The sequence below is a fragment of the Notolepis coatsorum genome, assembly GCF_963971535.1.
Source record: "Notolepis coatsorum genome assembly, chromosome: 13".
Lineage (NCBI taxonomy): Eukaryota > Metazoa > Chordata > Actinopteri > Aulopiformes > Paralepididae > Notolepis > Notolepis coatsorum.
In genome coordinates this window covers 20884866-21025345 of record NC_140177.1, presented here as the reverse complement: position 1 = coordinate 21025345, position 140480 = coordinate 20884866, and the positions used below count along the sequence as shown (strand labels likewise).

Below are 140480 nucleotides of genomic sequence, written 5' to 3'. Positions count from 1 at the left end.
ACTTGTTACTCGTGGTTTTATGTCTTGTGTATTCATACTGTTGCTTATTCCCTGTGGTTCTATGTTTCTCTGTTCATTTGTTTTGCTTATTGTTAGCGTCTTTGGGTTCTTGAAAAGCGCTATACAGATAAAATGTATTATTATTATTATTATTATTATTATTATTATTATTATTATTATTATTATTATTATTATTATTATTATTATTATTATTATTATTATTATTATTATTTATTATTTATTATTATTATTATTATTATTATTATTATTATTATTATTATTATTATTATTATTATTATTATTATTATTATTATTATTATTATTATTATTATTATTATTATTATTATTATTATTATTATTATTATTATTATTATTATTATTATTATTATTATTATTATTATTATTATTATTATTATTATTATTATTATTATTATTATTATTATTATTTTATATTATTATTATTATTATTATTATTATTATTATTATTATTATTATTATTATTATTATTATTATTATTATTATTATTATTATTATTATTATTATTATTATTATTATTATTATTATTATTATTATTATTATTATTATTATTATTATTATTATTATTATTATTATTATTATTATTATTATTATTATTATTATTATTATTATTATTATTATTATTATTATTATTATTATTATTATTATTGTTATTATTATTATTAGAGAGACTCAAAAGGAGCTTCTATCCCCAGGCCATCAGGATGCTCAATGACTATAATGCAACACTAACCCATCCATCTACATTCATTGCACACACATCCACATGCACACACTCACTTTAAACACTCACCTTTAACACCTAAGACAAAGTGCATTTTGTACTTTAGTTTGTATATTGTATATTTTTTATAGTGTTTGGTCTTTATTCTTTTTACGTTTTTTTTTTACTGTATGAAGCACAATCACAGGGGGGTCATACAGAACCAAGCATTTCACTGTAATGTGTATGTACCTGTCGACCAAAAACGCACTTCTTCAATCAATATCTGAAATGAAGAACTGAAAAACCCCCACTATCCTTCTTACTGTCTTCTACTATCATGGACTCTTCCTAATATACTAACATGTCTCTACTACTATGCACTCAAGTTTCAACACTTTGATGAACATTGTTACTCAGCTGAAAGAGTTGTACCCTTCCTGCTGACTTGTTGTACAGAACTTGTAACATGTAAATGTAAATGTACCTTATATGTGACAATTATTTTTTTTACGTGAACTTGAACAAGATAATACTCACTGTGGGTGGGGCAGTAGCCCCAAAGTTGACTTTCATACTTTGTTTCCACTGCACACCAGGGACGCATGCTTGAGGTATCATAGGTGGTGCAGTCAGAGAACCATCTGTCTTTGTACTGGAAGGGAAACATGCAAGGCTTGCCGAATGCATTTCCACCAACGGTGTACCATTCTGAAAGGAGAAAGAAAGGAAGCCGAGTGAGAACCTGAGCTGATGCAGCGTGTCACACCTCTAACCCTTTCACCGCCACACTACGAAAGGGTTAACCCTGGCACTGTGACATTACAGAAGGTTAACCCTTTCAGTGCCACACGACAAAGGGTTAACCCTGGCACTGTGACATTACAGAAGGTTAACCCTTTCAGTGCCCACACGACAAAGGGTTAACCCTGTCACTGTGACATTACAGAAGGTTAACCCTTTCAGTGCCCACACGACAAAGGGTTAACCCTTTCACAACCACACTAGATAAGGTTAACCCTTTCACTACCAGCGTTTGTTCCCCACTTTTCTTTGTTTGATATATAATTTAGCCTGATCATATTCCTCTCTAAGTTTGAGCCTTAATATTAGATGGTTGGTAAATAATTGAATAAGTGGAAAGTAATGAAGTCATTGAAGGAGGAGTTTACTAAATCCAGACAAATTCAACCTTCTACAAAGACGGCAAGTAGTAGCTCTTTGGAGTCACATATTTTGGTCAGCAGTAATATCATCATGACATATATTAGGTATTTCCTATCATTAAGATAGACATACATGGCCTGTGGTATACCAGTTTCTCATAATATTATCATATTATATAAATGAAGAAAAAAAAGAAAAAAAACATCTCTTCCACTCTATAATCTTCCTTGTTACTACCTACTATATTACTATGCACTCAACACTGCAGCGCCCAAGTTGCAATACTGTTTGATGAACATTGTTACTCAGCTGAAATAGTTGTACCCTTCCTGCTGACCTGTTGTACAGAACTTTGGATAAAAGTGTCAGCTAAATGAGATAAGATATTCCTTTATTGATCCCCTTGGGGAAATCCAGGCATCATATCAGCATGGGGGGGGGGGGGGGGGGGGGTACAGGTATGGGCATGGTAATAGTAGAAATACATAAATATAGGTAATACAATTATAATACAGTAGAAAGGTAAAATAAATATAAAAAATAGGCAGTGTAAACAATAATAAGCATAATGAGCAAGTAGGCGGTGTAATCATACAGATGAGGGTCTGTATGCCCCATCAGTTATATTATGCACTACAATAAATATGGTTACAATAAACACTATAATCTAAATATACATATACTATGAGTAAGTAAGTATACAGTATACACAGGTGCAGTATACATAAGGCATGTATGGTGTGATATACTTCATACATTATACAGTGTAGTCTGTGTCGTAAATGACTAAATGGATACTGTATATACTGTACCTCTGTGTGTTCTTGAGCAAGCACCATTGTTTGTCCTAAGAATCTTGAATCGACTAATGCTTCCCGTGTCTCTGGAGAGAACTGATGGTCCCACGTTGTTGGCGTCGTTTATGAACAGCTGTTCACCTTTGAGGGCGAGCAGCGTTTGATTCCTGCATTCCCACTTTTGGAGGGCATTCTTTTCGTCACAATCGTAGAAGCCAATCTCACTGCCCACGCTGTTACCCTGTGCCCCCAGGCACCTGCCGGAGGATGGCTGGAGAAAGCGATCATTGGATGTCCAGCGTATTGGATGGCAATCTCGTGCCAAACACGTCGTACGTGTGTCCGAGAGTACGAACGGTGAGGAATCTGTGGTGAAAGAGATTGTCGTTCAAAACCATCAGTGTACTGTAGAGTCTAGAAAGACGCTCCACTCTCTGATAACAACCCCCTAGGCGCTGTTACCCAGACTGTACGACTCTGAACTCTGTTGCCTACTCAATTCATACTTATACCTACTACTTTCTCTCTCTGTATGATAGCATGTACAACAGTGCTGTATATACCACACATTTACATATATTTAATTATTTATATTTACCGCATACATAAATATATATCCACATTTGTCTGAATAATATACCTGCATATAACCCCTCTATATACTTACTTGTACACCTGCATATATAACCCATAGCTATGATAGCATGTACAATAATGCTGTATATACCATTTATATATACTCATTCTCACCGCATATATATCTAGCCACACTGCACTGTCTGTACTTACCTGCACATAGTCCTTTACTATACCTGGCTATATCTGTACATATCCTACAATTCTGTGTCTTAAATTTGTATCAGAAAATGTTATCGATATAAAACTCATATACAACTAGGATATCAATTCACAGACTGAGCGGACATTTAAAACAACACAATCCTAAGCAGCAGAATCCCCAAGCAATGTCAACAGGTTGATGGCATACTGTACCTTTTGATGCCAAACACTGGGATGCTTGGCTCAAGAGCACAATGGCTGCAACTGTAATCCTGATGGTTAGCATATTTCTGGTGTGTCTGAAAGCAGTGGATGGTGTCCTTGCATTGCCAGCAGAGGACTCGCTGGTTGTGGGTTTGATCATGAAAAGGAGGCGACTTTAAACTTTGACAGTTCCTTGTCCTCCTCATGTTACCCTATTTCCAGTGAATAGGTGTCATATACTTCATACTGTCTAATATTTCATCATGTTTGTTCTGGTAAAAGGGATGTGGATGAATGACACGCCCTCACTTCTCCATAATTGGAATGCTGATGCCTGCATGTATGACAAAACATGCAGAGAGATATTGATAGATTGATTGATTGATAGATAGATAGATAGATAGATAGATAGATAGATAGATAGATAGATAGATAGACAGACAGACAGACAGACAGACAGACAGACAGACAGACAGACAGACAGACAGACAGACAGACAGACAGACAGACAGACAGACAGACAGACAGACAGACAGACAGACAGACAGACAGACAGACAGACAGACAGACAGACAGACAGACAGACAGACAGACAGACAGACAGACAGACAGACAGACAGACAGACAGACAGACAGACAGACAGACAGACAGACAGACAGACAGACAGACAGACAGACAGACAGACAGACAGACAGACAGACAGACAGACAGACAGACAGACAGACAGACAGACAGACAGACAGACAGACAGACAGACAGACAGACAGACAGACAGACAGACAGACAGACAGACAGACAGACAGACAGACAGACAGACAGACAGACAGACAGACAGACAGACAGACAGACAGACAGACAGACAGACAGACAGACAGACAGACAGACAGACAGACAGACAGACAGACAGACAGACAGACAGACAGACAGACAGACAGACAGACAGACAGACAGACAGACAGACAGACAGACAGACAGACAGACAGACAGACAGACAGACAGACAGACAGACAGACAGACAGACAGACAGACAGACAGACAGACAGACAGACAGACAGACAGACAGACAGACAGACAGACAGACAGACAGACAGACAGACAGACAGACAGACAGACAGACAGACAGACAGACAGACAGACAGACAGACAGACAGACAGACAGACAGACAGACAGACAGACAGACAGACAGACAGACATACAGACAGACAGACAGACAGACAGACAGACAGACAGACAGACAGACAGACAGACAGACAGACAGACAGACAGACAGACAGACAGACAGACAGACAGACAGACAGACAGACAAGATTCAAGATTCAAGATTCAAGAGTTTTAATTGTCACGGCATACAGGTATACAATGAAATGCGGCTGGTCTTGCCCGCGACGATGTGCAATACAGTGGTACAACATATAATAGAATCCAATAAAATACAGTGGTACAACATATTAATAGAATCCAATAAACAGTGCAATAACAGGTACATGGTGTGCCATCTCGGTATCTGTACATTAGTATTTACAGAGCATATAGGACATGCTAGTTAGCTTTAGTAGTGCAATACACTGTTCCTGATGTTATACTACTTTAAGTGGCCTTTCCTCTGGCCATAAGTGTGCGTGTGTGCGGCATGAGTGTTAAAGTGGCTGCAGTGTGTGAGCGTGCTCAGCGTGCGTGTCGTGTATGTACTTGTGTGTGGATAGTTCAGTTTCTGTGTCTCTCAATGTTCATTGTTCAAGGCTCTGATGGCCTGGGGGAAGAAGCTTAGCCTAAGCCTCTCCGTCTTAGTCTCTAGAATTCGCAGGCGTCTGCCTGACCTCAGCAGCTGGAACAGGCTGTTATTGGGGTGGTGGGGGTCTTTCATTATCCTGCCGGCTCTGGATTTGCACCTCTTGTTGTATAGAGCCTGCAGGGGAGGTAGCGCAATACCCGTGGTACGCTCGGCTGAGCGCACCACACTCTGTAGGGCCTTCTTGTCCTGTGCCGTGCTGTTCCCATACCAGGCAGTGATGTTTCCGGTCAAGATGCTCTCTACAGCTCCTGAGTAGAAGGACTGGAGTATCTTCCCCGATACTCTGAACTTCCTTAACTGTCTCAGGTGGTAGAGGCGCTGCTTCGCTTTCTTTACTACTGTGCCTATGTGTGTTGACCATGTCAGGTCCTCTGAGATGTGGACCCCCAGGTACTTGAAGCTGCTCACCCTGTCCACGGTAGCCCCGTTAATCCTCAGTGGTGTGTGTGTCTCCCGCTGTCCTCTCCTATAATCCACGATCAGCTCCTTGGTTTTACCAATGTTCAGGAGCAGGCTGTTGTCCTGGCACCAACGTTCCAGTACCTCAACCTCCTCCCGGTAGGCCTTCTCGTCGTTGTCCGAGATCAGCCCCACCACCACCGTGTCGTCGGCGAACTTCACAATGGAGTTGGAGCTGAACTTGGCCACACAGTCGTGTGTGTAGAGTGAGTACAGCAGGGGGCTTAGAACACAGCCCTGGGGGGACCCGATGCTCAGGGTGATGGTGTTGGAGGTCTGACCCCCCACCCTGACCGCCTGGGGTCTTTCACTCAGAAAGTCCAGTACCCAGGCGCTCAGGGCGGAGCTCAGGCCTAGCTCGATCAGCTTGTCCACCAGTCTGGTGGGGACTATGGTGTTGAACGCTGAGCTGTAGTCAATGAACAACAGTCTCACATAGCCCCCCTTCTGACGGTCAAGGTGGGAGAGAGTGCTGTGCAGTACCTGGGAGACCGCGTCATCAGTGGACCTGTTTGTCCTGTATGCAAATTGCATAGGGTCCATATCACTGGGGAGAGAGGCACAAATGTGGTCCTTGACCAGCCTCTCGAAACATTTCATGACCACAGAGGTGAGTGCCACCGGTCTGTAATCATTTGGACATGTTGGGGAGGGTTTCTTCGGTACAGGGATGATGGTAGACATCTTGAAGCAGGCAGGGACTACTGACTCCGCCAGGGATTGATTAAATATGGCGGTGAACACCGGGGCAAGCTGGTTTGCACAGGACTTAAGTATGCGTCCTGTTATACCATCTGGGCCTGCAGCCTTCCTGGTGTTCACCTGCATAAATGCTCTTCTCACACTGTGTTCCGACAACGAGAGAGCGCCCCCGCCCCCCCGCGGTTGCCCCCCCCCCTCCACAACAGCCGGTGCGCCAGTGACGTCACTAGCCAGAGGGCTAGCGGCGACACTGTCTACACCGAACCGAGCGTAGAAGGAGTTGAGTTTGTCCGCTAGAGAGGCGTCGTCGCTCCCCATTGCGGGGGCGCTGACTTTGTAGTCAGTTATTGTCTTCAGTCCCCTCCACAAGCCTCTTGTGTCGTTTTGTGCCATTTGTGTCTCCAGTTTCTCAGCATATGTCCTCTTAGCAAGTTTAACAGCCTTGCGCAGAGTGTAGACTGAAGCCTTGTATTCTTCCATATTTCCTGACTCTCTGCCCAGGTTATAAGCCGTGGTGCGTGAGTTTAGGGCTGTTCTTATAGTGCTGTCCACCCAAGGTTTCTGGTTTGGGAAAACCCGCGCCGTCTTTGTGAGGACAATGCCGTCTGCCACTGTAGTTATGTAGTTTACAACGGTATCAGCATACTCGCTGACGTCACTGGCGCTTCCTTCAAACATGTCCCAGTCTGTATCCTTGAACGCGTCACGGAGCTCGGCCTCTGATTCGTCAGACCACTTTTTTGTCTCACGTGACACGACGACTTCGCGTGATCTCTGTTTGTATGCTGGGATTAAAAAGATGGAGTCGTGATCGCTCGCGCTTACAGAGCCCATCAGTGGCGGAGCCGCTACAGCCTTGTAGGCAGCTCTGAACGGGGTGTAGCAGTGGTCGAGTGTGTTCCCCCCTCTTGTGGAGCAGACGATGTGCTGAAAAAAAGTCGGCATCACTTTTTTCAGGTTTGCCTGGTTGAAATCACCAGTCACTATCGTCGCGGCTTCCGGGTGCTTGATCTGCTGTTTGTTGATGTGGTCGTGTAATTCCCCCAGCGCTTTGCCGGTATTTGCCTGTGGATGAATATACACGACGGATAAAATGACCGCGGTAAACTCACGGGGTAGGTGATACGGGCGACACAGGATCTGGAGATGTTCCATATCTGGGGAGCATGAACTTGAGAGGACATGTACTTCCTTGGGATTAACCCAGAGATTGTTCGTGAGGATGCAGACCCCACCTCCGACGCTCTTCCCAGAGGCTGCCGTGCGATCTGCTCTCAGGACGGTGAAATTGTCCGATGGAGAGACGCTGTTGTCCGGCGTTGCTGGCTTGAGCCATGTCTCAGTGAAACACATGATATTAACGTCTCTCATCTCCCGTTGGAATCGGACCCTCGCTCTCAAGTCGTCCATCCTTCCCTCCAACGAACGTGCATTCGCCAGAAAGATGGATGGAATTGCTGGACGGTAAGCAGATCTTTTTAATCTAAGTCTGATACCGCCTCGTCTACCTCTATGTTTCTTTCTGCCGTTTCCTTTGTTGCCGTTCTCCCGCTTGATTTCTGTTAGCCCTTCTGGGCATAAAGTGTCTCCCAACTCCAATTTGAGTCCGGAGTTTAGGTCCATAAGTGTCTGGCGGTCGTATGACATACCCGCCAGTGATGATTTAATAAAAAAAAGTCGAAAAAACAAACATAATAGCTAAAAATGTGCACAATCGTCGCGGAGCTAAACCAAAGGCGACTGACCGGGGTCGCGCCAGACAGACAGACAGACAGACAGACAGACAGACAGACAGATAGATAGATAGATAGATAGATATGGTTGTTATTGTTTAAAAGGATCCCCATTAGCTGCCACCTAAGTGGCAAGCTAGTCTTCCTGGGGTCCACACAGAAAGACGACACAAAACACAAAACATAACAATACATGAGATACATATGACAATCACAATTCATATGATAAACAACCGTCCTCTTTAAAGCATTTGATTTTGGACGTGGTAACATAATCTGTCCATCATCGGCTGACCTAGTAAAATAAGAATGAACCTGACTGCATCTGACAATTTGTTTGTATAAGAAAACAGGCTGAGACGAAAAGACAGTGTTCCTGAAAAATGTAACGTGTTGAAAACCAGCCTATATTCTCTACCGTTTTGAGGCGAGCTTTGAAGGTGGAGAGTGTAGGGGAGTCTCTGATGGACTGGGGGAGGGAGTTCCAGAGTCGGGGTGCAGTACGAGAGAAGGCCCGATCTCCGAAGTTTTTAAGCTTGGATGTCGGGACAGTGAGGGAGGCAGTGGAGGAGGACCGGAGGGAACGGGTGGGGCGGTAGGGAAGAAGGAGATCAGTCAGGTAGGGGGGGGCCAGGCTGTGGAGGGCTTTGAAGGTGATGAGTAGTGTTTTAAAGTTTATGCAGTGTTTGATCGGGAGCCAGTGGAGGGAGTGAAGGACAGGAGTGATGTGTTCGCGGGACCGGGTGTTAGTGAGGAGGCGGGCGGCTGAATTTTGGACCATTTGCAGTTTATGGAGGGAGCGGGAGGTGATACCAGTGAGGAGGGAGTTGCAGTAGTCCAGGCGGGAGGAGATGAAGGCGTGAATGAGGGATTCAGCAGCGGGGGGGGGAGAGGCAGTGACGGATTTTTGCGATGTTGCGGAGGTGAAAGTAGGATATTTTTACGATGGAGCGGACGTGGGGGTCAAATGAGAGGGTGGGGTCAAGGAGGACACCAAGGTTTCGGACTAGGGGGGAGGGGGTGATGGTGGAGTCGTTGATGGTGAGTGTGATGGGTCCGGATCTGGTGAGGGTGGTTTTGGTGCCAATGATGAGAAGTTCAGTCTTGTCACTGTTCAGTTTGAGGAAGTTGTGAGTCATCCAAGTTTGGAGTTCTGTGATGCAGGATTCGATGTGACTGAGGGGTGGGCTGTGGGGGGGGATTGTGTACTGATGTAAATTTGGGTGTCGTCAGCATAGCAGTGGAAGTTGAGGTGGTATTTACGGATGATGTGACCAAGGGGGAGAATGTAGCAGATAAAGAGCAGGGGGCCAAGGACTGAGCCTTGGGGGACCCCCTGTGTGACTGGGGAGGGGGAGGAGGTGTGGCCGGAGAGGGAGATGAATTGGTGTCTGTCTGTGAGGTAGGAGGAGAACCAGCCAAGTGCGACGTTAGCAGGTAGCACTGAAATCACTGCGCCCAGAGGAGTGGTTAGGCAAAAAATAGGCACAGAAGAGAAGCACTGGGAACATGGTCCGCTCCGGGGGGGGGGGGGGGGGGGGGGGGGATTTTTTTTGTCAAATCAGTTGTGCAATAGTAACTTTTGGTGAGTTGTTTCTATACAATTCACTTATACGACATTTAGGTATGACACAGGACTACACAATCATTTTTAGTATACAAATGTGTCAACAGACTAAAGCAGGGAACCACAATATTTTCCATACAAATTATGCAGAATGTAATATCATAAATGTCTATGATCTTTCTTGCAATTGAGCCCATTTTCATTCGATACGGTTCTGAGGTGTGTTCAACAGAATGCAGTAACAAAAACACGTTCACAAAATGTATGGGATACTGAATGCTGAACTGCACTGTTATAATCACTAAGCCATTGTAATACCTTACCTGTGTCCCTGTATCACTTGTCTCTGCTGCCCTTTGATTAAAAAACGTCTGTATGTCCATTTCCTTTTTTTGTGTGCATATTTCAGTAAAAGTGAGATAATTGACTATATAAAAACATGCTAGGGCTGTACCGAATAGTTCGAAGCTTCGTTCATAATGTTGACATTCAAATTCTAAATCAACATAAAAAAATTTAACACTATGATCGCCGGGGACGAGTTAAGACGTCATTCCTAGCCATGCTCATTCTGCCGAAGACGCCGTAACTCGTCTTTGATGTCAATATTTCAAAAATCTGTCATCGAAATCATATTTCCTTTCCGGAGCCCTGATATGTACTGGTGAGCTCCACTCAACTGTCTAACGGTTCGAGAGCGCCATCTGGTGGCCGATCGGCAGATCGGCCAAGAGGGAGGGGCGCGCCAAACAGGAAGTGCTCATCCATATGTGCTCCGGGCACTCGCGATCGGTAGCCGGACTCCATCTCAACACACTGGATGATCAATCGCTCGCCCTAACTCAATAAACAACGTTATTTGGACGTATATAGTATTATACAACCTGGAAATGGTTCATCAGGATCAACATCCCATAATCGAAAACGGTCTACTCCACGCTGATCGTCCAACGGCGCGAGGAACATACGGTAAGATTCAGCGTTATTTTCTAACGTATTCCATATAAACTGCTATGATGAACATATGACCCACTCTGGATGAATCATCTAACGCTGCCCACGGAATTATAAACGATCCCCCGCCCATCCGGTCATCATCAGATCATACGTAGATCATTCTAGAAGTACGTCCAGTTGACATTTTTCATCTCGCACAGATTCCTACCAAACTGTATTTGATCATCAATATAATGCATTTAGGGCTATAAATCACGTTCTGAAGAAAGCTGCAGAAAACGATAAAAACATACTTATACTTTAGACCATATTTTAGTATGAATATGTGAATGAAAAAGTTTAACGTTGCTACACCCTGAACAATACATATAACATTGAATGGGCCATAATAATGGCAATGTAGCAATAGAATTTAAAAAGTTATAGCCCTGCAAAGAAGGGGAACTTCTCCATAGACAAATAGAGCTGACGAGGGATGGTAAATTATGAATTTAACCCATGGCGATGAAAGTGTTAATTATATAAAAAAAAATAAAAAATTATTTTACAATTTCTATTTGCCAAGGTATGGCGAGTGCCATACCTTGCCATACCAAAACGACGTCCCTGCATGCAGGACTGTCATTATTTGTTTACCTTCGGTCTTCATGTTCTGTTTGTCGTTAATGCTTCTTACAGTGGCTTGACTGTCAAAGCCCTGACACCATGACTTGTAGCTGAGCCATTCTGACAGATCATGCAGCGTGTGGGTGGTTCCGGCCCGGGCAGCTTGAACTGATGCCGTCGGAAGTCAGCTCGCTGTTCTGTAGGGAGCTTACTCAGCACTCGAGCTACATGTGAACCACAGTTCAGTTCGACTTCCCCTTCTGGACGCCTGTAGCTGTTCCGCAACCGTTCCTACTTCCGGGGTAGGCCTGATTGGCCCCGACAGGCACGTGACCCGCCGCGGCCACGGCCCGCGGCAGCCCCAGGAGCAAGCGCGCTACTGCTGGAGTTCGCTTCGCCTTTCACATCGCTGCCGTTGGCGAAAGCAGACAAATGAATGACTAATTCGGTCAGAAATAACGTAACTAATAACGTTAGTAAGCACTGCTTATATGCTTATTATGTCTGCAGGGTACAGTAAACGTTTCTCCCGGTACATTCTGAAGAGCACACCGCTGTATGTTGGAGAACCAGCGGTACATTCTGAAGAGCACACCGCTGTATGTTGGAGAACCAGCGGTCTTCCTCACTCGAGTGAGACTAAAGCCGTGCACAGCTCAGCCCTGTGAGACGCTTATGTCTGCGGGGTACAGTAAGCGTTTCTCCCGGTACATTCTGAAGAGCACACCGCTGTATGTTGGAGAACCAGCGGTCTTCCTCACTCGAGTGAGACTAAAGCCGTGCACTGCACAGTCTCTAACAGTGTAACAGTAAGAAGCATTTTGGATAAAAGTATTCTGTACTTCTGTATGACAACAATGTATGCCTTTCAAATGTTAAATGATTAAATGATACACAGCGAAATCTAATCTCTCGCCTCTCATCCTGCTCTCATCCTGCTTTCGCCAACGGCAGCGATGTGAAAGGCGAAGCGAACTCCAGCAGTAGCGCGCTTGCTCCTGGGGCTGCCGCGGTTCGTGGCCGCGGCGGGTCACGTGCCTGTCGGGGCCAATCAGGCCTACCCCGGAAGTAGGAACGGTTGCGGAACAGCTACAGGCCTTCTGGACCCAAGGTCCGCAGCAGGCCTACTAGTGATTGTATCTGGAGGGAGAACTTCTGGAATGCCACAGTATCTCCACGCTTGACTCCAAAGTCAGCCTGGAAGAAAGTGTGACCTGTTTTTGTAGAACTAAACCAAAATATGTATTAAATGTATGTTATATAAATATATATAAAATGGAATAGATGGCAGTGAAAGTGTCCTCAGTGAAAAGTAAACTCAGTGAAAGTGTCCTCAGTGAAAGTGTCCTCAGTGAAAACACAGTGAAAGTGTCCTCAGTGAAAGTGTCCTCAATGAAAACTCAGTGAAAGTGTCCTCAGTGAAAGTGTCCTCAGTGAAAGTGTCCTCAGTGAAAACTCAGTGAAAGTGTCCTCAGTGAAAGTGTCCTCAGTGAAAGTGTCCTCAGTGAAAACTCAGTGAAAGTGTCCTCAGTGAAAGTGTCCTCAGTGAAAACTCAGTGAAAGTGTCCTCAGTGAAAGTGTCCTCAGTGAAAACTCAGTGAAAGTGTCCTCAGTGAAAGTGTCCTCAGTGAAAACTCAGTGAAAGTGTCCTCAGTCAAATGTCCTCAGTGAAAACTCAACACAGCGTAATTGCAATGTTTAAATATCAATATAAATAAATGTGGTAAATGAAATATTGTCTCAATCTGATCTAAATTGTCAAGAATCATCACCATGCACCCAAAACTCCTACCCTCCAAACTCATAGCCAAGCTCAGGGACCTGGGCTTGAACTATGACCTCTGTCAGTGGGTCTTGGACTTCCTGACGGGCAGACCCCAGGTGGTAAGAGCAGGCAACTGCACCTCCTCATCCATCACGCTCAACATAGGGGCCCCCCAGGGCTGTGTTCTGAGCCCCCTCCTCTACTCCCTGTACACACATGACTGCGTGGCACAGCGGAACAACAACACAATCATCAAATTAGCTGATGACACAGTAGTGGTGGGCCTGATCTCTGCCAACGACGAGAGGGCCTACCTGGTAGAGGTAGAGAATCTGTCACAGTGGTGTCAGGAGAACTGCCTCTCCCTGAACGTCAGCAAAACAAAAGAGATGATTGTGGACTTCAGGAGGTTGGGGGTCAAGGACTACAGCCCCCTCAGCATCGACGGGGCACCGGTTGAGAGAGTGAACAGTTTCAAGTACCTCGGAGCCCACATATCCGAGGACTTGACATGGACCACACACATTGACAGTGTTGTGAAGAAGGCACGACAACGCCTCTACTTCCTCAGGCGCCTAAGGAAGTTCCAAGTCAGTCAGAAGATCCTTAGGAACTTCTACTCATGTACAATAGAGAGCATCCTGACTGGCAACACCACCTCCTGGTTTGGGAATAGCACTGCACAAGACCGTAGCAGACTACAAAGAGTGACACGTTCAGCCGAACGCACAATTGGAGGGGGGCTTCCCACCCTCCAGAACATTTACAACAAGCGGTGCAGGGGGAAGGCTAAGAGAATCATCAAGGACTCCAGCCACCCGAACAACTGCCTCTTTGAACTGCTCCGGTCAGGCAAGCGATACCGGAGTCTTAAGGCGAGCACAGAAAGACTCAGAAGAAGCTTCTATCCCCAGGCCATCAGGCTGCTAAACGAACAATAAACACTATGCAACAACCATCAAATGCACACAGCACACACACCCACACGCACACACTCACTTAAACAAACAACACACTGCAGCACCCACTCTCCACACTTTAGATCACACAAACACACTTTATATTTATTGATAAAGGATTTGCACTACAACTCGTACACCTACTGTAAATTGTACCTAAATTGCACCTCATCCCATTTCTGCCTTGCACTATATAGTATTGTATATTAGTACACTGCATAGTATATTGTATATTATATGGTAACTCAGTTACGTCTATTCTGCATCGAACATTGTACATATGTCTATACTGAACACTGTGATTTTTTATTTTTTTTTTACTTCTAATTTACATGCTATACTATGTTATTTTATTTCATACTTATCTTGTCTTGCACAGTCTCTGGAGCGTAACAGTAAGAAGCATTTTGTATAAAAGTATTCTGTACTTCTGTATGACAACTATTAAAGAAACTTGAAACTTGAAACTTGAAAAGACGCCAAGCATTACACATCTGTTGCTCAATCAAATACGCCTCCTCTACTTTTACTGGTATAAGCATTTTTACGTCTCACTCCTTCCTATACACTCTTGCTTGCACATTTCCTGTTGAACCAGCATGGTTCCTTCATGTCTCAGACTAAACCACATGTCCCATAGTTCTTGAGAATATGGCGTTGCCTTTTGAGATTCTCAGAACTGGCGCAGACAGTTTTTATGCAATACACAGTGCTGACTTGGTGCTTTTTAAGCACTCTGTAAATTCTCAATTTATAATTCTCAAATTCTGGAAAAATGTTGCAGTAAAGTGCAACAGTAATATACAATGTACAGGTGGTTAAACTGGGTAGAAATTATAAAAATGTATAGATCAAATGAAATGTATTTGTAAAGCCCGAAATCACAAGGTAATGTCCCCATGGGCCGGACAAGTCAAGAAGAAACATCACAATAAATCAAGAACAAAAACCCATCATGAAATCCAAAATAAATGTAAAATAAATAAATGCAACACTCCCAGACATACCCCAGCGAAGGTAAGGAAAAACTCACTAAAAACCTAGCAATAGGAAAAAAGCACCACAGGCAATTGGAGGAGAGAAACCTTAGAAGGGCCGTTCAAGGGGGGATCTCCCCTTGTACATATGTACATGCAATAGCAACTGGGATACATAGGAAAAATCTTTAAAGATTGAAATAGAATAGAGCTAAGAACAACAACAACAAAAGAGAAAGCATAGGGAAACGAGTGCTAGTATGAAAATAGGATAAAGCTCAAAATATAGAGCTTAAAATATCAGAGTCATATTCCGTTTGCACATGTGTATGTAATCCGTTCGGATCCATTTGAAATATGGGGGCAACATAGAGAGGATCGCATTCGCATCATCTTGGCCATCACCACGAGACATCCACTCACAGAGAGAGAGGGAGACGGGGACAGGGCCCTGTTCCTCGTACCTGGCTAACTGAGTTAGCCGGATAATTTTCAGGATAACTTGACATTAAGAAAGGCCTTTCGGTTCCCCAAAGCACGTTTATATGGCAACAGATCAAAAAGTTTGAACCTGCTCCAGTGCAGGGTTTAGTTCAGTTAGCTGGATAAACTGGCCACGCCCTCGCAAAAAATGCCAGCTCACTTCCTCACAGATCCCATTATACCATTCTGAATTATGTTTTTGTGCTTCGTTTTTCTAGAGGGGGCTTTTGAAATGTAAAATAATAGACCTAAAATGCTGATAATAAATCATATTCAGCCTATGGATTTACTTTGTCCTAAATAATGCACGTCATAGCTATACGGCGCTCGCGAGTCACGACACACACTATGTGGTTATTTTAATTAATAACGGAGCATTGCAAATGTGAATCCCCTGGGGATATTTTTAATCAGGCGTTTGGCTCTGATTTGTTTCATATTCTCCGCTGTGGATGTATTTGCTTAACGGAGCACCCGGATTGTGTTTCATTCAAGCATAAATTGAAGCGTCTTTATGCATGGATTGTGGATGTGAATTACGACTAATCTGAATCTGTGGATTGTTGAATTGTATCACTGTCACGCACACGTTATTGTGATATTGTAACTGCTAACTGGGATTAAAATGTCTGAGGAGATGTGCTGTTTGACGGATTTGATGACGTGGACGTGACTTGAGAAAAGTGAATGAGCAATTGCAAGCCTTTGACGTTTTTGATGAATGAATTTGAGAAAATGCATTTATCTGTTCAAGCACTGTTATCTGATCATGAACAAGAGGGTGATGAACATGACTGGTGTCACTGGTATAAACCAAAGGTTAATCAATTCAATGCATGTATGGATGATGTCCGAAACAGATTAAAACCTGATTAATAGTGAAACTGTAGCCTCCAAGCCTCTCTGACACGTTATTTCGGGGGTCGCGCCTTGAAAACTTTGGGAACCATGTATATAGTACATGATACCTAAACTAAGCGCATACAGTACAGATATCCTCATAAGTATCTATTAATTCGTATGAATTAGAAAAAAGTTTTCAATCAATCAATCAATGCCGTTAGAAAATCAGGATTTCTGCGATCGACACCTGCTGTCTTTTCAGGTGAGGCGGCCGCGTATTTGTATCAAGTATCAAGTATACTTTTTTTTGTATCCACTTTTTCTCCCCATTTTCTATTTTTCTCCCATCCCAATTTCGTAATCCCAATTCTTCCCTCCCCTGTCTTGAACATTGCTAGACTATGCCTCCCACTGGTCGGCTGTAGTGAGGATAGAAGCCTTGCATCACGTGTCCCCTCCGGTACACGAGGAGGAAGCCTGTCACATCTTTTCACCGCAGCAGTTCGAACTCTCAGTGGCGAGGAGTAACGCGTAGGAGGCTTACGCTGCCCCTGATACTTCCTGTTTCCGCCGCACCGGCGTCACCCAACCGACCTGTAGGAGTCGCTGTCCACAACGCTTGTTGGAGCGTCTCCAGAAAAACAGAAAGTCGCCATCTTTAATGTCTCGCATAGCAGCAGGAACAAGTGCAATAAACAAAAAAGAACAAGTGCAATAAACAAAAAAGGACTGTGTATTCTGCCTCATTTATTGATGAAACAAAACCGACATCAACACAATTTGCCACCGAGCAGAGAGTTTAGTCTCACAAAAAGATTGCTGACTTGTTAAGCTTGTTGTTAGCTTAGTGTAATGGCGTATAATGCGCATGCGTGCATTAGCGGCGTAGGCCGCATTATCGCTGGCCAATCAGAGCAATGCGGAAGCACTCTTCGGCTGCCCAAGGGAGGAAACAAACATTTTGGCTTACCAGCCAACTGGCAAGTAGCTGATTTTTTTTACCAGCCAAACAGATTTTTTACTAGCCAAAAATAAAAAGAGAGAGAGAGAGAGAGAGAGAGAGAGAGAGCTGTGCGTGTTTGTGTAGGGCTATTGGAAACATGGTTGCATTTGACTGACTGTGATCATATATTGATTGATGGCAATGGTGATAATATTCGCCAATGCGTGCCTTAAGTACATGTTTGCAAAATGTTTGGTATAGCGCCCCCCCTGGAGAAGAATTCACCAGCCGCCACTGTGTGAAATGTATAGATGTAGCAGTACTGTCTATCTGTATGTCGTGTATGTTATATGTTATGATGAATTGAAAATGGGGGACCCTGATGTAAACAAGACGAAAGTCTTTCTCTGGTCTGCATCCCCTTAACAATTACGTGTATTGAGCCGTACTGTATTGTACCCATTCTGCAATCTGTTAATAAAGTTTTCAATCAATCAATCAATCAAGTTAACTTTGAACCTCGGTTGTCAAGCCGCGTCAATGTTGTGTATGCATCTGGGTGTACTTTGTTGCATTGAGCATAACACGCGGGTATTCTGACTTAATGACCCTTCTGGGGGGGGGGGGGAGAACGGGCAGGGATTAAATGAATGAATGTTGATTAGAGCCTTGGTGTAAACTTTAAGTGGACTTTGAGGAAGTATCGGCGAGAGGGGCTCACGCTTGGAGATGGTTGGTGTTTGAAAGTTGACAACGGTTAAATTATACGGGGGTATGGAGGCGGCACCAGCGTGGGAGGCTGGCTCCCGCTGTCGTGCTGTATATGCGGGGGACGGCAAGGAGTATCTGGGATATGTTTACTGGGTCGGAGGTGAAGATTGTCTGGTCAAGTTTGACGGCTATAAAGTAGACCACACAATGAAAGTGTCTGCCTTGCGGGTCCCTGGTGGGCTGGTCTCGACGTCGGGAGCTAAGGCGGGTAGTGGGAGCGAGGGAGATGATGACAGGGATGGGAATGGTCATGACAGGGGAAAGGAGTCAGATAGTGGCAGTATGGAGTGTGGTGCTGGGGGTGAGAGCGGGGGAGAAGGGTGGAGTAAGGTGGAGAAGAGGAGCAGGGACAGTGGGGGGAAGGGGCTTAAGAGGAAGAAGGGTAGGGGAGATAGCTCAAGTGGGTCAGATGGTGAGGGTAGAGGGGATGATAGTACAGAAGTGATTCATATAGGGGTTAGATTTGAGGGGGAGGGGGGAGTGAGGAAAATAGGGATGTTCGAGTTGCCCAAACTCGTAGATGAGCAATTAGGTGAGGTAAAGTTTGCAAGAGTTTTGGGAGATGGGAATCTGGCCATAGGGTGTGTAAGTGTAGAAAGGCTAGGAAGATGAGGAGCATTGGTGGAGTTAGTGTAAGTAAAGTAGTGAGAGTACGGGAGAAGAGGGAGGGGGGGTGTAACGGGGTGATAGCTGGGATACCGGTCGAGGTTAGCGTAGAGCAGCTGGTGGGAGATTTAAGGAGAAACGTGCGTAAAAGGAAAGTTGAGAGTGCAGAAAGGATGAAGAGAGGAGCAGATAGGATAGAGACGGAGACGGTAGTGATTCAGTTTGAAGGTGAGGTTGTTCCTAGTGAGGTGTTTGTAGGGTATATGGTGTATAGGGTTAGGGAGTTTGTTCAGAGTCCACTGAGGTGTTATAGGTGCCAGGAGTTTGGGCATATAGCCATTACGTGTAGGAAGGAACAGAGGTGTGCAAGGTATGGCGGGGAACATGACTATGGGAAGTATGGAGAGGGAGTGAAGCTGAAGTGTTGTAGTTGTGGTGGGGAGCATAGTGTAGCGTTTAGGGGTTGTGAGGTGATGAAAAGGGAGGTAGTGGTTCAGAGAGTGAGAAGGGAGGGTAAGTTGTCATATGCAGAGGCGGCTAGGAGGGTAGAACAGGGAAGTCAAGATAAAGTACAGGGGTTTAGAGAAGGGCAGTTGGCAGGAAGGGTAGGACAGGAGGATAGAGAGAGGGTGTGGGAGGAGAAGTTTAGTATTGTGGCCTTTGTGGCAGGAGTAGTTAACACTTTCAGCGCCACGCCTGGTTTTCCATTTTACCGCTTGAATGCCACCATCGGCGCCAATGTTAACGTTAATATCGCCTAATCTATGTTTTAAATTATGGCTATGTGTCTAATCTGCCCATCGCATTATCAAAGACTATTTTCCAGTCAGTGCTGTGAAGGCAGATTGTTTTTTTATCGCGTCGTTGCCGTTTCAGAGCAGTTAGAAAAGCCCCCGTTTTGATATAAAAAACAGCTCATTCTGGAGCATTCTATGAAAATCGTCTTTTAGTGGAATATTCCACAACGTTGATATTCGTCGGCCTTTTTATGAATCGTTTTCAAATAAACGCTAGATGATCAATATTATACGTGCACGCACGCACATTACGGCTGCGCACGGATAATCGCTCCGTTGATTTCCTCTCGGACTTTTACAGTGAAACCGAAAGAAGACATTTCACAAAACAGCTTATAACTTCATCAAACTTACTCTGATTATCCTACCACTGATAACATAGAGTCCTTACCTGACATCAGATGGTATCCAACTGGTATATTCCAATTCCTGATCACCATTCGAAAAAATCGATACGTGTATGGATCCAACGCGATACAGTAGAACTCCATGATCCGCGGGGATCTGAGGCTCCAGAATGAACTCTAGTAACCCCGGCTGGATCAGTGAACTGGAAAATGTGGAGTACCGGATTTTTTTCCCCATTCATTTTCATTGAGTCCATTCCAAAATCACTTATGTCATCTGGGAGACGACAGGGGGCGCTTTTTTCCACAGTGATCGCCGGCGCCCCTCGGCTATACTCGGGTAGGCTCGGGTGATGCAATAATTTTTCAGATCGCAAAAAAATAATAATAATAATAATTCCGAGAAATCTCGTGAGTGGCACGCAACCACCTAAAAAAAAATCTCGTGAGTGGCACTGAAAGTGTTAATGCTACGGCGATGGTTAAGGGCAGAACGGAGCGGATAAAGATGATTGTTAGGGTAGCGGTTCAACACTTGGGCATGGAAGGTTTGAAATGGGAGGATGAGGTTAAGGAATTAGAGGAGGGGATTGTGAATATTCAGGAAGTCCAGAGTCAACCCAGTGGAGGCAAGGAGTGTATCATAGAGGGGGGCTCAGTCAGGGAGGAGCAGTGTTAGCTGCACTTCATGATGGGGAGGGGGAAATGGACACTGTAGGGGATTAAGGATTCCAGAAGATGGGGGTAAATGCCCCAATCATGGTGGCCGTGCACCGTAAAACACCAATAATAATAATAATAAGAAGAAGAAGAAGAAGAAGAAGAAGAAGAAGAAGAAGAAGAAGAAGAAGAAGAAGAAGAAGAAGAAGAAGAAGAAGAAGAAGAAGAAGAAGAAGAAGAAGAAGAAGAAGAAGAAGAAGAAGAAGAAGAAGAAGAAGAAGAAGAAGAAGAAGAAGAAGAAGAAGAAGAAGAAGAAGAAGAAGAAGAAGAAGAAGAAGAAGAAGAAGTGTATGCATCTGGGTAGGCATCACAACAGTGTTCACTGTGCCTTTAAGACGGCACGGTGGTCTTACGACAGGGCTGTGAAATACCGTCAATCGTCAGTTGGGTTGGTGTGCTGTTGTGCACTGGTTGAGCATGAAATAAAACGTCTAACCTTACGTCGTAGTCCGGTGCGTTTTTTGGAAACATTATAGTACATTTATTACATGGCGTTTTAACATTCGCCAAAATGCTTGATTGTGATTGGTCAATAGCTCTCCGTTACCCCTAGCAGCGGTCAATTATTTCTCGATAACTGACCGCTGCTATGGGCAACAAGCAATAATGGCCGCTGTTATGGGCAACAGAGCGCTATTGACCAATCACAATCAAGCATTTTGATCGCAGTCACGAAAGCTATAACCTCGTTCCCAGCTTTATCTCGCACAGCTGCACTACATCAGGTTCAATCACTTCCACACCTGCCGATGACAGAGGAGCCACAGAACAACTGCGTCTGCATTTGATCTCATCTTGTCGATGGTGTAAAATGAATTAGGCATATTGTTAGTAAGTTAGCCATGTAATAAGCGGGATAATGTATAGCTATACTCGGTCATTGTCGGCTGCGCCTCGGTGTTCCAGAACTCTGTGTCGGTCAATTATTTTGCGACAATGACCTCGTAGCTATACATTATCCCTTACATAACAGATACACCTAGCTAACATGGGGCTGGCTGCTTTGAGCACACGTGCACACAGGGCTAACGTTAGCTAGCAAGCAGCTAACTAGAACGCTAACTAGAACCTAACCACTACAGTTCCAATAGACTAACATTACACCTAGCTGTGATTTAAATGTGTCCTTAGTAACTTATACTCAAGGGTTGTACTAGGGTTGGATGCAGTTCCCCGTTGGTCGGTCTGTCTGTTTTCCATCTTCTGCTGTGTTTAACGTTATCTGTTTGCGAGTGCTCCCTTGACTGATGGCCAGTATCACAGGAACTTTTATTAAACATTCTATATGTTTGTGGGTTGGCCAGTACTGCAGGAACTTTTATTAAACATTCTATATGTTCGTGGGTTGGCCAGTACTGCGGGAACTTTTATTAAACATTATATGTCCGCGGGTCTTGTGCAGTGCTCTCGTGGCACTGTCAACTAAAGCGAGTCTTCATGAATCACTCGCCAAACATAAAAAATACTCGCATTTGGCGAGTCCAATGGCCTAATTTCCTCCCCTGTCGATTTCACACTGAAATGAAAAAATATTTCATCAACTAAAATATTTCATCAACTAAAATATACAGTACGTCACACCCCGTGCCTCGCCCTGCCGTCTGCAAGTGGCTAATCTTGAGTTGCCGACCCCCCAGTAAGCTAACCATGGATAAATCCAAAAAAAGGAAAGTCTGAGGTAAATAGAGGGTTTAATTCAGCGTGGACAGATTAATTTGCGAACAATGAAAAATTTACTTTTTATTTGATAGATTTTCCACAAATAAGGGAAGGACTCAAATAGAGCTGCATAGTTCAGGGTTTTATTTCAAAGTAGGTCTACATATGCCAGTGTTTTTTCTCCTTTTCTGTGTTTTATTTCAAAGTAGGTCTACACATGGTAGTCTTTTTTCAAAGTGGACTACTTTTTATTTTATAAATGTTCCACAAATAAGGGAAGGACTCAAATATACCTGAATAGTTCAGGGTTTTATTTCAAAGTCGGTCTACAGGCACCAGTGTTTTGTCTCCTCTTCTGTGTTTTATTTAAAAATAGGTCTACACAGCCAGTATTTTTTCTCCTCTTCATAAGAGTTTGAGGTTTCCCTTTGTTATAACAGGTAAAAACAGCAATAAAAATTCAAAATTCTTCTTTTTGTTGCTTTATAATTCCATTAATGCAACAAACTGTGTGCTATAGCCTAAGTCAGTGGTTCTCAACCTTTTTACACCAAGTACCACCTGAGAACGTAGCTGGCTCTCCAAGTACCACCATATGACCGACGTTAAAATACAGTCTATTCAGCTATGCACAGTTCACACAGGAGGCAAATGTATTCCTAATAGCATTATTTATTGTTAACTTTTGTCAGACACAGCCACAATGTACAAAGGGGTAGCACTAGAACTAGCAAACTCTTCCACACAACTCATAAAATGCAAGGGGCATTGAGAACATAATAACTAACATTCTCACATAGCAAGTGAGAAAATTAAGAACAACTGTATTTCAGCAAATGTACTTAATTCTCTCTCGCTCTCACACAGCAAGCAATTGTCCTTCATTCTCTCTCTCTATCACACTCACACACACACACACACACACAGACACACACACACACACACACACACGCACGCACACACACGCTTGTGTCTCTCTGTCTCTCTCTCTCGCTCAGACCTGGAGATAGACTCCTCCTGCATTCCTGTGTGTTAGTTGGTTGGATCCACTACACTCCGGTTACTTACTACTGAACGGACGTGTTTTTGCGGACCTCCCAAACTTTCAAACTTTAGACTGTTTTCTTTCTTTTTACCATCTTTTAACCAGTGATCTTAACTGATCACTGTGACTTTTGCTCTTATCGTTTATACTGTTGGATTTATTGGTTTTATGTGACTTTTTACTGGACGTGACCTAAAGCTATCGGCGCTTGTTGTTGCCATAGCTACAGCTACACGCTACAGTACTCACAGTGCTGAGCTCCCCCGAGGAAATGGCTCCAACATCAGATGTCGCAGAGATGCGAACGGAACTGAAGAACATCGAGATACTAGTAATGGATCTTCTCAAGCGTCAAACGGAGCTAATGTCCAAGCTGGCTAGCATGGAAAAAGCGGACGCAGGCCGCACCGGTAGTCCCTCCTGGGCGACAGTGGTGAGGGGCCGACGGAAGCTCTCCCTTCCTCTATATGATCCCTTTGAATCACCTCAACTATCAAACCGATTCAATCCTCTTTGTAGTGATTCCAGCCTCCTTGGCTCTCCTTCGCTTCCGTCTCCTGCTGCTAGTACTGTAGCTTTGCTCAAAGACTATCCGATGATAGCTACTAGCCAGGCTCCAAGCGAAGCTGCCAGGACGGCCCTCTCCAGCTCACAACTCAACCATGGAAGTATATCTACAACCCGGAGCAGAAAGCGCTCTGCCCTGTTTGCTCTCGCATCGCCAAGCTCCCCAGACTCACGCGATGGGTCCGACTCCCCAAAGTTTAAACGCCCTCGTCTGCGGTGCTCTGCAGCCCATACCAGGATGATCATTCAAACGGCGAGTGTCATCGATGGAAATGCCGCTGTGAACGAGCCCCTCCACACGGCGCTGCTGCCCGACCAACCGTCTAACTCCGCCAGCAATGCAGACGCTACTCCTGCGGCTTTTCACCATAGAAACCTGGCCATCTACGACGGGGAATGCATCCAGGAACAGCCAGAGATCCTACTCATCGGAGATTCCATCACCAGGTTTTTGCAAATACCACACGGCATTACGTATTGTTTTTCCGGTTTAAAAGTTACTGACTTACTAGAGTGTACTCCCGAAATCATCGAGAGATATCCGTCCGCCCACACCGTTATTATTCATATCGGAGCAAATTACGTAATGGCTAGACAATCCGTTAAACTCCAATCTGACTTTGAATCACTAATACTCACTATTGAAAGCCTGGGTAAAATATGCATTGTGTCTGGCCCCATTCCATCCATAGGTCGTGGATCTGAGCGATTTAGCCGTCTGTTCTGGTTGCACAAATGGCTACAGACCCACTGTACTACTATAGGACTTTGCTATATAAATAACTTTGATCTGCTCTGGTCCAGGAAAGACCATTACAGACCCGATGGCATCCATCCAAACATATCAGGGGTAAATGTGCTAATACATAACGTCATACAAAGTATAGCATCACTGGCCTGACAACCAACCATATCTAGCTCTGTAGACTATATACAGAAGCAGCCTAAACTACAAAAAAACACGTTGAGTGTCATCCCGATTCTGATCACCAAAAGACTAATCAATTACTCATTATCACGTCCCATATGTAAATCTAACCTTATCAATATCAGTGTTCAACCACAGACTATCTCACACCCCACTACAGAACCCGTACAGCTAAAACTAGCACTGTTCAACGTTAGAGCGCTGAAACAAAAATCATTTCTGATAAATGAACTCATAGTAAAACATGGTGTACATTGTATGTTTTTAGTAGAGACATGGTTAGACAATATCACTGGTGTAGCAACACTGATTGAGACCTGCCCTTCCAATTTTAAATTCTATCAATCAAACAGACAGAGTGGGAGGGGAGGAGGAATAGCAGCAATCATCTCCACTCAATTTGTGTGCAATGATATTGACCTGGGAACATTTTTATCATTTGAATACCTTGCTATTGTATTAAAAACAGAAATGCCAGTAATATGTGTGACATTGTATCGACCACCAAGGTACTCGCCACTCTTCATACAGGAATTTTCAGAACTCATATCGATCTGCATTACCAGGTATGATAGAATCATTCTTAATGGAGATCTAAATATTCATATCAACAAAAAGGATGACCCCAGGGGTTGTGAGTTTCTGAACCTACTGGACAGTTTTGGACTGATGCAACATGTTCACGAGGCCACCCACCAACATGGCAACACTCTGGACCTACTAATAACAACAGGGCTAAACATTGAGAATATATCAGTAAAACAAATTCCAATTTCTGACCATTATTGTGTGTTCTATGGTACAAGCCTAATATTACATAAGACCAGAAGCGAATTCCTAGTTCACAGAAGGCTTCTGGACGCTAGAGCTGAAGCAAAATTCTCTAGTATGATGAAATCATACGACCAATGCAGTGAATCCTCCTTAAATCAGCAAGTGCAAAACTTCCACAGCACCTTGTCAACTGTGTTAGATACTGTTGCCCCTCTAAAGGTTAAAAAGGTAAAAACTGATAGAATCTCTCCATGGCTAAATAAAACCAATGTTAAAGATAACAAGAGAAAATGTAGGATAGCCGAGCGAAAATGGAGGAAACTCAAACTCACAGCTCACTTTAATTTATACAAAGACGCCATGGGCGCATACAATAAGGCAATACAACTTGCGAGAAAGGAATATTTTTCCAAAATGATCTCAGAAAATATGGGTAACTCCAGGGTACTTTTTTCCACCATTGACCGGCTGATTAACATACCACCCCCCCATATACCGCAGCAATCAGCCACAAAATGTGAAGAGTTCGCAGTTTTCTTTAATGAAAAAATATCATTGATTAGAGCAAGCATTACCGCTGATATGGATCTGGCTATGAGTGAAACCCCACCTGAGATAACTATGGGGGAATTCACATGTATTACATTACCTGACCTCTGTAAGATTGTCTCTGAGTGTAATTCCGCCACCTCCTGCCTCGATCCTATACCAACAGCATTTCTCAAGCGGGTGTTTGATAGTGTCTCAAATCATGTCCTTGAAATCATAAATATGTCTCTTCAAACAGGCACTTTTCCAGATGCATTTAAAACAGCTGTAGTAAAACCACTACTAAAGAAAACAAACTTAGATGTAAACGAACTAAAAAGCTATAGGCCAATATCGAACCTTCCATTTATCAGCAAGATATTAGAAAAGATAGTCTCAGTACAAATAAACTCCTTTCTCAAAGATAATAACATCATGGAGGAACTACAATCAGGTTTCAGAACAAATCACAGCACTGAAACTGCCCTTACCAAAATAGTTAGCGACCTCAGGCTAAACTCCGATGCTGGCAAAGTCTCAATTCTTGTCCTATTGGACCTTAGTGCAGCGTTCGATACGATTGACCATAATATCTTGATCAGTCGTCTAGAAACACTGGTTGGCTTTTCCGATCATGTACTAAATTGGCTCATAACATACATTAAGGGGAGAAGGTTCTATGTTAAGCTTGGAGACAATGTATCCGAGGAACATGACAGCAATTTTGGAGTCGCACAAGGAAGCTGCCTTGGTCCATTACTCTTCTCACTATATATGCTGCCCCTCGGGGACATCATTCGAGACCACAATGTATGCTTCCATAGTTATGCTGATGATACACAACTATATATCTCCGCAGAACCAAATAACACTACAGCCATACAGTCCATTACAAATTGTCTGTTAGCAATAAACAAGTGGATGAACAATAACTTCCTAAAATTAAACGAAAGCAAGACCGAAATCCTATTGATCGGCCCAAAAGCGAAAAGGGAAGTGCTTTGTAAAAACCTGGGGAGTCTGTCATCCTATGTAAAGACTGAGGTTACAAGCCTAGGTGTCATCTTGGACTCAGACCTGACCTTTAAGTCTCATATAAATAAGGCCATGAAAACGTCATTCTTCCACCTAAGAAACATAGCGAAAGTAAGACCTTTCGTAAATAAAAAGGATGCAGAGAAACTTATTCATGCTTTTGTATCAAGTCGGCTTGACTATTGTAATGCACTGTTCACTGGTCTTCCCAAAGCAACCATTGGGAAGCTTCAGCTTATCCAAAACTCTGCAGCTCGATTACTAACTCATACAAGGAGAAGAGAACATATCACTCCAGTCCTGGCCACTCTGCACTGGCTTCCAATAACTCATAGAATTGATTTTAAGGTCCTTTTCCTAACATATAAAGCTCTTAATGAGCAAGGCCCAAAATACATAGCAAATTCCCTAGTTAGTTATCTGCCCTCAAGAACGCTACGGTCATCCACTACAGGTTTACTAGACACGCCCAGAAACCAAAAAAGGATAGGAAGTATGGCATTTGCCAACTATGCCCCAAAACTATGGAACACACTACCAACACACATCAGAAACGCCAGCTCTATACACATTTTTAAAGGAAAATTAAAAACGTACCTATACAGTCTAGCTTACAAATAGTTATGGCTTGGAAAAACCTGATGGATCCATGAGGCTAGGATAAGCCTTGTGGACCCAACTTTTTAGATGAAGGAACGGGTACATAGGAGACACGCCTCCAGTTTTTCAAAAGTTTTTGACACGCCTCAGCTTCTGAGCTGAAGGCGTGTTTTTGCGGACCTCCCAAACTTTCAAACTTTTTAGATGAAGGAATGGGTACAATAGGAGACACGCCTCCAGTTTTTCAAACGTTTTTGACACGCCTCAGCTTCTGAGCTGAAGGCGTGTTTTTGCGGACCTCCCAAACTTTCAAACTTTTTAGATGAAGGAATGGGTACAATAGGAGACACGCCTCCAGTTTTTCAAACGTTTTTGACACGCCTCAGCTTCTGAGCTGAAGGCGTGTTTTTGCGGACCTCCTAAACTTTCAAACTTTAGACTGTTTTCTTTATACGTTTTTCTTTTTCTTTCTTTCTACCACAAGACGCGGCCACTGATGGGTCCATGGGACTTGGATAAGTCCTGTGGACCCAACTCTGGCCACTGACCACATGAGCGAACGGGTACATACGCACACAATACACGGCCACTGATGGATCCATGGGACTTGGTAAAGCACTATGGACCCAACTATGACCACTGATAAAAACGTAACTACACTAGCATTATAAGACCTAAACATTGCTACCTACCATACAAGTGCATTGGTTTAGTGCACTTCCGGTTGCCACTGAGCGGAAATGTTTGTGCGGACCTGTTCTCCCAAACTGGTAAGCAAATGACTGTTTTTACGTTATTTTCATTTTTATGTTACTATTATTATTATTATTATTATTATTTTTTTTTTTTTTTTTTTTTTTAAACATTGATCTTAACTGATCACTATGACTTTATTGCTTTTATCGTTATATATGCCTATAATTGTGTACAGCACTTTGAGCTACATGACATGTATGAAAGGTGCTTTATAAATACTTACTTACTTACTTACTTACTTACTTACACAGCATGTTGTTGTCCATTGACAACTCACATAAGCAGGGCCGGACTGGGGAAATAATTCAGGCTGGGAAATATAGTGTGAAATATAGCCCCAGTCAGGCCACTTTCTAAGTGGGGGTCCCCCACCAGGAATTATTTTGTTACAAAGACTTAATTTCCTGCATTCTGGTGCAGGATTTTTTTTAAATGTAGCCTTTAAATGCCAGTGTTTGTGATGGCATCACAAATTATTGTTAAAAAAACACACAAAAAGTAAAATATTTTCAATATATCAAATGCAAAGTTGTTAACAGAATTCGGCTATAGGGCGACAATAATGTGGTCAAGAGGCATGGTTTCTATCTTGAGCCTTAACTGGTGTGGTTTATTTATTCACATGAAGAGCAGCAGTAACATACAGGTCTCCTCTCTCTGAGAGGCTTGGGGGGAGAGAAAGAAGTGGGAGGAGACATATCTATTTATACTCGCCACCTGGTAGTACTCCTGAGTGTCTCCGCCTAGAGCACCCTCTAGTGGAAACAGCTGTATATGCAGATAGACAGTTACTAGTGTAAACAGTTATATATATGCAGTTATATATAGAATGTTGAATGTTGATTCTATTATATGTTATTTGCACATCGTTGCGGGCAAGACCACCCGCATTTCATTGTATACTTGTATGCCGTGACAAATAAATCTCTTGACTTGACTTGACTTAGACAGTTACTAACAATCCTACACAGAACCTCTGCCTTCAACAAAAGTACATTTTTCTGGGGGGGATTATTACAGGCTAGGGATGTGTCAATGATTAGCAACAACACAGATTTTGATGGATTTTTTGTTTTTTGTAATGTCAGATTTAACAACAACTCTTTTTCAGAATATTTCAGAGTATTTAATTTTTTATCTGACATTACAAAAAAATCTAAAAATAAAAATGGTTACGATCAGGGCTGAAGTTGAATAAAAGATTTATGACTGTTTAGACTGCAATACTCTCTGTCACAGTGATCTCCTGGTTGTTCCTCACGTAGGTTATCTAACTATCGCGGCCGCGCAACTAGAAACACTGGCTTGGCCTGCTTCTAAGTTCAGTGGCCTGACTTCCTCAGAATTATCTTCCTCTGCGTTCTCTATCAGTTTATTGGTGTCCACCATGTCGGAACGGGAGCGATCCTTCTCAAGGAAGAGCGGGTTTTCAAAGCTGTTCACGATCATGGGAGAGGGACGACCAGACCTCTTGTAGAGGAAGCGGGCAGTGACTGCTAGCACTGAGAGAACAGCCATGACCAGAACCACTGTCACAGCTGTGTGGACACGGTGCTGGGGCTTCATGGTCCTGGATGCTGCACAATCACAAGAACAATAATGTCAGGAAACGCTGGTCGCTCATAGGAATTACATTGCAATATTATCAAGGGAAACAGCACCTTGACACTTTGAATTTGTATCAATTCGTTTTAGGAATTAGGAATCTTAACAAGTCATTTAGGGAAGCTGATTGAGAAAGGTAGTTGCCTTTACCCCACAATATAACATGTGCCTGAAGAAAATTACAAATTTCAAAGTAGTCCTTAAAAATAGGAATGGCTATTTCCCTCTAGATAGAGGCATTGAATGTTGGTGATACACTTTTGGGTAATGTTATTGGGCAAAGTTGGATAAGCAGACGTCTCAATACGTTGTACTAAATGCATGGCAACATCTCAACATCTCAACATCTCAACCTCTCAACATCTCAACCTCTCAACATATCAAACTCTCAACCTCTAAACTTCTCAATCTCTCAACATCTCAACATATCAAACTCTCAACCTCTAAACGTCTCAATCTCTCAACATCTCAAACTCTCAACCTCTCAACATCTCAACCTCTCACTCACCATCTAAACAGCTCAACATCTCAACCTTTCAACATCTCAACATCTCAAACTCTCAACCTCTCAACTTCTCAACATCTCAACATCTTAACTTCTCAACATCTCAACATCTCAACGTCTTAACATCTCAACATCTCAACCTCTCATTGCCCAGATGAATTCCAGTGTATATTCTTCCTTCTGTCTCACTCACTTCCTGTTGGAAAGCACATTGTACCCATCATGTTGCCCAAACACTTGCTCAGTGTATCACCACCTTGTAGCCTACAGTATGTGCAAATATAGAGGAAACCGTGGCAAAAAGAAGAAATCATTTGAATTGAGTTACTATATAATCCAAAATCCTAGGACGTAAATCTACAGCATCATGATTAGGAGGATTGGGGGAATTACAGGAGAGATTGCTCTGCACAATCACGCTGCACGCTTGTGTGTCTTTGTACTGTATATTATCAACTGATCAAATATGCTAAACTGTTCCCAATTCAATGGAATTGCCTATTAGTCTGTAGCATATATCAATGAGGTTATTTGTGAGAACATATTGTTTTAGCTTATCAATACCTACAAATGCACTGATAAAACATATGGTACAACTGTAATTGATTTGGCAACAAAGAACAGGGTTTTCTAAATACAAGCCACTCACGTGCAATAAACTCATTGCATGTTTCCAAACACACTTCATTTTGATAATCTAAACTCTAGATATTAATACTTTACAATCAAATTGGTTTCATGAATGAGGCCCATTGATCTTGGCATGTATATCATTATTTTGCACTCGTATTGGCTATGACTAGAAAAATATATGGAACTTACCAGATGTTGGTGAGACGGGCTTCGGTATCACTGCTGGAAAAGACCATCAGATAAATCATCAGCCATAAGGAATATAACCATGTGATCATATTGATAACTTCTGTATCAATTCTTTCTGCAAAAATGTATTCCATTACAGCATCTCTAGACTATAGGTACGGCCACCTTGTGGAAGTGGTCTGCTGGTCTCACCTTTGGCTGTTCTACAGATGTATGGCCTCGTACTCCATATATATGTCGAAGACCATTTCCCATCTGAGGTCTGGATGCGACCATAGCTGCTGGCTTGAGCATACTCGTCCCTCCAGTTACTGTAGTCCATGGCCGACGTGTCCCGCCACAACCAATTCCCTAGGGGCAAACAGAACAATGTTTACTATCATTTATTTATTCACTCATTCAAATTAAACATGTATGTATAACAAGGGTAGTCGCATAACATTAACGTACATTTTTCAAGTAAGCCCCGAGCAACGAGACAGACAATATATATAGTCAACAAAATGTTTCACATAAAAACATAGCTTGAAGTGAACATGGAAGTGAGAGATAAAGAGAGAAGCAGAAGCTCTATATTAACTAAACCATGAGCTCTCCATGGGTGCTACCACTTGGTCGTATCAATTCCTGTGAGACAACACAGCTTCAGATCTTTTTATTAATGTACATTCAAAGACCATTACAGAATAAATGCATATTGTTATACAATTACAATTGACAATTTAGTCATTTACCTGACACTTTTATCCAAAGTGACTTACAGATTGTGAACAACAAGTCACCAGGAGGGGTACACATTGTTTGTCAATGCTTGAGTTGAGTGCATAGTAGTAGTAGTATAGACATATTAGCAAGATATGTAGTAGTATACGAATAGTAGCATAGTATTAGGGTACATAATAGTAAATAGTTTTTAGTGTCATTCTTATGCATTCTATTTTATAGTGTACATGGTTGTTCTGTATGTAAAGAGCATTAAATATTTGGTCCATCAATCCCGTTTTTTGTGAAGACATGCAGTATCCCAGTATACTGTAAGTTTACCTTTGCGGGTTTTGAACAAGCCTATCGAGAAAGAGCTGTATTGATCTTTATAGTTTTGTATTTCCTCTTCAATGAACTTTTGCTCAAGTGGATCTTCAATGCTGACCAGAGATGCATCTACACAAAAACACACACACACACACACACACACACACACACACACACACACACACACACACACACACACACACACACACACACACACACACACACACACACACACACACACACACACACACACACACACACACACACACACACACACACACACACACACACACACACACACACACACACACACACACACACAGTTAATTACTACTAATTGCAAATGAATACATTGCATATGCATTTTGCCATTAAACATATAGTTTAAATTAGGAAAAATAATACAATGAACTACAGTATGTTCAGAGTAACAACATTTTGTCAGATGGAATTTGATTGGATTTACATACCATGTCTTAGACAACTAGAAGCTGCATCTGGCCAAGAAAGATACTCTGTGAGGAAGAGGTAACAATGACCTCTAAATGGCATCCAGGCAACATTATCTCGAGAACGATCTGTAACCACCTCTTCAGGGCAAACTCCTGGGTATTGGGTTGACATAGATGGTGGGACATCTGTGGGTTGAAGAGATTAAGATACAAGGTTTGGGTTTCGCTGATTGGATGATTAGAGAGTTACTCCTGTTTACGATACATACAATCCAGTTTACTGACTATCTAACTAGTAATAACCTCCACAAATCCTTGTTGGAGGGGATCTCTCATTTAAATTATTCCATTTTTTCCTATTAAATGTGCTGGAAGTGGTATTCCTTTGTTAAAATAAGTGTTCCCACTTTATCCAATCAGGAGGGAGAACCCTAGATATTTTTACTTATTTCAAGAAATCTTACCAAGCCAAATCTTTTTACTGCACTGGTAGATTGTTTTACTTGTTTCAACGACACATTTGCTTAAAACTTGTTTTTATTTCTTATTTATTTCTTATTTTTGCAGTGTGGAGTTCTCTCTCCTGATTGGATAAAGTGGGAAGGGATACCATAAAATGTATTTTCTGTTTACTGCAGAGCGGAGGGACTGGGAGACCCATGTTACTGACCCGACACTCTATATCAGTGATGGCTGTCTGAGCGTACAGCTATTACTTTAACATGTAGACCAATTATTAAAAACAGAAAAACTAAAACAAAAACACTGTGCCCATTAAATGGGTAAAGACCATTGAGACATGTAGTGTGATTTGGGGCTCTACAAATTAATCTGACTTGATAGGTGCTGTAATCTTGGGTCAGTAGGATATAACCCAGATAATCATATTTAGCTCTGGTTCACAAGCCTTCCCTCTCATTAGGCCTACTACAATTCCACCAATCAGGCAGGGGTGTAAAGTACTTGAGTAATTGTACTTCGTTACAATACTTAAGTACTGTTTTTGGGTATTTGTACTTTACTCAAGTATTATTAGGTTTGTATACTTCTACATTTACTCAATTATATTTCAGAGAAAAAAACATAATTTGTACTCCTTAAATTTAAAATGCAGACCTACAAAGTACAAATCTCGCAGGTCCAACCATTTTAATTAGTATATTTGTTTCTCTGGCCAAACTAGCGTTAACATTATTAATCCTGCAGCCGCCCTTTATTTAAATGGTGTCTGATACATTGTTGCCTGTGGCTACGTTTGTACTGCATTTAAAATGTTCATATGTTCATGTCTATGTAGTTTGTCAAATTGTTATTTATGGTCATGTTTTGTATTGCTTGTCTGTCTGAGACCAAGGACCACAATGGAAATAAGTATTGACTTTTTTGTGTAGCATCCTTGACGTTTTTCTGGAATCTTGTATTTAAAAAAAAATCAAATCAAATCAAATCAAATCAAAAACAGCCAATCAATTCCCCATCAATGGAAAATGAACCCGCCCATACCCATGCTGATTGGTCCTTGTGCAAGACTAGAAAGCGGGGATCTTTGACACCTGCTATCGGAAGAATAGACAGTCAGAGTGACAAGCTACAGAAGATGGCCACAAACGATAGTACTAGTGATGAAGAGGCCGAAACGGAACATTTCATTGCCCCGGAATAAAAAAAAACTTTTTTACTTTACATTTTTAGTACTTAAGTACATTTAAAAATAGAAACTTTTTTACTTTTACTCAAGTGTGTTTTTAGCCAGATACTCTGACTTTTACTTGAGTACGATTTTGAGACGGTACCCATACTTTCACTTAAGTATAATTTTTGGGTACTTTTTACACCCGTGCAATTAGGTAATAATAATACTATATTCTGGCGTTCCTAATCACATGAACTCCATCGAATATAAACGCTGACATTTAAAATGACTGATCTATTCATTCATTTGAAATGATGCAACTGCCTATCATGTTACCTGTGGACTGCATACAGATACTGTTAATGGTCTTATTGCAGAAAGCAGTTTTCCACCCTCCGTCCACATCAATATACACACATGGCCGGTCACTACTTGGCTCATTCCTTCCCCATTTGGAAATACTCAGATGCCAGCCATCGATGAACCTGAAGTAACCTTCAGTCTGGAAAGAGATATAGGGTGTGACACATTACACTACTAGAGATATAGGGTGTGATACATTTACACTACTAGAGATATAGGGTGTGATACATTTACACTACTAGAGATATAGGGTGTGAAACATTAACACTACTAGAGATATAGGGTGTGAAACATTAACACTACTAGAGATATAGGGTGTGACACATTACACTACTAGAGATATAGGGTGTGATACATTTACACTACTAGAGATATAGGGTGTGATACATTTACACTACTAGAGATATAGGGTGTGAAACATTAACACTACTAGAGATATAGGGTGTGAAACATTACACTACTAGAGATATAGGGTGTGATACATTTACACTACTAGAGATATAGGGTGTGAAACATTACACTACTAGAGATATAGGGTGTGATACATTTACACTACTATAGATATAGGGTGTGAAACATTAACACTACTAGAGATAATGGTGTGAAACATTCACACTACTAGAGATATAGGGTGTGAGGCATTCACACTACTAGATATATAGGATGTGGAACATTAACACTACTAGAGATAATGGTGTGAGACATTCACACTACTAGAGATATAGGGTGTGAGGCATTCACACTACTAGATATATAGGATGTGGAACATTAACACTACTAGAGATAATGGTGTGAGACATTAACACTACTAGAGATATAGAGCGTGAAACATTATACTACTAGATATATAGGGTGTGAGCCATTTACACTACTAGATATATAGGATGTGGAACATTAACACTACTAGAGATAATGGTGTGAGACATTCACACTACTAGAGATATAGGGTGTGAAACAATAACACTACTAGAGATATAGGGTGTGAAACATTAACACTACTAGATATATAGGGTGCGAAACATTAACACTACTAGAGATATATGGTGTGAAACATTACCACTACTAGAGATATAGGGTGTGATACATTTACACTATATAGGGTGTGAAACATTAACACTACTAGAGATAATGGTGTGAGACATTCACACTACTAGAGATATAGGGTGTGAAACAATAACACTACTAGAGATATAGGGTGTGAAACATTAACACTACTAGATATATAGGGTGTGAAACATTAACACTACTAGAGATATAGGGTGTGAAACATTACCACTACTAGAGATATAGGGTGTGAAACATTAACACTACTAGAGATATAGGGTGTGAGGCATTCACACTACTAGAGATATAGAGCGTGAAACATTATACTACTAGATATATAGGGTGTGAGCCATTTACACTACTAGATATATAGGATGTGGAACATTAACACTACTAGATATATAGGGTGTGAGGCATTCACACTACTAGAGATATAGAGTGTGAAACATTATACTACTAGATATATAGGGTGTGAGACATTGACACTACTAGAGATATAGGGTGTGAATTAGGCTTGTCTCCCTGCCCTTTCTCCCCTAATCACCTCCATCGTAAACTCCTCTCTGACCACTGGCCTATTTCCCCCCGCCCTCAAAATTGCTTCTGTCACCCCCTTACTAAAAAAACCCGGTCTCAACCCTGAAACCCTTGATCATTTCCGCCCCATTTCCAACCTCCCCTTCCTCTAAAAAATAATTGAGCGAGCCATTGCCTCCCAATTAAAATCCTACCTCGACAACAATAACCTTTATGATACATTTCAATCCGGATTCCGCACCAAACACAGCACCGAAACTGCTCTTCTAAAGGTCACCAACGACATACTCCTCTCTGCCGACTCTGGTTCCCTCTCCATCCTCATTCTCCTAGACCTCAGCGCTGCTTTTGACACCATCAGTCACCCCATCCTCATCACTCGTCTCCAGTCCTCCGTTGGCATCTCCGGAATCCCCCTCACCTTGCTCCAATCATACCTCTCACACAGGCACCAATTCATCTCTATCAACAACTGCAAATCCCCCACTGCCCCCATCACTCATGGTGTCGCCCAAGGCTCAGTACTTGGTCCCCTGCTCTTCATCCTCTACATCCTTCCATTTGGTCTGATTCTCCGCCAACATGGCCTCCGTTTTCACTGTTATGCAGACGACACTCAGCTCTACCTCTCCACCAAGACTATCACTCCAGCCACTCTCTCAACCCTCACCACCTGCCTCACAGACATCAAAACATGGATGCAAAATAACTTTCTCAAATTAAACTGCAATAATTCAGAAATCATCATTATCGGTCCAAAATCCCTCACCAGCCACACCCAGGATTTCACCCTAAATATTGATGGTTCCATTGTCACCCCCTCCACTCACGTCCGTAACCTTGGCATCATCCTGGACTCCACCCTTTCTTTCCTCCCCCATGTGAACCACATAACCAAATCGGCCTTCTATCACCTCCGGAACATTGCTCGTCTCCGCCCCTCCCTATCACTCTCCGCTGCTGAAACACTGGTTCATGCATTCATATCATCAAGACTAGATTACTGCAACAGCATCCTCTACGGCTCACCAAACACTATCCTCAATAAACTCCAATATGTCAAACTCTGCTGCCCGCATGCTCACCTCCACCTGTCGCTCTGATCACATCACCCCTGTCCTCCACGACCTCCACTGGCTTCCAATCAAATACAGGATACATTTTAAAATACTACTCATCACATTTAAAGCCCTCAGCAACCTTGCCCATCCCTACCTGTCTGACCTCCTCCACCGTCACACGCCCAGATGCCGTCTGCAGATGCCAACCTCCTAACACCTCCAACGACCAAGCTCCGGACCTGGGGCGACAGGGCCTTTGCTGCTGCTGCCCCCTCCCTCTGGAATGCCCTCCCCAGCCATATCCGTGATGCAAACACTCTGACATCTTTTAAATCAGCCCTCAAAACTCACCTTTTCAATCTTGCTTTTGACCTCTAATTCTGTCGGTTTTATTTGATTTTGTCATGTATTATTTTGTTTTGTTTTGTTCTGTTTTTTGTTTTGCCATAGTTTGTCTCTCCTGCCCATGTAAAGCGTCTTTGAGCACCTGGAAAAGCGCTATATAAGATAGATGCATTATTATTATTATTATTACTAGAGATATAGGGTGTGAGACATTAACACTACTAGAGATATAGGGTGTGAGACATTAACACTACTAGATATATAGGGTGTGAACTGTGAAACATGAACTTATATAGGGTGTGAAACATCAACTTAATTGAAGCTTGTTTTTCAGTTTGTTTTTCCCTTTTTTCCCTAAATACCTTGAATGTAATCCCCTGATGTTTGTACAGTGACTTCATATTTAAATAGGTCAATTAACTTTAAATTAAATTAATTCAAGAAGATTTTCTTTCAAATTTGAATATTGTAAAACTTGGTATGAAACCAACCGACAAGTTCATGAGAAGAGATGTTCTATTTCTGTGTTCTGTCAGCAAGCAAACAAACAAACAGTGATTTCTGTTTTAAATCTTTGAATATTTTCAGTTGAAATTGAATCAACTGCACTCTATATACACACATCTTTGTTGACAAGATGTATGGTGAACGCATTGAAGTTGTTCATAAACAAACCCCCAATACCTTCTTATCTCTTTATCTGACATCTCTGAAGTTGACTTGTACTGAATTGACTTATTTATCCTGATAGTATACTTGTGTAGCTTACTAGCTTGTCTTTTCCCAGTATGTTTTTGATTTGTTTTATACTGTGTCTCTGGTGTATGCAAAATGTTAGCCATCGGTAATTTGGAAATTCCTATTGATACATTTACAAATACATCCTAAATACATTATTTAGGAGCTTCTGCGATTTACATGAATTACATAATCTAAATACTTGTGCACGTTTCTTTGATCTCCCTTGAACATATCCAAGAGAAGTGTAGCTGTGTGTACAGTTGTGATGAGCTACTGGTGCAGTACCTCGTTCTTGTTGAGGCCGATCCATAACGGCGTCTGGAGATTGAGCGCCTGAAGCTCAGCATAGGCCTGTGACCAGTCGCTCCTCAGACTTGCCAGTTGGGCGCCGTTTTCCTCACATTGTTTCCTGCCGTCTTTCCAGGTCAGATTCTGAGTGAGAACCTTGAAGGAGTCATTACCCAGCTTAACGTAGGTCTCAGGGTTTGGTTCTGGAGAGATTTGGAATTTTGTGTCTGTTGAGGGAAGAGAGAAATATCAGATGGGAGGTGTTTCAGTTCTTCATTTGAATCTATGGTAAATGGACTGTGTTTATATAGCCCTTTTGCAAGTCCAACAACCACTCAAAGTGCTTTAAATGTTTTCAAAATGCTTCAGAAAGTGCTTGTGCCTCACCACGCCAATCAGCTAGTCTGGAGCAGTTAGGGTACATTTCCTCAGACCTCTTTAGGCAGAGCCTGAGGTGGCCAGCAATATAAACCCATCCCCCACTCAACTCCAACCCACACAACAAGATTCAAGATTCAAGATTCAATCGTTTTATTTCAACAGACCAAAACAAAAGTTCAAAACCATGTGGCATTACACATACCTTTAATAGAATGTATTTACATTAGAAATGCTTAAATTCCAGAGAAAAGCCATTGACAAGACAAGACAAGCATTGTTTACAGGCTGACCGTGACATTGAACATGTGGATGCTCTAAAACAAGCTAATATAAAACTTAGAACTCAATACTGATAACTGATAATACATTTTTTGTTATGGCCAATTACCTATTTCTACTGATATCAATATGATTTGGTCAATGTTGATACTGAAAGTGATAAGATATGAAAACACTGTAAATGGAAAATAATCTCTTTATTTCTGTTTATTGCAAACCCGTTCATCTGTGTGGCAAATAAAAAAAAAACGGCCTCCATTTATTCACATCTGTCCTCATCGTATCAATGCCAATAAACTAAATAATTATAATTGGCTGACACCAATATGTTGGCCAATATATCTGCACAGTTTTTCTCATTGGACTGATGCCTGGCTATGATTGATACCATTATGCCGTTAACGTTCTCATCAGTAAGTTTAGAAATATACTGGTACCCATTGCTGTGTTGTTGCTTTGGTCTTAGTAGGTACAACTTCAGCTAGTTCCCCAATGCAAGAAATACTCACCAACTTTCCGCTGACAGACATATTCAATGGTGTCGTTGCATGACTTCGTCACCCATTTCCCTATCCCCATGGAAGGACTGATGCTCATTGCAACACACTTTTCTTCCTGGTCAGAGATAGAAGGGGAGTGATTACGGCAGTAATCTTGTTAAAGGGAAAGAGCTAATCAACTTTTAAAGGTTCAAGGAGTTTTTGATTTAGGAATCAGTGATAATTTCCCAATAGCCTGAATCAGGAATACTAAGCTAAAGAAAACAAAATCACACAATATTATAAAAAGAAATCTAAAACATTTCAATGATCAAGCTTTCCTATTTGATCTACTCAATAGTGACATCTCATATTCTGAAATTCCGGGTATAGAATTGGCCTTAGACTTCTTCAGTAAAACTCTCCTATCAATCATTGATAAACACGCACCATTTAAGAAACTCAGAGTGAAGGATAGATCAACTCCTTAATTGGGTTACACCTGAGCTATCATTGCTATTCAAAGAAAGGAATAGAGCCTGGACACGTGTATGCTTTTACCAACGCGTTCGTGTTTCCGGGTTCCCGTTTTGCGCTGTGATTGGCCAGGTCATGTGACATGTGCGCCAATCGTGGGACGCCAAGTTCTGCGCCTATTTCCGGGTCGAACAGCCTGCAAACGACCTAACGCCTAGTTTATCACTGGTTAAGCTTAGGCGACTCTTTCAAAGTTGGTTAAGGTTAGAGTTTGGAATCAGGGCAGGCGTTCTATCACCCTGCTCTAAGACAAACTCTAACCTTAACCAACTTCGAAAGAGTGTAGAAACTTGCGGTCCTTGCAGCGTACATGTCACATGACCTGGCCAATCAGAGACGCGGAAACACGAACGCGTTGGTAAAAGCATTCAGGCAGCCTGGACTCTAGCCAGACGCTCTGGGGATCCATCCCATTGGCTATCTTTTAGACAGATTAGAAACAAATGTACATCATCTGTCAAAAATGCTAAATCAAGCTATTATTTAGAATTAATCACAAGTTCATACTCTGACCCAACAACATTTTGGAAAGCAGTAAATTCAAATAAAACCAAGACTACCATTTCCCTGCCTATAGAGGTCAAATATAATGACTGTTTGATAACAGAAGGTGAAGAGATTTGCTTAGCCTTCAATAGCCATTTTGCCCAAGCTGGACTGTTGTTTAATGAAGTAGACTGTGAGCATGATTGTGAAGAGCCTCCTCCTGGTGTCTGCTATGAAATGAAGGGCCTGCCACCACATTTTTCTTTGAGCCTATTACCGGATGCCGTTTTTAATATGTTGGTGTCTATTGATACAAAAAAGTCGACTGGGAAGGACAACTTGGACCCTTACTTTCTTAAATTAGCTGCTCATGTAATCACAGAGCAAATAACCTAAAATTAGATTAGGTCCATTATCCCTTACCTGCCCTCATCCCCCTTTTTTCCCTACTTCCCTAGCCCTATTTTTTGTTTGATCTATTATTATTATTATTATTATTATTATTATTATTATTATTATTATTATTATTATTATTATTATTATTATTATTATTATTATTATTATTATTATTATTATTATTATTATTATTATTATTATTATTATTATTATTATTATTAACCTAGGTGGATAAAGGTGGAGACAGAACTGACCTGAACAATTATCGTCCAATTTCCAAGTTGTCCTGCTTAGCAAAAATTCTGGAATAACCAACTCAAAACATTTCTCTCTAATAACTCTATTTTAAGCCCCCATCAATCTGGTTTCAGAGCCAACCATAGTACAATCTCAGCCACCACTTTAGTTATAAATGATATTGTTTCTGCATTGGACAAAATTAAACATTGTGCTGCCCTATTTATAGATTTATCCAAAGCATTTGATACGGTTGATCATTCTCTTCTGTTGAATAGACTGCATAGTGTTGGTTTTGATGAGATTGTTTGCGGTTGGTTCCGGAATTATTTATCAGGCAGAAACCAATGTGTGAAAGTGGGCCAAACCCAGTCAGAATGTTTGCCCATTACAAAAGGTGTTCCACAAGGATCGATCCTATAGGCCCCGTTTTATTTACTATTTATATTAATGATATTATTCTGTCCTTGAACGGCTAACAAGCAAAACAAAATTCATGGTGTTCTCCCGGGCCAGAAATATAGATCAAAATAATTTACTTATATCGACTAGAAATGGGTCTGATATAGAAAGGGTAACTGAATATAAATATCTTGGAATCTGGCTTGATGATACATTTTTGTTTAAATATCATATAAACAACCTTGCCAGTAAATTGAGGCAAAAAATTGGTTTCATAGGAATAGATCTAGTTTCCCAATGATGTGTAGAAAGAGGGTTATTGAAGCAGTCTTTCTATCTGTCTTGGATTATGGAGATGTGATTTATAGAAATGGGGGTTTGTGTGTATTGTTTTCATGCTGAGTGAATCAGTTCCCCCAGCCACATTTGTGTATTTCAAAATGTTGGGGGGAATTAAGTGATAGAAAATGTATCTAAAATTAATCGAATCGAATCGAATCGTGGTCAAATGAAGAGATTTCATGATGCATTGAATCGTTGCCTGAAGAATCGTAATCGAATCGAATAGTTGTGAGGTTGAATCGTTACACCCCTACTGGTGACAGATATGATACACACCACTGCATCTTATATGAGAAAATGGGTTGGTCTTCTCTGGCAGATAGGCGAAATCAACATTGGTATTTATTTATCCTTAAGGCCATTAACGGGAAATTACCTCCTTATCTCGCATCACTATTAGTTCAGAACACTAGACCCTATACGACTCGCTCTAATGATTGGCTTACACTGGAGGTCCCCGATGTACAGACCCAACTTGGAAAATCAGCCTTTCATTATAGTGCCCCTACTACATGGAACTCTCTTCAGCTCTCACTGAAGATGAAACTACCTATATATAACACAGGGGACGTTTAGAGGTTTACTTGCAGGCCTGCCTGCAACAGTCTGTAACTGTTTTTCTTAGCCTACTTATATTAGTTTAGGGCAGTGTACAGTCTTTCATGTGTTTCGCACATTGGTCTTTGTTGTCGTCATTTGGGACACAGTTTCCGGTGGGGCGTGTCGTGGCTGGAGGAGGACGCGGGTAGTTTGAGTGTACTTGGATTGTTTGTGTGTAGTAGTGAGGGTGTCGTTTCTGTGGGCTGCTTTGTTGCCTCTGGTCCTGGTGGCCTTGTCAGTGCGGGGGGATCGGTGGATTCTATGTTTTTGCTTTCAGATTCTATGGGGGGGTGGCGGGTCGTGTGCCCCATGGCCTGTAGCCGTGCCGAGGGGGACGGTGATTCTGGATGTTCGGGAGGATGGACATGGTGGTGGTTGGATGGGGGGGCGTGTGGCGTTGTGGTTGGTCTGGGATGGCTCTGGGACCTTTGGAGCACGTTGGGGTACTGTAGGGGTTATGGTGGGTTCTTCGTGCGGGGGATCCCTGGGGTGTCGGTGGGTTGGGGGAGTTTAGCGATGGGGGCTGGCCGGGGTCCTTCGGGGCGCATGCGGGGGGCTGGTGTTCGACTCTGGGGGAGGTCTGGGGGGGGGGGGGGGGGGTTGGTTGGAGCCTATGGCGCCTGTGGCTTCGACTGGACCTTTCCTGGACCTTCCCTGGAGTTGGGTATTGGTCTCTTGCGTGTGCTTTGGTGGATTTTTGGTTGGTCTTCATCGTTGGGCTCCCTCGGTTCGCTGACTGGTTTTGGGGTTCCTTGCATGGGGGGCTCGCTGTGGCTTCTGCTGTGTTCCAGGTTGTCCCCTGGGTCCCGGTGTCGTCTCGGACCGTCCCGACCCTGCATGTCTTCTCGTTTGGCCGCTGTTGTGTCTGTCTGCTCGAGTGTGTGGAGTCGTGTCTTCTTTCGCGTGGTTGCGGATCCTGGGGCGCGTGGCCTGTCATCCCTCTGTGGAGTTTGGGGGTGGGGGCGTGGTGTTCGCTGGTTTTCCTTGTGGTGGCGGGGGCACCGGGGCCGGGGTAGTTGGAGCAGCCCACAGGGTTGGCATTCCCATCGCCGTGCATGGCGGTGTGAGTGGCGCGCGGGCTGTGTTTTCCTTCAGTCATGGCATGCTTTATCGGGGGGTGTGTCTTGGATGGGGATGTGGTAGGGATTGATGTGTGAGGTGTTTGGGGGACTGACTGTTCCAGGGGGGTTCACATGCCTTCGAGCGACATTGTACTATTGTACTTATTTTATGCCTATTCTTAAATCTGCACGTCTACATTGCACTACTTTTTGTCTTTTATACCTATTCTTATGTCTGAAGTTTATGCAATTATTTATTTTGTTAATTTTCTTTTTATACTAGTTGCTGTGGTGCACTCTGGACTGAGAGTACTATGTAGATAGTTATTCATATTTATTATTGTTATTGTTACCTCAATTGTAATTTCGAGAATAAATAAAGGTTGATGATGATGATGATGATTACTATGACATGTCTGCCTTCTAAACTAACTTCAGTCTTCCATTGCAACAAAAGTTAAAAGTGTTAAAATGTGTAATATGTGATATATAACCATGCAAAAAGTGCCCTTTTCTGTTAATTGCATTTTATATTTTATAAATTGAAATTCTATCAATCTAATCATCCAGTAAAATTTAGAATGTATATATATATAACAGGACCAAGCTACATTGCCAATTATCTTGTCAAGTTTGTGTCCCCAAGAACATCTATTACTGGTTTATTTGAAGGTTCCCAACCACAGCCAAAAGAAACTCGGGGATGCAGCTCTTGCTGATTAAGCACCAAAGCTATGGAACACCCTGCCTACAGTATGGGAGTATAAGGGTAGATCACTAAGCTTAAAAACTTACCTCTTCACCTTAGCCTTTTAATACACTCTGCCACTTACTAATTACATCCACACTATGATTATTGTACTGTAAATGAGAGCAATTGTATTGCACTTCACCATTGCACTATTTTATTCAGTCTATTCTATGCTAATCTTATGTAAATGAGAGCAATTTTATTATTCTTATTCTGTCTATTTCATACTCATTTTATTTATGCACTTTATGCATTGCTTTTATTTAGTCAGAAACCTGATAATAGTATTTTATAGATTGTAATGATATGAATCTATTCACATTTTCCGAGAGGTTTTGATGTACATTCTCTGCTCATTTTATGCAAGTCTATAATTTTGTAAATGCTATGCTCATTTTATGCCTGTGTCTATTTAATGTGTACTATACATTACTGCTGTGAAGCACTTTGGGCTGCACTTCTGGTATGAAAGGTGCTATACTATAATAGTACTTCTATTCTATTCACATATTGCTTACTACATGTATCTATTCTATTCACATAATATGCTTACTACATGTATCTATTGCTATGTCTGCCCAACACAAACACACAAACTGTCTAGCGCCTGTCCCCGTCTCTCTGTGAGTGGATGTCTCGTGGTGATGACCAAGGTGGTGAATGCCCCCGTGGTGATGGCCAAGATGATGTGATCCTCTCTACGTCGCCCGACACTTCAAATGGATCTGAACGGAATACATACTCATGTGCAAACGGAATATGACTGATATTTTGAGCTCCGAGCCTTGACATTTAGCGTTTATCCTATTTGCACTTATTTATTATTATGTTATTCCTATTTGTGAAAAAAATCATGCACTGTAATGTCGAATCACGTTCCATTTGTATATACAATATGGTGAATAAAGTAATCTGAATCTGAATCTGTTCTTAGCTCTATTCTATTTAAATCTTTGAAAAATTTACTCATGTACCCCAGTTGCTATTGCATGTACATATTTGTGTTTTATTACACTTATATATGTTCATACATGCCAACTACATTGCCTGTTTTATTCTCCACCCATCGATCATCCATAGCAACACTACTATCACCGACATCCAAGAAAGGGGATCCCCCCTTGAACGGCCCTTCTAAGGTTTCTCTCCTCCACATTGCCTGTGGTGCTTTTTTCGTTTTTTGTGAGTTTTCCCTTACCTTCGCTGGGTATGTCTGGGAGTGTTGTTTTGGATTTCATGATGGTTTTTTTTTCTTGATTTATTGTGATGTTTCTTCTTGACTTGTTTAAAGAAGACTTGTGCAGCCCATTGTGTGATTGTGGGCTTTACAAATACATTTGATTTGATGCAAATAAAGTGTATTATTATTATTTTATTTGGTGCTGATATTTTGTTTGTCCTACACCTCATCACCAGAGTTGATGTGCATGCTCTACTGTTCCAATAACTTTTGTTTGTCTCCCTCTGACTGTTGATAAGGTGCTGAACCATCTTGTTAATGAATTTACAACCAGGTTTATCTTTAGTTTGAATATACGTTTTGCTTTTTGCTAAAAATAGTTGTTGTAAAACCACTTCTCCGGCTATAGAAAACAATGTGCCATCATAAAGCCCCTTCCCTCTCACTCAAACCACCTTTGTGCATTTTTCATAATTACCTCTCCCCAGGCGTAGAAATGTTGCAGGTAATAGTATGGTATGGTAATCTGAAATAAAAAATCAAAATCAAACAGATATGTCTAATTACGAGAGTACAACAACAAAAACAACAACAATATAATATTATTTGAACAATGTAGAGTATAACTCGTGTTCTCAGTACATATTCTGACCACTTACCTTATTACAGAAGTTTATGTACTGTCTTTTGTCCCCACTAGTCCAGGAGAATTTACCACCGACAAGACTATGCAAGCCAGTCCAAAGGTCTGTAGAAACCTCAGTCATTTGGGTGGTCAGGAATACTGGAAAATGAGAGGCACAAAGGAATAAGGTATTTTTGGAAAAAATAAACAAAACTGACAACAAACAATCTTCAGATGCTATAATCATACATCCTATTGTACTCTCTTCCAAATAGTCATTCACATTATTACATACATAGTCAGCATAATAATAATAATAACTTTATTTGTATAGCACTTTTCATACAGAGGTTGCAGTTCAAAGTGCATAGTACATTTCTATTGAGGAAAGTTTTAAACAAACCTTGCACTCGCCTTGAGACGATAGAGACTAGATTTCCACCCATTCCTTTGCACTGGTCCCTTGCTTGATGCCACGTGCTCCTCTGGTTTTTCATGACTCTGAAACACTATAGGCAAAAGAATACACATATGACACATACTGGATCTTCACTGCTATGGCGATGACCCTCTAATATACCTCAGCACTGAATCCCCTCACAACCCACCCCTCTCTCACATCCACTCCTGTCTGCCTGGAATAAAAGCCTGGATGCAACAAATTGTCCTCAAACTTAACTCATTCTGCGCCAAACACGATTTTCCCATTCTAAACACTCGCACGGACCTGAATGTGTCTTCCTGGCACCGCTGCCTACAGTACGTTATAATTGCAATAACGATCGAATCCCGACAGGTGGCAGTATCTCCTACCTTTTGAACTGGGTCTCTCAGTTGTCTCTGTGACTCAGTGCATCTGGCTGCAGGAATCCCCCTCAAAGTGAGATTTACTCGCCTGAAACCTATTGTTTCCCGTATTATAGCCAGGCCCAATGCACATCAGTAATGGTGATCGCGATGGAACTACTGGGATTATTCATTTTGGAGTACCTTCTGACAAAGGTAAGATCTACTTTAGGTCTATTTTACCGAACCTAAAACATGCTTTTGTATTGATCACAGCGTCGTATTTTACCGAACCTAAAACATGCTTTTGGTAACGATCGTAGCTTCGTAAAAAACTCTTTCTACCACCTTTGCAAAATGTCAAAGATCAGGTTCTCTCTCACATGCCCTGCTGGTGAAACACTGATCCATGCCTTCATCTACAGCATCAGTGCTATAGCTCCATCAATAGACCCCAACTGGTCCAGAACGCATCAGACTAACTCACACCAAATCCTGGCACCACATCACTCCAGTCCTACAATACCTCCTTTGGCTTCCTGTCTCCCAATGAATGAACTACAAAGTTTTCACTTGCAAAGCCCTTCACCAACTGGTCCCTCCATATCGCACTGACCTCCTCTCCACCTACCAACCCTCTCGGCCCCTCAGGTCCACCTCAGCCTCCCTTCTTTCCACCCCAAGTCTAACCTTTGCTTTGATAGAGCCTTCTCCAGGGCTGGGAACTCTCTACCTCAAGACATTAGTGACTCAAGAGTCCCCCACAGCCCCCATCGCCTTAGCTCCATCCATCTACCCTTGTGTATTTGTGTTATGTTTGTCTGTTGTTTGTCTCCCTACCTCCACCCCTTAGTGTAAAGCGACTTTGAGTTCTAGAAAAGTGCTTTATAAATTGTACTAGGATTATATTACGCTAATTATATCCCTGAACGGGATATTATGGTTTTACCCCGACTGCCACTGGCGCAGACTTTTCGTGTGCACAATAACTCAAATAGCTTTCATGCACATTCATGACCCCTAGAGGATGAACCCTATTGATTTTGATGACCTCATGGCCTTTCTTTTAGCACCACCATCAGTCAAACCTTCAAATTCAGAATGACTGTATCTCAAATGCCTTCATGACCTTCCCCTGTCTAGCATGACCTTCTCCTGTCTAGTATGACCTTCCCCTGTCTAGCATGACCTTCTCCTGTCTAGTATGACCTTCTCCTGTCTAGCATGACCTTCTCCTGTCTAGTATGACCTTCTCCTGTCTAGTATGACCTTATCCTGTCTAGCATGACCTTCTCCTGTCTAGCATGACCTTCTCCTGTCTAGTATGACCTTCTCCTGTCTAGTATGACCTTATCCTGTCTAGCATGACCTTCTCCTGTCTAGTATGACCTTCTCCTGTCTAGCATGACCTTCTCCTGTCTAGCATGACCTTCTCCTGTCTAGCATGACCTTATCCTGTCTAGTATGACCTTCCCCTGTCTAGTATGACCTTCCCCTGTCTAGTATGACCTTCTCCTGTCTAGCATGACCTTCCCCTGTCTAGCATGACCTTCTCCTGTCAAGTATGACCTTCTCCTGTCTAGTATGACCTTCTCCTGTCTAGCATGACCTTCTCCTGTCTAGTATGACCTTCTCCTGTCTAGTATGACCTTCTCCTGTCTAGCATGACCTTCTCCTGTCTAGCATGACCGTCTCCTGTCTAGTATGACCTTCTCCTGCCTAGCATGACCGTCTCCTGTCTAGTATGACCTTCTCCTGCCTAGCATGACCTTCTCCTGCCTTTCAAGGACTTTCAGGATTAACAGTGACTTCTTACCTTTGAGTCAAATAGAGACCAGTCGAGTGGACAGCCACCTTTAGGAGGCTCTGTAGGCTTGACAGTTGCGTTGACAGGAGGTGATCCAATGCGTTTACAAATGGACTGGTATTCGCTCCCACAATTAATATCATGCCAGAATCCTGTGAGCACATTGAAGAGACAACGTTTCATATTTCCCCAAAAAGCAAATGAAACAATAGCATGTGTTTATTCTGTTTGTTTAAAACATTGTTTATTGAACAACTAAATCAGGGTGAATGCTTTGTTAAAACGTGTCTCATAGTTTGCTCACCCATGTAATAAGTCATGACGACACAGTTCTCATCGTTGTTCTTGAAATCAGGTTGATTTTGATCCCACCTCTGATACGCCATTGGAGAGCCATCCATCCACCTTGGTACAATAGGGGTAGTTGGTACAATATGGTTAGTTGGTACAATAAGGGTTAGTTGGTACAATAGGGTTAGTTGGTACAATATGGTTAGTTGGTACAATAAGGGTTAGTTGGTACAATAGGGTTAGTTGGTACAATAGGGGTAGTTGGTACAATATGGTTAGTTGGTACAATAAGGGTTAGTTGGTACAATAGGGTTAGTTGGTACAATATGGTTAGTTGGTACAATAAGGGTTAGTTGGTACAATAGGGTTAGTTGGTACAATAGGGGTAGTTGGTACAATACCGTTAGTTGGTACAATAAGGGTTAGTTGGTACAATAGGGTTAGTTGGTACAATAGGGTTATTTGGTACAATAGAGTAAGTTGTTACAATGGGGTTTGTTTGTACAATAGGGTTAGTTGGTACAATAGGGTTAGTTGTTACAATAGGGTTATTTGGTACAATAGAGTAAGTTGTTACAATGAGGTTTGTTTGTACAATAGGGTTAGTTGGTACAATAGGGTTATTTGGTACAATAGGGTTAGTTGGTACAATAGAGTAAGTTGTTACAATAGGCAATTAAAAGAATGTTGCATTCCTTGTTCTACTTACCCATATGAGCCGTCAAGATCCACTGTGACACCTATGTAATAATAGCCGTATGTTTTGGATATCTGTAAACACACAAACACAACACAACACAAAGAACAATGTCAAGCTGCCAACAGAGAAAGATGTTTGCTGGCTACCTTGAGAGAGATTATACAACGGCATGCAAATTTCTCGATTCTGATTGGCTGAAACAGTCCATTTACACGTATGTATTGGGAACACTCCACGCTGCTGGCCCAGGACCCGCCCACAACCGAATCACATCACATCACTCCTAGGGATCACAAGATGGCGGACAATAATCTTTAACGCCTCGGGCCTAACGACCACCCCTAGGCATGGTTTATTGTTCACAAACCACTCCTGCGCGTGATGTAATGCTTAAATATGTGGTGATGGAAACTAATTTGAAGGTCACACTCAGATAGTAATCAATCATTTACTATTTTACTTAACTGCACTGCACCATATCATGCACATAGCCTACACTATAGCCTACGCAAGACACTTTCTGTAAAAAAATTACTATTTTATCTTACCTCTTTTTATATTTTATTTTTATGTTACTACCTATTGTTACCATTCTTGTATTAATTGATGTTTCTTAATTGTGCACTGTTGAGTCTGATCTCGAAACACAATAATTACATTGCCTGCAATGCCCCTGTATTGTTGTGTATTTGACAAATAAAGTACTTTCACTACCTACTTGAACTTGAATAATAAGTAACTAATTAAACTTCCTGAGTAACTTGTCCAACACTGGTTGTTATTGTTATTATAATTGTGCTGTAAAGCACTTTTTATGCAAAATGGTGACATGAACTTACCTTGACATATAATGTGTGCTGCAAACCTTTGAGTGACGTTCACTTCTAGAAATCTATCTTAACAAGTAAAGTATCATAAATGCCACCACCCACCTGTTTCCATAGAAAAGCATTTTCAGCCTGGCTGTCGATGATGACTAAGTCACCATGTCTCTGCTGACAGAAGTGACGAGCATCTTCCATGGCCATCCTCCTGTCGTTAATGTAATACTGACTTTCTCCCCACAGTAGCCAGCCATCACTAGTGGCATTAGGGGCTATTGAGGGTTGGGGGGGGAAATAAACACAACATCAACATTAAATTGAACAAGGAATATGTTAGGATCACTCAAAATGCAAACAGTATAAAGTGTTTTAATTGTTACTTTTCTTGACTCACTGACATTAACATTGACTTTTTCTTATGAATTTTAATTGTGTTACTAATAATTTTATTATTCTTATTATCACTTGCATCTTGTGAACAAGTGAAGCAAACTCAAAATGAGGACGTTTAGAATATTACCAGATGACCTATGGTTGATGATGTAACCGAGGAGGACTTACCAGTGACAGTGTTGACTGGAGGTGGGTTTGGAGTCACTCCTGTAGGAGCACATGTACAAGACACAGTCAGAGACAGTCAGTTCAGAAGGAGCATTGGATCCCTTCTACAGGGTCCTACTAATCACCATAAAGTACCACAAAGAACTACAAAGTACCACTAAATACCCCAAAGTACCACAAAATACGCCAAAGTATACCCCAAAATACCACAAAGTACGACACATAACCCCAAAGTATACCCCAAAATACCACAAAGTACCCCAAAGTATACCCTAAAATACCACAAAATATCCCAAAGTACCCCAAAATGGTCAGTAGCGTTGTGGCTGTGTATGGTTCTTCCACACGCTACTGAGGCTCCTGACTGTTTTTTAAATTAATAAATTGTTAAATTGCCAATATGTTTCTTCCTTGTTACTGATATACTTCAGTCATCCAATCCACCAAACAAAAGAGTCAATAGCAACAGCAGAATAAGCAGTTTGAATAAGATTTGTCACATTTTTCATGGGCACAAGTTCAACCCACATACTCAGCGGTGCTGCTCATCCCACAATGCATGTTCCTTACAAATGGGGCACCATTAGGCGGTTAGGTGGCCGAGCGGAGATTGCGTTTGTCACCAACCCCTCACAGCTCCGGGGTTGTCACCAGCTTGGCTGGCCGTCTGCACTAATACAATTGGCTGTATTAGAGGGTGGGAGAAGCTGGCGGGGTGGGTCCGGGTCGTTGTAAACAGCGACTCCTCCAGTTCGGTCGGGGCGCCTGCTAAGCGCGGATAGGACTTGAGGGGGATAGTGTGATCCTCCCACACGCTACGCCCTCTCGATGAGAATCCGCGCTGCCAGGTGAAAAGAAGCGGTGATTGGCTGGACGTGTGTCGGAGGAAGCACGTGGTAGCCTCCACTCTCCCAGATTATCTGACTGTGGGGGGTAAGTGCGCAGCGACCAGGAAGGGACTGGGAATTGGCATACGACTAACATTGGGATGGGAGAAAATCGGAGGAAAATGGAGGGGGAAAAAGACCAATACAAAAAAAAAAAATGGGGCACCATTTAAAAAGGTAAATAAACATGCTTTTAGGGGTGGAACGGTACGCATTCGAACCGTACACCGTTCGATACGACCTCCACGGTTCGGGGCATGTGTGTATTGTTCAGTTATAACGTAGCCGCAAGCTAGGCTAACGTTACGTTACGTTAGCCGCAAGCTAACTAGCGTTAGCCCCGCGAGCTAACCGTGGAGTCATTTCCCTGTGTTGCATTAGTTCCATTAGTGGGGAAGGGGGGGTATATTGACGAGGTTTGACAAGAGGTTCAAAGATAACTTCACATTTATTGGCTGTTGGTTTATATTAATTATATCATCAGGTCTTCTCCTTCCAACGCTGTGTGTTACTGTTGACTATTTACTTCCTCGTGTGACGTCACTTCAAATACGGCTACCAGGACACTCAAATAGCAAAAGCGAGTCGAGTCGATTAGGTACCATGCAGTGAAAAGCGGCATAAGAGAATACTTCATAATGTTTCATGCAATTAAAAAGTAGATATATATTTAGTACACATGATTTATTTATTTATTTTAAATAACAGTGACTTTTCCTTTTTGATAAGAAAGTCTAGTGATGGTTGAGCATATTCATACTTTATGTTGATATTTTGTGAACCGTTCCACCCCTACAGGCTCCAGGGGTGAAGCTTGCCTATAGGGCACCAAATGTGCTAGGTCTGGCCCTGCACACACACACACACATACATACTGTATACGTGCATAATGAATCGTTCCAGCAACAGTAGGCTTCTATTATTCGAATGACTTGTTTTATTAGGAGATTGTGGATATCCGCTGCCCCTCCTGGTTCATGACCACACTCGTCCCCCAGACGGAGCAAGAGGTGGAGAGCCAAGCGCGCAGTTGTTCCAAGCACAGCATCGGACTGATGAATCTTTTTTTGGACTCTGATTTCACATGAGCCCATTTCTTTTTCACTTCAGCCGCTGTGCGCTCCTCTCCTGACATCACGTTAAACTCACCTGTTAACTCGTCCCATGCCACTTTTTCTGGGTGGCCTTGTACCCATATTGACACTACTGTCATGCTAAGATGTCATGTGCTACAGTATGACCCACATCCAGCCATTAACAGACTGTCATGCTACCTGGTTAGCTAGCGAGCTGTAGGCTACTCAGCATGCCATTCAGCAGTGTAACAGTAATAGGGTCCCTTCTCAATACACTACACATTGTGGATGCTGGAAAAACAAAGGCGTTTTTTTGGGGGGGACAAAAACGATATTCGCATAAACAAATCGGTTTAAAAAAAATATATAATTTAACAACTATTTGAATATTAAAAAAGTTATGCCTTTGGAATAGGGATTAACCACCACACACAATCAAAAAATAAATTTTTTATCATGCATATCTTGTGTCTTACCTATTTTATTTATTGTATTTTTACACAATCAATGCGGGCACGACCACCCGCATTTCACTGTATGCCTTGGTATGTATGTGACAAATAAACCTCTTGATTCTTGATTCTTGATTCTTGATTCTTGATAACAAGCTTTGTGCTGTTGCCATTTCACGTAGTGCATCAGCACTTTTTGCTCCTGGGGAGGCGCTCCTCCTCGGGGCCCAGGTGCAGTTGCACCGCTTGCATCCCCTTTATTTACAGCCCTGACTAAAGCAGTGAGAATCCAGTGACAGTGCAGGATTGTCCAGTACAGTCTTTAGCCTTTAGCCTACCTATCATAGTTAGTCCACATAGCGTACCTGCACGGATCTGGCACAACCAGTCGCTATAACTGTCACAGTGCTTGTCATTCCAAGATCCCGAGTGATCCCCGGGGTACAATGTGAATTCCGCACAGGATTCCGACTCCATTCTATTGTCAGGTTTTCCATCAATCCAGTGTTGGAAATTTAGCTGTTAACAAAACAGAAAACATGCATAAAAAAAAACAGGCCATTACTCTAGATCTCATTTACATATCATGAATGACAAACAATCCTAAAAAGGAGGTATTTTCCTTGTAAAGTAACATGAAATGTAACGAGTCTAACTCACTGGGGATGCGTCACTCCATACCCAACCACTGTTTGTGTCAGGGATGCTGAGACCAATCCAGGCGTATCCGTTACGACGTCTGAAATTAGATGAATGTCAAAATAGAGATGCTTAAACCAATAGTGAGCTCATGCCTCATTTAGCGGCCATGTAAACTGTAGAGAGCGGGAGAGAGAGAGAGGGGGGGGGGGGGGGGGGGGGAAGAACAATGACACAGAAAGACCTCCACTAAGAAGTGTAATATCACAGTGTTTGTAATGTACAGTAGTTGTAAAGTGAATGTTATGTACGTTGTTGGTAATGTTGGTAGTTCAGCAGTACTGTGGATACTGAGCAGGTCTCCTCCAATAGCCCGGCAGTAATCCCTGGCCTCAAACCACGTCTTCTCATCAGACCGTGGGCCGGTAAAAAACTGGGATACACAGGACAAATATTAATAGAATGGAAAGGCACTGAGATATGCCTACTAGGGGTTGGGAGAAAATCCATAGCGCAATATATTGCAATATTCTTTCATAATATCGATACAGTGAATTGATATAAAAATAAATAAATAATAATAATAATAATAATAATAATAATAATAATAATAATAATAATAATAATAATAATAATAATAATAATAATAATAATAATAATAATAATAATAATAATAATAATAATAATAATAATAATAATAATAATAATATAATAATAATAATAATATAATAATAATAATAATAATAATAATAATAATAATAATAATAATAATAATAATAATATAATAATAATAATGATGATGATGATGATGATGATGATGATGATGATGATGATGATGATGATGATGATGATGATGATGATGATAATAATAATAATAATAATAATAATAATAATAATAATAAAATAATAATAATAATAATAATAATAATAATAATAATAATAATAATAATAATAAAGATAATAATTAGGGATGCTCGATATTGGCTTTTTTACCGATACCAATATACCGATATTGTCCAACTCTTGATTTCCGATACCGATATCAACCGATACCGATATATGCACCGATATATGCAGGGTCCCCCCCCCCCCCCCCCCCCCAAAAAATGGAATAATTTCATACTTTTGACAATAAATAATATCAGAATTTGTTCTTACTTGCTTGCCTGGGTAAATAAAGGTTATAGAAATGTTAAAAAAATAAAAAAATAAAAAAAATTTAAAACCGATACCGATATTTTCCAATATCACATTGTAATGCCAATATCGGCCGATAATATCGGTAGGCCGATAATATCGGACATCCCTAATAATAATACATATTGTTTTTAGTTTGACAATCCCATTTTACTGCAATAAAAAGGAATGGAGTGAGGTGAACCTGATTAGATAAAAAAGGTTATGATTTTCCATTGGGGACATCATTTGCACTTGAAAAAAGGTAATAAATTGCAATACATCACAATATACTTTATGGCAATATTGTGATATTACAATATCATGACTCATATCATGATAATATGGTATCGTGGAGCCTCTGGTGGTGCCCACCCCTAATGCCTACCCCTGCGTGCTGCTGTCCCCCATCTGGAGAACGTCTGTACAAAATAATAATTATTATTTCTTGTGGTTTTACCTTAAAGCAGTAATTCCTTGTTGGAATAGGTTCCCACCCCTCTGCACAGCTGGGCGGGACAGGAGTAAGTGGAGCAGGGGTTAACAGCGTCCCCTCTGCCAGATGCTTGCAGATGTACTTCACTCGATCGGTGCAGGGCAGCACATCCCAGAGTCCGGCTGTAACACCAGTCGTCATGGCGACACAACCCTGGCTGCTTCCTTTGGGAAGAATTTTAAAATATGAAGTTGTGAAACCTCCTTGTCTACACAATCGGACAAGTGGAACTTCAAGTTGCTTTCTTCATACCTGGCATTTGTGCATTCCAGTGAGTAAATGTAACATGTTTTGCGTTGGTCCACACAAAATAATCAATGTTTATCTGGTTGGAGAGGCCGAGCCAGAAGTATTTCTCTGGTCTCATCCCCACCAAGCTGACAAGGAAGGCATTATCCACCCTAGAAGATTGAAAGAAACATGGATTTATTAGCTAAGTTATAATACTTTTTGGACATGAGTTTTGGACATTAAGTGGCATGAGATACTAACATGATAAGTTATTGTTTTAACATAAAACTTTATAACGTGATAACTTATTGTTTTAAATTAACATAAAACATTTCATGTTACAATAAGTAAAGACTAAAGATGGCCACAGGAAGCCTTTTGAGCTAGGTTAGAGAAGAGGTAGGTTAACCTAAGGTTTACCTAGTTACTATGTAAATAAGTTGGAGGCCGGACTCAGTTCTGATTTTACAATATCCAGAATAGTATGCACCCACTTAGAATGAGTTGACGAATGAGGATGGGTCTAGGTTTTGTTTATAAACAGGAACAAAGGTTATCCTATAACCCTAATTACATGAGTTCTTGTGAGTGCTCTGTTCTATGGGAATAAGAGGTCATCCCATAGAGCAGAGCGTGATACAAGAACGAAATGTAACTAATTTTTCCTACAACTCCAGTTCAATATCGACTGACAGAAGAGACATCATGTTTGGTGCCTTAACCCGGCCGCCCTGAAGCTGCTTTTTCAACCAAACCTGTGCCAAGCGTCTAGAGAGGTGAGTATGAAAATGTGTATATTTAGACGTTTTATTTCAAACCACTTAATGTCCAAAGAACCAAACTATCCTTTTAAGTGTTAAAAAAGTCATCATTCTGGGGGTGCGAGGGTGGCGCATCGCATACAGCATTACGATGCAACACAGCCGACCAGGGTTCGATTCCCGGACCCGCCGTTCTTTGCCGAATGTCTTTCCCCGATCTATCTCCCATTTCCTCCTCTCTCTCTCTCTCTCTCTCTCTCTCTCTCTCTCTCTCTCTCTCTCTCTCTCTCTCTCTCTCTCTCTCTCTCTCTCTCTCTCTATCGGACTGCCCGGTAGTAAAAACATTAAAAACTTACCAAAAACATAACTTGTCGAAGTAGGACAAGTAACATTTAAAAAGACATCATTCTTACCCAGTTGATATGTCAGCCAAGTTAGACTCTGAGCTCCTGCAGACCCCTTTGGCTTCATCAAAGGTCTTTGTCTCTGTCCCAACCAGGTAGCAGTAGGAGCCGTGCCTTTTCCAACCCTGGAGCGTAGACCAATGTGAGCGCAGGGCGCAGATATCAATTATAATTATTTGCCTTTCAACCTTTTCCAATCTCCCTACTGTTGGTCTGGGGAGGGTGTAGACTACCACACGCCTCCTCCGATGTGGAATCGCCAGCCGCTTGTTTTCACCTGACAGCGAGGAGTTTCACTGGGAGAGCATAACTCGCACAGAGGTTCGCGCCATCTTCCCCCAGATCCTGCTGACCGACCAGTAGGAGTCGATATTGCAATAGCCAGGACTTATACCCCAACGGCTTCCCACCTACGAACACTGCCAATTGTGTTTGTAGGGATGACTGACCAAGCTGGAGGTACCGCTGACACCGGGATTATAACCCATGGGTCTCTGCGGTGGTAGGCGAGAGCTTAGACCAGGGGTCGGGAACCTATGGCTCGCGAGCCATATATGGCTCTTCTGGTGACAGCATATGGCTCCCAGACATTTTTTTAGTAAAAAAAAAAAAAAAAAAAAATGTAATACTTGTGATATTTCTTAATACTGATGGAAGCCTCAACGCCTGCATGAAGCTCAACCTCACCACGTATGAACCAGATTACAAGGCCATCAGCAAAACCATGTAGCACCAGAAGTCGCATTAAAAGTAAGACATATTTAATTTATTATACGTTAAAAATACTATATGGCTCTCAATGAAATATATTTAGAAATATTTGGCTTTTATGGCTCTCCCAGTCAAAAAGGTTCCTGACCCCTGGCTTAGACCATACACTACACAGCCACCCTCAGATATCAATTCTGAACTATTGCAATTTATTTTCTAATTGACGATAATATTATTCCAATAGCATTTAAAGATGTTTTAAACCTTACAAACTGTTACTACTTTATATACTGTAATAGATTACAAGAAAGTAACTCACAGATTTGCAGCCCACGTTCAACTCATCCTCATCGCCAGACGGTTGGGAGGCACTCGTTTTCATGCAGATGAAGCCGTGCTTCTCCGTACACACGCGGTCAGCCCAGTTCCCCTTCTGCAAGAGGCAAGTGTTCCTTATTCAACCACAAAGTCATACATTTAACAATGCATCCGTCTGATGGAGGTGTGAAAGATAAGGGTTGAGTGTGTAGATGCATGTTGCGTACAGTTTACACAAATAGTGTAGGAAACCATTTTGCTCTCTGAGCAAAGAGATGTCATATCCTTAAATCTGTGATTATGACACAGTCATCTGCAGCACCAGGACAGTATGTGTGCATCATACAGTATTAATGTAGAGCTCTCTACCTCTCCTCTGATTAGGACACAGTCCTCTCTAGCACCGGAGGGCCTGGGTTTGCCAAACTCCCAGCTGGTGAAGGTGACAGTGGATTGGTCACCCCAGTCAAACAGGCCCTCTGTCCTCTTGTCATTCAGACCGATCCACAGCTCATCAGAGGTCGCTGCAGACGTGGTGAAGGGAAAATATGGTAACACTTCATAATAACACTCAGTTATAAGACCTTTATAAGGTATTTGTAGATAATGAACTAATCATGAACAAACCATTTATATACATTCGTAATTTTTATTAAATCATGTATAACTATATTTGTATAACATTTACAAATTAGTTATACATTATTTATAACTCATTATCAACATTGTTTGTACTTGATTTGTTCATCATTAAATAATGTTGTTTAATGTGTAGTAACACATTTGTAGATGCTTTTAAAAAAGGATATGAAAAAACAACTATACCTCCATTTATTTGTTCATGTTCAACAAATGATTTGTAAAACATTCTTAAAAGATCTATAAATCATTTGCAGATGTTATTGTCTGCCCTAATCTAAAGTGAAGACTATTCATCATTAACAAATGTCTAATAGTTTGTTTATTTGTGGACTTTTATGAATACACACGAAGCAATTACCAAACTGATCTTTTCATGTTTAACAAATGATTTGTTAGACATTCATAAAACATCTATAAATCCTTTGCAGATGCTATTGCGTGCCCAAATCTAAAGTGAAGACTATTCATCATTAATAAATGTCTAATAGTTTGTTAATTATTTGGTGACTTTTTCATCACCTGTTACAAATGTTGTAGACAGCTTTCGGATCCACCCTTCTTTGTGACATCAAACAGTGACAGAATTAGGACTATAGATAAATGCAATTTTATTAACATATAAAATACATGTGCACACATTAGTGATGCACGATATATCGGCCGCCGATATAATATCGGCCGATATGGCCGTTTTTTTACACATCGGTATCGGTCCGATATCAAGATGGGGCCGATATCTGATATTAAAAAAAAAAAAAAAAAAAAAAAAAATGTAATATTTTTTTTTCTTTTTACATGTTTTGGCCTTAAATAGTTTCAAATCAGTCATTTCTGAAAATAAGTTACAAAAGTAAAAAAATTATGCGTTTTGGAAAATAGCTCTTTATTTGATTATCATAAAAAAAGTGTTTTCTATACAGAGATATCGACATCGGTAAATATCGGTATCGGCCAGAACAGCAATATTAATATCGGTTATCGGTATCGGCCACAATTTTCACATCGGTGCATCACTAGCACACATAATATATAGTTTAACCTGGGGGACACTAGGACCCAGGAGTTCCCTGGCCAGTTATTGCCAGAGTATATCGAGCAGACCTGGGCATTGTACGGCCCGCGGGATGATTCTGACCGGCCCGCGAAAGATTACATGATAATAAAAAAATATATATATATATTTTTTTATTTTTATTTTTTTTTAACTTTTTTTTTATGTCAACGTTCACACGCACAATATACGCTTACCTAGGATTTGACTTGATTCAACAACAAAGCAGTCGGGGCAAGCCGAAAACGGTCGAAAGTGTGGTTATTTGAAGTTTGGATTTCTTTTTTCACAACTGAGGTAGGTAGATTACATTTTTGGAGACTAAAGTACAGAAAAAGGGTACCGTTGGGTACCGGTATCGATTCATGAAATGCATAGCCATGTGAAAGCCTTAATTTGACAAAGTTGCAATTAATTTCAAGGCAACTAGGCAGCAACAATCTCAAACACATGAAAACCCTGAAAGAAGTCAAACCATCAGCTGATCACCGGCACAGGTACTCATCCATGTTGGGAGCACTGCATGATGAATTTTCAAGGCGTTTTCAAGATTTCAAAAAGGTTGAGGATGAAATGCAGCTGGTTTCCTCTCCCTTTACCTGCTAGTGCACCCACTGATGTTCAGCTTGAACTCATTGACCTGCAGTCTGATTCACTACTGAAAGAGCACTTTAAGTCAGCATCACTGCTAGAGTTCTACTCTGCTCTCAAAGAGGAGAACTTTCCAAACATGAGAAGACATGCTCAGAAGATGTTGGTTCTCTTTGGATCCACCTATATGTGAACAGACATTCTCAGTCATGACGTTTACCAAGTCCAGGTACAGATCCTCTCTCACTGATGAACATCTGGCAGCTGTGCTTCGCATCTCCACCTCAGACATGCAACCTGACTTTGATGGACTTGTTAAAGCTCAACAGAGACTGGATTTATCACACTGAATGAAAAAAAAGGAGCTGAAGAACACTAAAATGTGGAAATATAACAAGTGAAATGGGACACTTGATTTTTTTTTTCTTTTTTTTGCACAGTTCTGAAAACATTAAATGTTTAATATAGGCATGTAAAGTAAAAAAGGCTACTGGGACACTTTTCTTTACACAGTTCAGTGACATGTCTTGTTTATTTTGGCTATAAGATGATGTGATGTCTTTAGAAAGCTAAGAAAATCCTTGTTTCAATAGTATATGAAACTCAAAATAATAACTTTATTTGTATAGCACTTTTTCATACATGTCCTTTGTTATTAATGTTTCACATTTTGTTTATCATTTTGGAAATAAATTCTATTTGAATAAATTATATTTTTGAAAGCTAACCTCACCTTTTAATTGCCAAATAATAACATACACTCTTACCAGGGGTCAAAACAATGCCATTTACTGCTTTTTATATAGAAATAAAATGTATATTATGCATAATTGAGTTTGGAATTTTGGCCCGGCCCTCCAACATATTTTCAGTTGCTCATTCGGCCCCCCGGGAAAAATAATTGCCCACCCCTGATATAGAGGGAATCTCACGAATGAGACTTCACGTTTGTTCCCATCTGTTTGAATGGAAGCTACATACACGTTATACATCTTATACATGTGCGCTCAGTATATGTATGTAGTATGTGGGCCGACGTGTATGCTACATGAGGGTAATAATTTTTTGTATTTTCAGGCTGTATAGGCGCCGATACAGCCTGAAAATACAAACAATTATTACCCTCATGTCATCATCACATACCGCAATATACTGAGCACTCAGTCAAAGCTTACCAAAAGCACGAGCAGTGAACTCCAAGACCACGTGACTGAACTCAAACTAGAAAGAAACAGACTAAGAAATGACGTAAACTCCATGATCAAAACTGCAAAAAAAAATTTCATCAATGACAAAACCGAGGAAAACAAAAATAAACCACGTGAACTTTGGAAATTACTCAACAATCAACTAGGCTGCAGTAAAAAACTCAAAACCAGGTTCTCAAACATAAACATAAAGACGGACAACACGCTCATCACAGACAAGCTGGATGTAGCCAATTACTTAAACACTTTCTTCACAAACATAGCCACAACACTGGTAAACAAACTACCCTCCCACTCAGGGCAGTATGGGGTAGAACACATAGTAGCATACTACATGAACCTAGGCGTCCACAAAGACGACTTCAAACTGGAAATAGTAACTACAGATGAGGTACTCAAAAAACTGAGCGCCCTCCAACCAAACAAGGCCACTGGCCATGACAACATCCCCTCCAAATTCCTCAGAGACTCAGCAGCAGCCATCACCCCAGTCATCACACACATAATAAACCTCTCCATAAAACAGGGACACGTCCCCAAGGACTTCAAAATTGCGAGAGTAACACCCCTGCACAAAAAGGGCAGCAAATTAGACCCGGGTAACTACCGCCCTGTTTCTATCCTTACATCCATCTCGAAAGTCATGGAAAAAATAGTATACGAACAGATCGAAAAGTACCTCGCGGAAAAAAATCTAATCTACGAATTCCAATCTGGCTTCAGAACATCCCACTCCACTGACACATGCCTTCTCTACTTGAACGACCACATCAAACAAGAGGTGGACGCGGGCAAATACTGCGGCATGGTCATGCTGGACCTACAAAAGGCCTTCGACACTGTCAATCACACCATTCTGATTGACAAGCTAAAAGCAATTGGTTTTGATAGTTTATCAGTGAGCTGGATACAATCCTACCTGGAGGGGAGGGAACAGATGGTGGAAGTAAACGGTACCCTATCCCCCCCCCTCACAGTGAGCTGTGGTGTTCCACAAGGAAGCATACTAGGACCGCTACTATTCCTAATTTATGCAAATGACATGTCGTCAGCTTGTGACTGCAACTTGTTCCTGTTTGCGGACGACTCAGCCCTGCTGGTCTCTGACAAGAACAAGTTACAGGTTGAAAAAGCCCTCAGCTCGGAACTAGGCAAAATCTGCATATGGCTCGCCGACAACAAACTATCATTACACATGGGCAAAACAGAGTCCATTCTCTTCGGTTCAAATAACAAACTCAGCAAGACTGACGGCTTCTCGGTTACAGTGGGTGACAATATTATCACAAGGAAAGATGAAATTACCTACCTGGGTTCCATCCTAGAGGCTAATCTTTCCTGTGACAAAATGGCATCCAATGTAATAAAAAAAGTCAACCAACGAACGCGATTCTTGTACCGGATCTCCTCTCTGGTAAACAAGAATACCCTGAAGACTCTAGCAGGAGCACTCATTCAAGGGTACTACGACTATGCTTGCACCTCATGGTACCAAAGCACCTCAAAGGCACTAAAAAACAAATTACAAACATCTCAAAACAAGCTAGTCAGACTACTACTTGACCTGACTCCTAGAACCCACCTCACCCCTGCCCACTTTGACAACCTAGGATGGCTTAGAGTAGACGACAGAGTACAGCAACTTGCAATGGGCCTGGTCTACAAGATACACTACGCGACCAAGGTACCCATGTACATGTCAAAATACTTCCCAAAGGTCAGTGAATACCACGATCACAACACCAGAGGGAGCTCCACAAATCATGTAAAACCCAGATTCGGCTCAAACAAGGGACTAAACACGTTTCGCAATTATGCCACATCAATGTGGAACGCCCTGCCTAAAGCTGTAAAGGAATGTGAATCACTACCCACCTTCAAAAACACTCTAAAAAAACACCTACGTGAGACTGCAATTCGAAACTGGCCCCTACAAATGTCCTAACCTAGTTGTACAGTAAATGACCAAGTAAGGCTTTGTCAACATTCCAATGTACAGTGTAAAATGTGTGTGTGTCCCCTACCCAACCCCCCCCCCACCTCCAATGTACAGCCCTCACCCAACCCACCCAACCCCACCCCACCAACCTCCTCCAATGTACAGTTTCTACGCCAAATGTATATACTGTAGTGCCGAGAGATGGGAGTCGGAGACGGTAGCTCGGTAGAGCGAACAGCTTTTATTCAGTACACAAATACAACATGCTACGGCTACGTTGCGTGCAGATCACTGACTCGTGGTGGCAGGTAGTGCCACCTCATATAATGTCCGGGCGGAACTCTTGTTCCTAACAATAGTTCCGTGGGTGAATTATGTACCATTAACAATCACTACACAAGCCCCCCCAGAATTCAACCATGGTCAAAATCTCCACGGCGGGGAGAGACAACGACCCGGCCGCGGCGTGAGCGGACAACCAGGGGCGCGGTGCAAGCGATTGCGCCCTCCACGGCGCCCGGGGGCATGAACCGGCCACGGTGAGTGCGGAAAGCCAGGGGCGGGGAGGTAGGGGCGGCGCAAGCGCCCGTGTCCTCCCCGACACCCGGGGGCACAGACGTCGACGAGGCCAACGGCGGCTCCGTCGTTGGCGGGTCCCGGGGTAGCGGCGGACGGCCTCGGCGGGGGGAGAGGGCCAGCTCTAAGGGCTGGGAAATGTCCACGTGGGCGGGTTCAACCCTGTGGTGGTTGTACCCCACCTCAAAGGCGAGCCTTCGCCAGTCCTCAGGGGCCTGTGGGCTAGGGTGTCCGGTGGATAGGTCATTCAGCAGCGTCGGATCCGCGTGACCAATCGCGACGTCCTCCAGGCGTAGACTGGAATCTGCAGTCCCGAGGGCCTGGATGTCGTGGTCGGAGGCCTGTTCCGAGCCCCTGTCGACGTAGTCGAGGTCCGGCTGCACAGCTCCGATGACGACGTTGGGCTTCTCGGCGACGTGTCCCGCGGCGCCCTCGGAATCGTACGTGAGCTCTCGTCGTGCCGACCATGGCTCCGCTACCTTTGACTCAGACGTCGTGAGGGGTTCGTGGTCGGTGAAAGCTGTAAGCAGGCCGCCGTATGTCGCCTCATCGCGGACACATGCCAACGAAGCCCGTGTCTGTGCATTTATTAGGCGGCCATGTCTAATGTCCACGAGGAGACCGTGTGCACCCAGGAAATCCGCCCCAAGTAGTGGGAACGAAATGTCGGCCGTGATGCAGTCCCACGTGAACCGCTGGCCCCCAAAACACAGTTCCACGGTCCTTGTACCGTAGGTGCGGATAGGGGTATCGTTGGCGGTCGTCAGGCGTGGACCTCTATCATCGCCGGCGGTGTCCTCTTTTGTAGCTGGCAGGACGCTCCTCTGAGCTCCGGTGTCGCAGAGGAATTTGCAACCGGAGAGTGTGTCTCTCCGGTTGTGGTGCGGCGTGGCTCAGGGGTAGAGCGGGTCGTCCAATGATCGAAGGGTTGGTGGTTCGAATCCCGCTCAAGCCCATGTCCATCCCACTGCCGTTGTGTCCTTGGGCAAGACACTTAACCTACTTGCCTCGTATGAATGTGTATGCATGTGAATGAATGTTGGTGGTGGTCGGAGGGGCCGTAGGCGTTGATTATTCGCCACGCTTCCGTGAGTCTGCCTCAGGGCAGCTCTGGCTGCAATTGTAGCTTACCACCACCGGTATGACTGTGTATGAACGAATAATGGACTCTGTGAAGCGCTCTGGGTGCCATGAAGAGCGCTATATAAATCCAAGTCATTATTATTATTATAATGAAAAGCAGCCGGTTCGACACACCTGCGCTCACCGCTGCTACCGGGCGCAGGTGTCTGCGTTTATGCGTCATGACGAAAGTGCAAGGGGAACGGCATCTTGTCGCCCTCGCGCCGAAACGTGCGTGGTAATAACACAGGCCTGCGGCAGCGCTGCTCCTGTTCTTCCTCGCCCCTCCCCCCTGCGGCGTGTAACCGCGAGTCGAGGCTATTAGCCCTGGGGTAAAGTGTCGAGTGGCCAGGTAGAACCGATCTGCCTCCTCTGCCAGAGCACGGGGATCCACAACGTTTGTATTGGCCAGTGCCGTCTGTACCCGTGGCGGCATGTGCCTGAGGAACAGCTCTTTAAATAAAAAGTTCGGCTGCTCGGCGCCCAGCAGGTTCAGCATCATCTCCATATGCGCCGACGGCCTGCTGTCCCCCAAGCCACGTATATCCAGCAAGCGTCGGGCCCGCTCAGACGGTGACAACTCAAAAATCCTGAGTAGGTGCGTCTTAAACGCCTCATATTTATACCGGGCAGGCGGAGCTGTTATGAAGCCTACCGTCCTCGCCGCTGTCGTGCTCCCGAGGCTCGAGACGACGTGGTAATATCTCGCGGCGTCGTCGTCAACCCCTCGTAGGGCGAACTGCGCCTCTGTTTGCGCGAACCACGCCGCCGCAGAATGCTCCCAAAACTCCGGCAATCGAATAATAACGGCATCGTTTGCCATGTTCGGTTCGGTCCCTGATACTTCAGCGAGACCAATGTCGGGGTCACCAGTGTAAGAAAAGAGATGGGAGTCGGAGACGGTAGCTCGGTAGAGCGAACAGCTTTTATTCAGTACACAAATACAACATGCTACGGCTACGTTGCGTGCAGATCACTGACTCGTGGTGGCAGGTAGTGCCACCTCATATAATGTCCGGGCGGAACTCTTGTTCCTAACAATAGTTCCGTGGGTGAATTATGTACCATTAACAATCACTACACAACACTCCTTTTCTGGACACTTTTGTATCACAAACAGTACTGTATTTGCAAATCTGATATGTCATAAATGTATAGATGTAGCAGTACTGTCTATCTGTATGTCATGTATGTCATATATGTTATGATGAATTGAAAATGGGGGACCCTGGTGTAAACAAGACGAAAGTCTTTCTCTGGTCTGCATCCCCTTAACAATTGTATGTATTGAGATGTACTGTACTGTACCCATTCTGCAATCTGTTAATAAACTTTTCAATCAATCAATCAAAACACATTAGGAACCAACACATAATTCAAATGTAATGTTAGCACCCACCACATCAAGTACGTCTACACAAAATATAAGTTGTAGGTCGGAAATGATGGAATAGATTTACCAAGGAAAAAGGTGTTTCCATGGCTCTGCTAATGTATAACGTGTATGTAGCTTCCATTCAAACGGACGAGAACAAACATGCAGTCTCACTCGTGTGAGACTCCCTCTACAAGACATACTCTGGCAATACCTGGCCAGGGAACTCCTGGGTCCTAGTGTCCCCCAGGTTACACTATATGTTATGTGTGCACATGTATTTTATATGTTAATAAAATTGCATTGCATTGTCAGCTGTCACAAAGAAGGGTGGATCCGACAGCTGTCTACAGCATTTGTAACAGGTGATGAAAAAGTCTCCAAATAATTAACAAACTATTAGACATTTATTAATGATGAATAGTATTCACTTTAGATTAGGGCACGCAATAGCATCTGCAAATGATTCATAGATGTTTTATGAATGTCTAACAAATAATTTGTTAAACATGAAAAGACAACTCTGGTAATTGCTTCGTGTGTATTCATAAAAGTCCACAAATAAACAAACAATTAGACATTTGTTAATGATAAATAGTCTTCACTTTAAATTAGGGCACACAATAACATTTGCAAATGATTTATAGATATTTTAAGAATGTTTTACAAATCATTTGTTTAACATGAACAAATAAATGGAGGTATAGTCCATTATAGTGAGTTATAAATAATGTATAACTCATTTGTAAATGTTATACAAATATAGTTATAAATGATTTAATAATAATTTATGAATGTATATAAATGGTCTGTTCATGATTAGTTAATTATCTACAAATACCTTAAATGTGTCATAACTGAGTGTTATTATAAAGTGTTACCGAAGATATTTATGATAGAAAGGTTTCAGTGGAGGATCTAAATCACGTTATGGGTGAAAAGTGACAAAATCACTTGAAAATGGCAGAATACATACAGTACATGATAAGAACTCACAAATTGAGGTAGTGTTGTTTTGTGGATTTTCTTTGTGCCAAATTTACATGCGATTTGGTTTGGGTTGCAAAAAGGCAATACCACCTTTTGACATGTGGGTCATATGCAATGGTTTCCTCAGTAGGACTTCTAAGCATCAGGATGTTTTTTTGGTTTGGTTTGTTTTCTGAGATATTTTACATGTATTTATGCTTATAATAGTGGATGCACATTTAGCCATTTGAGTTAAGGGTTTGCTGCCCAATTCAACATTTACAGAACTTGTATTTCACCCCAAATAAAGAGGACACCCTTCCAAGCTCTCAAAGGCTCTTGTGAGGAAGCTGAAATGTAGTATGTCTGCTTCTACTTTTGCCTTATTTTCTGTACCGTAGCCAAACTGAGAGATTACAAAGCTCTGGTCCTCTATGTTGTGGACGTACCGTATCCAAGCTGAGAGATGACAAAGCTCTGGTCCTCTATGTTGTGGACGTACCGTATCCAAGCTGAGAGATGACAAAGCTCTGGTCCTCTATGTTGTGGACGTACCGTATCCAAGCTGAGAGATGACAAAGCTCTGGTCCTCTATGTTGTGGACGTACCGTATCCAAGCTGAGAGATGACAAAGCTCTGGTCCTCTATGTTGTGGACGCTTGCCAGGTCTCCTCCCTTTTTACGACACTCCTGCTGAGCCTCAGACCAGGCTTTCTTAGTCCGGTCAAGATAGAAGCAGTGACCATTGTAGGGGATCCATGAATGTGAACAGAACCCGGTCTCAACTGATCACAACAAAAGACAGGAATACAGATAATATAGTGACAAGACTGTAAGATAGACCATACAGTATAATGTAAGTACACAGAGTAGACTGTAAGATAGACCATAGAAGATGCAAGTACACAGAGTAGACTGTAAGATAGACCATAGAAGATGCAAGTACACAGAGTAGACTGTAAGATAGACCATAGAAGATGTAAGAACACAGAGACTGTAAATTATTTTTTTTTAATCACGGGAAATTCACTGTATTATTTTACAGATTACTTTTGTTTTTTATACTTTAAGTGTAAATGCCATAAAAAATACTGTAAATGACCTTTTATCAAAATATTAACCATTAAATAAAGGTTGTAATCTGTAAATGTATTTGATTTTACTGTGTTACCGTTTTCTTGCAGCTTTTTTTCTTACAGTGAATAACAGAGTAGACTGGAAGATAGACCATAGAATATGTAAGAACACAGATAGACTGGAAGATACAGTAGACCATAGAAGATGTAAGAACACAGAGTAGACTGGAAGATAGACCATAGAATATGTAAGAACACAGAGTAGACTGGAATATGCTTTGCTGTACCTGGGGCAGGTGGTGGTGAAGCCCCTCTTTTGTGGCAGATGTAGCCCAACCTCCTGGTGCAGGGTGAACTCTGCCAGGAGTACTGCACTGCGGAATCCATAACCCCACAGTTGTTGCCCGGACCAGGAAGTGGATGTCCTGAAACCAGAGGATCATTTAACTTGGGTTATTTCCAAATAACTACCAGTGCCTCAAATGATAATGAGTGATTACCAGACCTACCAGAATCCCATCTCAGGTAACGGAAGGGTCTTCCATCAGCCCACTGCCATCCATGTTCCTGGTCTAGAATCAACCCCATCCACATACGATAGTGCTCTTGTCCCAGTATCCCTGTGTGTGTTTGTGTGTTTGACAAGAGAAAGGAACATCAAAATGCATTATTGATGGAATACATAGCATTCAAAGCACACATGTAGTTAAACAATACAAGCAAGTGTCCACAAGGTGGCAGTGTACCTAGGATGTAGGACTGCTCGTGGGGATCGGTGATACTGAGTAACGAGGCCCCCTGCTGTTCACAGCTCATCTTAGCTTGATGCCAGGTGAGAGCTGATTGGCTGTTGATCTGGTAGTACGCTCCTGTCACCGAGTTTGCCGTCCAGTGCTCCGTGGCTGGGTGCAAGAGACAGATGCATAGATATGTAACAGCTAATACTTTGAACCAAAGAATGAAAGAATATTGGGAATGCCCACCATTTATGAATTCACATGTTTTCCCCCTGTCCTATGACAGTTTAGTCAACGTTTTATGAACATGCACTCTCCCTTAAAGTTTGAAAGACAATGAATGGTCACTCACTTTGTGGAGCCATAAACATTAAGTTGAGGTCTCACACACATAACGCTTAAACAAGTATGAACCACCGTTTAAACCTCATTTGTGTGTCAGAGCTCTCACAAACATCTTACGGTGCTACGCCTAAGTACCCCATTTATTGCCCCTTATGGTCAATAAAACTTGGAAAGCCATGCATTACATTCTCTGAATGCCGATAGGAATCTAGTTTGTGGTCGTAACGTTTCACGAGGTTGTGATTATCCTAGAGGTCACGATAGGTCATTTTATACAGTGAATGAATTTATTTTATGAAAATAACTAGGGATGCTCGATATTGTTTTTTTTACCGATACCGATATACCGATATTGTCCAACTCTTAATTTCCGATACCGATATCAACCGATACCGATATATGCAGGGTTTCCCCCCCAAAAAACGGAATAATTTCAGGTAATTAACATTACATATCTCTTGTTGTGGAATTAACACAACATTATGCATACTTTTGACAATAGATAAAATCAGAATTTGTTCATACTTGCTTGCCTGGGTAAATAAAGGTTCTAGAAATGTAAAAAGAAAATAAGGAAAAAAATAAATATATATTGAAAACCGATACCGATATTTTCCGATATCACATTTTTATGCCGATATCAGCCGATAATATCGGTAGGCCGATAATATCGGACATCCCTAAAAATAACACATTTTTACTGCATGCAAATACATCACATGCATGGTCCCGCCCAAAACGGCATGTGATTAGTATAGCATGTCTGTAAAGGACTCGTGGCTACCCAGACAACCGATTGTCAGTCACATATCTTGAGGTGAGACGTCAAGGGACCCCTTTTAATAAATTTTTTTATTTTTTATTATTTCAATGTGTCAACTATTTGTGTGTGTGTGTGTGTGTGTGTGTGTGTGTGTGTGTGTGTGTGTGTGTGTGTGTGTGTGTGTGTGTGTGTGTGTGTGTGTGTGTGTGTGTGTGTGTGTGTGTGTGTGTGTGTGTGTGTGTGTGTGTGTGTGTGTGTGTGTGTGTGTGTGTGTGTGTGTGTGTGTGTGTGTGTGTGCGTGCGTGCGTGCGTGCGTGCGTGCGTGCGTGCGTGTGTGTTTGTGTTTGGCTCTTTTCATTTTAGATTTTTAATGTGTTTGTTAATGGAAATACAAGCAGGGGCGTAGCTGGGGGGGGGGGGGGGTAGCTTAGGATGATTCCAAGGGCCCAGCACTGAGGGGGGATTTTTTTTTTTTTTTTACTAGACATCACTAGTTTTGATGCTCTCATTGATACTATGTTTGTTTCTGAAGTGTGTATGTGTGTGTGTGTGTGTGTGTGTGTGTGTGTGTGTGTGTGTGTGTGTGTGTGTGTGTGTGTGTGTGTGTGTGTGTGTGTGTGTGTGTGTGTGTGTGTGTGTGTGTGTGTGTGTGTGTGTGTGTGTGTGAGATATATAGAGAGAGAGGGGGGGCTTTGGTAGACTATTGCATTGGTCCATTCATTGAAGATGAACGCAATGCGACATCCTTTACTAGGCTCACCCACCAACAGTGCAGGTGCTGAACTGCTGATCCGAATGTATAGGTAAAAACCATATTATGCGTTTTCATCAATAAAAAAATTGCCAAAAAATTACGCGCGCTCGCATTCACTGGGGGCCTACAAATACATTCTTTCATGGGGCCCAGAATCTGGAGCTACACCCCTGAATACAAGTATACAGTTGTAGCCCTTAAGACTCTCTGCACTGCCGAGTGGGTAGTGGGTACCAGGTGTGTGCCGTATTAACGGTATCAACCAGTAGGGGCGCTTGTGTTACACCTGGTTACTTTTGTCTCTAGGTAAAAGGGAGAGGAGAAAAAAATACGTATATGTATGTTTTTGTCTTGTTCTATGTGGACCCGAGGGGAATAGCTGTTGTCCAGGTGACAGCTAATCGGGATGCGAATGAACAATAAACAATAAATAAAGCCTAAATTCAAAGCATTATTTAGCCATCTTCCTGACATGCTAGCATGCGAGCTTGGTACCAATGTATACCTCAGCTTGTCTAGTTTCATGTCAGCTTGGTACCAATGTATACCTCAGCTTGTCTAGTTTCATGTCAGCTTGGTACCAATGTATACCTCAGCTTATAGTTTCATGCAAGCTTGGTACCAATGTATACCTCAGCTTGTCTAGTTTCATGTCAGCTTGGTACCAATGTATACCTCAGCTTGTCTAGTTTCATGTCAGCTTGGTACCAATGTATACCTCAGCTTGTCTAGTTTCATGTCAGCTTGGTACCAATGTATACCTCAGCTTGTCTAGTTTCATGTCAGACCAGCATCTTCACTCAAACCTTAAGACTGATCCCGCCACAGCCTCTGAAAGACAGTCCTGCCAGGGATCATGGTCTCAGAGGGTCAAATAGGGTACCTAGAACTAGAACTAACCAACTAGAACTCAAAATGAACTAGCCAACTAGAACTCAAAATGTGACTTGGAATCATCAGACACAGAAGGTAGACGAGGGTCCAAGGCATCAGACTTGTGTTGTCCAGGCGACACACTGTATTAATGAAACACATCTCCAATGGTATTATGGTAATGTAGCATAAATATGCCTCTCACACATTATCAAAGTAAGATCATCACCATTATTATAGCTACCGGAGTCTCATGGCCAGTACAGACTGTCAGAGACTCTCCCTCACTCTCAGTCTCCACCTTTAAATCCAGACTCAAAACCTACCTGTTCTCCCAAGCATACAACCTTTCCTACCCATAACCACCCTCCTCCAACCTACCACCTCCCCTTCCCCTTCCCTACTTTCTCTCTGTCTCCAGTCCCCCCCTCCCCTCGGTTTTCCTTACTTCCCTGATTGTTCCCCTACTGGACTTTGTATTTGTTACTTGTTACTCGTGGTTTTATGTCTTGTGTATTCATACTGTTGCTTATTCCCTGTGGTTCTATGTTTCTCTGTTCATTTGTTTTGCTTATTGTTAGCGTCTTTGGGTTCTTGAAAAGCGCTATACAAATAAAATGTATTATTATTATTATTATTATTATTATTATTATTATTATTATTATTATTATTATTATTATTATTATTATTATTATTATTATTATTATTATTATTATTATTATTATTATTATTATTATTATTATTATTATTATTATTATTATTATTATTATTATTATATATTATTATTATTATTATTATTATTATTATTATTATTATTATTATTATTATTATTATTATTATTATTATTATTATTATTATTATTATTATTATTATTATTATTATTATTATTATTATTATTATTATTATTATTATTATTATTATTATTATTATTATTATTATTATTATTATTATTATTATTATTATTATTATTATTATTAATTAGTATTATTATTATTATTATTATTATTATTATTATTATTATTATTATTATTATTATTATTATTATTATTATTATTATTATTATTATTATTATTATTATTATTATTATTATTATTATTATTATTATTATTATTATTATTATTATTATTATTATTATTATTATTATTATTATTATTATTATTATTATTATTATTATTATTATTATTATTATTATTATTATTATTATTATTATTATTTATTATTATTATTATTTATTATTATTATTGTTATTATTATTATTATTATTATTATTATTATTATTATTATTATTATTATTATTATTATTATTATTATTATTATTATTATTATTATTATTATTATTATTATTATTATTATTATTATTATTATTATTATTATTATTATTATTATTATTATTATTATTATTATTATTATTATTATTATTATTATTATTATTATTATTATTATTATTATTATTATTATTATTATTATTATTATTATTATTATTATTATTATTATTATTATTATTATTATTATTATTATTATTATGTATTATTATTATTATTTATTATTATTATTATTATTATTATTATTATTATTATTATTATTATTATTATTATTATTATTATTATTATTATTATTATTATTATTATTATTATTATTATTATTATTATTATTATTATTATTATTATTATTATTATTATTATTATTATTATTATTATTATTATTATTATTATTATTATTAGAGAGACTCAAAAGGAGCTTCTATCCCCAGGCCATCAGGATGCTCAATGACTATAATGCAACACTAACCCATCCATCTACATTCATTGCACACACATCCACATGCACACACTCACTTTAAACACTCACCTTTAACACCTAAGACAAAGTGCATTTTGTACTTTAGTTTGTATATTGTATATTTTTTATAGTGTTTGGTCTTTATTCCTCTTTACGTTTTTTTTTTACTGTATGAAGCACAATCACAGGGGGGTCATACAGAACCAAGCATTTCACTGTAATGTGTATGTACCTGTCGACCAAAAACGCACTTCTTCAATCAATATCTGAAGAACTGAAAAACCCCCACTATCCTTCTTACTGTCTTCTACTATCATGGACTCTTCCTAATATACTAACATGTCTCTACTACTATGCACTCAAGTTTCAACACTTTGATGAACATTGTTACTCAGCTGAAAGAGTTGTACCCTTCCTGCTGACTTGTTGTACAGAACTTGTAAAATGTAAATGTAAATGTACCTTATATGTGACAATTATTTTTTTTACGTGAACTTGAACAAGATAATACTCACTGTGGGTGGGGCAGTAGCCCCAAAGTTGACTTTCATACTTTGTTTCCACTGCACACCAGGGACGCATGCTTGAGGTATCATAGGTGGTGCAGTCAGAGAACCATCTGTCTTTGTACTGGAAGGGAAACATGCAAGGCTTGCCGAATGCATTTCCACCAACGGTGTACCATTCTAAAAGGAGAAAGAAAGGAAGCAGAGTGAGAACCTGAGCTGATGCAGCGTGTCACACCTCTAACCCTTTCACCGCCACACTACGAAAGGGTTAACCCTGGCACTGTGACATTACAGAAGGTTAACCCTTTCAGTGCCCACACGACAAAGGGTTAACCCTGTCACTGTGACATTACAGAAGGTTAACCCTTTCAGTGCACACATGACAAAGGGTTAACCCTGTCACTGTGACATTACAGAAGGTTAACCCTTTCAGTGCCACGCGACAAAGGGGTTAACCCTTTCACAACCACACTAGATAAGGTTAACCCTTTCACTACCAGCGTTTGTTCCCCACTTTTCTTTGTTTGATATATAATTTAGCCTGATCATATTCCTCTCTAAGTTTGAGCCTTAATATTAGATGGTTGGTAAATAATTGAATAAGTGGAAAGTAATGAAGTCATTGAAGGAGGAGTTTACTAAATCCAGACAAATTCAACCTTCTACAAAGACGGCTAGTAGTAGCTCTTTGGAGTCACATATTTTGGTCAGAAATATCATAAGTAATATCATCATGACATATATTAGGTATTTCCTATCATTAAGATAGACATACATGGCCTGTGGTATACCAGTTTCTCATAATATTATCATATTATATAAATGAAGAAAAAAAAGAAAAAAACATCTCTTCCACTCTATAATCTTCCTTGTTACTACCTACTATATTACTATGCACTCAACACTGCAGCGCCCAAGTTTCAATACTGTTTGATGAACATTGTTACTCAGCTGAAATAGTTGTACCCTTCCTGCTGACCTGTTGTACAGAACTTTGGATAAAAGTGTCAGCTAAATGAGATAAGATATTCCTTTATTGATCCCCTTGGGGAAATCCAGGCATCATATCAGCATGGGGGGGGGGGGGGGGGGTACAGGTATGGGCATGGTAATAGTAGAAATACATAAATATAGGTAATACAATTATAATACAGTAGAAAGGTAAAATAAATATAAAAAATAGGCAGTGTAAACAATAATAAGCATAATGAGCAAGTAGGCGGTGTAATCATACAGATGAGGGTCTGTATGCCCTATCAGTTATATTATGCACTACAATAAATATGGTTACAATAAACACTATAATCTAAATATACATATACTATGAGTAAGTAAGTATACAGTATACACAGGTGCAGTATACATAAGGCATGTATGGTGTGATATACTTCATACATTATACAGTGTAGTCTGTGTCGTAAATGACTAAATGGATACTGTATATACTGTACCTCTGTGTGTTCTTGAGCAAGCACCATTGTTTGTCCTAAGAATCTTGAATCGACTAATGCTTCCCGTGTCTCTGGAGAGAACTGATGGTCCCACGTTGTTGGCGTCGTTTATGAACAGCTGTTCACCTTTGAGGGCGAGCAGCGTTTGATTCCTGCATTCCCACTTTTGGAGGGCATTCTTTTCGTCACAATCGTAGAAGCCAATCTCACTGCCCACGCTGTTACCCTGTGCCCCCAGGCACCTGCCGGAGGATGGCTGGAGAAAGCGGTCATTGGATGTCCAGCGTATTGGATGGCAATCTCGTGCCAAACACGTCGTGCGTGTGTCCGAGAGTACGAACGGTGAGGAATCTGTGGTGAAAGAGATAGTCGTTCAAAACCATCAGTGTACTGTAGAGTCTAGAAAGACGCTCCACTCTCTGATAACAACCCCCTAGGCGCTGTTACCCAGACTGTACGACTCTGAACTCTGTTGCCTACTCAATTCATACTTATACCTACTACTTTCTCTCTCTGTATGATAGCATGTACAACAGTGCTGTATATACCACATATTTACATATATTTAATTATTTATATTTACCGCATACATAAATATATATCCACATTTGTCTGAATAATATACCTGCATATATAACCCATAGCTATGATAGCATGTACAATAATGCTGTATATACCATTTATATATACTCATTCTCACCGCATATATATCTAGCCACACTGCACTGTCTGTACTTACCTGCACATAGTCCTTTACTATACCTATATCTGTACATATCCTACAATTCTGTGTCTTAAATTTGTATCAGAAAATGTTATCGATATACAACTCATATACAACTAGGATATCAATTCACAGACTGAGCGGACATTTAAAACAACACAATCCTAAGCAGCAGAATCCCCAAGCAATGTCAACAGGTTGATGGCATACTGTACCTTTTGATGCCAAACACTGGGATGCTTGGCTCAAGAGCACAATGGCTGCAACTGTAATCCTGATGGTTAGCATATTTCTGGTGTGTCTGAAAGCAGTGGATGGTGTCCTTGCATTGCCAGCAGAGGACTCGCTGGTTGTGGGTTTGATCATGAAAAGGAGGCGACTTTAAACTTTGACAGTTCCTTGTCCTCCTCATGTTACCCTATTTCCAGTGAATAGGTGTCATATACTTCACTACATATATTTCATCATGTTTGTTCTGGTAAAAGGGATGTGGATGAATGACACGCCCTCACTTCTCCATAATTGGAATGCTGATGCCTGCATGTATGACAAAACAAGTTCAAGTTCAAGTTCAAGTTCAAGTTCTTTAATAGTTGTCATACAGAAGTACAGAATACTTTCATACAAAATGCTACTTACTGTTACGCTCCAGAGACTGTGCTAGACAAGATAGTATCAAATAACATAATAACATAATATAGCATGAATTTAGAAGAAGAAAATGAGGTCACAGTGTTCGGTATAGACATATGTACAATGTTCTGAGTTACCATATAATATGCAATACACAATACTATGCAGTGTACTAATGTACAGTACTATCTAGTGCAAAGCAGAAATGGGATGAGGTACAATTTTAGGTACAATTTACAGTAAGGTGTACGAGTTGTAGTGCAATCCTTCATCCATAAATATAAAGTGTGGGGAGTGGGTGCTACAGTGTGTTTGTTTAAAGTGGGTGTGTGCTATAAAGTGTGTGGAGTGGGTGCTGCAGTGTGTTTGTTTAAAGTGAGTGTGTGCGTGTGGATGTGTGTGCTATGTGTGTTTGGTGGTTGTTGTTGTGTAGTGTTCATTCATTGTTCGTTTAGCAGCCTGATGGCCTGGGGATAGAAGCTACTTCTGAGTCTTTCTGTGCTCGCCTTGAGACTCCTGTATCGCTTGCCTGACGGCAGCAGTTCAAAGAGGCAGTTGTTCGGGTGGCTCGAGTCCTTAATAATTCTCTTAGCCTTCCCCTTGCAACGCTTGTAGTAAATGTTCTGGAGGGTGGGGAGCCCCCCTCCAATTGTGCGTTCGGCTGAACGTGTCACTCTTTGTAGTCTGCTTTGGTCTTTTGCAGTGCTATTCCCAAACCAGGAGGTGATGTTGCCGGTCAAGATGCTCTCTATTGTACATGAGTAGAAGTTCATGCAGAGAGATATTGATAGATTGATTGATTGATTGATAGATAGATAGATAGATAGATAGATAGATAGATAGATAGATAGATAGATATATAGATAGATAGATAGATAGATAGATAGATAGATAGATAGATAGATAGATAGATAGATAGATATATAGATAGATAGATAGATAGATAGATAGATAGATAGATAGATAGATAGATAGATAGATAGATAGATAGATAGATAGACAGACAGACAGACAGACAGACAGACAGACAGACAGACAGACAGACAGACAGACAGACAGACAGACAGACAGACAGACAGACAGACAGACAGACAGACAGACAGACAGACAGACAGACAGACAGACAGACAGACAGACAGACAGACAGACAGACAGACAGACAGACAGACAGACAGACAGACAGACAGACAGACAGACAGACAGACAGACAGACAGACAGACAGACAGACAGACAGACAGACAGACAGACAGACAGACAGACAGACAGACAGACAGACAGACAGACAGACAGACAGACAGATAGATAGATAGATAGATAGATAGATAGATAGATAGATAGATAGATAGATAGATAGATAGATAGATAGATAGATAGATAGATAGATAGATAGATAGATAGATAGATAGATAGATAGATAGATAGATAGATAGATAGATAGATAGATAGATAGATAGATAGATAGATAGATAGATAGATAGATAGATAGATAGATAGATAGATAGATAGATAGATAGATAGATAGATAGATAGATAGATAGATAGATAGATAGATAGATAGATAGATAGATAGATAGATAGATAGATAGATATGGTTGTTATTGTTTAAAAGGATCCCCATTAGCTGCCACCTAAGTGGCAAGCTAGTCTTCCTGGGGTCCACACAGAAAGACGACACAAAACACAAAACATAACAATACATGAGATACATATGACAATCACAATTCATATGATAAACAACCGTCCTCTTTAAAGCATTTGATTTTGGACGTGGTAACATAATCTGTCCATCATCGGCTGACCTAGTAAAATAAGAATGAACCTGACTGCATCTGACAATTTGTTTGTATAAGAAAACAGGCTGAGACGAAAAGACAGTGTTTCTGAAAAATGTAACGTGTTGAAAACCAGCCTATATTCTCTACCGTTTTGAGGCGAGCTTTGAAGGTGGAGAGTGTAGGGGAGTCTCTGATGGACTGGGGGAGGGAGTTCCAGAGTCGGGGTGCAGTACGAGAGAAGGCCCGATCTCAGAAGTTTTTAAGCTTGGATGTCGGGACAGTGAGGGAGGCAGTGGAGGAGGACCGGAGGGAACTGGTGGGGCGGTAGGGAAGAAGGAGATCAGTCAGGTAGGGGGGGGCCAGGCTGTGGAGGGCTTTGAAGGTGATGAGTAGTGTTTTAAAGTTTATGCAGTGTTTGATCGGGAGCCAGTGGAGGGAGTGAAGGACAGGAGTGATGTGTTCGCGGGACCGGGTGTTAGTGAGGAGGCGGGCGGCTGAATTTTGGACCATTTGCAGTTTATGGAGGGAGCGGGAGGTGATACCAGTGAGGAGGGAGTTGCAGTAGTCCAGGTGGGAGGAGATGAAGGCGTGAATGAGGGATTCAGCAGCGGGGGGGGGAGAGGCAGTGACGGATTTTTGCGATGTTGCGGAGGTGAAAGTAGGATATTTTTACGATGGAGCGGACGTGGGGGTCAAATGAGAGGGTGGGGTCAAGGAGGACACCAAGGTTTCGGACTAGGGGGGAGGGGGTGATGGTGGAGTCGTTGATGGTGAGTGTGATGGGTCCGGATCTGGTGAGGGTGGTTTTGGTGCCAATGATGAGAAGTTCAGTCTTGTCACTGTTCAGTTTGAGGAAGTTGTGAGTCATCCAAGTTTGGAGTTCTGTGATGCAGGATTCGATGTGACTGAGGGGTGGGCTGTGGGGGGGGATTGTGTACTGATGTAAATTTGGGTGTCGTCAGCGTAGCAGTGGAAGTTGAGGTGGTATTTACGGATGATGTGACCAAGGGGGAGAATGTAGCAGATAAAGAGCAGGGGGCCAAGGACTGAGCCTTGGGGGACCCCCTGTGTGACTGGGGAGGGGGAGGAGGTGTGGCCGGAGAGGGAGATGAATTGGTGTCTGTCTGTGAGGTAGGAGGAGAACCAGCCAAGTGCGACGTTAGCAGGTAGCACTGAAATCACTGTGCCCAGAGGAGTGGTTAGGCAAAAAATAGGCACAGAAGAGAAGCACTGGGAACATGGTGCGCTCCGGGGGGGGGGGGGGGGGGATTTTTTTTGTCAAATCAGTTGTGCAATAGTAACTTTTGGTGAGTTGTTTCTATACAATTCACTTATACGACATTTAGGTATGACACAGGACTACACAAGCATTTTTAGTATACAAATGTGTCAACAGACTAAAGCAGGGAACCACAATATTTTCCATACAAATTATGCAGAATGTAATATCATAATAAATGTCTATGATTTTTCTTGCAATTGAGCCCATTTTCATTCGATACGGTTCTGAGGTGTGTGTTCAACAGAATGCAGTAACAAAAACACGTTCACAAAATGTATGGGATACTGAATGCTGAACTGCACTGTTATAATCACTAAGCCATTGTAATACCTTACCTGTGTCCCTGTATCACTTGTCTCTGCTGCCCTTTGATAAAAAAACGTCTGTATGTCCATTTCCCGTTTTTGTGTGCATATTTCAGTAAAAGTGAGATAATTGACTATATAAAAACATGCTAGGGCTGTACCGAATAGTTCGAAGCTTCGTTCATAATGTTGACATTCAAATTCTAAATCAACATAAAAAAATGTAACACTATGATCGCCGGGGACGAGTTAAGACGTCATTCCTAGCCATGCTCATTCTGCCGAAAACGCCGTAACTCGTCTTTGATGTCAATATTTCAAAAATCTGTCATCGAAATCATATTTCCTTTCCGGAGCCCTGATATGTACTGGTGAGCTCCACTCAACTGTCTAACGGTTCGAGAGCGCCATCTGGTGGCCGATCGGCAGGGGCGCGCCAAACAGGAAGTGCTCATCCATATGTGCTCCGGGCACTCGCGATCGGTAGCCGGACTCCATCTCAACACACTGGATGATCAATCGCTCGCCCTAACTCAATAAACAATGTTATTTGGACGTATATAGTATTATACAACCTGGAAATGGTTCATCAGGATCAACATCCCATAATCGAAAACGGTCTACTCCACGCTGATCGTCCAACGGCGCGAGGAACATACGGTAAGATTCAGCGTTATTTTCTAACGTATTCCATATAAACTGCTATGATGAACATATGACCCACTCTGGATGAATCATCTAACGCTGCCCACGGAATTATAAACGATCCCCCGCCCATCCGGTCATCATCAGATCATACGTAGATCATTCTAGAAGTATGTCCAGTTGAAATTTTTCATCTCGCACAGATTCCTACCAAACTGTATTTGATCATCAATATAATGCATTTAGGGCTATAAATCACGTTCTGAAGAAAGCTGCAGAAAACGATAAAAACATACTTATACTTTAGACCATATTTTAGTATGAATATGTGAATGAAAAAGTTTAACGTTGCTACACCCTGAACAATACATATAACATTGAATGGGCCATAATAATGGCAATGTAGCAATAGAATTTAAAAAGTTATAGCCCTGCAAAGAAGGGGAACTTCTCCATAGACAAATAGAGCTGACGAAGGATGGTAAATTATGAATTTAACCCATGGCGATGAAAGTGTTAATTATAAAAAAAAGAAAAAAAAAAGAAAAAAAAAATATTTTACAATTTCTATTTGCCAAGGTATGGCGAGTGCCATACCTTGCCATACCAAAACGACGTCCCTGCATGCAGGACTGTCATTATTTGTTTACCTTCGGTCTTCATGTTCTGTTTGTCGTTAATGCTTCTTACAGTGGCTTGACTGTCAAAGCCCTGACACCATGACTTGTAGCTGAGCCATTCTGACAGATCATGCAGCGTGTGGGTGGTTCCGGCCCGGGCAGCTTGAACTGATGCCGTCGGAAGTCAGCTCGCTGTTCTGTAGGGAGCTTACTCAGCACTCGAGCTACATGTGAACCACAGTTCAGTTCGACTTCCCCTTCTGGACGCCTGTAGCTGTTCCGCAACCGTTCCTACTTCCGGGGTAGGCCTGATTGGCCCCGACAGGCACGTGACCCGCCGCGGCCACGCCCCGCGGCAGCCCCAGGAGCAAGCGCGCTACTGCTGGAGTTCGCTTCGCCTTTCACATCGCTGCCGTTGGCGAAAGCAGACAAATGAATGACTAATTCGGTCAGAAATAACGTAACTAATAACGTTAGTAAGCACTGCTTATATGCTTATTATGTCTGCGGGGTACAGTAAACGTTTCTCCCGGTACATTCTGAAGAGCACACCGCTGTATGTTGGAGAACCAGCGGTACATTCTGAAGAGCACACCGCTGTATGTTGGAGAACCAGCGGTCTTCCTCACTCGAGTGAGACTAAAGCCGTGCACAGCTCAGCCCTGTGAGACGCTTATGTCTGCGGGGTACAGTAAACGTTTCTCCCGGTACATTCTGAAGAGCACACCGCTGTATGTTGGAGAACCAGCGGTCTTCCTCACTCGAGTGAGACTAAAGCCGTGCACTGCACAGTCTCTAACAGTGTAACAGTAAGAAGCATTTTGGATAAAAGTATTCTGTACTTCTGTATGACAACAATGTATGCCTTTCAAATGTTAAATGATTAAATGATACACAGCGAAATCTAATCTCTCGCCTCTCATCCTGCTCTCATCCTGCTTTCGCCAACGGCAGCGATGTGAAAGGCGAAGCGAACTCCAGCAGTAGCGCGCTTGCTCCTGGGGCTGCCGCGGTTCGTGGCCGCGGCGGGTCACATGCCTGTCGGGGCCAATCAGGCCTACCCCGGAAGTAGGAACGGTTGCGGAACAGCTACAGGCCTTCTGGACCCAAGGTCCGCAGCAGGCCTACTAGTGATTGTATCTGGAGGGAGAACTTCTGGAATGCCACAGTATCTCCACGCTTGACTCCAAAGTCAGCCTGGAAGAAAGTGTGACCTGTTTTTGTAGAACTAAACCAAAATATGTATTAAATGTATGTTATATAAATATATATAAAATGGAATAGATGGCAGTGAAAGTGTCCTCAGTGAAAAGTAAACTCAGTGAAAGTGTCCTCAGTGAAAGTGTCCTCAGTGAAAACACAGTGAAAGTGTCCTCAGTGAAAGTGTCCTCAATGAAAACTCAGTGAAAGTGTCCTCAGTGAAAGTGTCCTCAGTGAAAGTGTCCTCAGTGAAAACTCAGTGAAAGTGTCCTCAGTGAAAGTGTCCTCAGTGAAAGTGTCCTCAGTGAAAGTGTCCTCAGTGAAAACTCAGTGAAAGTGTCCTCAGTGAAAGTGTCCTCAGTGAAAACTCAGTGAAAGTGTCCTCAGTGAAAGTGTCCTCAGTGAAAACTCAGTGAAAGTGTCCTCAGTGAAAGTGTCCTCAGTGAAAACTCAGTGAAAGTGTCCTCAGTCAAATGTCCTCAGTGAAAACTCAACACAGCGTAATTGCAATGTTTAAATATCAATATAAATAAATGTGGTAAATGAAATATTGTCTCAATCTGATCTAAATTGTCAAGAATCATCACCATGCACCCAAAACTCCTACCCTCCAAACTCATAGCCAAGCTCAGGGACCTGGGCTTGAACTATGACCTCTGCCAGTGGGTCTTGGACTTCCTGACGGGCAGACCCCAGGTGGTAAGAGCAGGCAACTGCACCTCCTCATCCATCACGCCCAACATAGGGGCCCCCCAGGGCTGTGTTCTGAGCCCCCTCCTCTACTCCCTGTACACACATGACTGCGTGGCACAGCGGAACAACAACACAATCATCAAATTTGCTGATGACACAGTAGTGGTGGGCCTGATCTCTGCCAACGACGAGAGGGCCTACCTGGTAGAGGTAGAGAATCTGTCACAGTGGTGTCAGGAGAACTGCCTCTCCCTGAACGTCAGCAAAACAAAAGAGATGATTGTGGACTTCAGGAGGTTGGGGGTCAAGGACTACAGCCCCCTCAGCATCGACGGGGCACCGGTTGAGAGAGTGAACAGTTTCAAGTACCTCGGAGCCCACATATCCGAGGACTTGACATGGACCACACACATTGACAGTGTTGTGAAGAAGGCACGACAACGCCTCTACTTCCTCAGGCGCCTAAGGAAGTTCCAAGTCAGTCAGAAGATCCTTAGGAACTTCTACTCATGTACAATAGAGAGCATCCTGACTGGCAACATCACCTCCTGGTTTGGGAATAGCACTGCACAAGACCGTAGCAGACTACAAAGAGTGACACGTTCAGCCGAACGCACAATTGGAGGGGGGCTTCCCACCCTCCAGAACATTTACAACAAGCGGTGCAGGGGGAAGGCTAAGAGAATCATCAAGGACTCCAGCCACCCGAACAACTGCCTCTTTGAACTGCTGCGGTCAGGCAAGCGATACCGGAGTCTTAAGGCGAGCACAGAAAGACTCAGAAGAAGCTTCTATCCCCAGGCCATCAGGCTGCTAAACGAACAATAAACACTATGCAACAACCATCAAATGCACACAGCACACACACCCACACGCACACACTCACTTAAACAAACAACACACTGCAGCACCCACTCTCCACACTTTAGATCACACAAACACACTTTATATTTATTGATAAAGGATTTGCACTACAACTCGTACACCTACTGTAAATTGTACCTAAATTGCACCTCATCCCATTTCTGCCTTGCACTATATAGTATTGTATATTAGTACACTGCATAGTATATTGTATATTATATGGTAACTCAGTTACGTCTATTCTGCATAGAACATTGTACATATGTCTATACTGAACACTGTGATTTTATATTTTTCTTTTACTTCTAATTTACATGCTATACTATGTTATTTTATTTCATACTTATCTTGTCTTGCACAGTCTCTGGAGCGTAACAGTAAGAAGCATTTTGTATAAAAGTATTCTGTACTTCTGTATGACAACTATTAAAGAAACTTGAAACTTGAAACTTGAAAAGACGCCAAGCATTACACATCTGTTGCTCAATCAAATACGCCTCCTCTACTTTTACTGGTATAAGCATTTTTACGTCTCACTCCTTCCTATACACTCTTGCTTGCACATTTCCTGTTGAACCAGCATGGTTCCTTCATGTCTCAGACTAAACCACATGTCCCATAGTTCTTGAGAATATGGCGTTGCCTTTTGAGATTCTCAGAACTGGCGCAGACAGTTTTTATGCAATACACAGTGCTGACTTGGTGCTTTTTAAGCACTCTGTAAATTCTCAATTTATAATTCTCAAATTCTGGAAAAATTTTGCAGTAAAGTGCAACAGTAATATACAATGTACAGGTGGTTAAACTGGGTAGAAATTATAAAAATGTATAGATCAAATGAAATGTATTTGTAAAGCCCAAAATCACAAGGTAATGTCCCCATGGGCCGGACAAGTCAAGAAGAAACATCACAATAAATCAAGAACAAAAACCCATCATGAAATCCAAAATAAATGTAAAATAAATAAATGCAACACTCCCAGACATACCCCAGCGAAGGTAAGGAAAAACTCACTAAAAACCTAGCAATAGGAAAAAAGCACCACAGGCAATTGGAGGAGAGAAACCTTAGAAGGGCCGTTCAAGGGGGGATCTCCCCTTGTACATATGTACATGCAATAGCAACTGGGATACATAGGAAAAATCTTTAAAGATTGAAATAGAATAGAGCTAAAAACAACAACAACAAAAGAGAAAGCATAGGGAAACGAGCGCTAGTATGAAAATAGGATAAAGCTCAAAATATAGAGCTTAAAATATCAGAGTCATATTCCGTTTGCACATGTGTATGTAATCCGTTCGGATCCATTTGAAATATGGGGGCAACATAGAGAGGATCGCATTCGCATCATCTTGGCCATCACCACGAGACATCCACTCACAGAGAGAGAGGGAGACGGGGACAGGGCCCTGTTCCTCGTACCTGGCTAACTGAGTTAGCCGGATAATTTTCAGGATAACTTGACATTAAGAAAGGCCTTTCGGTTCCCCAAAGCACGTTTATATGGCAACAGATCAAAAAGTTTGAACCTGCTCCAGTGCAGGGTTTAGTTCAGTTAGCTGGATAAACTGGCCACGCCCTCGCAAAAAATGCCAGCTCACTTCCTCACAGATCCCATTATACCATTCTGAATTATGTTTTTGTGCTTCGTTTTTCTAGAGGGGGCTTTTGAAATGTAAAATAATAGACCTAAAATGCTGATAGTAAATCATATTCAGCCTATGGATTTACTTTGTCCTAAATAATGCACGTCATAGCTATACGGCGCTCGCGAGTCACGACACACACTATGTGGTTATTTTAATTAATAACGGAGCAAATGTGAATCCCCTGGGGATATTTTTAATCAGGCGTTTGGCTCTGATTCGTTTCATATTCTCCGCTGTGGATGTATTTGCTTAACGGAGCACCCGGATTGTGTTTCATTCAAGCATAAATTGAAGCGTCTTTATGCATGGATTGTGGATGTAAATTACGACTAATCTGAATCTGTGGATTGTTGAATTGTATCACTGTCACGCACACGTTATTGTGATATTGTAACTGCTAACTGGGATTAAAATGTCTGAGGAGATGTGCTGTTTGACGGATTTGATGACGTGGACGTGACTTGAGAAAAGTGAATGAGCAATTGCAAGCCTTTGACGTTTTTGATGAATGAATTTGAGAAAATGCATTTATCTGTTCAAGCACTGTTATCTGATCATGAACAAGAGGGTGATGAACATGACTGGTGTCACTGGTATAAACCAAAGGTTAATCAATTCAATGCATGTGTGGATGATGTCCGAAACAGATTAAAACCTGATTAATAGTGAAACTGTAGCCTCCAAGCCTCTCTGACACGTTATTTCGGGGGTCGCGCCTTGAAAACTTTGGGAACCATGTATATAGTACATGATACCTAAACTAAGCGCATACAGTACAGATATCCTCATAAGTATCTATTAATTCGTATGAATTAGAAAAAAGTTTTCAATCAATCAATCAATGCCGTTAGAAAATCAGGATTTCTGCGATCGACACCTGCTGTCTTTTCAGGTGAGGCGGCCGCGTATTTGTATCAAGTATCAAGTATACTTTTTTTTGTATCCACTTTTTCTCCCCATTTTCTATTTTTCTCCCATCCCAATTTCGTATTCCCAATTCTTCCCTCCCCTGTCTTGAACATTGCTAGACTATGCCTCCCACTGGTCGGCTGTAGTGAGGATAGAAGCCTTGCATCACGTGTCCCCTCCGGTACACGAGGAGGAAGCCTGTCACATCTTTTCACCGCAGCAGTTCGAACTCTCAGTGGCGAGGAGTAACGCGTAGGAGGCTTACGCTGCCCCTGATACTTCCTGTTTCCGCCGCACCGGCGTCACCCAACCGACCTGTAGGAGTCGCTGTCCACAACGTCCAATCCCCACCCACCGGCTTTCCCACCCTCTAACACTGCCAATTGTGTTAGTATGACGGCCGGCCAAGCCGGTAGCAACGCAGAGAGCTGGGCTCGATACCAGCATCTCCTGCGTTAGTGGCGAGCGCCTTGCCCACTGCGCCACTCAACCGCCTATAAGTATCAAGTATACTTGATACTTATCAAGTATCAAGTCTGGTTCGAATTAACGAGAGTGAATCAGCGTTCGAGGAACAGGGAAAGCCTGGTTTCAAACATCGGGTTAATTGAATCTGGCTAATGGGACTTTTGATCGACTTAGTTGAACTATAGGTACGGGGAATAGGGCCCAGGTGTTAGACAGTTTGTGTGTTTGTGATGGGCAGATATAGTAATAGATACATGTAGTAAGCATATTGAATAGAATAGAATGGTTTTAGAGCATATGCATACATGGTGACTGTTACAAAGGATCAGATTAAACCGAATATATATATTTATTTATTGATATATATTGCATAGTATTTGTATATCGTTTGATATCCCTTGTATATTCCTTGTACATATACACGGAATATCCCTTTAGCCTACTACAGACCATAATATTTCATTCTCCTATTGGACAGCGGTCCACCGGCGCCAGGGACCGGCCTCCGGAGTCAGGTTCAAAGTCACCGTCAAGACATGTCTGGACATGCCCGGCCTTGCCCAGGGATACGCAACAGAAATGAGATTGGCACTAGTTTGTTCACCGTGCGTATAAATACGGCGCAGGTGAATACAGAAGCCCCTTAGCCCCTTAGTAGAGTTACCCAATAAGTTGAAGCCTCACCCACGATACAACGTGCGGTGAAGTATGGCCTGTTTGGCCCCAGAATAGAGCATTGAGACCGCGTGCGGATTAATAACTGAATTGTCAGAGTTTGGCGCTATACCGTCGAGTGCGGCATATTTCTATTAAGTCAATAATAGTCTATTTGTGTATAGTGTATCGTGCGGCTAAAGTTCTACAGTGACCAGCATCTCCAACGCTTCCTCGTATTAGCTAGAGTTCTTATCCAGGCTGGGCTGACCACATGGCGCTTTCACCCGAGGAGACCTAGACGAGAACCGTATGGACATGTACACTGGATTAATCTACCCGACGACTACATAGCCCTTTGCGGCTGGAATATATTTGCTTTGGTCCTGTGATTTATGGAGCGGATAATCGCCGACGCCTGCACGTGTTGGATTTACCCCGCGAGGAGTCAAGTCGAGTCGGCGCCTCAGAGAGCCTGAGGCCGACTAGCTTTCTTCACTGTGGAGCTACAGTCTACGGAGAACAGCTGTATTCGTCTGTGGATCAAGAGGCTATTGCACCGGCTCCTGTACCTGGAGTCTCCTTAGTCATCGTTGACCAGACTCTACTACCGACAGATCTTCTACCCCTGCTGGCTTACAACCAGGGGGACCCTTCCAGTATCTCCCGCTATATTACTAGTGTACCATAGATATAATTCCCTAAGATTCAGGTTGTATAATTACCTCCTGCGTAACCAGAGAATGGACATTCATTGTTGATTTGCCTACGCACATTCCTTTGCCTTACAAGTGCATTCAAAGAATAATGTAAAGTATATTATGTACCTTTTGCTCCATTAAATACTTGATTATACCTTTGTGTGGAACCGATTTCATTGTGGGAAGTGTTCATCATATTCATATATCGTGTACTGTATGGCCAGTAATTAAAGTACATAAAGCGGTAGTGGTTTAATGATACCATACTTATCAATACAGTCAGGGAATTGTACCCCTCAGTTACAGTAACAGTAGAATCAAAGTATAAGACAATTGTGAATTTAAGTAAGATAAGATAAGATATTCCTTTATTGATCCCCTTGGGGAAATTCAGGCATCATAGCAGCATGGGGGAGGGGGAGGGGAGGTACAGGTAGTAGAAGACATACAGGTACAGGTCACAGAATTATATAGTACAGTGGAGAAGTAAAAATAGAAATAGAATAAAAAGGCAGTGTACACAATATAATTAATACAATATAATTAACTCTGGACATGTGCATGAAGGTGCGAGATTAGGGTATGTATGCCCTCTCAGTTATATTTGCCCTACAATAAATATAGTTACAAATATATAATCTAATAATCGAAATCTAATCTAATACATAATAAAAAAATAAAAAAAAATGCTAAAATGCTAAATGCTATATATATGGTCTGATGAAGTATAAAGCAGTCCCGGAGTGGCCATAGGGAGCACCGGGAGTTTTTGTGCAGATAAAAACAAAATAAATATAATATTATATATATTATAATAATATATATATATATTTTTTATTTTCGCAGTCAGGCCACTGAACGTTAGGTTATAACTATAACCAAGTTCTGTTAATTAGGGGTGACGCTTGGCATCACTCTGCACTATCTCGCGTACGTGCACGCGCACTGAATAAATTCCACAAATGTACCTTTAATACCAGTATTAGTCTGACCACACCCCTCATCAGCTTACCTTCATAAGCAGGTGTGTGGTCACCTGCTCTCCTCCTTCCCAAGCTTTCACCACAAGGTGAGGTCAAGGGCTGCAGCGGCCGTCGGATGCCAAGCGTCACCCCTAATTAACAGAACTTGGTTATAGTTATAACCTAACGTTCTGTCTCATTAGGGGCTCTGCTTGGCATCACTCTGCACAAAGGGAGGCCAAGCGGAGCCACTGGCCGACAAATACACCCCGCTGAAGGCCCCCCACAACCAACAGAACAGGGAGGGCCGAGCCCCCCCGACCCCCCCTAATGGAGGGCACCCTCCCTATTAGAGGTCTACCGAGAGGGCGATGGACCCGACTGCGCGAAGAGGCACTCAAGCAACTCAACGCACAGGGTGAGCAGACCGTGGCTTGACCCCACGACTACACCCACGCACAACCCGCATGCCACCCGGGAACGAACGTAGGGAACAACCTCGTTACTGCCCCCAGAATCACGGGATCAAGGGCAAACCCAACCCCGTGGCAAGGCCGTAGCAGCGGAGCGCGAAGGAAGACCCAGACCCACCAAAAGGACTGGACTCCCTGGAATGGGGGCCCGGAGAAGTCCATGATGCCAGCATCAAGACCCCACCAGGTGGGCACTTAGTGACCCCGCCCCCCACATCGCCAGCGTATTCGGACAAAGGCCCCTCAGCCGAGCGGGCCCTGTCCTCCCCAACAGTACACCGCCTGGCACACTGGCCCTGCAACAGGCAGACAGCATGGTCGTAACACACAAGAGTTAACCAACGGAAGCAGGCAGTGCACCGGGAAAAAAGACCAGGCAACAGGCTGTCAACCCAAGCCTGGAGACTGCGGACGAGACAGGCGCCAGAAAGGACAGCTGAACACAGCCGCCCAGGCGGAAGGGGCGTATGCTGGCGTTGTCGCACAACCAAGCCTCCACAGAGAAGGCTGACACGATCGGCAGACGTCATGAACGTGCAGGGGCACCCTCAACCGGTGAAACCGGGAGTTGACACTGCAGCAACACACCAGAGAACCAACCACCCAGGCATTACCCTATGCAATGGTTGGTCCCATAACCCCTCAGGGAAGAAACCCCAAAAACACACCTGCGGCACTGCCGCAGCCCGCGTTCTGGTTTTCAACAGGGCTATCCTGGGCCTACGGGTCAACGAAACATTACCCCGGACCGGGCCCGGTGATACGGGGAGCACAGGGTCCCCCGAGGAGGCTAAAACCACCCCAACAGGCCCCTCTTTGCCAAGCGCAAGAGAAGAGCGTAAAAAATGGAAGACCAGCCCCAGCACCCCGCACTCGGTATTCCCAGGAGGTCACCCAACCAAGTACCAACCAAGACCAACCTGCACAGCGGCCGAGATCCGACGAGATCGGGCGCGTACAGGTTGGCACGGCCGTAAGCCATTACGACAGTGCAGAATACAACGTACCCAACAAGGGTTCCATAACGCTCAACCCTGTGACACCCGGACCGACCTAGCATTTTTTCCCCCTGAAAAAAACCCAAGTCCCTCAGGGTACCAGAACAGCAGATCTGCATCCCCGGCGGACAACGGGTATAACTGATCTGGACCAGCGCGACCAGAACCAGTCCCGTGCCCTAACCACGCCGACCTGCCAACCCCAGGAGAAGGGGCAGATATGCGTGTTGATCCTAAAACATAAAAAGAAGGCGCCACCCAGACGTTTCGGTACGAACCGCGCCCGGCGGCCCACCCCTAGGGCGTGAGACCCTTCCCCATATGTCCAGACCCATTCCGTTATCATCCCCTGACATGAACGGGAACCCATCGACAACCACACAGGGTGTCGGAAGAGGAAAAACCCCCATCCCAATTGCTTCATAAAAACGCTGTTTTAACCCCAAGCAATCAAGGCGCGCCAGTCAGCCAATGTCCAAAAGAACATCCTGAGCCAGCACTATGTGTGCGTTTTGACAAACCCACATCAACAATAGGCTGTTTAGACCACCTTATTGAATCCCCAAGACGCCCAGGGGAACGACAAGAGGGGCGAGATGCAATCAACTCCATGAATGAATGAATGAATGAAAAACTTTACCCAACAGATTGCAGAAAGGGTACAACCCAGTACGGCAATACACACAATTGGTTAAGGGGAGGCAGACCTGAGAAAGACGTTAGTCCTGTTTCCATCAGGGACCCTCATTTCCAATCCACATAGACACATCCAACTCTTTATAATAATAAAGAAAAAGCATCACCCGTATGACCCAACTGCACAGCTGGGAGTAAAAAACCTGTTTTCACGTGATTTTAATCCAGTCACTCTTTTTAATCAGAGTGTAAAACCAGACCCTCCCAGAAACACCTTCCCACATGAGTTCATAGTCATGAAAAAGATATGCCAACTGTGAGTCACGTGACCAACCGACTCAAGTTTACACATAAATCGGGCGCAGCAGAACTGTGAGCCCTACGCCCTAACTCGACACCTTTAAGACACCTCAACTCATGGAAGGCGTCGCCATAGCAACACCGCTACAACGGGCGGGGAAACCTGCCGGCTCCTGTCATGTAATAGGAGTCGGTAGAATAACCCTCCCCCCCCCCCCCCCCCCGCCAAGACGTCCCACCGGCTTGGCCCGGACTGGCTCAGCAGAAGAGATCAAAAATCCCCTAAACCAATCAAGTGGAAAAAGGAGGGGTTTATTCGACACCCCCTCCCGAAAAAACACCCTTCATACCCTACACACAGAAAAACAACCGTAGCCATCTTGAAAACCTCCGGTAGAAAGCAATGCATAGCATAAGCTAATACAATGCCCGCTACCCACAAAAATGTGAACAGGATTTTACAACAAAACACAAGTCGCCTGTGTGTGAAACCTACACCCGTTGACTATGTCGTACATAGGAAAAAACGCTGATCGAGAGTAAACGGCTAGGCCGTGAAATGTGTGTGTACGAGTATTACTGCAACTAAACAACACAGCATTGTGAGACACATATACTTAGTTCAAGCAATGGAATAACACCAGTTTCTACCTGCATGTGGAGCATCAAGCTAATAGAACCTATTACTGAGTGTACGTTGCAGACCTTGCTTAACCTCGTAACACAACACGACTCATCACACAACGTAAAAGGGCAGATTCATATATACACAACCCCACCATATGAATTGTTTGAAGAAAAACACAGTTTGTTCGGCCAAAACACAGTCCCCCTCATATCGGGGAACTTTTTTTATTAAACTATAAAGTGTTCTAAGGCACAAAATCATAGAGGGGCCGGGGAGGGTGTAGAGGAGAGGGGACACAGAGGGGAAAAGTCACTCAACGGCGTCTGCCACCTCGCGCCGCTCGAGTCTTGCCACCCCGAGGAGCCCCGGAGGGACGGTAGGTTACTGTCTGCTGGACACGACGTTCCCTACCGTCTCCTCCGGTCGTGGATGGGCCGGCGGTGGCAGAAGCGCCGTTTCGTCCCCTGGCCCTCTTGGCAGGGCCAGCAGCGGCAGCGGAGGCAGTGGTAGCGGCGACGGAGACAGCTCGACGTCGCAGAAGCCTTCTGACTCCACCGGCAAGGACGGGAGGCGGAAAATGGGGTTGGAGAATGGACCTCTCCTCTGCCATCTCTCTGCATGTTGAGGTCATCAACCGCAGGGCCTTCCCGAATAGGCCAGCGTCGGAGAGGGCGGCCGTCAGAAGAGGAGCTCTCTTCTTCTCTGGCACACGGGCCTGCTCCAGCCAAAGGTGACGCTGGCCCAGGGTGGCCAGGGCGCGCACTTTCCCCATGGCTATGGCCAGCACCTGGGAAAGGTGCAGGACAGCTCCCGCAGCCTGGGTGATCTGATCGCATTTCACCTCGTTCAGATCCGTGCCGCCCGTCATTATCCCCGATACAAATCTAGCCAGGTGGGCGATGTTAGACGCCGCAGCCAGTGATTGTGTACCAGCGATGAATGACTGGTCACCCCAATAAGCCAATCGCCTAGCCGATTTCCCCTGGAGGACCGGCTTGCATAGGGGTTCCCACACCATATCCGGACAGAGGAGCGCGGCCATCGGACTGTCAAGCCGAGGCACGCCCTCCCCCATACCTTTGACTAACCCCGATACCCGCGTAACTGGTACGTAGGCGGGAGTTAGTCCCATGATGTTGGACACCGCCTGACCCCGACGAACATAGGCCCCCATCGATGGGAAAAATGGGTAGACAACGTCCACCCCTCTCACTGGGGGACGCTGCCAGGGATGGCCTATGAGGTCATCAGGGACAGGTGCAGGCAATGGCAGCGGCAGCGGCACGCCGTTTGCGGCGGCGGCTACCGCCATGAGCTCTGGAAACAAGGCCCGCAGTTCCCCCTGCGAACCTTCCTCCACCGACCCCGCATCCCTCACATGCAGCAGGCTGCGACTGGTCAAGGAGCCACAGTCTGATGTGGCCGACAGTAGGGCATCCTGCTGATGAGGCCAAGGTGGTTCCTCGACATCCTCGAACAGGGCGCCCCATGGAGCCATTTCCCCCCCCTCCGGGGTCTCCTGAGGAGGGATACTCTCCTCCACGGGGCCATCATACAAAAACCCGTCCGCCTCTTCCATGAATTCCTCAGTTTCCATTGGAAATCCAGAGCCGGACGCATCTTCGCTGGTCTCCAGCAGTTCCCCAAACCCAGGCCGTTCGCGCCTGCACGCTACCATCTTGCGACGTGAACGGGCAGACGCGAAAAGTTTGCGTCGCAAATCCTCTGGCTCCAAGACAACCCCCCGTTCACCAACTGGCGATTCCCCGGAACCAGAGGAACCAGAGTCGAGATCAGGCCATCGCCGGAGCGACGGCACCGACTCCTCGGCTCTTCGGTGAGGCAAACTATCCACCGGCTGCCTCCTGGGCTGGGTCGGCAACCACGAAAGTGGCAACAGCCCAGCACCAAGGCGCACAACGGAGGCGGGAATGGAGAACCGCTGGTGAAGAGTAGGTCTAGCGGGTCTACTCTCCGCGGAATACATTATGACCCAACTTGTTCTTGTACAACAGATGTGAGAGAAGAAAAAATTAAGCACAATGTAAACTCGTCACAACTCTTTTCAACTAACAACACGTCAAGTGGGGTACTACCAGGCACTTCCTTGTGGTGAAAGCGAGAAGGAGGAGAGCAGGTGACCACACACCTGCTTATGAAGGTAAGCTAATGAGGGGTGTGGTCAGACTAATACTGGTATTAAAGGTACATTTGTGGAATTTATTCAGTGCACGTACGCGAGATAGTGCAGAGTGATGCCAAGCAGAGCCCCTAATGAGACAGAACTTAGAAGCAGGCCAGGCCTGTATTAGTAGTTGCGGCGGCGCGATAGTTAGATAGGTGGGGAACAACCAGGAGGTCACTGTGACAGAGAGTAACACAGTCTAAACAGTCATAAATATTTTATTAACCTTCAGCCCTGTTAGTTAGTTTTTTTGTAATGTCAGATTCAAAATGAAATACTCCCACTTTTCTGAAAAGACTCTAACTGTTCTAACAGCAATATATAATAATCCATTTCAAGTCGTATTTGGGGGTAATTGACCAATGGTATAGGCTCTTTCTTCTTTTTCTCATCTGGGAAAGAGTTTATTATCTGGGCAAGAGTGCTCTCGACCACTCTTAAAATTTGGTTGTGCCTAAGAGAAAAGCAAAAATAAGAAAACATTGCTGAATCCTGCACGTAAGAACAAAATAAGAAAAAATGCTAGTTAAAAACAAAATAAGAGGAAATCTGTTCTTATATCGCTTCGTAAATGAGGCCCAATGTGTGTGTGCGTGGTCCCGATATCCTGCATTGTTTATTACTCTTATTGCAATTTTTTTGTAGTATAATCAATGAATTTAAGGTTGTTTTGTATGTGTTACCCCATATCTCTGTGCAGTAATGCAGGTAAGGAGATCACAGTACAGAGTGTGCAATGAGTTGGGATTGAGTACATGTCTCGCCTTACTAATGATTGAGATGCTCTTAGCCCTCACATATTCTATATGGGGTTTCCAGCAGAGTTTATGGTCTAAAATCACTCCCAGGAATTTATTTTCATAACATAACATTGAGTATGTACAGAAATGTATGCATATGACTAATGTAATCTATAGAGGTGTACATGTGGCTACTGAGATCAAAAGGTTAACATAAGAGAGCATACCGTATGTAGCAGACAGAGGTGGGGAAAGTACACACAAATATCCCACTCAAGTAAAAGTACTCAAGTTACTTCAGAAATCTGCAAAAATAAAAGAAAAAATGTACTATTTGAAAATGTACTCTGAGTCAAAGTTACTTAATTATACTTTTTTTTAATGGTGGGGATGGGGCTGTCAGAGAGGTTGGTATGATTTAGATCTACCTGTTAAATATTCCATCCCACTGTAGGCCTATTGTTATTTTTATTCTAATTAGTGTATACTCTACCACATTGTGCACAACTGTACAGCCCTGGAATATTTTATTTAATAATTATATTCTATTCTATTGTGCTTCTATTTTAATTTAGTTTATATTCCATTTTATCTTATTCTACCTTTTATTTTATTCTATCGTAATTGTCTGTCCATTAATGTCGCACCAAATGACCAAATAAAATTCCTTGTGTAAACTACTTGGCAATAAATTCCTTTCTGATTCTGATTCTAAATATTTGGGAACCAAATGAGGACGTCCAGATTTTGTGTTATTGTCACAGTTATGTTGATTGATTGTGTGGGATATTTGTGGATATCCTGATGAAGAATGTTCTCAGTCAACCGAGGTTTGGATAATAACAAAGGTTTATTAACCAAACAGATAGATTACATAGAGCGAATGGCTGAGGGCTTCCCCCAGGTGATCAGCTGAAATGACCCAGGTGAGAAGACCTCGATTGTGGTCGGGAGGAGCCCTTTATAGTTCAACAAGGGGGGGTGTGTGGTCCCATTTGATAGGTCAAATGGGGGGGGGGGGGGGTACAGGTTTGGGGAGAAAGGGGAGGGGAATGTCTTATTCCACAGAGAGGGCGGGGGGGGCACAGGTTTGGGGGACACAGGGGAGGGGGGTATATTTACATGAGGACAATATATTATACCACAATACTCACTTTTCTCTGTTATAATGTGGGTGAGATTAATGTATAATATACCAGGGTTGTTTGGAACAGGTAAAAGTGGGGACCGATGTAATCCATCGGTTATCAGATAATGAATAAAATAGAAAATAATTAAAATAATGAAAATGTTGGCCAATGTGTTGGTTGGCATAACAGTTTAAAATAGTATTATTTATATACATGATTCATGACATGATCGACTGGACTGCGGTCTGTGTTATTTTGATATCAGAGATGTGGGAATAGATATCACCCTTTTCTTTTATTAATCGCTCAAAATACCTATATCAATGAGTGGTCCTCAACTCTGATATCAAACAACAATTAACATAATCATTAGAAGCTATAGCTGTGCAAATATCTTGGCATACCTTCAGTCGTTCATGTCGTGACTCAGGGGAGCTAATGTGATGGTTGTGCATACAGGCATAGTAATAAAACTATTACATACATGTGAGCACTGTCTCTGTGTGGTCAGAGTGCACAGGGTGAAAAACAAAATTGTGTGCATAATTATTAGGAATAGGATTTACACATAAGGCTAATGTGTACAAAAACATTTTAACAACCGTTAACCTGGTGGTTAATAAAACTAACATGATTGATTATGGGAAATTGTTCAAAAATATATATATATGCACATTTTATAATGATTCTTGATGAAATTACTTAGGATCCAGTTGTATTTAACCTGAGTTTGAGTGTCACTTTCATCTGTGATTGCCTCAGTTTTGTTGGTCTTTACTTAGAATCAGGCAATTTTCTCCATTTCTTCTCTATAAATGAGGAGATAAAACGTCTTATGCATCGCTTCTGTATGTAATTCTAGTGCATATACTATCAATGGTTCACCATACAGGTGCAAAACAACAACATTACATGTCCTCTTCTATGAGAGAATAAACCAACTAATTCTTTCTTGTCTGACAATACAATTTTGTAACCTAAGTAATTCAAATGTGATGTAATACAGTAACACAGTAAAATTTAAATAAATACATAATAATGTGGACAATGTGGCGTTCAGATGCCTCTTGGTCCACAGGTCTCTGATGATGATGTCTCTCTTCTTGACGGTGCAGTCGGGAACATTCACTCCTCCATCATTCAGAGGGGGCTTACAGGAGGTCGCCGTCCACTCCCTGTGTACCTTGTCAAGGGTCACCGGTAGCAGTCAACTATAGTGGCCTTGCAGACTCTTTTCCTGGAGCCTATGTTGTTCTCCACCACCATCACATGTCTGCTACTGTGCTCACGCTTGACCTTTATCAGGCCCAGAGACATGGTGGTCAGGGCGTTTTTGAATGTGTTGTGCTGGTTTCGCTGTCCTCTCCTCGTCATTGCGGTACCACTTGATGGAGGGCGAGGGCCCGCCGGTGTAGTGGCTAGTCAGTAGGACGCTCTCTCTCACCAGATGAGAAGCTTGTCATCGGAATCCATCTTGATGGTCGGGGCTTTGGTTCCCATCTGCAGGTGATGGGTTTGGTCTGCCGTGGTCTGCAGTGCCTGGGTGGAGGCCGTCAAAGGTTGATCTCCTCTTCGTCAGTGTCTCCTTGGTCAGTCTCCTTCGTGGTCCCCTGCTCCACTTTCTTGGGGACGTCTGTGGGCTGGGTTGGATGGCGGCTCTCCCACGGTTGTTGTCGTCGCCCTGGTTGTGTCTGCAGCTCCTTGACGGTGTCCTTCGTGGTCCTCTGCTGTTGTTCGTGGTTCAGGTCACGCGTCGTCTCACTCGTTCTGTCCTCTCACCAATTCATGATCTGAGGATGATGAAAACTGCCTTAGAAAATCTCCTCACATAAATGATTCAATGCCTTTCTGCTACAGAGGAAAATCATTTAGGGTTAATTAATTTCATTGTGTAATACCATCGTGCATTTGATATCGTTTGGATCCGATCTTTGCATGGAATCAGAAACATTTATTTTTTGTCTTTATAATCTGTGATGTCAAATTTTAATTTGATCTTACCTCAGGATGCGTTTGGTGTACCTCAGGATACTTACCTCGCCACGCCTTCTCTGGCGTTCTTCACGTCTCAGTGTGGCTTGTCATAATTTAGCATGGGGAAAAAACATAAAATCTAGGCAGCCAGTTAATTTTGCATGAAAAACAATCATTCATTTTCTCGTCTACTCTTAAGTAGTATTAATTTAATTACCTCTAATATACCTTGTGCATTTTGATAATCATTGTGTAAATGATTATCCTGCTTTCAACTGATACAAATAATTCTAACCCTAGCTAACCTTACTGTCATGCATTTGTCCTAATAAACTAACCTACACTGTAGCACTCAACACTTTGATGACCATTGTTACTCAGCTGATAGAGTTGTGCCCTTTTTTATGTCCTGTCATACAGACCCTGTGAGTCGCTTTTGGATAAAAGTGTCAGCTAAATGATCAATGTACGTGTATACCTTGTACATTTAGATAATTGTGCTTCAATTTTGGTGGTTGATATTTTGCAGTCATGGAAATGTATTAGTTGTTAAAAGAATAGTCTAAGGAATAGTCATGCATGTTATTGGTTATAAACAGGGAATAGAAGGAGGAGATTGTAAGTAAAGTTGTTTTCATCATTAATCTTTCATCTCGGGCACATCTACTTTGTCTGGTTTTATTCAGAATTCATCTCTAATTCGTGTGCCTCTTGAAAAGAGATGATGAAAACGACTGGTTAGTTATTGTTAGTATGGGAATTAGGTAGATTTTCATGACTGCAACATCATCACCTGTGTTTATACTATACTAAGTTGAGTCTCTAGGTGTGGTCAGAGTGCATGCTGTTGCATAGCTTTGTCTACTCCTGCCCTTTTTTTTTTTTTTTTAAGTACCCATCCTGAATAGTGTCTGCTATCGTCTCACAATTGATTTCCCTTTAGCTCCAAACTGCTTTGTGTTCAAATGTAGATTAACTCAGTCCCTTTCTGTCTCTTGATTGTCTGTTTGCTTCTTGTAAACACAATTTACATGTGGGTGTTTGGATGCAGATTTGTTTTAAATGGTCAATCGATTGTCTCTCAGCTCCACACCATCTTCGGTTGACATGCAAATTGTTGGAGTTTCAGTCTTTTGTGATACAATTTGGTGTAGGTCTCTGCATCTCGCCTCAGAGCCGGACTGAAAATAAAAACACATGTTAATTTTCCACTCCTAAGACCATTTGAGTGGGTTCTTTGTTGATTGTCTGTGAGCTTAACAAAACATCAGCTAGTTCTCATCCATCCCGTCCTAGGATGTAATGATAGTGTTATCATTTATCAATCATATCGCATATGTACACAAGCATCATATGAATGTGGAACCACACATTTTGAATCATGTTTAAAAATGTCTTACAATGGAAAGGGCTAGTTATCTTTCATTGGTTCTTTAGATAAACACATTAACTCAAGTGAATATAACCTAAACATCTTACTTTTAAACATAATCTATGTTGTTTGTGCCCAAGTTTTCAACATTAAAAGCTTATAAAGTCTAATCTAACGCTGTTTATGTGGACTACAATTCCTGTACTGCCATATACTGGAAACCGGAAGTGTTTGTTTAGCTCCCCGTATTTGGTCAGTATGACCGGTACGCCCACAGATGTATTATAATTCTGAAACAGACATTGTAATTAGCTTTATGTGACTTATAATGTGTAAATTAAAGCAACATAAACACTCAAGTGATCTGAGATAGTTGTAATTTACTGTAACTGAGATGATAATTGTGTATGTACAGTTTCTACGTCAAATGTATATACTCTCTTTTCTTGACTCCTTTTGTATCAGCTAACCTTACTGAATTTGCAAATCTGGTATGTCATAAATGTATAGATGTAGCAGTACTGACTATCTGTATGTCATGTATGTCATATATGTCCTGATGAATTGAAAATGGGGGACCCTGATGTAAACAAGACGAAAGTCTTTCTCTGGTCTGCATCCCCTTAACAATTGTGTATTGAGCTGTGCTGTATTGTACCCATTCTGCAATCTGTTAATAAAGTTTTCAATCAATCAATCAAAGCATCTATATTTATGATTTTCATACTCACCGGGGAAAGCTGTTGTGTTGACGTTGGATCCTCACAGTTCAGTTCAGTTATTGAATAACCCTATTAACTTACCCCCTTTTGTGCCCATGTGTATCTTTAATCGAATAGTGGTTCCTGAGGCTGTAGCACGTTACGTGTCGTCAATGCAATGTTCGGTTCGTTTCTCCGGTGGTCTGGGATAATGCAACTCTGGAAACACTCTTCTGCATCTCGCCACCGCAACTCAACATTTTCCAATAGCAGCGCGCACATACATATACAAATAAAACATATACTACACGTGGATTTCACGCACCTTCGGCCTTGGGCACATTAAACTTTACGTTCGCCTATGGATAGTTTCATATAAAATCATAACTTCACGGCGCGCATAGCGTGACGTCATCGCTCCAAGCGACGTTCGTGCGTTCTCATTCGCCTCGGAAATAACGCTTTGCAATTCATATAGTATTTTTCCCACGAGCTCTCAATAGCCTGGAATTCCTAAACCAACGTTTTGTTACCGAATGAACGCGCCTGTGCATATGTGAAACGTAAACAAACTGAAACGATAAAACTATACTTCCCCAAATGGTCGTTCCCGTGGGCCGGTTTTGTTGATTCCGGAAATTACTATCCTAGTTTGTCCCGTGAGTTGCACCTCAATGTTATTCTCTGTATAACGGTACTAGTCTCTCAATGCTCGGCGCGATATCAGTCGGCATATTGTGCGCATACAAACGAGACTTTAAACAGACAAAACAACAATAATACATATAAGTTAACGTGTGTGTATATCTGACTGTATTGGATCACTGTTCGTTTAGTCGACCAGCCATCTGCTGCGACAAGGCATTTATCCCTTGATATACCTATACATCGTTATTAAAGTCATAACGACCGAACCTGACTTCGAAATTTACCAGCGATATATTAGATGTGAATATACCGTTTAATCATACTCTCGGTCTCTTCAACTCGCGACTAATGTCCTGTTTAATGTACTTTCCGCGACTGATGTCCCGTTTAATGTACATTCACGTACTCCCGGGACATCGCGTAATCATGTACTACTAGGACATCGCGTGATCATCTTCCCGCTATCTGTATGATCAATTGGTTAATTTAATCCAAATACATCATTTTCAGGAATGGAAGAGATTGTGGGCTTAGTTTGAGGTTGAAACAATGAATATTATGACGCTACTCTGGTAATTTTTAATTATGATTCCATCAGCTTCTCGGTCCTAACTTCCCGCCTCTTTGCAAAGGAATCACAGAACGTTTTTAACAGAGTAGCGTTTTCAAGGATATCACATCTAATAAGATCACGTATCTTCTTTTGTTGCCTATATTTTTAGTCTGCATCAGCTTAGACTTGGGTTAGCAATCCAACAACCTGTATTGTGTGCCTTAGCTTTTGGTCGGCTCCGACTCGACCTGGAATAGCACTTCAACCTTTGTGCCTAAACTTTTGGGAATAGCACATATAACCCATCCTCTCAGAACCGCCTGATAAGGACCCAGGTGCACGCGCGCCCTGGTAACGATTCTCAATACAGATCAGATATATTAATGCACATTATTCTTACTCAGCCATGATCTCAATATTTGACAACATTCTGTAATGTTCACCTGGCACAGAGAAAAGCGGGAAGGTTTTAATTCCTTGCCATACATTTTTGGTCGACCATCTATTATACTCACTTTTCTCTGTATAGCTGAAACAATACAGCACGCCGGTAGGACGCAAGAAGTCCGTCACAAGTTCGTAGACGCCAATTGTGGGATATTTGTGGATATCCTGATGAAGAATGTTCTCAGTCAACCGAGGTTTGGATAATAACAAAGGTTTATTAACCAAACAGATAGATTACAATTGTGGGATATTTGTGGATATCCTGATGAAGAATGTTCTCAGTCAACCGAGGTTTGGATAATAACAAAGGTTTATTAACCAAACAGATAGATTACATAGAGAGAATGGCTGAGGGCTTCCCCCAGGTGATCAGCTGAAATGACCCAGGTGAGAAGACCTCGATTGTGGTCGGGAGGAGCCCTTTATAGTTCAACAAGGGGGGGTGTGTGGTCCCATTTGATAGGTCAAATGGGGGGGGGGGTACAGGTTTGGGGAGAAAGGGGAGGGGAATGTCTTATTCCACAGAGAGGGGGGGAGGCACAGGTTTGGGGGACACAGGGGAGGGGGGTATATTTACATGAGGACAATATATTATACCACAATTGATTGAAAACTTTATTAACAGATTGCAGAATGGGTACAATACAGAACGGCTCAATACACACAATTGTTAGGGGGATGCAGACCAGAGAAAGACTTTAGTCTTGTTTACATCAGGGTCCAGACATTTATGACATACAAGATATACAAATATACAGTACTGTTTAAGAGACAGAGATCATAAAAGAAAATATATACATTAGAGGGGGAAGAAACTGTACATTGGAGGGGGTTGGGTGGGTGGGTGGGGGGTGTTTGCACATTTACCGGGGCCAGTTTCGAATTGCAGCCTCCCGTAGGTGCTCTTTGAGAGCGGTTTTGAAGGAGGTTAGGGATTCACATTATTTTACGGCTATGGGTAGGGCGTTCCACATTGTTGTGGCATAATTACGAAACGTGTTTAGTCCCTTGTTTGAGCCGAATCTGGGTTGAATGATTTGTAGAACTCCCTCTGGTGTTGTGTTCGTGGAATTCACTGACCTTTGGGAAGTATTTCGACATGTACATGGGTATCTTAGTGGTGTAGTGTATCTTGTAGACCAGGCCCATTGCAAGTTTAGGATTAGTTACAGAATGAATGAAGTAATGTCCCCATATTTCACAAGAACATGAATGTCTGTGTGTAAGCCGTGCTGTCACAAAAAGTCAACATTTTCTGATAATGGTCACTCGCTTTTATGCAGGAATTCACAGTCATTGCATACAATATTTTCAGAAATTACTGTAAACATGGTTCACAGCTAATTACTGTGGGCATATTATACCACTTTACTGTGAAAAGAAAAACGAAATGATTGGAGAATGAGATTCATAGTTAATTACTGGCAACTCGAGTTGCCAGGGAATTACTGTGATTTTTAAAACAATACTGTATGTAGCTGTGTACAAAGTGTAATTTGACTTGCTGATAAGGTATTGGAATAATAGTTTTTTGTTGTGTAAATGCAGCATATATACGGTACGTGGATGTAATTACAAGAAACGTGCAATTTTCTGTTTGCAGTGATGTGGTGGCCGGCCCATGGCGCTGGGGTGCCGCCCCCCCTGGTAAAGAGAGCAGGAGAAGAAGAAAATGTTGGTAGCACTTTATAATAACACCCTGTTATAATACATTTATAAGGTATTTGTAGATAATGAACTAATCATGAACAAACCATTTATATACATTCATAAATGATTATTAAATCATTTATAACTATATTTGTATACCATTTACAAAGTATTTAAATATAGTTATAAATGATTTAATAATCATTTATGAATGTATATAAATGGTTTGTTCATAATTAGTTCATTATCTACAAATACATTATAAATGTATTATAACAGGGTGTTATTATAAAGTGCTACCAAAATGTTTTATTAGTATCTCCTCTCTGATAAACAAGAATACCCTGAAGACTCTGGCAGGAGCACTCATTCAAGGGTACTATGACTATGCGTGCACCTCATGGTACCAAAGCACCTCAAAGGCGCTTAAAACAAAATTACAAACATCACAAAACAAACTGGTCAGACTACTACTTGACCTGAACCCCAGAACCCACCTCACCCCTGCCCACTTTGCCAACCTAGGATGGCTTAGAGTAGACGACAGAGTACAGCAACTTGCAATGGGCCTGGTCTACAAGATACACTATACGACCGGGGTGCCCATGTACATGTCAAAATACTTCCCAAAGGTCAGTGAATACCACAACCACTACACCAGAGGAAGCTCAACAAATCATGTTAAACCCAGATTCGGCTCAAACAAGGGACTAAACACGTTTCGCAATTATGCCACAACAATGTGGAACGCCCTACCCAAAGCTGTAAAGGAATGTGAATCCCTGCCCACATTCAAAACCGCCCTTAAAGAGCACCTACGGGAGGCTGCAATTCGAAACTGGCCACCGTAAATGCCCAAAACCCCCACCACCTCCTAATAGACAGTCTCCTCCCCACCGCATGTATATATTCCCTCCCCGCCGTATGTATATTTCCCTCCCACCCACCCACCCCCTCCTAATGTACAGTCCCCTCCCCATCATATGTATATACTCTGTCAGGATCTAGGGGTAACAGTACTGTATATTTGAATACCGCCTATGTCACAAATGTATCAGTACTAAATACCTATATGTCCCTATGCCATAAATGTCATGTATGTTGTGTATGTCATAAATGTCTATATGAATTGAAAATGGGGGACCCTGATGGAAACAAGACAAACGTCTTTCTCAGGTCTGCATCCCCTTAACAATTGTATGTATTGAGCCGTACTGTATTGTACCCATTCTGCAATCTGTTAAATAAAGTTTTCATTCATTCATTCATTCATTCATTCATTCATTCATTCATTCATTCATTCATTCATTCACAGAACGGAGAGTTTGCTAGCTTACTAGTAGCTACCATGGATCATGGAGGCAGAACATTACAACCTCGAATGCAGGTAAATCCCTCAAAACAATACCTTTTGAGAGATGAACACTGGAGTGAAAGAGTTTCGACCTCATCAGCCTGATATCTCTTCAATTCAGAAACAATCAACAGACACAGGAAGACGATATGAATGAATGAATGAATGAATGAATGAATGAATGAATGAATGAATGAATGAATGAATGAATGAATGAATGAATGAATGAATGAATGAATGAATGAATGCATGAATGAATGAATGAAAACGTTATTTAACAGATTGCAGAATGGGTACAATACAGTACGGCTCAATACACACAATTGTTAAGGGGATGCAGACCTGAGAAAGACGTTTGTCTTGTTTACATCAGGGTCCCCCATTTTCATTTCATATTGACATTTATGACATACTCAACATACATGACATTTATGGCATAGGGACATATAGGTATTTAGTACTGATACATTTGTGACATTTACGGTATTCAAATATACAGTACTGTTACTCATAGATCCTGACAGAGTATATACATATGATGGGGAGGGGACTGTACGTTAGGAGGGGGTGGGTGGGTGGGAGAGAAATATACATATACGGCGGGGAGAGAATATATACATGCGGTGGGGAGGAGACTGTCTATTAGGAGGGGGTGGGGGTGGGGGGTTTGGACATTTACGGTGGCCAGTTTCAAATTGCAGCCTCCCGTAGGTGCTCTTTAAGAGCGGTTTTGAATGTGGGTAGGGATTCACATTCCTTTACAGCTTTGGGTAGGGCGTTCCACATTGATGTGTCATAATTGCGAAACGTGTTTAGTCCCTTGTTTGAGCCGAATCTGGGTTTAACATGATTTGTTGAGCTTCCTCTGGTGTTGTGGTCGTGGTATTCACTGACCTTTGGGAAGTATTTTGACATGGGTACCTTAGTCGTATAGTGTATCTTGTAGACCAGGCCCATTGCAAGTTGCTGTACTCTGTCGTCTACTCTAAGCCATCCTAGGTTGTCAAAGTGTGCAGGGGTGAGGTGGGTTCTAGGGGTAAGGTCAAGTAGTAGTCTGACTAGTTTGATTTGTGATGTTTGTAATCTTGTTTTTAGCGCCTTCAGACCCGGCATTAGGGGGCCGGGCCCGCCCACTGAGTCAGCTATGCCCACCCTGGTAATTTTTTTTCTTTTTTTTTTTGTGTCAATCAAAGTCAACTATCCAAATCCTTAGTCGGGGACAGCCCTAATGGGCACTGATGTCAACAACAACACTACTGAAGCTAGCACGGAATTTGTTTTCTACCCTCAAGAACGTCTTTACAGAACATCGCCTTAGTATGCTTCATCGACGCAAGGCCAATTTAATTCAGTTGGCATTTGAGAAGGACTTAACAAAAAAGTTCAGGGCCCTCATGTATCAACGTGACGTACGCACAGATATGTGCTTAAGCCGTGCGTACGACCATTTCTAAGCAAAGTGTGGGATTTATCAATTTGAACTTGTGCTTGACTTTGTGCTTATGTCTACGCACAGCTCTGAGCATGCTTAGCTGACGCCCAGTGGTAGAATATCGTTACTACGGCATATGCGCTCCTCAGTTCATGCATTAGTTTCAACGCGGAAATAAGCTTCCGTGCATTACTTCCAACACTGGCGTGTTCAACTTCTGTATGACCCGTAATTCATTATAGTTCATTGTAAAATAGCGACAGTAGTGTAATTATAACGGGCTCATGCGGGAACAAGAGGTTGGCTTGCTTGTTTGGCACGGGGGGCAGAAGCAGAACACCCACCTCCAAACGCCATTAAATATTGTTTCAAATAAAAAGCGACATACTATTATTTTGTGTCATGTTTCCAAATAAGATTGGCCACAACGGAATGCTTTCTACTTCAATTTGTTTGTTAGAATAGATTACCTCGCTCCGTTGAAACTTCACTGAGCTCAGCACACAGACATGATAATAATAATAACAACAACAATAATAATAATAGCTTCATTTTACATAGCGCCTTTCAAGAGACCCATGCAAGGTCGCTTTACATAGATGGGGGGGGGGGAATAACAAAGTAATACAAATAGTGGACAGACTATGTAAATATGATGATGGGATTCAAGTTCACGTTTTTATTGATCATAGGCATGCTGTCAGAGTATGATGTCATAAACTTGAATTCCATCATGTTTGTGTGCGGGAGCTCACAAGGCTGTTGTCACAATGGGTGGTACAGTAATAACAGTCTACAATATCACGATGGACCATGCCATGTAGCCTATGTTCTATTATGACATGATCTGTGAACATAGGCTATATGTAACATAGAACATAGGCTACATGGCACGGTCCATCGTGATATTGTAGACTGTTATTACTGTACCACCCATTGTGACAACAGCCTTGTGAGCTCCCGCACACAAACATGATGGAATTCAAGTTCATGTTTGTATTGATCACATAGGCAGGCTACACATGGCGTATACTATAGGCTACATCATACATGGCAGTGAGATTCATTGTTCTTGTATATGCTCTCGTATTATTGTTTATATAGGCTACCCAATACTGACATCAAAATAGATTGTATGCCTCTAGAAATCATATGCAGCAGGTAGAAAATTGACGGAAAATCCGTCGCGATTTGGAATAAAATTGAGGAGAACTTTAATCCCTGGGTATTAATCAAACAAAACGGGAAAAGGCAGTCATATTCCAGCACGGTCTTTATTAGTGTTTGCGCTGCCCAGGCAGCAATGGTTAATAGATATCATATCCGACATCACCGTACGTGTACATGTCTGTCAGCCTGTCACATAACACGCTTCCCTCGGCTTAGTCCATCTTTCCACATTTCATGGGGGTGTTCCATTACCGTATATGGTTAATCGGGGCGGTTTTGGTATGCAAATACGTGAAAGTGTGCACGAGCCTCAGCGTAGGACCAAGGTGATATTTATCATGACAGGTGTGCGTAGGACCTGTGTACGCACGTGTGATAAATTCCTTTTTTTTTGTGCGTGCACACATTCTAAATTCTGTGCTTACGTGTGGAAATAGAACATTTTCTAAGAAAAATTGATAAATGAGGGCCCAGGAATGAGTGGAGGGGCAGTGTTTTAAGAAGATTTCACTCTGTCCCCAAACGCCGCTTGCCGCTCTACTAATGATGGTGAGTAGCCTGTGGAGGAATTTTGTTTGCTTTTTTATGCACCTTATTTTTGTCAGTTCAGTTCAATTTGTCAGTGAATTCAGAAGTGTTGAATAAATGGAGACTTTTCAAAGATATTGTGAGGATTGGCCCATTCCCGCCACACGCTTCAAGGTACTGTGAGGAGGATTGGCTCATTGCCGCCACACGCTTCTAGGTCAATTACCAATTGCCGTCACGCACCTGTCGTTTGTTTGTAATCAGCGCTCCAGAGCCCTTCATATACTCGGGTCTTTCTGTCAATCGTTGTCGGGTCGTTTTGGATTACCACTGCTGCTGCCTGTTCCCCCCATTGTTGTACCTCGTCTGTTTTTCTTCAGGACGTCTATGGAAGTCGCCGCTGCCTTTTGGATTCTCTGTTTTCTGTGTGTTTGGATAACACTGAAGATTTACCGTTTTTGTTTTGTACTGGACTCAGCTAAACTTGTGTGTTGGTAACACTGAAGATTAAGTCACGTGTGATTGTACTGGACTCAGCTAAACTTGTGTGTTGGTAACACTGAAGATAGAGTCACGTGTGATTATACTGGACTCAGCTAAGAAGGACTGGACTGCCTCTGTATTCCGTTGGCTTGTTTATTGACCACTCTCTCTCTCTCTCCGTTCCTCCCCGAGTTGGATCCTGGAGTAGCTGCAGAGCCGCAGAGGCAGTGGCGCTACGCCGCTTCACCATCTCAATACCCGGACGATCTGCAGAGCCGCAGACAACGCTGCCAAGAACATTCTCCCCTTTGTTGTTCTTATTGTTATTTCGCTCATTCCTGTTTCAGAAATAAATACGCCCTAGTCTTTGGCTAACTCTGAACTACCTGTCTGTGCCGTGCTGTTGGGGTCGGTTTCAAACCATAACATTACGACCCGAACATGACGACCCCAGCCGACACAGATAGAGTTAGGGCAGCGTTGGCGGTCCAGATCGAATTGACCAACGACCACAGCCTACAGTTAGGTGCGGCTGCGGCTGCTGTGCAGGACCTCCGGGCCCAGGTCCAGCTTATTCTGGATTGCCTTGACACTCTGGCCACCCGGCAGACTACCCAGGGTAATCAGCAGGCTGTTATTCTGCACCCGCTACAGGCTCTCAGTGCAGCATTTAACACCCTGTTTTTAACCCCACCTGTCCCAGGAGTCTCAGCCAGATCACCACCCACAGCCGCGGCAGACCCCGCGCCTCCCGACCTCGCACCTCGGGAGCCCCGTCTCTCCGAACCACGTTTGTTCGAGGGTAACTTCGAGGATTGTGCCACATTCATCATGCAATGTGAGTTGGTTTTCCTTCATCAACCCAGCCGATTTTCGTCAGAGGGAGCCCGAGTAGCTTACATGACTAACCTGCTCACAGGCCGAGCAGCACAGTGGGTCACTGCTTCCTGGTCTATGAGGGCCGATTTTTGTTTCTCCTACCCAGACTTCGTGGCAGAGCTCCGAAGGGTTTTCCACCACCCAGCTCGTGGCCAGGACCCGGGAGCTCGGCTGGGCACCTTCCGGCAGGGCAGTGGCAGTGTCACCGACTACGCGCTGGAGTTCAGACTGGCCGCAACCGAGAGTGGTTGGAATGATCGGGCGCTTCATCTCACCTTTCTGAAGGGGCTCAACGACACTGTAAGGGACCAGCTCGCGACCCAAGAGGAGCCCGATTCTCTCGAGGGCCTAATCAGCCTCGCTATCCGCATCGACGGACGCCTCTGGGAGAGAAGGCGTGAGAGAGCACGACTGGGACCCCCAGATGTTCCCCAGACCCCCCGTCCTCGTGACCGTTCTGCTGACCGTCCTGCCCCCTCCGTGACTGGTGGTTTTTTTCCCTCCCGAGCTGTGACCGAGGAGGAACCCATGCAGCTGGGACGCACCCGCCTTAGCCCGGCCGAACGGGAGTCCAGGCTCTGGTCCGGCCTTTGTCTCTACTGCGGCCGGGATGGACACCGTATCTCCAATTGCCCTACCCGGCCAAGAGGACCAGGCTCGCCAGGACCCCAGGAGATCCTGGTGAGCCGTTTTTTCTGTTCCCACACCCGTGCACCACCTAACCGTCTAACGAGCGTCACCCTAGCCTGGGCGGACCAGCGGGCGACGGTGGGTGCACTCATTGACTCTGGTGCTGATGGGAGTTTCCTGGACGTTGAGTTTGCCACCCGGGCCAACATTCCACTTGAGGACCTCGAGAGGCCCTTGGAGGTTTTCGCGCTGGATCATCACCGCCTGGCTGACATCACTCAACGCACCTGTCCTGTCCTCACCGTTGCTGGTAACCACGTTGAGAGACTCCAGTTTTTTATTACCAGATCCCCTCTTGTCCCAGTAGTCCTGGGTCGGCCCTGGCTCGCGCTGCATGAGCCCCACATCGCCTGGTCCTCCGGCACCATCAGGGGGTGGAGCTCCTCCTGTCATGCCCAGCGTCTTCAGGCGGCGTCCAGTCCTTCGCCCCGGGGTTCCCCTTGTGTCCCTGTCTCCAGCCCCCTCACCGGGCCCCTGTCTCCGGCCCCCCTCGCCGGTTCCCTGTCCCTGTCTCCAGCCCCCCTCACCGGGTCCCTGTCCCCGTCTCCAGCCCCCCTCACCGGTCCTCTGTCCCCGTCCCCGGTCCCCCTTTCCGGGCCTCTGTCTCTGTCCCCCTCTCCAGTGCCCCTGATCACCGGCTTCCTTCGGTCCCATCCGGGCAAGCCGAGGCGGGGTAGGTCGCCGGGTGGCTCCCGTGGAGGGGGGGGTACTGTGAGGATTGGCCCATTCCCGCCACATGCTTCAAGGTACTGTGAGGAGGATTGGCTCATTGCCGCCACACGCTTCTAGGTCAATTACCAATTGCCGTCACGCACCTGTCGTTTGTTTGTAATCAGCGCTCCAGAGCCCTTCATATACTCGGGTCTTTCTGTCAATCGTTGTCGGGTCGTTTTGGATTACCACTGCTGCTGCCTGTTCCCCCCGTTGTTGTACCTCGTCTGTTTTTCTTCAGGACGTCTATGGAAGTCGCCGCTGTTGTGTTTCTCTATCATCCGTTGGAGCTGTGCCTTGTTGCCCGCTTTGCGCATTTGTGCTTTGGTGAGTTTTTGGAACGAACCTTTTGGATTCTCTGTTTTCTGTGTGTTTGGATAACACTGAAGATTTGCCGTTTTTGTTTTGTACTGGACTCAGCTAAACTTGTGTGTTGGTAACACTGAAGATTAAGTCACGTGTGATTGTACTGGACTCAGCTAAACTTGTGTGTTGGTAACACTGAAGATAGAGTCACGTGTGATTATACTGGACTCAGCTAAGGAGGACAGGACTGCCTCTGTATTCCATTGGCTTGTTTATTGACCACTCTCTCTCTCTCTCCGTTCCTCCCCGAGTTGGATCTTGGAGTAGCTGCAGAGCCGCAGAGGCAGTGGCGCTACGCCGCTTCACCATCTCAATACCGGGACGATCTGCAGAGCCGCAGACAACTCTGCCAAGAACATTCTCCCCTTTGTTGTGCTTATTGTTATTTCGCTCATTCCTGTTTCAGAAATAATTACGCCCTAGTCTTTGGCTAACTCTGAACTACCTGTCTGTGCCGTGCTGTTGGGGTCGGTTTCAAACCATAACAGATATAGAATAGAATAGAATAGAAATGTATTATCCTGAGGGAAATTTGACATTGCAAATCACTCAACATTAAACATTTAGACAGAACAAGTCACGAATAAGAATAACAAAACAAATGGCCTAAGAATAGAATAAAATGAAATAGAATAAAAATAGAATAAAAGATACAGTAAATAAATACAGTAAAAATATACTGAAGTCTACAGTAGGTGTAATATTGCACAGTGCTGTTTAAAAAGTAAGAGTCCAGGAAGATCGTAACTGTCACTCTGTGCTCAGTGATGCAGTGAGGCACAGTGATGCATTGTATAGTCTGATGGCTGTCGGAATGAAGGACTTCCTGTGCCGTTCAGTGCTGCATTTAGGTAGTGTGAGGCTATAACATGCTCCTCCTGTCAACCAAGTCTGTGTATAGTGGGTGGGAGGGGTTTTCCCTGATGGCCTGGAGCTTAGCAAGGTTCCTCCTCTCCGCCACCCTCGCTAGAGTCCAGCTCCACCCCAACCACGCTACTGGCCTTCCTGACCATCTTATCCAGCCTGTTTGTATCCCCTGCTCTCAGTCCGCTGCCCCAGCAGGTCTGTTATACATATCCGTTCAGTCTGTTTTTGTATAAGTGAATGTTCTTAAGATAGAGAGAAATTAGATTTTTCAATTGCCTCTCTGCTGTTTAGTTCAGCACCGTGGGCAGTGCCAAGCAAGCCACAGCGCCGTTGTCCCAGCTGAAACATACAAAAGGGAACCTGTGTTGAAAAACCATTGTGCCCCCCCGAGAACATTTTATGCCCCCCCACTCATTTGTTTCTGCAGCCTGGTCTGAGCGCCTTTGAGGTGCTTTGGTACCATTAGGTGCAAGCATAGTCGTAGTACCCTTGAGTCTTCAGGGTATTCTTGTTTACCAGATAGGAGATCCGGTACAAGAATCTAGTTCGTTGGTTGACTTTTTTTATTACATTGGATGCCATTTTGTCACAGGAAAGATTTGCCTCTAGGATGGAACCCAGGTAGGTAATTTCATCTTTCCTTGTGACAATATTGTCACCCACTGTAACTGAGAAGCCGTCGGTCTTGCTGAGTTTGTTATTTGAACCGAAGAGAATGGACTCTGTTTTGCCCATGTGTAATGATAGTTTGTTATCAGCGAGCCATATGCAGATTTTGCCTAGTTCCGAGCTGAGGGTTTTTTCAACCTGCAACTTGTTCATGTCAGAGACCAGCAGGGCTGAGTCGTCCGCAAACAGGAACAAGTTGCAGTCACAAGCTGACGACATGTCAATTGCATAAATTAGGAACAGTAGCGGTCCTAGTATGCTTCCTTGTGGAACACCACAGCTCACTGTGAGGGGGGGGGGGATAGAGTACCATTTACCTCCACCATCTGTTCTCTCCCCTCCAGGTAGGATTGCATCCAGCTCACTGATAAAATCAAAACCAATTGCTTTTAGCTTGTCAATCAGAATGGAGTGATTGACAGTGTCGAAGGCCTTTTGTAGGTCCAGCATGACCATGCCGCAGTATTTGCCCGTGTCCACCTCTTGTTTGATGTGGTCGTTCAAATAGAGAAGGCATGTGTCAGTGGAGTGGGATGTTCTGAAGCCAGATTGGAATTCGTAGATTAGATTTTTTTTTTTATATACTCTATCGTTTTCTAGCTGGTGGTACTTTGGCTAACAAGAAGCTATATGGCTAGCTGGATGCAGCTGGATGCAGCGTTGCTTTCCATTCCTGCTTTTTAAAACGACGGGGACAGATGCAACATGCCCATGGTATGGACTGTTACTGGAGTTTCTTTTTGAGTGGATTTTTTTTTAAAGTGGATTATGGCTTGGACAGCTGAATATCTCGCCCCCTTCAACTCTTGTGATGGTAAGTCTATGTTTAAAATATGCTGTACAGCAGGGATCGGCAATAGGCGGCCCGCAAGCCGACATTGGCCCGCCAGCAATAATTTCTGGCCCGTCAGATTATTTTGAGAATATGATATTTATGTGACGCGCGGGAAATATTCACTCGGGACGCCAGGGTGTCTTTTATTGTGAAGCTGTATCTATCTACCGGTAGTCATCATGTCTGTCACTATAGCCAATTGAAATGCTAGAAATGGTCACGTGGACTGGGAGAACCAATGGAATAGTCCCACCGGGCCTGTGTATATTTCCCGAACGCACGTTCACTTCCGCGTTCGAGATGCGAGCGAGTTAAAAAGAAAACGGGGAAATATAACGCTTCTTTTAATAAACAGGAGCAATACTTAAAATACGGGTTTATCGCAACAGGTCGGTGATTCTTGCGTGCCGAGCCGACGTCCTCTCTGCATAATATGTGGCGACAACAACAACAACAACAACAACGAGGCAATGATGACAACTGTGTTCAAGTTGGCAGATAAAGTTCAGATAAAGCATTCAACGCCAATCTGGAATTGGAGGGCGGCGAGTGGATATGACATGTTTCAAACATTAGCAGGGATTTTGGAGGACTTAACAACAAACAAGGTATGGTGAGTCGTGTTTTCATGCATTTTGATCTGTGTTCATCACACGCCGCTGTGATCTGCAACAGCTGATCTGCTGTTCATGATGAATGAATGAATGAATGAAAACTTTATTTAACAGATTGCAGAATGGGTTATGGGTACAATACAGTACGGCGCAATACACACAATTGTTAAGGGGATGCAGACCAGAGAAAAACGTTTGTCTTTTTTCAATATCAGTATATTAAATTAGCCATTGTTTTTGATCCTGGCCCGCCAAGCAACGGCTTGGGGAAAATCTGGCCCGCGGCCAAAACTAATTGGCGACCCCTGCTGTACAGCCTGTACTCATACTGAAGTTATTCTTGGTATATACTACATACTACTAGGTCTGATCATTTGCAGTTCCCTCTAATTTGTGTAACGATAGCTGGGATTCCACGTCATGCTGTGTGTGTGTGAGAGAGAGAGAAAGAGAGATAGAGGGGGATACTAATACATTTTGCCGCGGGGGGCATAATCACCCGGGACAATATAATGGTAACTTGTTTCAAATGACAAGATATACATCTGTGATTATTATTGTACGGATCTGAATACGGGCGTGCATGTGGGAGAGAGAGCGAGAGAGAGAGAGAGAGAGAGAGAGAGAGAGAGAGAGAGAGAGAGAGAGAGAGAGAGAGAGAGAGAGAGAGAGAGAGACCTGGGCGTGCATGTTTGTGTAGGCGCTATTGGAAACGTGGCTGCATTGACTGTTATCATATATTGATTGATGGCAATGGTGATAGTTCCACTCTACCTACTTAAATATTCGTACCTTGTGGTTTCGCCGAAGCTCTGACGTGCACAGTAGGCTACTCAGTGTGTGGTTTCGCCAATGCGTGCACGCGCGTGTGTGTGTGTGTGACATTGTGATACCTCGGTACATGTTTGCAAAATGTTTGGTATAGCGCCCCCCCTGGAGAAGAATTCACCAGCCGCCACTGGCTGAATGATTACAGACTATTGTGATACTAATTAAAGTAGGCATCGGCCATTGATTGAGCCAACATGTGTGCAATATCCATGAACGACAAGTGTCCTTCATGTGAACGAGATAACTCAAATAGCTTTCATTCGAATCTTTTCAAATTTACGGTGGACATTTATGGGCTGTAGAGGAAGAAGCCTATTGATTTCGGTGATCCCATGACCTTTACTCTAGCGCCACCACCAGGCCAAGCGTTCAATTTTAGAATTGGTGTATCTTAAATACTTTAATTTAAATGTTATTATTATTTGCTGTGCACATTCATGACCCCTAGAGAAAAAGTCCTATTGATCCTTCCATCCAAGTGTATTTGACAAGAAGCTTTCACCCTCTAAATTGAAAGTATATCTAAGGTTAGGTTATGGCTATAACCAAGTTCTGTGAGTATTGGTGACGCTCGGCGTCACTACTGCACTGTACCTCGCTCGTGCACGCGCACTGAATAAAAAATTCCACAATGTACCTTTACATCCCAACATCCGTCTGGCCACACCCCTATCAGCTTACCTACATAAGCAGGGGTGGGGCCACATACTCGCCTCCTTCCCAAGCTTTCACCACAAGGTGAGATCAAGGGCCGCAGTGGCGTCTGACGCCGAGCGTCACCAATACTCACAGAACTTGGTTATAGCCATAACCTAACGTTCTGTATCGTATGGCTCCGCTCTGCGTCACTACTGCACAAGGGAGGCCGAGCGAGAGCCATCGGCCGACAAATGTACCCCGCTGAGGCCCCCCACAACCATCAGATCAGGGAGGGCCGAGCCCCCCCGACCCCCCCTAATGGAGGGCACCCCCCCTATTGGAGGATCACGGGAGGGCGACGGATCCGACCGTGCGAAGAGGCACTCAAGCAACTCAACGCACAGGGTGAGCAGACCGTGGCCTGACCCCACGACTACACACACGCACAACCCGCATGCCACCCGGGAACGAACGGAAGGAACAACCTCGTTACTGCCCCCAGAATCACGGGGTCAAGAGCAAACCCAACCCCGTGGCAAGGCCGTAGCAGCGGAGCGCGAAGGAAGACCCAGACCCACTGAAAGGACTGGATCCCCTGGAAAACGGGGGCCCGGAGAGGTCAATGACGCCAGGCATCAAGACCCCACCAGGCGGTCACTTAGTGACACCGCCCCCCACATCGCCAGCGTATTCGGATAAGGCCTCTCCAAGAGCGGGCCCTTTCCCCCCAATAGCACACCGCCTGGTACACTGACCCTGCAGAACAGGCAGTCAGCATGGCCGTAAGCACACAAAAAAGGTTAACCAACGGAAGCAGGCAGTGCACCGGGGAAACCAGGCAACAGGCTGTAACCTGAGCCTGTAGCACTGCGGACGAGACAGGCGCCAAAGGAGTCAGCTAAGAACAGCCCCCCCGGCGGAAGGGGCGTATGCTGGCGTTGTTGATCACCATGACAAAGCCTCCTTTAAAAAAAACCCACCCAGAGGGTTTGAGGCAGAGAAGGCTGACATGATTGGCAGACGTCATGAACGTGCAGGGGCACACTCAACCGGGTAACCCGGGAGTTGACTCTGCTCCAACACACCAGGGAACCAACCACCCTGTCGTTACCCTATGCGGTGGTCGTTCCTATAACCCCTCAAGAAAAAACTCCAAAACACACCTGCGGGCATACACCGGCTATACCGCAGTACAAGTGTTTCAGTTTTCAAAAAAGGGTTATTCCAGGCCTACGGGTCGACGAAACATTACTTCTGACCGGGCCCGGCGGCACGGGAAGCACAGGGTTACCAGAGGAGGTCCAAGACCACCCCAACAGCCCCCTCTTCGCCACGCGTGAGAGAGGAGCGAAAATAATGGAGAACCAGCCCTAAGCACACCGCACTTGGTATTCCCAGGCGGTCTCCCAACCAAGTACTAACCAGGACCAAACCTGCGTAGCGGCCGAGATCTGACGAGATCGGGCGTGTACAGGTTGGCATGGCCGTAAGATATTACGACAGTGCAGAGTACAATATGTACCCAACAAGGGTCTCCATAGCGCCTAACCCTGTGACACCCGGACCGACCTGGCATTTTTCCCCCTGAAAAAAGCACAAGTCCCTCAGGGTACCAGAACAGCAGATCTGCATCCCCGGTGGACAACGGGTTAACTGACCTGGACCAGCGTGACCAGACCAGTCCCGCGTCCTAATCACGCCGACATGCCCACTCCAGGAGAGTGGGTAGGTATGCGTGTCGATCTAAAATATGAAAAGAGGGCGCCACCCAGACGGTCCCCATTTAGACCGTGCTCAGTGGCCCACCCCAAGGGCGTGAGACCCCTCTACATATGTTCAGATCTATTCCGTTAACATCCCCCAGATATGAACGAGAATTCATCGAGACAACCTAGTAAACTGGCGCTCGGAAGAGACAAAACTCCATCCCAGTTGCCCTATAAAAACGCTGTTTTAACAAGCAACCAAGGCGCACTTAGCCCCTGTGTGATCCTGTAACAGAAACACACCGAGCCAGCACTATGTATGCGTCGAGACCCAAACACATCAATGGATAGTCTAGCAAGACACCAAACATTGTTCCTCCAAGTCGCCTGGGAGAACGACACGGAGCCGTACCTGCCTCTTTTTATTCAAAAAAGAAAGAACACAGACTGACATGAATCCCTCGTGACGCAGGCTGAGGGTAAAAATTGTTTACATTTTTACATCCCACCACCCTCCCATAGGGAGGAGGCGGAAATCCCCAGAGAGACTTCCCACGCGAGCTGTATAGATTGAAAATAATATATTGCAACATTGAGCCATGTAAAATTTTGGTTTAGGGCTCTCCGAGGAGGAGGCACTGAACCCATACACACTCAATAATCGAATTGAATCGAATACACACACAATAGAGCAGGACTCCTTTTTGGAGTTCTACTCACCTTGACAATCTGAGGAGGAAGCTCTGCACTCTGAGGAGGCTCCCTCACATGGAAGGAGAGTCCTAACTCACAGAAGGCCCGAGTAGGAGCTTCGTGAGGAGGAGCCCTGACCCCTCCCTGAAACAGATCCATCATATGGACCTGAACAGCTCACGGAAGTCTTACCAACAGAGACGCGCACAGTGACGTACTCTGTGGCGGGGGAATTTCTGCGGTGCACACGCCCAATATTCCAGGGCGTGGGACCAGGAAACCCCCCCCCCTCTTACCCTGTAACGTGCCGAACAGCAACGTGACAGGAACCTTGAAGGACAGGAGGTCTTAACCCCTGCCCATCAAAGAAGGGGAGGAAAGGATTACCAGTTCACCCCTTTACGACCCCATGATACGACGTAACGACAAAAAAGAGTATGACACAGTCATAGTCAGCTACATGAAGCGTCTAACAGCTTCACTCAGCTCATGTGCTAACCTGCTATCTGATTTTTACTAAGGAAAAAACACAGAATAGAGAGGGCCCCCTTAAGAGCCCCGGTACCAGACTTACACATGTGCTTCTGTGGCCAACCCAACCCAGTTGTAGATCACAAGATACACACAACCCTTTACCACCACAAAAAATGGCAATACACTCTACAGAGGAACGCCGTTTTTCATAATGAGAGAATACACAATTCTCTGTTAGTATCGGCCACAGGCCTTGCTAAGCACACACGAAAAGTGACCAAACAATCTTTTCTTTTAGGAAAATACAGTTCCTCAAGCAGTTTTAGCACAACCCCAGCAATCAAGCTAAGGGTTACATCGTATCCCACCACACAGTGACACAATATATTGTAAACAACATGTCTGAGAGGAGGGTGAGGAAGTCCCCAGGGAACCGGCCAGTTGAACAGGTAAACCTGTTAATATGTGAACACACTGTTCATTGTCATTACAGGCTGAGAAAAGAATGCATTCTTCACTCATATGTCACTAAGCATAGCTTTATAGGTTAGTTTAACCCCCTTAGTTGTGAGTACACGGTACATGAACACACATGATGTTTCTCAACACAACAAACCAGATCATTTTTACATCTGTAACAAACAACCCGATTTGCATGGAGAAGCTAATACCAGTGACAAGACAATTCACACACAACTCGCGTTGTATCCTAAATGTAGTGCAGCAACACTCGTTTTGGAAAACATCGTTATTTACAAAACATTTAGAAGGGAAAGAAAGAAGAAGTGTTCAAGGTCCGGTCGGGACTTTTCCTACCGTGAGCGCCGACCAAGCGAACTGCAGTCTCTAACAGGGCACCGATAGTAAACACAGCATCTGTGTTGACGACACGGGCAGCGTCGCTGCTCCATCCCGCCGCTACGGTTCTCCTTGTTGACACAGTCCTCGCCGGCCGGGCTCCGGGTAGGTTCGACTAACATCCTCTGTCAAAGATGACGTCGTAGTCAGAGTGTTTAAAGCATGTTATAGTCACAGAACGTTCAACAGTGTAGCATTAAGCTAACAGCCGAACGGCTGATAGCCACAAGCTAACGTATACCAGCCTGGTAAACACAGCGAGTCAACGCCGCAGCTAACAGCTGCGCGGCTAACAGGTAGGCCACAACTAGCACGCAAGCTAAGCAGCTACACCTGAACCCGTACACAAACGATATAACAAGCCACACTTCCGACAGGTCGCCGTCTGAAACCCTCCTCCCCTTTAAGAGAGAAGAGAAAAAGAGATGTCAACACAGTTTACAACGGTGATTTTACCAGACATCCGGCGGAGCCAGCACAAGTCCCATCTGGGCTGTAGCCGACTTGAACATGGATCTTCCGATAATGAACATCCATGCCCACATTTCCTCGTTAGGGTATACTCTCATTTGTATATGAAAGATGGGGCCTACACGGTGACAGAGAAGCATCCACTCGTCCAGAGAATCCTGGGATCACCAGTTACTGGTCGTGGCCCACTAGTTGACTATAATGGGCTTCAAACCAAGATCCTCCGCCGTCGCCTAAAAGGCTGAACAGAAGGACCCTAATCTGGGGCCGGTTTTCGTAAACATTGTCAGCTAGCCCCCATAGCACTAACAGACAAGTGGTGCTCGCAAGCAAACATTACTCACCAAACCTGGAACCCACCGCTTCTCACAACAGTCGGTGCGTCCTACAGTCCAGCTGTGTTGCTGGAGGGTCTTACCCCATCCAGCCGCAGCAAGGAGGATTGTAGTTTGGAGGCATGTCAGCGGCGTGAACTCCTAATACGAAAAAACCGGTGGAGGTGTAGAATGATCATCATCTTCCAGACACTCCAGTAACGAAGACAATATCGCCGTATTTTCTCGAAAATAGTGAGAGAGAAAATAAAGATATGATGTCAACGTATCTCTTGTTTTCCAACTTTCTTCTACTAACAACCTCGTCAAGTGGGGATCTACCGAAGGCACGTTCTTGTGGTGAAAGCGAAGAAGGAGGCGAGTATGTGGCCCCACCCCTGCTTATGTAGGTAAGCTGATAGGGGTGTGGCCAGACGGATGTTGGGATGTAAAGGTACATTGTGGAATTTTTTATTCAGTGCGCGTGCACGAGCGAGGTACAGTGCAGTAGTGACGCCGAGCGGAGCCATACGATACAGAACTGGGTGTGACAGTGAGGTAGAGCTCAGGAGGTAGAGCAGTCATCTGGTAATCCGGAGGTTTCCGGTTCGATTCCCGCTCCTCTCGGGCAGCGTGTTGAAGTGTCCTTGAGCAAGACACTTAACCCCTAATTGCTCCCGATAAGCAGGTTGGCACCTTGCATGGTTACCTCTGACGTCGGTGTGTGAATGTGTGAGTGAATGGGTAAAATGTGAGGAACAAATTGTAAAGCGCTTTGGATAAAAGCGCTATATAAATGCACCATTTACCATTTAACTGCTATTTCAAGGTACGGTTTCCCTTAACACATTGAGTGCCAACGACGACTTTAGTCGTCTTAACTCACCATGCATTGAGTGCCAATGACGAGTTTTCTCGTCTTTTTCTCGTTTTTGCTTTTATTAGCAATATCCATTCATTTTTCATCCATCCAGCCTGACGTTATCATTGGGAATGGCTCTGAGCTCTAAAAGGGCAAATACCGCCGCCTATCGTCTCCCGGATGGTATTGCACATCATTGGATTGGGTGGGCTTGTGCATCAGAAACAAAGTCCGGTCCGGAGTTTTCCCTTCTCTGGCATGCAGCTGGATACTATTGCATTGAGTCCCCCCACTGGGAGCAGCGTCGCTTATGTGTGTTGGACTTTAACGTTGGATCAATAAATGCGATAAATATTTGGAATGGCGATCAGGAATTGGATTAATCTTTTTGCAGAACATCTGATGTGAGGTAAGGACTCTATTTTACCAGTATTGGGTTAATCAGATGTTTTTTTCTCAGCCATCGCAGTGTGTCTGTGTGTGTATGTGTGTATGACGTTAGCGCTGACCAGGTCATGGATAATAGATTTTTCAGCCCGCTTCTCTAGCGTGCATAAATACACATATACTATCGATAATCTAGCATTTATTTGAAAACAATTCATAAATCAGTCGAAAAATTACAACGTGTTTTGTGTATTCCACTAAAGCGCTATTATCGCAGAATTTCTCTGGAATTACTAGAACTCTCCAAAACTATACTCGTATTCAAAACGGATTAAAACGGAAATGTACCAATGAAAAAACAATCAGTTTCGTACATGTTGACTGCAAGCAAGTCATTGATAAGCGAGGGGTGTTTTAGACCCATAGCCATAATTTAAGATATAGTTTAAGGCTTCGCAAATTTCCCCGACCTCCCATTGACTTCCTTACTGGCACTCTATCCCATATATGGTCAAAGGGGCATGGCACTCAATGTGTTAATATGAATGCAATGTAGTTCCTATGAGCGACCAGCTTTTCCTGACATTGTTGTTCTTGTGATTGTGCAGCACTCAATGTAAAGTTAGCTAATAATGAGCTAGTTAGCTAGTTTCATCCGTAGTCCCTGCCTAACATGGCCTGCTTTTGGTATACCATAACAAAGGTGCTATGGATAACATTCATCCACTATATGTCGCTAGAGCACTAGAGCACCAGCACCAGCATGTCATGTATCCAATCAAGTGCATTCCACGTAGGGACATGGGAAGTAGGGAGGGGATGCATGCCTGCAACATGTAAACAACAACATTCATTTTGGACCCGCCAAACTTTTTTTAATGATAAATTAATTAATCAATCATCTTTTTTGGGGAAAAGCAATCCTTTTATTCTCCACCTTTCTAAAAGCTATGTGGGTGTTGTTATTATTATAAATGTTTCATAAATTATTAAATGATTATTACATAAAAATCTATAGCACCATAAGTGTCTCATTTAAGAGTTGGCTTTTCCTTGCCGGGATCTCTATAAAAGCCTCAATACAGTATTCCCATCAAGTATTTAAAGGCACAGTCTGTTAAATATAAAGTGCAAAACATAGGATTGGAGACATGTTATGAGACAGGTGTCTTAATCCAACGACTTACAACTAAATATTAGTCCTCCTGCTGTAAAAGTTTTGTTTAGATCTGTAATGTTTGTAAACAAGAATAAAACAGGCCTAATTATTGTTAGTTAATAAGCTAATGCTTATTTTTGGGTTTTTTGCAATGCCATTTGCAACTCAAATGCGATTGATTGAATGTCTCTGACAAATTAATGTAAATACAATATACCCACAAGCATACAATTGACCTCAAATGTACAGTATGTGGTCCAAAAATGACAGATTGGACCTTTAGCGGCACGGTGGTGTAGTGGTTAACACTGTCGCCTCACAGCAAGAAGGTCCAGGGTTCGATTCCCGCTTGGGGACCAGGTTTCCATGATGCCAGGTACTCAGGTGGGGTATCTCCCAGGCCTTTGTGTGGAGTTTGCATGTTCTCCCCGTGCTCGCAAGGGTTTCCCCCCGATAAGATAGACCCAATGGAAAAACATGCACAACAGATCGCTAACGCTGTGGCGTCCTTGACGAAGACGGACAGGAGCACTTGGATTGGTCGCCGGGGCGCGGCTCACGTTGACGCCCTATCTGCTCCCGGCTGCCCATGGGGGGAAGGACAACGGGATGGGAATAGTGCAGAGAGACATTTCATCTGCGACTCAGTGCATGTGTGTGTGTGTTCCTGTGGGTCGCCCATCTCGCGTGTGTGTTAAAACTGCATGACAAATAAAGACTTCTAGTCTAATAATTAATTTAAAAGCTATTTAGTAGCCCACTGCATGTCATTTATTTCCCTTCCCAACATGAACCCAATATAAGTCTACAGCTGTGTAAGATTATCCTGCTAGCTACAATAAATAATGAAACAGGATAGCGATGAATGATTTTATCATCAAGAAAAAAATTCATGTCACATGATCTCAAACTACATAATGTCTATTAGACCAAACCAAGTTCTGACATATTGTACAAAATGAGCACACGGTAACCAAATGGGCAAACGACTGGGGAGGAACATTGCTGAGGGGGGTGGTACATCAGCAAGTCATACAGGTAATGTTCTACCAAACACACATTCTTAACTCTAAACTACCAAGGCAATTATGAATCATATACAAATGCATAGAGGTTGTATTCAAGCTATATATTTTTTATCACAAGTAGATGCATAGAGTATCCAGCACGTACAGTAGCACAATTCAGTGTCACTAGAAAAAATTATTCATGCTTCCAGACAGAACAAATGCAAGTCAATCAATACTATTATGCTTGAACTCCATTAGAAAAATAGGAAGCAAAGTATGACTTAATTTTACAATCATGTGTAGAAAAATAGTTTATAGGACTTTCCTTACCAATGTTTAAAATAAATTGTTGGCCTTTGAAGATATGTATGTATTTTTAAACACGGGGGGGGGCGGGGCAGAACAAAATGTGACACTGAAACAAGCAAGTCATTTGTTTCACACAGTTATTTTGACTATTTGATTAACGCTAAAGTTGTTGTTTCAAAACAACGCTTCGCTCGTTGTGAACTCCCAGGAAACGGAAAACATACAGTCCATTCAATCGAATTCCGACGCCAAATGAACAACTTTGTGGAATGAATCCGGAAAACAGAACCGAGTCTGAGCGAACGCAGCGGGCCGTTTTGTGTTCTCTTCCAACCTGTGTTTGTGCAGGCGACACACAACCGGTACAGACACGCACTGCACGTGATATCAAATCATTGTAGATAACGGACAAAATAGGTGACCATGTCAGTGATACGAATTCCTGTTCAAGTAAGGTGTTGTGTTGACTCCTTGCCATTATTGGAGATTGTCCCTGTCTTGGGACAAATCTTGTGTTCACAGGCGTATGTCTTAGTAGATCTCACCCTACGTTACTGTAAGCGAGTGGATTTGAACCTGGAACCAACAGGCGGCCGCGCTAACCAGCTGAGCTAAAGGGTCAGATGCGTTAGCAGGTGCCGGTTGACTGCGACTGACCCGTTAGTAGTTTACATGACTAAAGATCAGTCACACTGCCACTGATGGGAAGGCCGAACAATCTGTGAGACTTGAAGGTTGCCAGGAGATAATTCACCCTTGTGAAAGTCACTTCACCGTTTACCTTTGCTAACGTTACCGCGTTACTCGATTACAAGTAGTCCAAAATCTGCATGTCGAGCGTCCGTATAGTTTGAGGCTGCTCGTTATAAACTCCTGGGTCAAATGTGCGGATGTGAATGGCTCTTGTAGTAAGTAATACAGTAAACGTTAGTGGAAGTCAATGGCACAGTGGCTTTCACAAGGGTGAATGAATGTATTTTGTATTGAATGTATTTTCCCACCTCTTTTCAACATCAATGGCAGTGTAAATGATCTACTAAAACACACACCTATGAAAGGCAAAATGAGTTAAAGACAGTGACAATTTCAAGTAATGGAGATAAGACAAAAGTATACCAGTATGGTCCTTGAAAAGAGAGAGAGAGAGAGAGAGAGAGGGAGAGAGAGAGACAGAGAGAGAGAGACAGAGAGAAAAATGACTGAGAAAACCAGTGTGTACAAAGACATGACAGACCCTGCCCATCCATTAGTGCATTACAACTAAAGCAGCGTGAAGCCATTCATAAACACCCACAACAGCAACAGCGGCCTCTAGTGTATGTAGGAATCTCCGTGCCAATGTCTCGCATCGCCGTGCCCGTCTCCGTCCCTGGGATCCCTCTCTCTGTCCCTGTCCTGGTCCCTGTCTCTGTCTCGCTCTCTGCTGTGATAGGGGTAGTGATAATGCTTCTGGACAGGATAGTGGTCGCTGTGATGCGGCCGAGGTGTCGCCTGCTGGTGGTGCCTGTGTTGCCGGTTGCGCTCGTTGCGCTCCAGCTCATAGCCGTCCCCCGGGTGGTGCGGCTGGCCGTCGCCGTGGTGATGGTGTTGTTGTTGTTGTTGTTGTTGTTGTTGTTGTTGTTGTTGTTGTTGTTGTTGGTGCTGGTGGTGGTGGTGATGGTGGCGGTTGCTGTTGTGATGGTGGCGGTTGTGGTCCCTGTGGGACGCCACGGGCCTGCGGTTGTAGCGCGCCTCCACCTCCTCCCCCCCCGCCTCCTCCTCTTCCGCCTCCTCGCCCCGCCCCCCGGGCGGGTGCCTGTCGAGGGGGCGCTGGCCGTAGTCCCTGTCCGTGCCATCGAGCAAGACACTTAACCCCTAATTGCTCCCGATAAGCAGGTTGGCACCTTGCATGGTTACCTCTGACGTCGGTGTGTGAATGTGTGAGTGAATGGGTAAAATGTGAGGAACAAATTGTAAAGCGCTTTGGATAAAAGCGCTATATAAATGCACCATTTACCATTTAACTGCTATTTCAAGGTACGGTTTCCCTTAACACATTGAGTGCCAACGACGACTTTAGTCGTCTTAACTCGCCATGCATTGAGTGCCAATGACGAGTTTTCTCGTCTTTTTCTCGTTTTTGCTTTTATTAGCAATATCCATTCATTTTTCATCCATCCAGCCTGACGTTATCATTGGGAATGGCTCTGAGCTCTAAAAGGGCAAATACCGCCGCCTATCGTCTCCCGGATGGTATTGCACATCATTGGATTGGGTGGGCTTGTGCATCAGAAACAAAGTCCGGTCCGGAGTTTTCCCTTCTCTGGCATGCAGCTGGATACTATTGCATTGAGTCCCCCCACTGGGAGCAGCGTCGCTTATGTGTGTTGGACTTTAACGTTGGATCAATAAATGCGATAAATATTTGGAATGGCGATCAGGAATTGGATTAATCTTTTTGCAGAACATCTGATGTGAGGTAAGGACTCTATTTTACCAGTATTGGGTTAATCAGATGTTTTTTTCTCAGCCATCGCAGCGTGTCTGTGTGTGTATGTGTGTATGACGTTAGCGCTGACCAGGTCATGGATAATAGATTTTTCAGCCCGCTTCTCTAGCGTGCATAAATACACATATACTATCGATAATCTAGCATTTATTTGAAAACGATTCATAAATCAGTCGAAAAATTACAACGTGTTTTGTGTATTCCACTAAAGCGCTATTATCGCAGAATTTCTCTGGAATTACTAGAACTCTCCAAAACTATACTCGTATTCAAAACGGATTAAAACGGAAATGTACCAATGAAAAAACAATCAGTTTCGTACATGTTGACTGCAAGCAAGTCATTGATAAGCGAGGGGTGTTTTAGACCCATAGCCATAATTTAAGATATAGTTTAAGGCTTCGCAAATTTCCCCGACCTCCCATTGACTTCCTTACTGGCACTCTATCCCATATATGGTCAAAGGGGCATGGCACTCAATGTGTTAATATGAATGCAATGTAGTTCCTATGAGCGACCAGCTTTTCCTGACATTGTTGTTCTTGTGATTGTGCAGCACTCAATGTAAAGTTAGCTAATAATGAGCTAGTTTTCATCCGTAGTCCCTGCCTAACATGGCCTGCTTTTGGTATACCATAACAAAGGTGCTATGGATAACATTCATCCACTATATGTCGCTAGAGCACTAGAGCACCAGCACCAGCATGTCATGTATCCAATCAAGTGCATTCCACGTAGGGACATGGGAAGTAGGGAGGGGATGCATGCCTGCAACATGTAAACAACAACATTCATTTTGGACCCGCCAAACTTTTTTTAATGATAAATTAATTAATCAATCATCTTTTTTGGGGAAAAGCAATCCTTTTATTCTCCACCTTTCTAAAAGCTATGTGGGTGTTGTTATTATTATAAATGTTTCATAAATTATTAAATGATTATTACATAAAAATCTATAGCACCATAAGTGTCTCATTTAAGAGTTGGCTTTTCCTTGCCGGGATCTCTATAAAAGCCTCAATACAGTATTCCCATCAAGTATTTAAAGGCACAGTCTGTTAAATATAAAGTGCAAAACATAGGATTGGAGACATGTTATGAGACAGGTGTCTTAATCCAACGATTTACAACTAAATATTAGTCCTCCTGCTGTAAAAGTTTTGTTTAGATCTGTAATGTTTGTAAACAAGAATAAAACAGGCCTAATTATTGTTAGTTAATAAGCTAATGCTTATTTTTGGGTTTTTTGCAATGCCATTTGCAACTCAAATGCGATTGATTGAATGTCTCTGACAAATTAATGTAAATACAATATACCCACAAGCATACAATTGACCTCAAATGTACAGTATGTGGTCCAAAAATGACAGATTGGACCTTTAGCGGCACAGTGGTGTAGTGGTTAACACTGTCGCCTCACAGCAAGAAGGTCCAGGGTTCGATTCCCGCTTGGGGACCAGGTTTCCATGATGCCAGGTACTCAGGTGGGGTATCTCCCAGGCCTTTCTGTGTGGAGTTTGCATGTTCTCCCCGTGCTTGCAAGGGTTTCCCCCCGATAAAATAGACCCAATGGAAAAACATGCACAACAGATCGCTAACGCTGTGGCGTCCTTGACGAAGACGGACAGGAGCACTTGGATTGGACGCCGGGGCGCGGCTCACGTTGACGCCCTATCTGCTCCCGGCTGCCCATGGGGGGAAGGACAACGGGATGGGAAAAGTGCAGAGAGACATTTCATCTGCGACTCAGTGCATGTGTGTGTGTGTTCCTGTGGGTCGCCCATCTCGCGTGTGTGTTAAAACTGCATGACAAATAAAGACTTCTAGTCTAACAATTAATAATTAATTTAAAAGCTATTTAGTAGCCCACTGCATGTCATTTATTTCCCTTCTCAACATGAACCCAATATAAGTCTACAGCTGTGTAAGATTATCCTGCTAGCTACAATAAATAATGAAACAGGATAGCGATGAATGATTTTATCATCAAGAAAAAAATTCATGTCACATGATCTCAAACTACATAATGTCTATTAGACCAAACCAAGTTCTGACATATTGTACAAAATGAGCACACGGTAACCAAATGGGCAAACGACTGGGGAGGAACATTGCTGAGGGGGGTGGTACATCAGCAAGTCATACAGGTAATGTTCTACCAAACACACATTCTTAACTCTAAACTACCAAGGCAATTATGAATCATATACAAATGCATAGAGGTTGTATTCAAGCTATATATTTTTTATCACAAGTAGATGCATAGAGTATCCAGCACGTACAGTAGCACAATTCAGTGTCACTAGAAAAAATTATTCATGCTTCCAGACAGAGCAAATGCAAGTCAATCAATACTATTATGCTTGAACTCCATTAGAAAAATAGGAAGCAAAGTATGACTTAATTTTACAATCATGTGTAGAAAAATAGTTTATAGGACTTTCCTTACCAATGTTTAAAATAAATTGTTGGCCTTTGAAGATATGTATGTATTTTTAAACACGGGGGGGGCGGGGCAGAACAAAATGTGACACTGAAACAAGCAAGTCATTTGTTTCACACAGTTATTTTGACTATTTGATTAACGCTAAAGTTGTTGTTTCAAAACAACGCTTCGCTCGTTGTGAACTCCCAGGAAACGGAAAACATACAGTCCATTCAATCGAATTCCGACGCCAAATGAACAACTTTGTGGAATGAATCCGGAAAACAGAACCGAGTCTGAGCGAACGCAGCGGGCCATTTTGTGTTCTCTTCCAACCTGTGTTTGTGCAGGCGACACACAACCGGTACAGACATGCACTGCACGTGATATCAAATCATTGTAGATAACGGACAAAATAGGTGACCATGTCAGTGATACGAATTCCTGTTCAAGTAAGGTGTTGTGTTGACTCCTTGCCATTATTGGAGATTGTCCCTGTCTTGGGACAAATCTTGTGTTCACAGGCGTATGTCTTAGTAGATCTCACCCTACGTTACTGTAAGCGAGTGGATTTGAACCTGGAACCAACAGGCGGCCGCGCTAACCAGCTGAGCTAAAGGGTCAGATGCGTTAGCAGGTGCCGGTTGACTGCGACTGACCCGTTAGTAGTTTACATGACTAAAGATCAGTCACACTGCCACTGATGGGAAGGCCGAACAATCTGTGAGACTTGAAGGTTGCCAGGCAGAGATAATTCACCCTTGTGAAAGTCACTTCACCGTTTACCTTCGCTAACGTTACCGCGTTACTCGATTACAAGTAGTCCAAAATCTGCATGTCGAACGTCCGCATAGTTTGAGGCTGCTCGTTATAAACTCCTGGGTCAAATGTGTGGATGTGAATGGCTCTTGTAGTAAGTAATACAGTAAACGTTAGTGGAAGTCAATGGCACAGTGGCTTTCACAAGGGTGAATGAATGTATTTTGTATTGAATGTATTTTCCCACCTCTTTTCAACATCAATGGCAGTGTAAATGATCTACTAAAACACACACCTATGAAAGGCAAAATGAGTTAAAAACAGTGACAATTTCAAGTAATGGAGATAAGACAAAAGTATACCAGTATGGTCCTTGAAAAGAGAGAGAGAGAGGGAGAGAGGGAGAGAGAGAGAGAGAGAGAGAGAGACAGAGAGAGAGAGACAGAGAGAAAAATGACTGAGAAAACCAGTGTGTACAAAGACATGACAGACCCTGCCCATCCATTAGTGCATTACAACTAAAGCAGCGTGAAGCCATTCATAAACACCCACAACAGCAACAGCGGCCTCTAGTGTATGTAGGAATCTCCGTGCCAATGTCTCGCATCGCCGTGCCCGTCTCCGTCCCTGGGATCCCTCTCTCTGTCCCTGTCCTGGTCCCTGTCTCTGTCTCGCTCTCTGCTGTGATAGGGGTAGTGATAATGCTTCTGGACAGGATAGTGGTCGCTGTGATGCGGCCGAGGTGTCGCCTGCTGGTGGTGCCTGTGTTGCCGGTTGCGCTCGTTGCGCTCCAGCTCATAGCCGTCCCCCGGGTGGTGCGGCTGGCCGTCGCCGTGGTGATGGTGATGGTGTTGTTGTTGTTGTTGTTGTTGTTGTTGTTGTTGTTGTTGTTGTTGTTGTTGGTGCTGGTGGTGGTGGTGATGGTGGCGGTTGCTGTTGTGATGGTGGCGGTTGTGGTCCCTGTGGGACGCCACGGGCCTGCGGTTGTAGCGCGCCTCCACCTCCTCCCCCCCCGCCTCCTCCTCTTCCGCCTCCTCGCCCCGCCCCTTGGGCGGGTGCCTGTCGAGGGGGCGCTGGCCGTAGTCCCTGTCCGTGCCCCCGGCGGGCTGGCTGTGCTGGCTGTGGTTGTGGTGCTCCGTCCGCCGGTTGTGGTGGTGGTGGTGATGGTGGGTGTTCTGGGGTCTCTTTGGTTCGGTCCTCAGGAGCCGGTCGTCATCCTCTTCCCCATGGCCCTCCTCGGCCTCCTGCTCCTGGGCTGTGGCTGAGGGCGGCTCCTGGTCCAGGTGGTTCTCCCGGGAACCCTTCCTCTTGGTGGCTGCCGACTTCTTGCCCTTCTGCTCTTCCTGGGACAAGAGGGAGGAGCTTCATATTAGATTCAAGATTCAACATGTTTATTTTTATTTTTTTTTAACCCGGTTTACGCAGAACATCGTACTAATCGACCAGAAGAAAAAAGGTACATAATGTATGTTCTGTTAAAGCTATAAGTAATATATTTACGCATATGACATATTCAAAAGGTTTTCACTTTTTACATTTTCTCCTGCTGGAGATTGAACCTTAACTGCAACCCTGACTGCAATGATTGTTGGTTCAAATCCTGGTTGCGGCATTTGTTTTGGACTTTTGCCGATACAATACGTAAATAAATGTTCTGATGAGACCGTGTTGTACACACACACACACACACACACAGACGCACACGCGCACACACACACACACACACACACACACACACACACACACACACACACACACACACACACACACACACACACACACACACACACACACACACACACACACACACACACACACACACACACACACACACAGTTCTACAGACTATAAGTACAGACATTATATGGAAACACATTTCGGAAACACAGCACTACTGAAGCTCTACAACTGCTACTACAGCAGTGGTGGATTAAGGGTCAGTCAGCGAGAGCAGCGTTCTACTCACCAGAGGCAGCACTGTCTCATTTCTGCACATTTGCCCAGTGGAGTGGAGTGGGACGGGGAGAGATGAGATGAACAATGTCACATGGATGCATGGAAACAGAAATACTCTACACTGTAGTGCAGCACACAAACTACACTGTGTTTCTGTTGAAATGTTTGCAAATTAGGTGAGATGAGACGAGATGAGATGAGATGATATGAGATGTGATGAGATGTGATGATAGTGATGATAGTGATGATATGAGATGTGATGAGATGTGATGATAGTGATGATATAAGATGTGATGATAGTGATGATAGTGATGATATGAGATGTGATGATAGTGATGATAGTGATGACATGAGATGTGATGATAGTGATGATAGTGATGATAGTGGTGATATAAGATGTGATGATAGTGATGACATGAGATGTGATGATAGTGATGATATGAGATGTGATGATAGTGATGATATGAGATGTGATGACATGAGATGTGATGATAGTGATGATATGAGATGTGATGATAGTGATGATAGTGATGACATGAGATGTGATGATAGTGATGATATGAGATGTGATGATAGTGATGATAGTGATGACATGAGATGTGATGATAGTGATGATAGTGATGATATGAGATGTGATGAGATGTGATGAGATGAGATGTGATGATAGTGATGATAGTGATGATATGAGATGTGATGAGATGTGATGAGATGAGATGTGATGAGATGTGATGAGATGTGATGAGATGTGATGAGATGTGATGAGATGAGATGAGATGTGATGAGATGTGATGAGATGATGATGAGATGTGATGAGATGTGATAAGATGAGATGTGATGAGATGTGATGAGATGTGATGAGATGTGATGCGATGTGATGAGATGTGATGAGATGTGATGAGATGTGATGAGATGTGATGAGATGTGATGCTATGTGGAGGGAAGGCCAGGATCAAACTATGGACTAAACTCATCTTCCGTCATCAAGTTGTGAGACCACCAATTTCTCATCACTGTGTTCTTCATAAGAAGGTTGGTTGGTCCTCTCTGACGGAGAGGTGCAGCAAACACTGGTATTTGTTCATGTTTAAAGTGGAGATGAAGCAGTGAGCAATGTGATCCTAGTTTGTTTGTTGTGTACCTTGTGTAAGACAGGGTTCTATAATCAAATGTGAAATCTATCTTATTTGTCTGAAAAATATAATATAATATCCCTGTTTTCAACATGGGCGCCGCCATTTTGTTGCTGACGTCATACCGTGGCTTGGGTGTATACACTCTGGTTAGCTGCCTATATTGAATGGGTCGGTCAGCAAATAAAATGTTGCCTACAAAACAACGGGACCGCGGTGGTTCTGTTTGTATTGCTCCTGGCTGTTCAAACTAATTTTACCATGTGAGAGAGAGGAAAGTTGGTTAATTTCCACAAACTACCAGTGAAAAAAACAGTGTTGTTGACATGTTGGCTCGGGCTGCCTGCACCCAGACGGCGCGACCAGCCTGTTGGACAGGGAAGGAGGATCTGCAGCGAACACTTCATTGCCTCGGATTATGTTGTTGGGGTGGGATGTTTGTCCAGAAGACCACTAATCAGCTGAAGCCGGACGCGGTTCCCTCGGTCTTCGACAGACAGACCGGCGTTAGCTCTCGGGAGCTAGTTGGCACCAGCCGGGGCCAGGCGTTAGCTCTCGCTAGCTAGCGTTAGCAACCGGAGCGTCGCGGAGCATTCAGCCTGCTGGCTACCTAGACCCACTTCAACCAGCGTCGCGGAGCATTCAGCCTGCTGGCTACCTAGACCCACTTCAACCAGCGTCGCGGAGCATTCAGCCTGCTGGCTACACAAGCTGTGTAGCCAGCAGGCTGAATGCTCCGCGACGCTCCGGTTGCTAACGCTAGCTAGCGAGAGCTAACGCCGGGCCCCGAGAGCTAACGCCGGTCTGTCTGTCGAAGACCGAGGGAACCGCGTCCGGCTTCAGCTGATTAGTGGTCTTCTGGACAAACATCCCACCCCAACAACATAATCCGAGGCAATGAAGTGTTCGCTGCAGATCCTCCTTCCCTGTACAACAGGCTGGTCGCGCCGTCTGGGTGCAGGCAGCCCGAGCCAACATGTCAACAACACTGTTTTTTTCACTGGTAGTTTGTGGAAATTAACCAACTTTCCTCTCTCTCACATGGTAAAATTAGTTTGAACAGCCAGGAGCAATACAAACAGAACCACCGCGGTCCCGTTGTTTTGTAGGCAACATTTTATTTGCTGACCGACCCATTCAATATAGGCAGCTAACCAGAGTGTATACACCCAAGCCACGGTATGACGTCAGCAACAAAATGGCCGCGCCCATAATGCTAAATGCTTCAGAAATGTACACAACAAATCGTTTTTTCTTAGAAACTGCTTATTTTTATAACGTGACTTCTTCTGTGGCTTATCTAAATACTAATGTGATGCTATGAATATGTATTTATGCTCACTGCTTCATTTCCACTTTAAGGTCCTTATTGGTAAGCTACCTCCTTATACTACATCATTATTGGAACCTATGGAACCCGTTTTAGTGACCAGAACAGTCATACAACTTTGATTCCTCTGAACCAAATCAGGGGTTTTACAATCAGAACGAAACCCCTCTTGTCAGCAACATCAAACACAGACAGAAAGAGAATGGCTACTTCATATTCAAGGGCACTTTGACGGTTGTTGTTCCCCCTTTCCCCACCATATATTCCTGAGGTATTCTTTATATATTCCCCATCTATTCCTCATCTATTCCCCATCTATTCCCCATCTAGTGCTCATCTATTCCCCATATATTCCTCATCTATTCCTCATCTGTTCCCCATCTATTCCCCATCTATTCCCCATCACCCCCACCCTCATCCACCTCCACTGGCTCCCCATCAAATCCTGCATCACCTACAAAACCCTCCTGCTCACCTACATGATGTTGATGTTTGATGTTTTTTATTTTCGTGTCTTACATACAGGTGTATGCCCAGCCCATATGGGCTTACAAGACACAAACAATAAGTATATAATAATATACTTGACAAATTACTTGACAAATGACATATAGACCAAGATGGCCACAAGAAAAAGAAAATACAATAAAACGTAATATAACACAAGCTGAACGCAATGTATGTACACAAAGAAACAAGAGGAATTCATATACAATTATATAGGATATAGTGTGTTTTGTCTCAAGTGCCATGCTTTCTCCAAAAATCCTGCAAAACTGAAGATGTCCTCCACAAAAAAACAACTCAACATACAACTCTCAGACTGCCAAAACAAATCCGGATTTACAATTTGACCTACAAGTCCCTCCATGCTCTGGCACCTCAGTACCTCACTGACCTCCACCCCTACACTCAGTCACGGTCCCTGCGATCCTCAGACACTGGTCAGCTCTCTATTCCCTGAACCAGACTGCGGACCTTTGGCGACAGTTCTTTCAGCGTGGCAGCTCCCACCCTCTGGAACTCCCACCCTGCAGAACTCCGCAACGCCCCAACTCTGGACTCCCCCATCTATTCCTCATATATTCTCCATCTATTCCTCATCTATTCTCCATCTATTCCTCATCTATTCCCCATCTATTCCTCATCTATTCCCCATCTATTCCTCATCTATTCTCCATCTATTCCTCATCTATTCCCCATCTATTCCTCTTCTATTCTCCATCTATTCCTCATTTATTCTCCATCTATTCCTTATCTTTTCCCCAGGTAATCTGCAGGTATTCCAACCCTTCAGTCACAAACACTCTTCTCTAGCCACAGTGCAGCTGTAGCCTTGTGTTCCTAGCCCACGCCGTGGGTCACCTCCACCACTGTACCTGTTCTACGGTAGGTTTGATGGGCAGCGTGTTCCCTGCCAGCTGGGCCACTAGAGGGTTGCTAGGGTCCATCTCTGGTGGATGGGTGGCCCTCCAGTAGGACTCCAGGTACTCAGCGATGTGCTCACAGGCGTCAGTCAGCTGGTTCTCATCCAAAATGACATCAAACATTTCCTGCAAGGATGAGGATGGCACACAAGTAAAGGATTTAAAGGACAAGGCCACTGTTTTCTTTCACTAACCGTCTGTAGTGTGGCTGTGAAAGGTTAACCTTCTGTAGTGTGCTAGTGAAAGGTTAACCTTCTGTAGTGTGGTAGTGAAAGGGTTAACCTTCTGTAGTGTGGTAGTGAAAGGATAACCTTCTGTAGTGTGGTAGTGAAAGAGTTAACATTCTGTCGTGTGCTAGTGAAAGGTTAACCGTCTGTAGTGTGGTAGTGAAAGGTTAACCTTCTGTAGTGTGCTAGTGAAAGGTTAACCTTCTGTAGTGTGCTAGTGAAAGGTTAACCGTCTGTAGTGTGGTAGTGAAAGAGTTAAAAGGGGTACACCACCCAAATGAAGAATTCCAATAGACTGTTATTTCCATAGACTAGGCAGGTTCAATCAATAATGTGAGCATGAGCTAGTACTCTTTGCCAAAGCCAGAAAACAGCAAAGTAAAGTCACAAACTTGTGATGTCATCAGGAGTAGGGGCTGGAGCTACTCCATTCATTGATAGAATTTGTTTGTTTTTACACCCAAATTAGTTGTATTTTACACTAGTGTTCTTACTGTAGGTCTGAAGCAGAAGAGGTAAAGTCACCTACTGTATACACACAGAAGATTCCCCTGGGTGTTTGCAGTGTCATCTATACCAATTCAATTAATTGAGTAATGTGTTTGACTGTCTTAGACCCCAGGAATAGCATGTATGGATTTTTTAAATTGGGTGTAGTTCCCCTTTAAATGTTGTTTCAGGGCCATGTCTTCCTCATCTTTTGGATGAAGCCACTTTAAGCCCCTTTGGGTCTGGGGGTCCTCCCCCTGGACATTTTGAGTGTCAAACTCTTCATTTCCTGCATCCTGGTGAACTTTTATGAGAGGCACGTCTGCCAGGTTGAGATGGTACGGTCCTGTAGGGGTTGGTTAATATATAGTTTGAGGTAAGAAGGATATATAAATGTTTTGACCCCCTTATTTTTTAACCTCTTTTGGGGAGGGGGTTGTCTTTCATATTAGCTATATTTTTTTGAGGGGGACAAATGTATTCTTTACCAGAGTTCAAAGCTCTGGTAAATAAATGTGTATAACTGAAGAGTGCAATTGTTATTCGTAAGCTGGATCTTGTATTATGTATCTGTTGTCCCATGTCTGTTTTTTTTAACACGCTCTCTTTTATAATTGTGTAACTTTGTAATGGTGTGCCATCTCGGCCAGGTCTCCCTTGAAAAATAGATTTTCAATCTCAAAGGACTTCCTAGTTAAAGGTGCTATAGATATTCAACCAGTAGATGTCACACTAGAGCAACATCATGTAATTTATCCAATCAGGTGCATTCCACAAGTAGGCAACATGTAAACAGCAACATTCATTTTGGACCCGCACATTTATTTTAAATGATAAATTCATTAATAAATAATTGTTTGGGGGGGGGGGGGCAATACTTTTATTCTGCAACTTTCTAAAGGCTATGTGTATGTATTATTTAAAAACATATATATTATAAAATCAAATAAAGATTACTTTATCTTTATCTATAGCACCTTTTACACACAAAAAAAAATGTTAAAAAAATAAAGAATCTGCAAGGTGCTCAATATATATGTTCAGATAATTTGGAAGCCTGTGGAGGTAACAAAAGGGAACACCATAGAAAGGTGACTGTATCCTTTAAGAAAGGAGGAATGAGCCCATAACTCAGACAGTTGTTCCTTGGAACATAATCTGGTTCATCGCCTTCCTTCACTGTGTGCCCAGGACGCCACTGGCTGCCCGTAGGAAAGGACTTTAAAAACAACGCTCTCCTGATAATCAAATCAAGTAAGTCTGTGATTAGGTCCTGGAGCGAGATCCAGAGGAGGAGTAAGGAAACAGGGTAAAAACTAAAAGAAGGACAGGAGGAGGAGAGATCAGTGTTGTGAGGAAAGATCAGTGTTGAAGGAGAGATCAGTGTTGTGTGTTGAGTATCCCCTCTGCGACGGTGGTTAATTAAGTGAATTGAAACTGCAGCAGTTCCACACAGTGGCCACCGGTTCCTGACAGGCAGCGAGCGAGCGAACTGGAGACGAAATCGCGCGCGACACTGTCCTGATATGAGGCGGCGCGTGTCCGAGTGTGTCTGTGTGTGTGTTACCTGGAAGCACACGGGGACAAAGCAGCCTGCGATTCTTGACCAATAAAAAGTGTTTAGGGGCGGGACTCTGCCGCGTAAACGTTCAACTAGAGACACAGCGAGCGAATATTTGAGGGGGGGACGACATCGCCGCTCAGTTCGCTGTCGCTCGCGGCAGGTCAGGATAGTCTGATTGAAACTAATACATTTTAATCATTTTCGCTCGCTCGCGTCGCTGCCTGTCAGGAAGGGGTGTTAGGGGGTACTCTCACCGGAGGACACTGGGCCAGTTTGTCTGCTGCCACCAGCTGAACATTGAGATGTTTGGTCTGAGACTTCCCCCTGGTCTTTATCAGCCTGGTCAACACCTGCACAACAGAGGAGGAGGAGAGAGGAGAGAAGAGAGAGAAGGAGAGAGGAGAAAGGAGAGGGGAGAAAGGATGAGAAGGAGACATGAGAAAGGAGGAGAGGGAGAGAGGAGAAATTAGGACAAGGAGAAATGATGAGAAGGATAGAGGGGAAAGGAGAGAGGATAAAGGATAAGAAGGATAGAGGATAAATGAGAGAGGAGAAAGGATCAGAAGGAGATGGGAGAAAGGAGGAGAAGGGGAGAGGAGAAGGAGAAAGGAGGAGAAGGGGAGAGGAGAAGGAGAAAGGAAAAGAAGGAAAAAGGAGATAGGAGAAAGGATGATAAGGAGAGAGGAGAAGGGAGGAGAAGGAGAGAGCAGGGGAAGAAGGAGAAAGGAGATCGGAGAAAGGATAAGAAGGATAGAGGAGAAATGAGAGAGGAGAAAGGATGAGAAGGAGAGAGGAGAAAGGATGAGAAGGAGAGAGGATAAAGGATGAGAAGGAGAGAGGAGAAATGAGAGAGGAGAAAGGATAAGAAGGAGAGAGGATAAAGGATGAGAAGGAGAGAGCTAAAGACTGTAGCACCCAAGTTCAACACTGTTAGACGAACAATCTTAGTTCCCCTTAGCTGTCAGAGTTGTACCTTTCCTGCTGACTTGTTGTACACGTTGTTGTACACAACTTGTAAGTTGCTTTGGATAAAAGCATCAGATAAACGACTAAATGTAAATGTGAATGTGAATATGAATGTGAATGTGAATGTGAATGTGAATGTAAATGTAGAGGCCTTGACTTTCTCTGGCCAGGAGGAAGGATCAAGCTTCACCATAAAGTCATAAAGAAAGATGTTA

At 43.1% G+C, this 140480-nt stretch overlaps 3 protein-coding genes across 3 annotated transcripts in view; all 3 read right to left on the bottom strand.

Annotated features, from left to right (window-relative positions):
* LOC311239286 (macrophage mannose receptor 1-like) overlaps positions 1 to 3500 on the bottom strand; it is a gene marked incomplete at both ends in the record, with an annotated part of 29403 nt that extends 25903 nt beyond the window's left edge. The window contains 3 exons of the mRNA XM_084327593.1: positions 1280 to 1450; positions 2845 to 2960; positions 3493 to 3500. Of these exons, the coding sequence (XP_084183719.1) occupies positions 1280 to 1450; positions 2845 to 2960; positions 3493 to 3500 (295 nt within the window). The remainder of the gene's footprint in view (positions 1 to 1279; positions 1451 to 2844; positions 2961 to 3492) is intronic.
* Positions 3501 to 21447: 17947 nt separating this feature from the next.
* Positions 21448 to 77419, bottom strand: LOC311239285 (macrophage mannose receptor 1-like; the record flags this gene model as incomplete). Its single annotated transcript, XM_084327592.1, has 26 exons — positions 21448 to 21459; positions 29944 to 30185; positions 31733 to 31891; positions 34994 to 35159; positions 39034 to 39239; positions 43825 to 44116; positions 49395 to 49537; positions 49690 to 49790; positions 50386 to 50447; positions 51309 to 51472; positions 51762 to 51800; positions 54542 to 54695; positions 54858 to 54915; positions 55127 to 55248; positions 56452 to 56651; positions 56740 to 56888; positions 57893 to 58008; positions 58914 to 59027; positions 59282 to 59436; positions 68994 to 69170; positions 69749 to 69886; positions 69971 to 70081; positions 70208 to 70363; positions 75228 to 75398; positions 76673 to 76914; positions 77412 to 77419. The coding sequence occupies 26 exons, from the start codon at positions 77417 to 77419 to the stop codon at positions 21448 to 21450; spliced, it is 3657 nt and encodes a 1218-aa protein (XP_084183718.1).
* Positions 77420 to 131745: 54326 nt separating this feature from the next.
* Positions 131746 to 140480, bottom strand: part of cacnb2b (calcium channel, voltage-dependent, beta 2b) — a gene marked incomplete at both ends in the record, with an annotated part of 160841 nt that continues 152106 nt past the window's right edge. The window contains 4 exons of the mRNA XM_084327591.1: positions 131746 to 132016; positions 132083 to 132519; positions 136972 to 137145; positions 139554 to 139649. Coding sequence (XP_084183717.1) covers positions 131746 to 132016; positions 132083 to 132519; positions 136972 to 137145; positions 139554 to 139649 — 978 coding nt within the window. The remainder of the gene's footprint in view (positions 132017 to 132082; positions 132520 to 136971; positions 137146 to 139553; positions 139650 to 140480) is intronic.